The sequence below is a fragment of the Vidua chalybeata genome, chromosome 8, assembly GCF_026979565.1.
Source record: "Vidua chalybeata isolate OUT-0048 chromosome 8, bVidCha1 merged haplotype, whole genome shotgun sequence".
NCBI classification, from domain to species: Eukaryota; Metazoa; Chordata; class Aves; order Passeriformes; family Viduidae; genus Vidua; species Vidua chalybeata.
In genome coordinates, this window is record NC_071537.1 from 13,123,223 (window position 1) to 13,251,801 (window position 128,579).

General features: G+C 55.4%; 7 protein-coding genes and 1 long non-coding RNA gene across 17 annotated transcripts; 6 read left to right on the forward strand and 2 right to left on the reverse strand.

Moving 5' to 3' along the window:
* Positions 1-9,192: 9,192 nt before the first annotated feature.
* SEMA4G (semaphorin 4G) lies at positions 9,193-21,137 on the forward strand. Its single transcript, XM_053948972.1, has 17 exons — positions 9,193-9,298; positions 12,463-12,700; positions 13,851-13,999; positions 14,531-14,593; positions 14,672-14,770; positions 15,945-16,038; positions 16,272-16,385; positions 16,573-16,739; positions 16,888-17,057; positions 17,217-17,361; positions 17,439-17,661; positions 17,748-17,863; positions 18,187-18,338; positions 18,529-18,590; positions 18,672-19,940; positions 20,147-20,266; positions 20,348-21,137. The coding sequence occupies exons 2-15, from the start codon at positions 12,577-12,579 to the stop codon at positions 19,526-19,528; spliced, it is 2,535 nt and encodes an 844-aa protein (XP_053804947.1). The 5' UTR covers positions 9,193-9,298; positions 12,463-12,576; the 3' UTR covers positions 19,529-19,940; positions 20,147-20,266; positions 20,348-21,137.
* Positions 21,138-21,187: 50 nt separating this feature from the next.
* MRPL43 (mitochondrial ribosomal protein L43) lies at positions 21,188-22,244 on the reverse strand. Its single transcript, XM_053948974.1, has 3 exons — positions 22,052-22,244; positions 21,606-21,718; positions 21,188-21,419 (listed from the first exon to the last, which is right to left on the reverse strand). Exons 1-3 carry the CDS (start codon positions 22,180-22,182, stop codon positions 21,205-21,207), a joined length of 459 nt encoding a protein of 152 aa, XP_053804949.1. The 5' UTR covers positions 22,183-22,244; the 3' UTR covers positions 21,188-21,204.
* A 37-nt stretch (positions 22,245-22,281) lies between these two features.
* On the forward strand, positions 22,282-27,406 carry TWNK (twinkle mtDNA helicase). Its single transcript, XM_053948973.1, has 5 exons — positions 22,282-23,666; positions 24,171-24,411; positions 25,079-25,186; positions 25,526-25,667; positions 26,268-27,406. The coding sequence occupies exons 1-5, from the start codon at positions 22,406-22,408 to the stop codon at positions 26,520-26,522; spliced, it is 2,007 nt and encodes a 668-aa protein (XP_053804948.1). The 5' UTR covers positions 22,282-22,405; the 3' UTR covers positions 26,523-27,406.
* A 1,067-nt stretch (positions 27,407-28,473) lies between these two features.
* On the forward strand, positions 28,474-48,675 carry LOC128791347 (sideroflexin-3-like). Of its 8 annotated transcripts, XM_053948937.1 has the most exons (14): positions 28,474-28,510; positions 30,061-30,129; positions 31,162-31,602; positions 31,955-32,470; positions 44,402-44,568; positions 44,790-44,960; positions 45,122-45,220; positions 45,482-45,557; positions 45,994-46,079; positions 46,412-46,539; positions 46,665-46,714; positions 46,868-46,917; positions 47,370-47,417; positions 47,677-48,675. In XM_053948937.1, the coding sequence occupies exons 3-14, from the start codon at positions 31,201-31,203 to the stop codon at positions 47,771-47,773; spliced, it is 1,890 nt and encodes a 629-aa protein (XP_053804912.1). In that variant the 5' UTR covers positions 28,474-28,510; positions 30,061-30,129; positions 31,162-31,200; the 3' UTR covers positions 47,774-48,675. The 8 variants fall into 8 exon arrangements, with proteins under 8 accessions (XP_053804912.1, XP_053804913.1, XP_053804911.1 ...); XM_053948936.1 differs by lacking the exons at positions 28,474-28,510; positions 47,370-47,417; positions 47,677-48,675 and having other exon boundaries at positions 30,067-30,129; positions 46,790-46,870; XM_053948939.1 differs by lacking the exons at positions 28,474-28,510; positions 30,061-30,129; positions 31,162-31,602; positions 31,955-32,470 and adding an exon at positions 42,808-43,015.
* PDZD7 (PDZ domain containing 7) lies at positions 34,953-42,856 on the reverse strand. 3 transcript variants are annotated; one of them, XM_053948932.1, is made up of 17 exons: positions 42,504-42,856; positions 41,459-41,866; positions 41,136-41,276; positions 40,580-40,754; positions 40,069-40,245; positions 39,700-39,847; positions 39,413-39,473; positions 38,535-38,960; positions 37,962-38,165; positions 37,729-37,770; positions 37,387-37,544; positions 37,107-37,198; positions 36,865-36,956; positions 36,697-36,768; positions 35,872-36,363; positions 35,487-35,587; positions 34,953-35,348 (listed from the first exon to the last, which is right to left on the reverse strand). In XM_053948932.1, exons 2-17 carry the CDS (start codon positions 41,649-41,651, stop codon positions 35,199-35,201), a joined length of 2,724 nt encoding a protein of 907 aa, XP_053804907.1. In that variant the 5' UTR covers positions 41,652-41,866; positions 42,504-42,856; the 3' UTR covers positions 34,953-35,198. The 3 variants fall into 3 exon arrangements, with proteins under 3 accessions (XP_053804907.1, XP_053804908.1, XP_053804910.1); XM_053948933.1 differs by lacking the exon at positions 37,729-37,770; XM_053948935.1 differs by lacking the exons at positions 41,459-41,866; positions 42,504-42,856 and having other exon boundaries at positions 40,580-40,749; positions 41,136-41,272.
* A 5,910-nt stretch (positions 48,676-54,585) lies between the features above and the next one.
* On the forward strand, positions 54,586-61,248 carry KAZALD1 (Kazal type serine peptidase inhibitor domain 1). The gene is made up of 5 exons (XM_053949718.1): positions 54,586-54,671; positions 56,158-56,758; positions 57,993-58,153; positions 59,131-59,278; positions 59,493-61,248. Exons 2-5 carry the CDS (start codon positions 56,257-56,259, stop codon positions 59,576-59,578), a joined length of 897 nt encoding a protein of 298 aa, XP_053805693.1. The 5' UTR covers positions 54,586-54,671; positions 56,158-56,256; the 3' UTR covers positions 59,579-61,248.
* Positions 61,249-98,384: 37,136 nt separating this feature from the next.
* Positions 98,385-105,896, forward strand: TLX1 (T cell leukemia homeobox 1). Its single transcript, XM_053949229.1, has 3 exons — positions 98,385-98,853; positions 100,477-100,678; positions 103,997-105,896. Exons 1-3 carry the CDS (start codon positions 98,385-98,387, stop codon positions 104,217-104,219), a joined length of 894 nt encoding a protein of 297 aa, XP_053805204.1. The 3' UTR covers positions 104,220-105,896.
* Positions 105,897-123,207: 17,311 nt separating this feature from the next.
* On the forward strand, positions 123,208-128,407 carry LOC128791893 (uncharacterized). The gene is made up of 3 exons (XR_008432212.1): positions 123,208-123,723; positions 124,179-124,279; positions 124,611-128,407. It is a non-coding gene; the product is annotated as an uncharacterized LOC128791893 (long non-coding RNA).
* Positions 128,408-128,579: the final 172 nt, after the last annotated feature.

Here is a 128,579-nt window from a genome sequence, read left to right on the forward strand (position 1 = left end):
CCTGCTGCCTGGAACCCACTCTGCCTCTTGGGAAAGCCATGCAAGGAAGAGGAAGGCCCTGGCCTTCAACCTCTTGAAACCCTAAATTCCTTCAGTTAATCTCATGGGGGCAGCAGAGCAGGCAAAGTTCTGAAAATAGATCTGTTTCCAGCTGCCAATGACTCGTGTTAATTAATTAAAGCCTTGCAAGCTCGGGCCTGTAAAAGCCCAGTGCTGGTCGCACCAGGCTCGGCTTGCTCTGCACTCACACACTAATTATCCTACTGCAAGGCCAGCAGCTAACGAAGCTCCAATTTGTGCTGGGTTCGGCTTCCAGCCATGTGGGAGGCAGGGAGTGCTGTTGCAGGGTGGGATGTGTACAGTGCCCTGGATAAGGGGGAGCTTTGGGCAGTGCTGTCCCAGCCCTGGCACCCCCTTCCCCAGCACCCATGGACCAGCTCTCCCCATAACTGGCCCCACAGCCACCAGCTGCGCCTCTGCTAAGGTAGAGAATGGGATTTGGAGAGGATGTGGAGGAGCAGCTGCCTTGCAGCACCTAAACACACCATACCTAGGTAAGACAGGCTGGCCAAGAACATCCCTGCCTGGCTCCCGGTGCGTGGGCCTCCCACTTCCGCAGGGTGGGCAGAGGGGCGAGGCAAAGCGAGGCGTGGAGGAGACGCTGGGGTTTTGCCCAAGGACAGGAGGAAATTCCTTGGAGGAAACGGTAATTAGCCTCTGGAGCACAGAGGAGGCGAGGGCGAGAAGGCAGGGAGTGCTCAAGGAGGTGGGTAGCATCTGCTCTGAGAGTGGGGACAAGGAATGGGTCTTGGGATATGCTGGGAGAGGGGGTGGTGGCTGCTTGGGGAGTGTGTGCAAGGGTGACAGAAGCATCTGTCATCAAGAGCACTTGGATGAGTTCCTCCTCAGCTGAGACCCATTGGTGGGTGAGGGCTGGGGGGATTCAAACCTCTGTTACCCTCCCTCCCACCTACAGTGTTTGTAGGAGGTAGGATTCTGGCAGTCAGAGGCCCTGAGAATGGCATGTTAGTCAGGCTCCCCACAGGAGCACCCTGGCCCTGCTATCTTTACTGACCCTTAAGGTACAGAAGGTGGTGGAATCTCAAATAGGGCTGACCCTCATCCCCAGACAAAGCTCAGCAACTGTAGCACAATCTGCTCAGCCCTATGCCCTGCTGTGGGTCTGGCTCCAGGTCTTCAGGGCGTGAGGTTGGGGTGGCCTTTGTCCTCTTCCTGGAGACCTCACCCCTGGGACGGGTTGGTGTGGAGTGGAGGGGATGAACTTGTATCCAGAGGTGATGGTGCTGGGGCTGGGCACCACATGGCTTTGTAACCACGGGCTGGCATCACCTGGCCACCCTGCCAGCTCTGAGAGAGCTGTAATTCAGTGTACACAGGTACAGCATTTCCCCACCTCCTGCCTCAGCTGATTTCCAGCTGCCCTAGATCCAACCTGCTGATTACACACAATGTTGGCTCAGAGTTTTGCTTTCGGGAGGCCTGCTGCTGCTGTGAGGGTTGAGGAGGGAGGGTTGGCCAGGTGCTGGAAGCTTACGAAAGGAAAGCAAACACAGGCCTGGACCTGGCAGCTCCTCCACATGGGGAGGAGCTGCAGAAGCCACCCAGGATAAAAAGGCTCCAGGGCCCCAGAGAAACCATTACCTGTCTGTGTTTCCAAACAACCTTCCGCCATGCGTGAATGGTGAGATGTGCTAGGAGCAGAGAGAAGATGGGGCACGGTGCCTGACTCAGGCGTGCAGTGCAGGATGCTGGGGTGACTTTGAGGAGCAAGACACCTTAGTGAGCACCGTGGCATGGCAGGGGGCTGTGCTGTGCTGACACTAGTGGCTCTGACTGGGGACATTGGCATGATGGTACAGGTAGCATGTACTTGCTGTGCTGGCAGAGTAGGATGACACTTACCCGTGTTCAGTCACGCTCTTTCATAATCCTAAATCCACAATACCAGCCCTTTGCCTCTCTGACTTTGCAAAGGGAATTCACACGGGCTTTTGGGGGCTGCATCACCCATACCACCTCTGCTGAGTGAGCCCCAGGCCCACCCTACGTGTTGGGGGCCGACCGGGGGCTGCACGGTGCACGGTAGCATCCCGTCCCTGCCTGCCGCGACCCTGCCGAGGGACATGCTGCCACCTGCTTCCACGCAACGCAGGCAGGGGCGGCCCTGCTCCGCTCCCCTCCTCCTACTTCTCCTCCTCCTCTTCCTCCTCCTCCTCCTCCTCCTCCTCCTCGCGGCCCCACGCCGGCGGCCGCTGGCTGCGGGCTGGCGGCCCCCGCGCACGGCGCTGCCGGCAGGGGGCGGTGCGGGGCGCGGCTCGGTCCGGCGCGGCGGGGCCGCGCACAGCCGGGCTGCGCTGCCGAGCCGAGCCGAGCCCTGCCGTGCCCTCGCCTGCCGTGCCGCCCGCGCTGCCCGCACCTGCTGCGCCACCGCACCAGGCAAGTACCGAGGGGGACGCGAGCAGCGCCGGCCGGGGCGGGTGCGGGTCCGCAGGCCAGGGGGGGTGCTGGGTTTGGGCGCCGCGTCCGCAGGCAGGATCCGGGAAGCTGGGTCGTGCGGATGGGTGCGGGTACTGCGTGCACACGGCTGGGGCCGGGTGCTCAGCCCACGGGAAGGATCTGGAGTGCTGGGTGCGGGTGTTGAATCGCTTGGTGGGTCCTGGGGTGATGGCTCAGGGTCGGGTCTGGGTCTGCAGGTAGGGTTTGGGATGCTGGATCCCAGCTGCTGAGTCCGCAGGCAGGATTAGGGGTGCTGGGTCCGGGTGCTGAATCCACAGGCAGGGTTGGGTTCTCGGGAGTGCCGGGTCTTGGTTCGGGTCCACAAGTGGGGCTTGAAATGCTGTTTCTGTCTGTTCGGGTGCTGGATCTGGGTGCTGAGTCCACAGGCAGGATCTGGGGTGCTGGGCGTGGGTGCTGCTCACAGGAAGGGTCCAGAGAAAGAGGAGCAGGGCTCTGACCTGCTGTGGTTGAAATCCGGGGAACTTGTTTGGGGAAACAAGAGGGCAGAACCTTAGAAGCAGCAGGGAAAGGGGTTCAGGGTAGGTCTGATGCAGGTGAGGATCTGGGGATGATGAGCAAAAGGGGAGGTGGGATATGCAGTGGCAGTACAGGAACTTTCTTTGGGGACAGGTTTGGGATGTGGGGTGAGGTGGGTCTGGGGGACCTGGGTAGGAGTGATGGGGGAACATGCTGGGGGTGTGAGGGAACACGATGCTAGGAGTTGCAGACAGACAGGGCACCAGCTCTGGCCAGGGAGGGCTGGATGCTGCTCTTTCCTTCCCCAGAAGGATGGGGGGACCAGGGTTGTGTAGGGATGAGGACTGCTAGGGTGTTTGGGAAGGCTGAGCATTACCTGGGGTCGGCTGGTGTTTCAGACAGCTGGGATGAGGTACTAAACCGATAGAAGTGGTGCAGTGCAATCCCTGCCCCCCTCTCCTTCCCTTTGGAAACCAGGAGGTGGTCATGGAATGTGGCTTGTCTGAGCCTTGGCTCATCGAGATTCATCTCCCTGGGATGCATTGCTGTGGGGGCTGCAGATGGCCCCCAGGCAAAGCAGACCAGCCTGCACGGGGGGCTTGTCTGCATCTTCTTGCCAATCCAAAGGTAGAAAGTACCTGCAGCACTGAAATTTGGGGCTCTCTTTGCTCTCTCTGTTAGTGCCCGGGTGGGCCAGTGACTTGTGCCTGGCCTTTAAACCAAGAGTGTGAAGTGGGAGGGGGAACCATGAAAAGGTTCTTCTGGTACCAAAAAATACCCAGTCTCCTAAGACAAAGAGGCTTCCCAAAATGGATGAGGAGTGCAGTTCTGCTCAGATGCAGGGAAATTATTAATAACAGCAGCAGCATTTTTGGTGCTAGTTGGCCTCCAGTGCGGGCTCTGGCTGCTTAGCTTCCCTCTGCGGCAGGCGCTGGTTGGGGCCCTCCCACCTGAACCCCAAACCTGGGCAGGGTGACCATGGCAGCCGCAGATGCTGCGTGTGTGCCCTGCAGGATAGGTCTGCGCTTCATCTCGGTTTGGCCAGGCTTGCTCTGCCCAGAGGGATGAGGGGCAGGGAGCTGCCCCCCAGCAGGAGAGATCCCTATCAGGACTTTGTTTTTGTGTTGCAACCTGAGGGGAAAAAAAAAAACCAAACCAAATCCGAACCACCCTTTCAGCTCCTGCAGATGAGGCTTTGTTCTCCCCCCTCTGCCTTTTCCAACATCTATTTGAACATTTCACCACTTTACCCACCAGGAATGCAGCGGGTTTGCTGAAGCTGGGAGGTTTATTCAGCAAATCTGGCAGGTCATGTGCCGGGAAAAAGCATCCAGGTGTGCTTAGCAAGACTGGTGAGGGGGCCTCTGCCGGCCCCCCGTGCAGGAGGGCAGCGGTGCCAGCCTCTCGCCTGGCCGGCTATGGGGAATTTCCTGCTCTTGCCCGCCGGCTCTGCTTGGCATCTTGATGAGACTTGTTGGGAAGCAGTTCATGTGATGGGTGGTTTTGTGAGAGGGGGCCTGTCCTGGGGACCTGCTGCTTCTCAGAGGGGAGAGGTGATGCCCCCAGACATTTTTATGTACCCCTGCCCCCGACTGTGGTGCTGGGTGGATGCCTGTTCCTGTTCAAAGGTGAGAGCTCCCTGCCTGGCTGGTGCTTCAGGAAGAAATGCTGCCATCTCCATTCCTTCCTGGCAGGCTGTGCCACCAGCTCCTCGTGATTTACAAGCATGAGGGCTCTGCCATAGCAAGGTCACCACCAAAACCACCCCCTCCTTCCTCCTGGGGCCTGAGCTCTGCTTTTCAGAGACAAAGGAGTCCCAGGGTTTCAGGCACCAGGTAACTGGTGTGGGGGCCGGGATGCAGCTTTGTGATTCAGGGTGTGCTCTGGGTTCTGCTTTTCTTGTTGCTTAAAAGATCCCTCCAGGTACAATCCCACCTCCGTTACCTGATGGAGGGTGACTGTTTGCCTGTTGCAAAGCCCAGCCCATGTAAATAATGCGGGGATCTGATTTTGGGGCAGCAAAGCTGTGGTATGCAAACAACTGTGGGAAAGGCCAGATGTTACTGCTTTGTGCTGTGCAGTTTTGAATGCGAAGTGGAATATCAAAATTGGGTTTGACCCCGAATTTAAGCTTTGTTGGAGGGAAAGCAAAGGAAACAAGAAGATGTTGTTGAAACTGAGAGCCCTAAAACTGCTCCTGTCATCTGGTTTTGCTGAACTTTGGAAAAGAAAACAGTTTATCTTTGGAATAAATAAAAGGGAGAATAGGCTTGCAGCAGAAAGCCCCATGTTCACTGCAGACAAGTTGGGTTGTGCTACACCTCTTGCCCCTGCCAAGGGGACCCCAGGTTGTGTGTGATTTCTGAGCCTCTGTTTCCCCTTGGGAAAGCCCCACAGCATCCCGACGGCGGGAACCCCAGGCATTGCCAAGAAACATCTTTGAAACTCGAACCTGGCTTTGGAAAATAACTGGAAGACAAACCAGCTCTAAACAAACACCCAAGTTAATTCCGTGTCTTGCATTGTATGAGCCCAGTGAAATGAAACACAGTGCAGCCACAGGGATGGGCAAATGGATTCAGATGCTTTAAAAAGCCCTGAAATCTGCTGGCTTTGAGATGTCCTTTTACATTTAGGATTGGGATTTTTTTTTCTTGTTTTCTTTCTAATTGTTCCTGGGAATTTAATTCTACAATTATTTTGCTGCTTCTGCTGAGGAGACAATGTGCTTCAGCCACAAAGCTTTTGAAGGCTGAATTGCAGATTGCATCCAGTGCTGAGCCACTTGGATGCAGACGCCCCCTTGCTGGGAGAATTTGCTGTGATGTGGAGGGCTGTCTGTCTGTTCGTTTGTCCAGGCTGCCGAGGGGCTGCCGGCCAGCGGTGAAGCTTGTCATGCTGCAAATGAAAAAAGGATGGAGCATGTTGGGGTTTGGAGGTGATGTTGCTAGCACCAAGCATGCCTCTTCCTAATGATGGAGGTGGTGGGAGCCCCAGGGATCTGCATCCCATATCTGAGGGCTCTATGGCTGCACTCTGCCTCCCCCGTGTCCTGGATTGGAGGCGTGAGAGTGAAGTCAGAGCGGGGCCACGAAGTCTCGGCACCATCCGGTTTCACTTCCCGGCTGTTGCACGACTCCCTGCTGTACTCTCAGGTGGCTCCCAGGCTGTGGGGTCAACCCAGGGCTGCTGCTGTGGTGTTTCCAAAGGGGAGAGATGTGCTGTGTGAGAGGGAAGAGCTATAGGGACTGTGTCCTCTCTGCTGTCCTGCAAGAGCTAGTGGTCTCCAGCATGTGAGGAATTGTTCCTGTGAGGGGAGTTTTGCTGCTCTTTTGTCCAGGGGTTCTGGGTCTGGGCTGGCTGTAGCATCCCTTGGTGCTCTTGGTCCAACCACTGAGCTGCAAAGGTTTGCCCTTCAGCCTCCCCTTCTTGCACCCTTCCAGGCCATCTCCTGGCAAGGCCTCTGGCTCCAGGCAAGGAACTGTTTCAACTAACAGACAGTGTTGGTGAGTTTTCCATTGGAGTGGGCAGTGGAGGAGTGATCTGTTCTACTCTCGTGGGCACTGTGCTCTTGCTGTCTGCTTGTGTTGTGTCATGAGCAGCTGGAGCAGAGCTGTCCCTGTGCCTGGCAGCCATGACACGGGGCAGAGCAGCTTTCCTTATTTTCTCAGTGGGACTTTTTTGGGTGGGTTTGGATGGGAATGGCTGGTGAGCTCTCATGTGAACTTGGCACTGAGCTATGTTGCTGCCTGGCAGCCCCTTTGAATCTCCTGCTGCACATCAGACCCGACCTGATGGAGGAGAGGAACGAGTTCTTGTGAGATTAGTGAAAACAGGGAGCTTGGGAGAAGCTAACACACCCTGATCCCCGCAGCCCTGCAGGGAAGACACCATGTATCCCTGCCCCCTGTGGGGTGGGCAACATTCCCCACAGGAATGCAGCAGGGGGATGGCGATAAAGGCATGGTGCTGGGGTTGGGGGGTAAATCTGTGGGAAACTGGGCTGTTGTTCGTTTTATTGCTGACTGCTCAGCTTGTCTTTCCAGGGATGTTTGGCTCCCTCCAGCACTGGAGCCCCTTAAACTGGCCCACATCCCCGACTGTCCCTACTCTCTCTCCCATCCATCACTTTGCTACTTCACATGTCTCTTCCCTGCCGTGACATTTCTGGGATCAGAGCTGGGTGCTCTCTGCTGGTGCCTGGTGGGGACTGTGCTATGGGAATTCAGAGCCTGTTCCCATGGCCTGCAGGAGCCTCCCACCCGCCTCCCTGGCTCCATGATGGCTGTGCTCTGCGTGGGGGCTTTGCGTCGGGAGCAGGGCAGGATACTCTGTGAGAGGAGCTGATGTTGCAGCTCTTCCTCCCCTTCTCTGTGCCCAAATCCCAAATTTGGGTAAAGGAGAAGTACATCTGCTTCCTGAATGGCGGAAGCTCTAGTGTGTGTCTGCTGAAGCACCTCAGGGTCAAGCATGGTTTTGTTTAAAGAAAGCAACTAAAATAAACCCAGGAAGGGGCTCCCAGGAGGTCACTGTGCTCCTTCTCTCCCTGACCCAGCACGGGTCCCTTCTTCCTGGAGGGCATTTGGCAAGTTTGCATTTTTTTTCTTGTGTTGTTGACAAAAATCCCGTCTGGTTGAGAAATATCTGTGCAGCAGCGCCAACCCAGTCCCACGGGTCAAATCCTGCCCCTGCAAATCTGTGCCGGGAACAGTGGCTTGTTTTGGGCTGGCCTTTGGGGGTGCTGCCACGGGGGACCCACGTCCTTGCAGGGCAATCTGGGCATGAGGCCAGGAGCAAACTCCTCGAACAAACGGACGGACAGATGGACACTATGGGCTTGGGGTGGATCTGATGTTTTATAATTTGCTCGTTGGGCTCTGCAGCAGAAGCAAAGTGCTGGAAGTTCGTCAAGGGCTGAATTAAAGTTGCCTGGCAACCTCCATCCCGGCTCCTCTTCCCACATCTCGCAGGATTTCCCACCCAAGGTCTGCCGCCTCCAGGGAAGGGGGGCCCAAAATGCATTGCGCTCACATCCAGGCTGGGGCTAGGCTTGTCTCCCTTCCCGTAACTTACTGGCTGTTCCCACGCCTGGCAGCTGGGAGGTCTCCCCACCTCATCCCCTGGGGCAGGTGCCTTTTTCAGGAACAGGTCGGGCTGTTTCAGCTGAACCTGAGAGCAGCTTGAGCGGGTCTCCTGGAGGGTAGAACAGTTCAGTGACAGTGGGAATGCGAGTGGCTGCAGGGGGATGTGCCAGGCTTGGCCCCAGTGGGTAGAGTGGAATCGGCTGCATGGGGTTTGGAGTGCCCAGGCTAGGCTGCCATAAAAAAGCAAAGTGCAATTGGTGTCTTCTGGTGCAGTCCCTGACGGGGATTTTGTTAAGGCTGTTTTGCAGCTCCATAACCCAGAAAAGACCCACTGGAAATCCCTGTCTCCCACTGGGAAACTGGCAGTGCTTGCTTCTAGTAGTCTGTGATGCCAAGGGGAACAGCCCATGAGAGTGAAGGAATGTCCATCAGCCACTCTTGGAGCCTGCTTGGGATTTACTAGATCTTGGTGGAACAACTACAAGCTGTCTAGGGAGAGGGGTGGGGTGGAAAAATGTCTTATCCCACTCTGCAAATCTGTCCTCCCATCCAGAATGGATGCTGACGGTAAGCTGGAGAAGTGCTGCTCCCATGCACCACTTCCATTCTTTCTTCTGAGTTCCTTTGAAATTAAAAAGCTAGCATAATTTTTAGCTGTGCTGATGAGGAAACATCTACGGGGGCCTGTAAGACCCTGTCTGTGGTCTCTCCATGTTTGGCAGCCCCACAGACAGCACAGTTTCCTTGCACTGCAGCTTGCAAAGACCTTGTGCTCCCAGGTTTTGCTTCCTTGTGACTTTGAGGACTATGGGGCAGTGGGAAGGGGCTCCTATGCCCACAGAATGTCCTGCTGCAGTGGCTGTTGAGGTGTGTGGCAGCTTTGGCTCGTTTCTTTGGCCAGTTTCTTTGGCCAGATCCAGGCTGGTGAGAATGTGAAATTCACTCATCAAAAGCATTTTGCTTCTCCAGAGACACTGGTCATGGGGATTTTAAGGAGGTGCCGACTGGGCCAGCCCGTTTAGGTGTGCTGTGCCACCTGGCAGCCGGTGGGAGGCTGAGGCTGGCACAGTCATGCTCACACAGCTTCCGTCATGACCCAGTAAACCCAGTCAGACCTGACCGGGGCCGCTCGCTCCCCTGCGCGCTCACTCACGCCTGCACGCCTCTGCTGCCCCACTGCTTTCCTGCATTCCCCAGGGACCAGCAAACACATCCCACTGGTGAGAGACGGTACCTGCGTCTGGCTCCATGCTGGGAGCTGTGGCTGAAGCCCGTAGGAGCACTGATAGGCAGTGGTAGGAGGGTGGGCTTTTGCCTCTGTGGATGTTACACATTGTGAGTAGAGCAGCTGGTTCCTGGCTTCGCCCCTCTCGGGGTGTCTGTCAGTCCTGTGGCTGGGTCCTGCATCCACCGTTCGCTTCTTCAGCGTTGCCAGCCAGTGACAGGAGCCTTAGTGAGAGCCGAGGCTGGACTACCACGTCCTATGTCGGACCCCCTGTGCTGGGAAGTAGGTGAGGTGCCAAGAGACTTGGGAGCTCATTCCTGGGGGTGGGGTAGACTTTTCTGGGCAATTTTTCTCTTAAACTCCTAGTTTCATTGGAGCTGCTGCTGCTTTTCAGCCTCTTAATCTCTCCTTTTTGTTTCCCTCCCCCAGAGAAAACTCTGTGGCATTTCCATTCCCAGCTTTTTTCTATTTCTCGTTGAAGTGCTGGACTTGTGTAATCTATCTGTTCCCAGTCCTAGTGGTGGGTCCCACAGATCAAGACCTCTTCTGCTTCCTGCCTGAGCCCTCGGCTTCACCCTGAGCTTAGAACTTGCACCCTGACAAGAGGGAAGTGATGGGTTTGGGGGTGTTTGGTGTGGCTGCAGATCAGGGTATTGACCTGAGGGGAGCCAAGGATTGTTTCAGTTCCTTCTTGCTTTTTCTCCCCCACCCTAGGTATGAAAAATAAAAACTAGGAAAAAAAAAAAAAAAGGCAATCTTGGAACAGCCCTTCTCTTTGAGTAAAATATTAACTGGCTCTTACAACGTAACTGATTAAATGTTCTTTAGGACAAAGTTACATCTGATCTCGGTCAAAGGAGCCTTTGGAAATGGGTGTAACTGCTTCCCTCCAAAAAGCAGAAGAGCCCAGCCCTGACAGCATGGGAGGCTGCTCCCCCTTGCCCAGCCAGGAACCCTGCACAACCTCCCAGTTTAATTTATTTTTGTTTTCCCCCTGTACTGGCTCGGTGTGTATGATGGTTAAATGTTAGCTGGGGCTGGCTCGCAGCACCGCGCCGGCTCTGTGATAAACACCATCCCTGCCACCCTGGCCGGCCGCACTCCCGGCTCCGGTCCCGGCACATTGGGAGCCAAGCAGCAGGCAAAGTTCAGGGATTGTTTGTGCAGGGGAGATAAGGTGAGGACGCCCAGCAGCATGCAGGGCTGTTACTCATTTATGAGAGATCATTGTTTGCCTTGTCGTAAGGAGGTTTCTCCTCCACTCTGCTTTCCCATCCCCGGTGGAGCAGCTCTTGTGGTTTGTGCATGATTCCACACTTGTGTCCCCATGTGGACACTTGGGGAAAGGTCCCTGTAATTTCCAGAGTGGCCTCACTCCCACTGGCGGGATGGAGCTCTGTCAGCATAGGGCTGGCTGGGGTGCTTTGGTGCTCCAGGTGTGACCCCACCACTTGCTTTGCCCAAAGCTCGGTGGCTTTGGCTTGTGCTAGACATGGTGCCACCAAAGCAAATTGTTTCTTCTCGATGTCCATCTGCACTCACCTGCCTTGCATTGCTGTGCATCATTCATGGGCAGACCCTCTGTCTGTACAGGGCTTGTCCTGGAAACAGGAGTAACATGGAGTGAGCCTGCTCTGGGATCTGCTCCCCAAGGAGCTTAGCCCTGCTTGGAGCATGCTGCCTGCACCCAGGGTTGGATGCTCTTGGGTGCTCTGTGCTAGGCTGGAGCCTGGGGGACAGTGGGCAGCAGGGAGAAATATTTCCCCTCTGCCTCATTCCCGGAATGCTCTGGGGCAGCAGCCAGAGCAGATGTGAGGTTTGTCTGAAACCCCTTGAAGGAACCAGCACTTTGATGCAAGCTCCAGAACTATGCCTGAATCCACATCCGGCCCCTCACTTCTCCTTTGCAGCCCCAAAGCCCTTTTTACCTTGGTTTTACCTCCCTTCTTCTTGGGACTCAGCAAAGTATTTGCTTCAGGGAAATTGTTTGCAGTGAGCGTGTTTGAGCAGCTTCTCTACAGGGTCAGGTATTTGGTTTTTATATATATATATATATATATATATATGTGGGTGTATATATATATATATTTATAAACCTCTAAGCAAATACTTAGGTGCTGGTTGCTTACCAGGAGCTCTCCAGCTCAGAGATACCCAATCATCTTTTTTCTCCTTAATGCCTGCAAGATGAGCTGGTGGCTTTGCTCAGTGCAGCTGGGAGAGGTGGGGGTTATTTGTGAGGGATCAAATGCATGAAAGTGAGAGCTGAAGTAGATGTGAAGCTTCAAGGCAGCTTGAGATGAAAGAGAAACTGAAATCCTGTGGAAAAACACTGGGGAGAAAAATTGTTTCCGCTTGAAAAGACTTGCTGAAGATTCCAAGCAGTTCCTGTATGGATTTTCCTTCACCTTACATCCCTGCATGCCTGAAGCATCCTTTCCAATGCCTCAGTCCTCTGGAGTCTCATCACTTCAGGAGGGGCAAAGCTGAGGCCAAGGACCATGTCCTTGCACAGCAGGACATGGTCAGCTGGGCTTTTGGGAAGGAGAGGAGACCTTGGGCTCCCCAGGACCCTCAGTGTTGCCATTCCTGCTGCAGCCACTCTGGGGGTGCAGTGGGTCTTGGGGTACCCCAGTGTGCCAAGAGACCCACAGAGGGGCTTGGCCCTGAGCCCCTTTCCCTGCTTTTGAGGGAAAAATGTGTCTGCTTTTTGGGTGTGATATGCAATGGGGGGTCAGCTGCCTCTGCTGAAACATATCCTTCCGTCAGGGGGATCTGCAGGAGCAAAAGGCTGGGAGTGAATGAGGGATGAACGCAGAGAAGACTTGGAGGAAAATGTACCTCCAAGCAGCTGACCCAAGTGCTCGGCAAGCAAGTCCCTGCTGTCACAGAATGGTTGCTGACCCAGGGGATGCTGCAGAAGGTCACTGTGCTCAAACTCCCCTCCATGCTCGTGATGGCTTCAGTCTCCGTGCCTTGTGCTATGCCTTAATTTCCCCTTGAGCAAATGAGGGTTTGTTTTTCCCTGAAGCCATCCCTGGTCTGAGGCCGTTCTGGGTCAAGCATCCATGTGTGTATGCAGCTGGCTCCTTCCCAAGTCTGCTTGCTTGTGGGGTGCTGGGACAGCAGGAGTGTCTGACCCAGTGCTCTGTGTTTCAGGAGGGTTTGGTGGCCAGCCCTGTCCCAGAGAGCTGGAGAGCCCGTGCTGAGGATTGGCTGTGCCGGCCCAGCGGCAGCGGCTGAGGCAGCTGCCCTTGCCGAGAGAGCGGGAAGATGAGCGCAGGGCCGGCACATCTCCTGACAACTCTCTTCATGGCAGCGGCAGCCATGGGCTACCCATCACGGCGCTCTGCCACCGACCTGGATGCCACCCCCAGGACAACAGTCACCTTTGATGGTAAGGGGATGTGGGTCCTGGTGGTGGCAGTGAGGTTTGGGATTTTGCTGGCATTGGCCTTGGTGCATTGTGACTGCTTCTAGTCTTTGCCACCCTCTGGAGCAGGGGGCTCAGCACGGGAAGGTTGCTACATGGGGGCCTCTGATCCCCTGGGCTCCAGAAATCAGAGCCCACATGGCTGTCTGGTATTGCGTGCCCCAAAGAAGCAAGCATGGCAAAATCATCTCCCCAAAAACCAGAGGGGACAAGGATGTACAGGGAGTAAGCCCTGACCAACCCCTGGCCCTGCCCAGCAGCCCTTGGAGGGTGTCCTGAGCTGGGCATCACACCTGGGCTGAGATCTCATGGCCCAAATAGTCAGCAGAAAACTTTCTTCCATGATTTTCTCTAATTGCCACTGAGCTCTTGACCTCCAGCCTTTGTGGTATCAGTGAGCCCATCATCCCTTGGGGATCCACATGGCATCATTGACCTCATTAGTGAGGCTCAACTCCGCAATCAATGGTGGGAGTTTCATTAGTAGCTGGGGTGCCCTTTTCTCTCCAGGCAATGCCTCTTTTCTGCGAAAGATGGGGAATCATTCCTTTTCCAGCTGCCTACAGGGTCCCAAGCCTCATAGAATTTTCACTTCCTGCTGGTCCCTCTGTCCAGGGCTGAGTCCTACCTCACACTTCTCAGTACCCCCGATTGGATGGTTTCATTTACTTGGTGGACAGGAGCACTCAGCCACACAGCAGAATCACTCCCCTTGTATGACAGTTTTGGTTCAGGTTTTTTAATCCTTCCCTGGGCTGGCTGGGCTCAGTTCAGAGCCAGGGTCACTGCCAGCATGTTTCTGCTTTCTTCAGCAGTTTCCCAAACAACATGGCAGGTCAGTGCACAGACATTGCAGCTCCCACCCCTGAGCTGTGCTTTAATTCGTGGAGAGAAATTTTCTCTGTGAGCCTGAGCCCAATTAGTGCCTTTTGCCTTTTACCAAATTTTCTCCCTTCCTTTCTTCCTGCTGTAACTGCTGTCACCCAGCACTGCCTGCCTGATAACCTCAGTAAGTGCCATCCCACCCACTTCCAGCTCCATTCTCTTGTCTTTTCCCAGTGGCTTGTGCTGTGCCTGCCCCAGGGTTCCCCTCAGCCCCCTGTTCCCTTTGCAGAGCTGTCGGGAGTCCGGCGCTTCAACGCACACACCCTCAACTACAGCACCCTGCTGCTGGAGGACGACCGGGGCATCCTCTACGTGGGTGCCAGGGGAGCCATCTTCGCCCTCAACTCCAGCGATGTGGCCGACGGCTCCCACCACACGGTGAGCCCGACCTCTGACATGCTGCCCAATCCCCGTCCAAATCGTGGCCACTCTATCCCTGCTCAACCTCCCCCTCGCCGTCTCAGGTCTTGCCTGGAGGTGACGTCTCCAAGTCTGTCCCCAGGTCCCCTGTGGACACCTGGTTCTTCTCCCCAGCCAGGCAGAATGGGGACAGTGGTGGGAGACATCCCCAAGCTCAGAGCTGCCTGCTTCAGGGACACCCCAGCAGAATGAAGGGCAGGGAGAGAATCACACTCTTTTGCTCCCCCAGGGAAGGATATCCCAAAATCCTCCAGGCTCCTGGATCCTCTTGGATGTCTGCCCACTAACTGGGGGCTGGGACCACTCTTGCCCCACGCTGGTGGGATGTGTGCAGGGCGCCATCTTGTGCTCTGAGCAACCATCCCTCCCTAAATAAATAAATAAGGATTTTATCATTTCTGATGGCTCTGATGAAAGCTGGAAGTTGCAGCGACAGGGGACCATGCAGTGATGGGGGTCATGCAGTAGCAGTCTCTCTTCCCCTTGCAGATCCACTGGGAAGCCTCCCCAGAGAAGCGGATGGACTGCCTGCAGAAGGGCAAAAATAACAAGGTAGAGCCGCTGGGTGGGTGCCAGGGAGGGGCTGCCCCCGCTTTTCCTGGCTTGTAACGCCTGCGCTCCCCTCCGCAGACCGAGTGCTTCAACCACGTGCGGTTCCTGCAGCGGCTGAACAGCACCCACCTCTACGCCTGTGGGACCTACGCCTTCCACCCGCTCTGCGCCGCCATCGTGAGTACAGCCCACCCTCAGCTGCCACCTGTCCCCTGCCACTATGCCACCCTGGAGAGGTGCAGCCTCTGTCCTCTCCCACACCTCAATCCACAGTCCCATTCCGTTTCTACCACTGTCCCTGCCCCTGCCTGGCTCACGGTGTGGGTGAGTGACTCCCAGGCTGGGGTGAGTAGGTTTGAGGATGTGGCCACCGTGATGCAGATGCCGTAAGTCCCCACCCCAGCACTGCAGTTGGACTCTGACCCCAAGCGAGAGGGCTGGGGATGGATCAGTGCCATGGGAGACACATGTGGGCTCAGCAAGATGGGATGCACCAGCCCTGAACCTGGTCTCCACTGCCTGCTGCTGCAGAATACCCTCCCAGAGGAAGGGCTACAGAGTGGCTGATGGCAGGTGGTATGCATGCCCAGGGAAAGGTGACAGGGGCAGGACTGACTCAGCAGCCCCTCCCCAGGGATTTCCTGTGCTAGTCTGAGAGTCCCCACATGGCTGTGACTCATGGCAGTGTCCAAGAGCAGCCTTGTTTTATTGGCAGTGGGACTTTGACCCCCTTTCAGTAGCTCCTTGAGTCAATGGAGACTCAGTTGCCATTTGCCCACCTCTTTTCCTGAGCTGGGGGGCAAAGGGGCCCCACGACCATGTCTGCAGTGTGGCCAGGGAGCCCAGGAGAGGCTGTTCCTGTTCCCATGGCTGTGCTGCTGGTCCGGTTTGGCCCTCACACACACTGGAAATTGGGCGGAGGAGCTGCCAAGCTGGAAGGGCCCCGTCGTTATTTAACATGCTTTGAACTACAAACCCCAAAGAAAGTAACTCCTGCCATGACATGGACAGCACCTGGGGGGACTCCAGGCTGGCTGAGCAACATCTGCCAACCAGGCACTGTCTGGGAATACTGGCTGCACTGGCTGGCTCCTGCCCAGTGCCCATGCAAAGCCCAGCTGAGGCTCCTCTTCCTCCCAGAGCCCTCTACCCACTCTTGGCTGGGGGCTGTGGCTGGCTGTGTGGTTTCTGACAGCTGGAGGGTGCCGGGTGGGGGTTTGTTTTACTTGGACAAGGGCATGGCTGTGGGCATCACTTTGTCCCTGCTAGCAGCCTCTGCAGAGAGCCTGAGGCTGGCAGGTGAGGTGGGTCTGTCCCCTCCTGTCTAACCTGATTCCCTGTTCCCCTCAAGGATGCCAACAGGTTCATGTTGCCATCCCACTTTGAAGAAGGCAAGGAGAAGTGCCCATATGACCCTGCCCGTGGCTACACCGGCCTCATTGTGGGTAAGCGGCACTTTTCTGGGGCTGGTGGGGACATGTAGGATGCCACTGACCATGGCCCCATCCCCAACACCTCTCCAGGGGGTGCCAGCTGGGTGGATTCCATGTGCAGAGGCTTTAGCAAATAAGGACTTGGTGCTCCCCCTACTCATCTGCCTGGGGCTTGGGGATGCTGGTGGCCTGTGGGACTGTCCTCAGGCTGCAGGGCCATGCTGATGGGCACCTGCCCTGCACAGATGGAGGCTTGTACACAGCAACACGCTACGAGTTTCGGAGCCTCCCTGACATTCGGAGGAACCTGTACCAGCGGCCACTGAAAACGGAGGAGTCCCCACTGCACTGGCTGAATGGTGAGATGTCCCCGTCCCTCCCATCTCGTGGGCCGTGGGACACTGTGCATTGCCCTGAATAGTGTGGGGAGGTGTGGGGGATGGCTCTGGAGTGCTGTGTGGTTTGCTATGAAAAGAAACTGAGGCAGGGAGGGATTCCCCATTCTGTGTTGGTCTCCAATCACCACCTCTTGCTCCGTGTCCCCAGATGCTGAGTTTGTGACCTCTGTGCTGGTCCGGGAGAGCAAGGACAGCCCTGTGGGTGACGATGACAAAATCTACTACTTCTTTATGGAGCGGGCAGGAGAAGAGACCACATCCTTCTTTGACAAAAGTCAGGTGGCCCGAGTGGCCCGGGTGGCCCGTGTCTGCAAGGTAGGCATGTTCCCAGCCACAGGGAGCCAAGCAGTGCTCCTGTTGGTGCAGGGGCAGCATGCCTCCGCCTATGGGAAGACTGAGGCACAGGCAGAGGGGAATGAACAGCCGTCCAGCCTGTGCAGAAATGCTCTCTGCACCCTCCCAGAGCGATGTGGGGGGGAAGAAGATTCTGCAGCGCAAGTGGACGTCCTTCATGAAGGCACGCCTGGTCTGCTACATCCCCTACTATGAGGTGCTGCGCAGTGTCTGCAGCCTGGATGGGGGCAGCTGGGCCAGCACTGTCTTCTATGCTGCCTTCACACTCTCAGCACAGTGGTGAGTGGGGCAACGGCCAAAATGATTGGGACTAAAAGTCTGCAGCACCAGGGGAGCCAGAGATGCATGAGGAGATGCGCAGGTGCTGAGCACCTGGGGGTGCATTGGTTGGGAGCACCCATGTATCTGCCCAGGCTTATGTGAGGTTCTGCTCCTCAGGAGGACCATGGAGGCCTCGGCTGTGTGCCGCTACAACATCTCGGCGGTGCAGCGTGCCTTTGAGGGCCCCTACATGGAGTACCAGGACTGGGCTCGCAAATGGTCCCGCTATGACGGTGCAGTGCCCGAGCCCCGGCCCGGCTCCGTGAGTGCCTAGGAGTGCAGAGCAGGGGGGGCATGGGGCAGGTGCCTTCCTCTCTGACCCCTGTTTCCCCTGGGCAGTGCATCACGGACCTCTCCCGCAGGAAGGGCTACAACTCCTCGCAGGACCTGCCCAACAGTGTCCTGGACTTTGTCAAGCTGCACCCACTCATGTTTGAGGAGGTGAAGCCAGCTGGCGGGGAGCCGCTCCTGGTGAAGAAGAACGTGGCGTACAGCCAGCTGGCTGTAGACAGGGTGCAGGCCCTGGATGGCCGCTCCTACGATGTGCTCTTCATGGGGACAGGTGAGTGTGAGATGAATTTGACAGGCTTCTGCTGGGCAACGGGCACAGCTCACATTCCCTCCTGAATCCCCTGCTCTGCTCTCCAGGGGATGGCTGGATCCACAAGGCTGTGGTGGTGAACTCTGGCATCCACATTGTGGAGGAGGTGCAGGTGTTCAGAGACCTGCAGCCTGTGGAGAGCCTCGTGATCTCCCACATCCAGGTGAGGGCTGGAAGAAGTAGGGGAGACCGCACATGGGGCATGCTTGTGCTTTAAAGCTGCCACTGCACTGTTTGGGCCACTGGGGGGACATGACTCCTGGGTCACCCCAGCTCAGGATATGTGCTGGAGCCCAGGAAGGTGGCCTGTAGAAACGAACCAGCCTGGCCATCAGCACTGACTGGGAGGTGGGGGCCCTTCTCGTGCACACCCATGAAGGGAGAGCTGTGTTGTGGGGCTGGGAGGGATCTCTGGGCACCATGGGGCACTCCAAAGTCCAGCAGCACCATGCCGGATCCATACTGAGCCAGCCCTTTCCCCCTCAGAGGAGCCTGTACGTGGGGGCAGCCAGTGGGATTGTGCAGGTGCCCCTGGCCTCCTGCACCAAGTACACCTCCTGCTATGACTGCATCCTCGCCCGAGACCCCTACTGTGCCTGGGATGGCAGGGCATGCCGCCCCATCGCCACCACAGACAGGTAGGGAAGGGTTGCCCATCCGCAGATGGGTCCCCATGAGCCTTCCACTTGCCCCATCCCATGCTGTTTCACATCACCCCAGAGCCAACCCCAAAGGTCTGGCATCTGACAGTGGGTCTCCTGGTGGCCGTGACCCCCATAAGGGTGGGCTCAGCTGAGGCTGTATGGCTGAGTCCCCCATGCCTTGCAGCACAGGGCTGGTGCAGGACATTCAAAGTGGCAACAAGGGATGCCGGAGCAGCTCTGGACGGGGTGAGTCTCTCCTGCCCTTCGGAACTATGGGGATGCTGGTGTCCAGCATCCCTTAGAATAGCTGGGAGAGGTGCAAGGCAGTGCGTGTCCCCACAGGCTCCCTGCTGTGGAAGAACCGGACGGTGCTGCAGGGGGACGATGTGCTGCTGCCCTGTGACCAGCGCTCCAACCTGGCCCGAGCCGTGTGGCTGCTGAATGGCAGCGAAGTGCTGGGCACAGGGCAGGACCGGCTGCGCGTGGGGGTGGATGGGCTGCTGGTGACGGATACGCTGCCCCAGCACAGTGGCGAGTACCGCTGCTACGGTGAGGAGCAGGGTCTCCGGACACTGTTGGCTGCCTACAGCCTCACTGTGCTGCCTGAGCTGCTCCGCAGCCCTACAGCTGCCCCATCACCCCATGCTGCCAGCCAGGCAACCAACGACATGAAGGTCGCTTACATTTCCGCCATCATCACCTTGGTGGTGCTCTGCACCGTGCTCAGCATCATCCTCCTGTACATGTCCTGCCTGGAGAAGCGCAAGGGCAAGTATGTGCTAGCGGAGCCGCGGCCAGCCAGCGTGGAGCTGCAGACCGTCTCGGCCAACTGCCTGCGCAAGGGCCACCGGGAGGAGGAGGAGGAAGAGCTCACCTACCCCCATGGCTGCCTGCGGATCATCCCTGGCGAGGCGCCCACAGCTGCCACCTCCCCAGTCAAGGAGCTGCCGGCTGCCGTGCCCCCACTGCCACCCCCGCTGCCAGCCGAGCTCACCAACGGCGTGGGGGCTCTGCCCAATGTCCTCCGCAAGATGAACGGCAACAGCTACATGTTGCTGCAGCAGCAGGAGGAGCCATTGGCCTCCCCACTCTACAATGCATCCTTCACCGAGGAGCTCAGCAAAATTCTGGAGAAGCGAAAACACACGCAACTGGTGGAAAAGCTGGATGAGAGCTCCGTGTAGGGGCTGGGGAGGGGGGTCCTGCCAATGGGACCCTCCTCCCCTCCAGCCCCTTCTCCCACCCTTTGCCAGCAGTATTACAACACTCAGGCAAAACTACCTCCTTGATAGCAGAGCTGGGCCGGGCCCAGGCTCGGCCATTCCTTTGGCTTTTCACTCACTTTTGAGACTTGCTGTACAGAAAAAAGGAAAAAGTATCTATTTAAATTTGGAGATTTATTTATGTATAAAAACTCACTGACGGTGGCCATGAGCTGGAGACAGGAGCTGGCACCTGGCTGAAGGTGGGCACCAAGGGGAGGGAGAGCTTTTGTCTGTTCATCCAGGCGTGAGAGAGACGCTGTTGTGGATGTGTGGACTTGGCCAGCCCTGCTGGGCATTCCTTGGCACACAGGAGCTGGATAGCTGCTGAGAGGTGGGTGAAGAGCATGGAGGGGGGCTGAGGGCTGACATACTGTGCCTGTGCAGAAGGTACAGGATCCCTTGCTGATGTAGGGCTGGTGGGTTTTCCCCAGCTGCTAGCGCTCAGGCAGGAGAGGGGCCCTGGACACATCTCACATTGTGAGGGGTAGTCTCAGTGGCTTCCAGCCCCTGCCCGCTGTTCCGCATCTGCCCCCTCAGGGTTTCCTCTCTGGGAGAGGATGGTTTGGCGAGGGACAAGAGAGAGGGCGAGGAGCTGATGTCCAGAATACCCTGGAGCAGCTGGTGAAGGGGCATGTGCCCACTGCAAAGAGGCCACAGGTGAAATACTGGGCTGGGTGCACCGGGGAGGTGGCACCCCCAGGGCCTCCAACCTTGACAGGGTTTGCTCCCTTTCCCCAGGGCATTGGATGCAGCAGCAAGCAGCAAGATGCACTAGCAGCAGGACTGGCAGCCACCACTGTGCCCTACAGCACGACAAGGGACCAGCGCATCATCCACATGCCCCTGATGTCTGCAGTGCCCCTGTGGCTCCAAGCACAACATGTTTCTGCCCTCTTGTGCAGTGCCGTTGGTGAACTGAGGTTCAGGCACAGCCCTGCCATCAATGGGAAATGTCCTCACACAGTGAGGAAGAACCTTGGACAAGGGCCTGCCTCTCTCTGAAGCCTTCTCTTCATGGCAGTTTCCAGAAGCAGCCACAGTCCTTAAATCCTCCGAACTGTTTCTGCAAGTGCCACCTCCTGGGGAACCTGAGAAAAGGGGGTGACAAAAGCATCTCATCCTCCAGGGACAGTGTGGTGACACTGGAGAATATGGGAAGGGCCAGACCTGTGGGGGTCCATGTTCCTCCCCCATGTTCCTTGTTCGTACCTCCATGATCAGGACATTGTCAAGGGCTCAGCCCTGCAGGGGAAAAAGGAGATGGGTGACAACCCCCAGGTTCCCTCACAAACTACAGCTCAGGCCTCCTATTCCAGGAGAATGAGGCTTAGCAGCAAAAGGCAAGAACTGTAAACTCTGCCACCCTGCCCCAGCCCTTGTTTTTGCTGCAAGAATGGGGTGTGAGCCACCCCCAAGGACTACCCCAAGGACCACCCCAACCCCCCAAGGAGGGGCATCACTCTGTGTCTGGCACTTCTCATGCCCAGCTCCACATTCCCCCCCAGCAATAAAAATGGCTCTGTCTGGACATGGTGTAGCAGTGTCCCTATAAAGGCAGGAGAAATTGATGCAGAAACGTGGGGGTGGAGAAGGTTTTATTGGGGCTGCAGGCGTGGGCCCTGCACGGTGAGGATGGAGGGTTTGTTGGTGAGGGGGTGCCACTGGCCCTGGACACTGGGGTTGTCAGTGTGGAAGGGCTTGCGGATGCGGATGATGTCCAGGCCGGATTGGTTGGCCAGCTTGGTGGCCAGCTGCACGATCTCCTCACTCGTCTTGCTGGCAATGAGCTCGTCCCGCACGGTCCCGTTCACTGCAGCAGAGTGAGGGGGTCAGGCCGCGATCCCCCCCACTCCACAGCCTCCGGGAGGCAGCTGCTGCTCCCCCATCCCACAGCAGCTGCCCCGGCACCATCTGCACCGGGCAGAGGTAGTACAAAGCCGGGGCAGGGCAGGGAGACCCCCGTCCCCACCCCCTCCCCAAACCCCCCAGCACTCACAGTACTCAGCCCGCAGCACCGGGGCTGGGCCCGGGCCCGAGTGGGGGCTCACGTAGAGGACGACATCGGGGTGCCGCCGGGCGAAGTCCTGTGCCGCCTCCTCCACGAACTGCCTGGGGGCCGGAGGGGACACTGAGCCCCAGCCGGGCCAGAGAAGGGACGAATCGCCATAGCCGCCAGACATGGGTCACCGTCCGCCCGTGCCGGGCCCACGGGAGGGGTCACAGCGCAGAATTCGGGGTGATGCCCCCGGTGCCGCCTTCCAGATCCTGCCCCGTCTCGCAGGAGTTGGGGGTCCCACCCCGCCGCTGCCGTGTGATCAGCGGCAGCAGCACTGTCCCTTCCCCACGCCGACAGGCTCGGGGGAAGACCCGTCCTGCCACTTAAGGGGCCACCAGGCTCCCCCCGCCCCATCCCCGGCTGTCGGGTGGTGCCTCCGGCGGTACCTGGCGCCGCGGGCGTCGGCCGCGGTGGGGCTGAAGAGGAGCTGCAGGCGCTGGAGCTGCCGCACGTACCGGCCCACGCCGTTGTGCAGCACGGCGGTCAGGAACCGGCTGGGCGACCCGCGGCCCGTCATGGCTCCGCGCTCACCCGGAGCCGGAAGCCGCGGGAGGGGCGGGGCGGGACGGGGCACCCCGACCCCCGCCGGGAAGTGACGCGCCGGGAGCGGGACCAGCAATGGCGGTGTCCGTGCGGACCCACGTGGGGGCTGCGGCGTGAGCGGCTCTGCGGGGCCGGGGCCGCGGGGCAGCCGCCCATGCGGAGCGGCGGCGGCGCGGGCGGGTGTCAGGGCGGTCAGGATGGCGCTGGTGCCCCTGCGGCCCGGCAGAGCCGCCAGCCGCCTCCTGCCGCTGCTGTGCGGGGGGGCCAGGAGCAAGGGAGCCTCGCTGAGCCCCGGGGCGCCGGGCCGCCTTGGCCAGCGGCGCTACAAGAAGGACGTTCTGCCCTCCCCCGACAGGCCCGCGCCCTCCGTCTCCATCACCGAGATCCGCCAGTACCTGCGGGCACAGGACATCCCTTTCCACGATGGGTACAGCTGCCTGCACACCCCCAGCCTTTTCACTGGCGACCGCGGGGACCAGCCGCTGTCCGCCAATGCCCCGTTCACGCTTTTCATTGACAAGACCACGGGCAGCTTCCTATGCACAGCCACCCTGGCCGAGGGCACCTGGCAGGACTTCCAGGCTAACGTGGAAATGCGGCACCGTGGCGTTACCCCCATTCCCCCTGCCAGCTCGGAGGAGACGGAGGAGGAAATGCGACAGGCTCGCGAGGATGCCCGCTGCATCTGGGAACGGGCTCTGCCTCTCTGGGAGCTGCTGGATGAGAAGGAGACCAAAGAGACCAAGGCTTTGTTTGGTATCTCCCAGGTGACAGATGCCACCTTGAAACGCTTCGGTGTCCGTTATCTGAGGACTGCCAGGTCTCTCGTCTTCCCCTGGTTCAGCCCTCAAGATGCGACCCTGAAAGGCCTGAAGCTCCTGAGGGTGGAGAAAAAGGGAGGCACGATAACTTACGTGGAAGAGACTTTACCTCACTTCGATTCCTATCGCAATCTTTTTGGGCTGCCCCTGATTGGCCGCCGAGACACAGAGCTGGTCTTAACTGGCTGGGAGCTGGATGCCCTGGCCCTGCACCAAGCTGCAGGAGTGGCCAGCCTGGCCCTGCCACGGGGGGCCAGCTGCCTGCCTCCCACCCTTCTTCCCTACCTGGAGCAGTTCAAGCGCATCACGCTGTGGCTCGGCGAGGACTTGCGCTCCTGGGAAGCTGCCAAGCTCTTTGCTCGCAAGCTGAGCCTCAAGCGCTGCTCTCTGGTGCGCCCTGGCAACCTGCAGCCCCGGCCCTTGGAGGCTCTGAACCAGGGCCTGAACGTCACCAAAATCCTGCGTTCTGCCCTGCTTGCCAGCCACAAATCCATCGTCTCCTTCCGGCAGCTGCGCGAGGAGGTGTTTGGGGAGCTGGTCAACACCGAGCAGGTGTCTGGCGTCAAGTGGGCACGTTTCCCCGAGCTCAACAAGCTCCTCAAAGGGCACCGGAGAGGGGAGCTCACCATCTTCACAGGTAACTGGCACAACGACTGGTGGACAGGGTGAGCAGAGGGGTCTTTGGTGGCTTCACCCTCCTGGGGGTGGAGCTTCACGAGTCTTCCAGGTCTCTTTCTGCTCAAGGCTTTCGCTGAGCCTGTCTTGCGGTTGTGTGAGAGGCTGGGGTGCATTCCTCAGTTCGGTGGGACCGTGCATGCCAATGTGGTGAAGGGCTCCCTGCCTGGGGCAGTGTAGGAAGTCCTGGGCTGTCCCTTACCCCTGCTCCCACCTGCCACCCTGAGCCCTCCCTATGCTCAGCCCTTCACAAGGTCCTGTGGGGACCCATAAGCTGTGGGAGGCCATGCCCAAGCACCCAGGTGTGTAGTGTGGCACGAGAAGTTTGTTTATGGTGTGAGTGCTGCAGATGGGCTTCTCTTGCCCCGCTCCCTGATGCTTCCACCTCTAAACAACCCCCGAACACGGTCAGGATGGGTCAGATCATCTCCCCCAGCTAATTCTCCTGTTGTTGTCCTTGTACCAGGCCCAACAGGCAGTGGGAAGACCACGTTTATCAGTGAGTATGCCCTGGACCTGTGCATGCAGGGCGTGTGCACGCTGTGGGGCAGCTTTGAGATCAACAATGTTCGTCTGGCCAAAATCATGCTGACGCAGTTTGCTGGCCGGCGCCTGGAGGACCAGCTGGAACTGTACGATGAGTGGGCTGATCGCTTCGAGGAGCTCCCGCTCTACTTCATGACCTTCCATGGCCAGCAGAACATCAAGTATGGTCCTGCACCTCCATTCCCAGTGGCATTTACCCCTCACGGCATGTGCTGCAGGGCCTTGGGGAGCTGGGGCTCTTCCCCCGCAGTGAGTCACAGATTTGGGGCTGGCAGGAGTCACTTTGGGACTATTTAAGTCCCAGGGTTGGTGTGTGGAGATTGTGTGGCCAACCACCTGTGTTCCTCCTATCACGGGGACTCTCACAGACTCTCTCTGGGGTGGTGGTGAAGGAGGGGACTTGACCCTGTGCTGCTCTGAAGCCAGCCTGTGTCTATGGCAGGACATGTCCCCTCACACCCTGCTTACCTGCAGTGCTATTGTTTGCTGAAGAGGGAGGACAGGCACCTCTAATCCCTTTTATTCGTCAGGCACTGTGGCACCTGCATGCATCCCTGTGTGCCAATGCCCCGTGGGCTGGGGCATTGCAGGGCAGTAGGCAGGGACTGTGTGGGCAGTGCTAGGTCCTTCTGATCCCAACTACCTTTACTTGGGGAATGGGGCTTACCTGCTATATAGTGGGGAAGGTGTAGAGGTGGGATGTGCCCAGGTCCCCTCAGGACCCAGCCTAGTACCTTCCAGCTCTTTCTCTATGTCCCTTTGCCTGGCTCAGCATTTCCATCCCTACCTCCACTAATCGCTGGGGCTGATCTGATCTCCCCTGCCCAGGACAGTGATTGACACCATGCAGCACGCAGTCTACATGTATGACATCACCCACGTGGTCGTTGACAATCTCCAGTTCATGATGGGACATGAGCACCTCTCTGTGGACAGGTAGTCCTTCTCCAGTCTGACCCTTCCTTCCTCTGCCACCCTCACTGCTGGAGCTCTCCCTGTCAGGTGTCACACCAGGGCCTGGGGATCTGCACAGGGTGTTGCCTTTACTCCTTTCTGGCCACCCTGTTTCATTAAAAGGCAACCAGTGCCCTAGGGAGGAAGAGGTGGGAAGGGGTGAGCAGGTTACCAGCCATCCCTGCCATACCACATCCCTCTTCCCATGTGAGCTTGTTTGCATCACGTTCCCTGGTGGTTTCTGCTGTGGGGATCAGCCCCTCGCCGCCCCCTGCCACTGAGCAGTGCCAGCTCCTGACCCCATTCTTGCTGCTGTGCCAGGCTCGCTGCCCAGGACTTCATCATTGGTGCCTTCCGCAAGTTTGCCACAGACAACACGTGCCACATCACCCTGATCATCCATCCTCGCAAGGAGGATGATGAGAAGGAACTGCAGACAGCCTCCATTTTTGGCTCTGCCAAGGTGAGCTGGGCCAGGGTGGCTGTTCCTGTCCCTTGTGTGCTGTGTATTCCCAGGAAGGGGCTAGGATATGTTGGGCAGTTACCCTCAGCTGTCATCAGCGTGCTGGATCATCACTGGGGACTTAAAAGGTGTGGGATGTCTCCCAGAGTCCTGATGCAGGCAGAGAGCAAACCCATTGTCAGCTAAAGCTCTGTTGGGGCTTTAGGTGCAGTTAATTAATACTGACTGTGGGTGGAATGTAGTAGGAGATAATTAAAGAGGGAGGCAGGGAGAGTGCAGGGATGGGCTCTGAGTATTCTGGTCTCTTCTGTGATGCTGACCAATCCTGCAGTAGTGGGCAGGAGGTGCTCTCTGTGCACAACCCTCCAGGGTAGGTCCCATTTCCCCAGGGTGGGCTGTGGCCAGGATGTGCTTGGTGGGTCCCTGCATGTTCCAGGGGAACACAAGGGGTTGGTGTTGGGGAAATGCTGGAGTTGCTGTGGCTTGCAGTACCCTGTAAAAGGGTTTAAAGGAGCTGGGCAAGTGTTCGTGAACATCTCTGAGGCTTGTCACTCTGGCAGCATTCCTGGCACCGTCCTGGAGATGTTTTCCTCTCCCCAGGCCAGCCAGGAGGCTGACAACGTCCTCATCCTGCAAGACCGTAAGCTGGTGACGGGGCCAGGGAAGCGCTACCTGCAGGTGTCCAAGAATCGCTTTGATGGGGACGTGGGTATCTTCCCACTGGAGTTCAGCAAGGCCTCGCTCTCCTTCTCATCTTCCAAAAACAAGGTCAGGCTGAAGAAGATGAAGGAGGAGAAGGAGATTTTAGCTAACAAAATCGTGGAGGGAGGCTCAGGAGTCTCCAAGAAGCCATGAGCCCAGCAGGGCTCTTCCTCAGTTCATCTAGAGGAACAGATACTAGTTCTGGCAGCCCGAGGCTGGAACATGCCAGCTCCTCTTTCCTGGGAGCATCTGCCATGGGGCTCTGTGGCCCTTTCTCCTGCATGAACAAGCCTCTTGACCACCAGCCCAGTGTCTCTGAAATAGGGAACCACCATGAGAAGAGGAGTGGTCTCATCCTAGCCGAGAGTGGCTGGGGAAGGTGGTTTGACAAACACTGGCTGCTCCGTGTTGGTGCAAAGTGCTGGGAGCATGGGGGGAGTGCAGGCAGAGTAAGATGGATGATAGTGGGGATGATCTGCAGGTCCAGGACTTGAGTATCTTTGGACTTGGGGCAGGTCGTTAAATTGTGTCTAAAATGGAGCTGAAATCCTGAGCTGTCACTAAGTGGGAGGGATTGTGGGGGGCAGCTATGCAGAGGGACACATAGTAGAAACCTCCCTGTCACAAATGAGGTTTGTGGGCTCAATCCTGCGTGGGATGGAGCCAGCAAGGGAAAGATGGTGAAGGAAAGTGGGGGAGATTGTGGCTCATGCTCCAGGGTGGGAGCAGGTGTTAAATGGAACTTGCCAGTTCTACCTGCTGGGCTGGTGCCTGACCTGGCCCCCTTTGCTCAGGGTCTCCCAAGCCCCTTTCTCTGGGGTGGCATCACCAGCAATAAAATCACGTGGGAAACAGTCCTGCCTTGCTCTGCTGGGTTTGGGGGCACTGCCAGCCCCCTGTCCTCAGGGCTGCAGACAGCAAATACTGTGACCTGACTAGTCCTTGCCATGGTAGGGAGTGTCCATGGATGGATCTTGGTCTAATCCCTTTGATTTTTTTCCTCTTTCTAGTTTTATTAAAGCATAACTATGAGTGCTTTTTTGTCTCTGTGACTGGAGTATCCTGGGTCTGGGGAGGGTACCCTGGCCAGGGAGGAAGAGGTGGTCCCCTGACAATGTCCTTGCTGTGCTGAGCATCCTGTCCCAGTCTTGGCACATGGGATTATTACCAACCTCCATGCTGGGAATAGTTTTAACCTGAGCCATAATGAGGGCCCAGAGCAGGCGGGTGGTACACACCCAGCCCTGGGTTTCCGCAGTGCACCAGCTCACCTGGAGAGCACGCTTGGGTGCTGTCACTGCGGGTGGGAGCACCCACAGGCAGGACAGGGGTGGTGGCAGAGGAGGGTCCTGGGGAAGCAGAGGTAAGGCAGGGGGGAGTGGAGCTGGGTCAGGGCTCACATGGCGGTGTGGGTGGGGGCTATGGGATTCCCCTCTGAGCCCAAGGGTCCCCTCCATCTCACTGGCTTCCATTTGACCCAGTATAGTTTAGGTGAGGTACTGTCATGGGGGACTAGGGTGGAAGTAAGGCAATGGGATAGCCCAGGGCCCCATCTCCTACCTATCCCTCCATGGGCCCCAGAGGGGGTGAAGAAGCTGAGCCTGTGGGGGAATGCTGGCTGATCCCAGACCCTGGGGAGCAGGTATTTTCTTGAGGGTTTATTTTATTGTCCTTTTGCCCCCAGTTTGGGTCTCCAAGAAAGGCTAGAGGGCTAGCTGTAACAACTCATGGGGGGGGACAGTGTGATGTCAAGCGGGGTAAAGGCCCTCGGGCCCCATAGCAGAGTGCTGGGCTCACCAAATAATTGCGGAGGGGGCATAATCTAGAGGGTTTTTCACCGCGGAGACCCGGGGATATTTTGGGGATGCAGAACCCTGAGACGGGGGGCTTGGCTGGGGGAGAGAAGGGGGTGAGCGCCGGGAATCCCCCGGAACAGCCGTGACTGGGAATGTCCCGGGCGGGGCGCCCCACCGCGTGCCCCGCGCCCCCCCCGCGCCCCGTGCCCCGTGCCCCGGCCCCTGCCCGCGGGGGCGTGGCCCCGCGCTGGGGCGGAGCCGCGCTGGGGGCGTGGCCGTGGGGCGGGGGCTGCTCGGGGCGGGGCCGGGGCGCGGCGCGGAGCGGGAGGCGGCGGCGGGGCCGCGGTGAGTGCGGGGGCCGGGCCGGGGGCGCCCGGGGGTCCCGCGGGGCCGGCGGGGCGCGGGGGCGCTCCGGGCAGTTGGGTGGCAGGGTGCTTCGGGGGGAGCTGCCGGTGTTTGGGGTGTTGTGGGGCCGGGCCCCCCGGGGCCGATTTGGGGGGGTCCGGGGGCTGGGGGGGCAGCGGCGGCCCTGGAGCTCCGTGCGGTGCTTTGGGGATGTTTCGGGGCACTTCGGGACGGTCCTGCGAATGCAAAGGCCCAGGGGCTCAATGGGATAGTTCAGGGAGTCGCGGGGCACTTTTGGGGTGCTTCAGGGGCGAGCTATTGAGCAGTGCAGGCCTAGGCGCGCCGTGGGACATTTTGGGGGTGTTTTGGAGCACTTTGGGGGTGGTTTAGGAGCACTTTAGGGGCGGTGTGGTGCAGCAGAGGCCCAAGAGCGCCGTGAAGCATTTTAGGGGTATCATGGGGAACTTTGGGGATGGTTTAGGGCAGCGTGGGGGAGCTGTAGTGCAGTGGGGCCCACGGACACCATGGGGCATTTCAGGGTGCCGTGGGGTTGGGATGGGTGGCAGCACCGTGGGTCAGACTTGGCGCTCTGGGGCTCAATGGGGCATCGGAAGGTGGGTGGGAGGGCGGGAGGGGGGCGCTGGGCAGGCAAGGGGGGCAGCAGCATCACTGAGGGAACCTCAGGATGCCGGGGGCCTGGAGAGGGACACAGCCGGGCATGGGTGGTGTCCGTCCCACATGTGCTGGCTGTGTGGGGAGGGATAGGGGCTGACTCTCGTTCCCCCTGCTCGGGGGTGGCCCTGAGATGCCGTCGAGGCACGGGGGTCCCCGGGGGCCCAGAATCCCCACAGCAGCTCAGGATGTGGGTCTGGCCGAGCAGGGACCGAGTGTTCCCTTGCCATTTAGGGGTCGGAACGGTGGGATCCGGCAGCGCTGTGCTCCGGCCGGAGTGGCTGGAGGTGACGCCACCCCAGTTGGTGACTGGTTTTACTGGGTGGCTGGAGGTCGGGCTGGGCACTCCCTCCCTCCGCGGGCGGCGGTGGGACCCTCTCGGCAAGCCGGGGGGCTGGGGGGAGGGAGAAGATAAAGTCTGTTCCCACCGCCTGCCTGGCGGGGCCCCAGAAGTGGCCGTGTCCCCTCCAGGCTGTGCAGGGACCCGCTGTTCCCAGGGCTGTCCGTCCCCTTGACCTGCGCATCCTGGGGGAGTTTCGCTGGGGTGGGGTACTGTGCCTTGGCTGGCTGGGCTGGGGGGCCATTAGATGTCCCTTTGGTGTTCCTGATCCCTGATTCCTGTTCCTCTGGCAGCAGCAGGTCCCCAATGGCGGGCTCTTGTCCTCACCACACTTCCCGGGTTGACCGCAGCCCACCCTGGGTGCCAGGAGCAGCGCACCCGCCGCCGGGCTCCCCTGCCACCCTCAGTGCCACGCTGGCACCACCTGCCTTGGCTCTGCCGGCTAGGGGACTTGGGGGGGAGGAGGCAGCGGGGAGCACGAGGGACCTTGCTGCCGTTCAGCCCCCTGACCCCCTCCTCTTCCTCCTCCCCGCTTCAGGGGCCGGCGGAGCCCTATTCACGGTGCGGGGGCCCGAGAGGACCGGACGGATGGGCAGCGGCTGGCGAGGTGAGCGGAGCTGTTGAGGGGGGTCACCCACCTGCCCACCCAAGGCTGTCACGAGCACGGTGTGAGGTCACGGTGCCTGGGGACGGCACGTGCCGGTGGGGGTGACGGTGGCGGAGGGGGGGTTGGCTCGCCGGCATCTCTGCCCTGCTCGCCCCTCCCCGGGCGCTGGCAGGCGGATTGATTTCAGGTGACAGCTCGGCGGGCGAGACCGTGCGGGCAGCGCCCCCCCACCACCCCCGCCCGCGCCCTGTGCCAGCCGCAGCCATGTGCGAGATGCGATGAGGCAGCAGGGGATGGATCCGGCCCGTCGGCCGGCTCCCGTCACGCGGGCGTATGGCGTGGGTTGGGGCAGGGGGAGTCACAGCAGAGACCGGCAGAGCCCCCCCAGCTGGAGGGGGCGGGAACAAGCCTCCGTGTGTTGGGGCTGGGAAAGAGCCTGGTGCCCACCTGGCAGCTTCCCCGTTGGTGGCCCTCTCCAGGGAACCTTGTGCCCCACTGTGGATGGTTGGAAGTGGAAAGCAGGCTCTGTGGGGTCACTGCTGAGAGGTGGGGGCTGTGGGGCAGAAGAGGTGGCTGACCCTGGTGTGTGGGGCTGTCCCCTGCCCTCCATGATGTCCATGGGGCAGACAGGCAGGCAGGCTGCCTGTGAGCCAGCTCTCTGCAGACCTCTCAGGATTCGCCTCCAGTCCTGGCACACTTCCCGTGGCAGGGTCACGCCAGGGCACGGCAGAGGCAGGACTGCATCGCCACTGCCCTACTGTGCCACCAGCACCCCACAGCCTCTGGCAGCCCCAGGCTGCTCCACTGGGGTGCTGAGGCCAACTTGGGGGTTGCTAGTACCGCTTCCCCCAACTAATCCTGGTTTTATTCTGGTTCATTTGGCATCTCCTGCCCTTGGGCCAACCTTCACTTTTAAGACTGGGGATGGTGTTTTGGTGGGGGCCTGGGGATGCCCCCATGCCCACCTGGGTGGGTGGTGGGGAACTGTAGTCAGTGCCCATGGCTCTGATGTCCTGTCTCCCTTGCCTGCAGGCTGCCCACGTGCCCCTGCCCGCCGGGGGCCCCCCTGCCATGGCCATCGTGCAGACACTGCCAGTGCCCCTTGAGGCTGTTGCTGAGGGGGCTGCACAGCTCCGCACCACCGCCCGCTCACCTCCTGCTGCCATGGGCAGCGTGGGCAGCCTCCTGCCCGTCCGGCCTCGCCACGACTGCGCAAGTGATGGGGACCCCTCCACTGCCTCCTTCTGCAAGCAGGAGGGGCTACTCCGAGCCACTCCTGAGGAGCCCCATGTGTCTGTGCCCAGTGTCACCCACTCCTATGCCAATGGGGGCTTCTGTGGCGACTGGCTTGATGCCTCCTCTCCTGCCAGCCCCTGTAGCGACTCAGATGATCTCCGTGATGACCAAGCACCAAGTGATCACCTTCGGGGGCCGCCCCCCAAGCTTGTACCAGTGTCTGGCAAGCTGGAAGAGGTGAGGGGGGCAGCAGCAGGGTGGGTGGGTGTGTGCTACAGTCTTGACTTTCCACGCTGTGCCACACTGGGACTGTTGGCTCAGATGTGTGAAATGAGGTCATATGGCCACACTTCTGGTGTCCCTGGGGAAGTGGCAATCCCTATGCTCTTAATGTCCCCTCCGTCATGCCAAGGGTGTCTGGGGAGCTCACCTGGACACCCATGGAAAGGCGATGAAGTGGGTGGTGACTGGCCTCTGTCTCCTTTGGGGTGTGAAGAGCTGGGGGCACCCACTGTAACGTTCCTAGGCAGCCCTTTCTGGGGCTAATGGGACCTCCCCATCCCCTCCCTCTTCCCTCTTTTCCTGGCAGAATGTGGAGAAGACCCTGATACGCCCCATGGCCTTCAAGCCAGTGGTATCCAAGCTTCGGAATGCCCAGCCAGGCACACGTCTAGGGCTCTCAGAGAGCCAGGTGAGCCTCACCCACTTGCTGGGTGCTGAGAAGCCTGGCTCTCTGAGCTGCCGTGCCAGCACCCTCTCGGACTCGGGGCGCAACTCCCTCTCCAGCCTGCCCACTTACAGCACGGGCTGCAGCCAGCACCCAGAGATGGGTGCCCTGCCGACCACCCCCCATGGCCCCCTTGACCCTCCGGGGGGCTGCCGCCCCTCCAACTCGGACAGCGGGCGCTCCTCCTCCAGCAAGAGCACGGGCTCGCTGAGTGGCCGGGGCCGGCCCTCCTCGGAGAGTGGCTCCTGCGGGCGCTCTCCGCTGCCTTGTGAGGAAGCCATGCTGGTGCGGGAGCTGGAGGACAAGCTGCGAGAGAGGGAGGCTGAGCTGCGGCTCCTGCGTGGCAGCCTGGATGAGAATGAGGTGGCCATTTGCCAGGTATGTCCCTGGTGTCCTCATGTCTTGTACCTGTCCCCCTCCCTGGAGACAGGTGTCGACATAACCCCTGGTTGGGAGTAGGGACCCACTTTGAGTACCCATTACAGACCCTTGCAGAGGGATACATTTTCCTGTGGGTTTGGGTATGTGGGTTTTTCCCACCAGTTGGGTAGTCCTATGTAGTCCATGGCGGAGCCTTGTATGGCTCATGGGACCATACAGACTGGAGTGCCTTATCTCGGGATGCCCTTTTTTGAATGAATCTGGGACCTGTGGCTTCTTCCTGCTTGTGATGGAGCTGGAGGAGCCCTATAGGCTATGGGGGTGCTAATGTGGGGGCCCATCATGCAGAAGGATAGGGGAGAAACAAGGAGGTGTGTACCGCCACATTTCACACTTCCTGGACCCTTCCTCTGTTTTGGGGAGATGCGCTGCCCCCTCCCTGTGATGCTGATCTTGGAGATGGCAGGTGAAGTGGGAGGGTGCCGTGCTGTCCTCCCAGCACCTGTGCATCCCCTGGCCCAGGTGTTTGAGGAGAAGCAGCGTCGGTGTGAGCAGGAGCTGGAGGGGCTGCGGCAGCGCTGTGCGGCCCAGGCGCGGCAGGCGGCCCATGCAGCACATCGGGGGCAGCAGGTCCTGCAGCTCCAGGTGCTGCAGTTGCAGCAGGAGAAGAAGCAGCTGCAGGAGGACTTGACCCAGCTGCTGCAGGAGCATGAACTGCTGGAGCGTCGCTGTGCCTCCTTCCAGCGGGAGCGCACTGAGTTGGCACCCCGGCTGGAGGAGACCAAGTGGGAGGTGAGTCACCCAGCAGCACCAAGCAGGGGGCGCAGGCTGTTGGCTGGAGGGTCCTGACCGCCGCCTGAACCCCATCATCCCCATAGGTGTGCCAGAAGTCAGGGGAGATCTCTCTGCTGAAGCAGCAGCTGAAAGAAGCACAGGCAGAGCTGGCGCAGCGGGGTGCCGAGCTGCTGGGGCTGCGCGCTCAGCTGCGGGAGGCACGGGCGCAGCTGCAGGCGGGCGAGCGGCGGGCGCAGGGGCTGCAGGAGGCCGCCCGCCTCAAGGCGCTGGAGCTGGAGGTCTGTGCCAATGAACTGCAGCGCCGTAAGAGCGAGGCCGACCTCTTCCGCGCCAAAGCCGGCCGGCTCGAGCAGGAGGTGGTGGGGCTGCGGGAAGCTGCCCGTGGGCGATGCCCACCAGGCACTGGTGAAGGGTGCCCCCCACCTGGTGAAGGATGCCCCCCAGGCAGCGAGGAGCCCCGGGGCAGTGTGGGGCTGCGGCGGCAGCTGGAGCGGCTGCGGGCGGAGGTGGCCCTGGAGCGGCGGCGTGGGCAGGAGCAGCGGGATGCCTTCGAGCAGGAACGCGGCACGTGGCAGGGCGAGAAGGAGCGGGTCATCCGCTACCAGAAGCAGCTGCAATACAGCTACATCCAGATGTACCGGCGCAACCGGCGGCTCGAGCAGCGGCTCCAGCATATCCGGCTTCAGGGCGAGGACCCCCTGCCCGAGCCCTGTGACCCACCTGACCCGCCCTTTGAGGAGATAACAGCCACCGAGATCTGAGATGCTGCCTGCCCTTGCCCCATGCTTGGAGGGCTGAAGGGGCCTCCAGCCCCTGTGATTTTGGGAGCTGTGGGGCTGTGGGGGGGGCCCTGCTCTCCCCCAGCTCTGCAAACTGCAGCGACTGTGAAGGGGCAGGGGAGAACACAGGCACTGCCCGCTCCCCAGCATTGCGGTCTTGGGGCGAGGATGTATCGGTGCCCACAGTGAGAGGTGCCTGTGAGATGTGGGGTCAGGTGGGTGCTGAATCCTGGCCTTGGGGCCGCCCGGAACTGGTTTCTGCTGATCCTCTTAGCTCCTGGGGATTAGCAGCACTGGCTTCAGCCAGGGTCACCTTGGGCAGGAGGAGGGCTGACTTGTCTCCTCCCTCTCATCCCTGCTGGCACTGTCACCCAGTCACTTGGCGTGTGTCCTGTCTCTGCCCATGCCAGCCTCCCTCATGCCCCTTTGTGTGTTTGTCAGGGAATTCATTTCTGTGCCATTTTAAATAACTCTATTTTTATAGGACCTACCAAACATATCACCCTCTCCCAGCTCACACCTCACCAGTCCATGCCCCCTCACCCCTGCCACAGGGCAGCTTGCCTTCAGTGCCTTTCCCATGCTCTCGCCCCCCAGCATCCCTCTGTCTCCCCCCCAGAAAAGCCCATGCCTCTGTGATGCCCAGCCTGCCAGGGGAGAGGGGCGTGGTGCTCCATGTGCCAGCTGGGGAAACCCTGGGGACACCCCAGGGGATGGGCAGAGGTGAGGGGCCCCACTGGGCACCCGGGGGGGGGTCAAACCAAAGGAAAAATCTGGATGTGCCCAGCTGTGGCTTGGTCACCCCTGGCTCCAGGGGGGGATTTTTGTACTTTATTTCAGTCATGTCTCGTTCCCAGAGCCTGGCTCATCAATGTACCACCCAGAAACGGCAATTAAAAACAAGCCCCTGGCTGTTGTTTTTTCAGGACTCTGTCTGCATGTCCAGAATAGGGTCAGGGACCACCTGTCCTTCCTCTGTGCTGCCAGTGCTGCCCTCCCTTGGGTCCTGTAGCAGGCAGCTACTCCATGCCCTTGGGGCAGGTCTGGCTCTCACCCTCTGGCTGCACTGAGACCAACCACAGCTCAGTGCAGGAATGAGCCATCTGGCTCCTCTGGAACACAGCATGGCTCCTCGAATAGGGGCTGCAGCATCACTCCGGTGGTGGTCCAGGCACCCGCACCACCAGCTCCATGGGCTCCTTGGCTTTGTTGCGGTAGGCCTGGCGGATGATGTCCACAGCCCTCTGGTGCGTGACATTCTGCAGGCTCTCCCCATCCACCGACACCAGCTCCTGCCCAGCCTGAGTCCAGAAGGGAAGGCCGCAGGGTGAAGTGCAGCTACTTTTGGACTGCCAGGGGACTGCCAGCAACCCAGTGGCAGCAGGGGATGGGAGTGTCTGGATGTGTGCCCACCCCCTGGCATGTGCTGTGGGTTATACCTTGAGGATGCCACTGAGGAAGGCAGCTCCACCAGGGAAGATCTTCTCAATTTTCACCATTGGCTGCGCCCTTGACTCAATACCACCAGAGATGCTGATCCCTGCAAGGGAGCCATGAGACCCTCACACCTGGGTAGGCTGGGACCCCCACCCACTCCCAAGCATGGCACCACCTTTCCCTGGCAAACTATTTTTGGTAGGTCCTGCAGAGATGAGGGACTGGGGCAGGGACAGCTCTTCCCCCCCATTCTCATTTTGGAGGAATGTTGTGGGGTTTCCCCCTTGCCAAGGGGGTGCCACCCATCCCACTGATGCTGGTGCCAGAAGGGTCCTCACCCCACCCTTAGAATCCCACCCATGTGCCACCAACCCATGTGCCACCCACCCAGCGAGTGCTTCAGCTTGGAGAGGGTGACGGTGAGCAGATGATACTCTTCCTCCTCCTCTTCCTCCCTGCCAGCATCTTCAGGGCCATTGGCTGCCCCAGCCCTTGCCTCATGCCCTGGCCCCCCAAAGAGAGGGGCAAGAGGAGGCCGTGCCCGCTGGGGCTTCCCCAGCACTTCGGCTTCTCTGTTGGGCGCTGTCCTGGGGGGTTCCTTGCGCCAGGTGGCCCGAGGGCTGCGAGAGTGCCCATGGCCCTTGCCAGGGGGTGGCTCAGCCAGCAGCCAGTTCGGGGGCTGAGGGCCAAGGGTGGGCAGGGGCCGGCTGGCGGAGGCATAGGCATCCACTGGCACGTCAGGGAGTGGGGTGTAGGTGCGGGGGTGAGGCCGGCGGGGGCTCGGGGAGGCTCTTGGACGGGCTGGGCTCGCCTGCTGCTCCCCTGCTTCCTCCGGCTCTGGGGTCCCTGCTGGCTTCAGCAGGAATCCGCCCCGATAGTCTGTAATGAGAGGGGCTCAGGGATCTTCCCAGGGACCCACATGAGTACCCCATAGCCCTGGTCTAGGGCTTCCAGATCTTCCTCATCTAGAGACCCCTAGACACCCCAGTTGTCTGCAATCACTCCATGTCCTCCTCCCCAAGAACCCCAGCACTCAAGATCCACAGATTGTGCTGCTCCCAGTCTTCCCAACAGCCAGGGGTGCCAGATGCCTTCTTCCATGGGAGCCCCTGCACTCAGGTATCCCGTCTCCCTTTGTCCTCCCCTGAACTCCCTCCCCCCTGTCCTCACTGTGCAGCCTGGTGTCCGGCAGACCCTACAGGTGGCACTTACCAGGCACTGGTGTGATGAGGTGTCTCTTGGGGGGGACGTCATGGTGGGCTGGGCGGAGGGCAGGTGAGCGCACTGCAGTCAGGGAGAACCCCCAGTCACCTCCTGAGCTGCAACCACCCTTGACCACTACCTGCCCCCAGTCAAGGTCTCTGGGGGGCTGGGATCTACCTGAGCGGCTCTTTAGGGCATCAAAGGCTTCCAGCTCCAGTGGCATCACCATGCTATCAAACCTGCCCAGGTCTGTGGGGGCCACCACGCTCCTGCCAAGGCAAAAAGGTGGGGACAGGTTGTAGACCCGATTTGTCTGGGGTGGAGTGTGATCAGGGCTGAGGTTCATGTGTGAAGCTCCACTTCAATCACATCAGGATGGGAAATATTGGGGTTCCCAGACATTTCCTAGCAGCACTTGCCTCACGTCCCGTAGCAGCAGGACCTTCTCGGGCCGGTCCAGGATGGCCAGCAGTGGCCGCACCAAATCCTCCACACTGCCCTCGTGCAGATACTGCGGGCACAGGAGGGGGATCAGTGGACTGATGCCCCCTCACCCGTTTCTTGGTTTACCTCCCAGAGTTAAGCATGGGCACAGAGTGCTCACCATGCCCCTAGGATGCAGGAGCTTTCCAGGGACGAGCCCAGGGTGGCAGCGCTGCCCTGCCTGTGCCCTGCCTGCATCCTGCCTGTGGTGCGTACCCGGGAGCAGTGGCGGAGCACGGCCGTCACCTCATCGGGGCTGAGGAGGCGTGCGGCAGTGTCCTGGATGTGCGGGAGCCGGGCCTCAGGGTCGCTGCCGTTGGGCTGCAGGGTGGCGATGCCCATGGGGCCCAGGATGCTGGCACGCCGGCTTTTCTCTGGAGAAGCACAAGGAAGGGTGGCCAGCGGGGCAAGGACTGCCCCAGCCTGCCCAGAGAGTTCCCCATCCCCCCTACCCCAGCAGCTCACTCCACAGCAGAGCGGGACAGACACAAGCAGCGCAGGGCCAGGCGCATGCAGAGCCTGCCCCCCTCCCCCCAGGCACACGGGCACCCCCGTTACCCCGCCTCAGGCTCCGGATGACAAACTTCTGCACAGCGCCTACTGCAAGGGAGATGGAGAGCAGTGAGTGCCCAGGGCAGACAGCAGCATTGCCACCCACTGTCGAAACTGCATGCTTGGGGAACCCCTCCCTCTGCTCCCTTCATGCCAGGGATGCCACAACAGGCCCATAGAAGGGGGAACAGTCCCAGGTCGAGTTGACTCCCTCTCTGCCCTGTCACCCAGGCTGATACCTCTGTCCCCGTCAGAGCGCCCTGGGGATTTGGAGCGTGCCCAGTGATCAGAGCCAGGGGTCTCCTGGCTTGGGGGGGCCCAGCTCTGGCTGGTGGCACGGCCCCCCTTGAAAAAGAGGTTGACAAGGGTCTTGGAGCGGTGCAATCCTGGGGTAGCCCCACGTGCCCCTTGTCCCTCTGGCTTTTCCTTCTTCCGCTTCTCCTCTGTGGACAGAGAGAAGGGGCTGTTGGAGTGGAGAGGTGAGGGGATGCCACCCCAAATCTTGTCTGGGGGCAAGGAACTTTGGGGGATTGGAGGGGCTACTGGGAGACACTGACTGGAAGAGTTCTTCTGTGAGGTGCAGTGGATCACTAGGGGCCATGGGGCTGGGCTTTGGGGTGCCTGGCAAGGCCCAGGGACAGAGTTGGGGCTATAGGATGTCCAGGACAGGTGGCCAGGGGGCCATATGGGCTATAGGGTGCCAGGGTAGGGACCTAGATGTTCGCTATAGGAAGCCCAGGAGTGGGGGCCAGGTATCCATGTGTGTCAGGGACTATAGGATGCTTGAGTGGGGGACAGGCCCCAGTGCCTACCGGCGACAGTGAGGTCACTCTGGGAGCGTGTAATGGGCTGCCGTGGCCGGCTCAGCGCCAGCAGAAGCGCCGTCTTGGGTGAGTGGGTGAAGGTGCGGCGTGGGTGGGTGCCGGGGGTCTCGCGGGTGCCCTGGCCTCGGATGGCCGTGTCCCGCAGCAGCTCGGGGGGCCGCACTGTGCGCCGTGTCTCTGGCAGCCCCTCAGTGGCTGGCTCGGTCTGCATGGCCCGCTCAGCACGTTCCCGCACCCAGCCCCGCCGTGGCCCATCCTCTGTGGAGATGGCCACATCCACGGTGCGGGCTGGGGGCACTGAGGCAGCTGCCCCCAGCCCATTCACCGCCCCTGGTGCTGGTCCTGAGGAGTAGGAGGAGATGGAGGAGCTGGTTTCCGAGGTCTGAGCCAGCTGTTGCAGCTGCCCGTTGGTCACTGCAAAGGCACAGCAGGGACACACTGTGACACACTGTGGGCCACCTAGAGGTCTATGTCCCTCCTAAAGACAGCAGACGTGGGGAACCCGCAGGGCCATGAGGACCTGTGGACTACTGGCCATTGCATAGGGATCATCATGTCCTCTCCAAGAAAGTGGACATGTAGGATGCTGTGGTATCACAGGGACCACAAGACTGCTGGCCATGGCAGGGGGCTCTTCATGCCTCCTCCAAGGATGGGGGACAGCTGGGACCTTGCAAGTCCATCAGACCTGTGGGTATGCTAACAGTGGCACAGGGAGTTCCCTGCTCCCTCCAAGGCCTTAGGACCCAATGGTATGCAGACTTTCTCCCTCCCTACAGTGGTCAGACATCACACACATGGGAGTCTTAGCCCCACCGTGCCCCAGCCCAGCACCCCTGCCAGTACCCGCACAGCACTGCCCTTACAGCGACTGAGCCAGCAGTACTCGGCCACCAACTCCTTGTAGGCAGGGAACCGGCCTGTCTCCTAGGCACAGGGGGAGAGGACAAGGGGGTCAGTGAGTGCTGGCTGCCCCAGCGAACTCGATCTGGTGCCAGCCATGAATAATGCATCCCCCCCTCCCACCCGCCTGAAACCCAACCAGCCAGCAGCTGCACCAGCCCCCGACACTGAGCCGAGCAGGGGCAGTGCCAGTGAAGGGACATGCCAACCCCTGCCTCACTCGAGGGTCCATGGGGCAGAGCGTGGGTACCTTGATTGTGAGCATGATGTGGGTCTGCCCCTTGAGCACCTCCACTGCCTTGCTATGGCTTATGTCTTCAAACTTGACTCCATTGGCTGCAAGGACTTGGTCTCCCACCCGAATGCCGTTTTGCTCCGCCAGCCCTCCAGGGTCCACCCTAGGAAAGTAGGGGAGCAGGATGGGGCCAAGCCCTCGCTGGAGTCCTGCTCCTGCCCCACACCTCCACTTGGCTGGCCCCGTGGCTCAGCACCCATGGTGGTAATGCCCACAGTCTTCTGAGAGTGGGGGTGCTCAGCCAGAGAGGAGGGGCTGAGCCCCAGCATGGGCACAGCAGAGTTTGGGGTGTCAAAACCTCTTCATGCCCCAGGGGAGGCATACTTGGAGACGTAGATGCCAAGGCCGAACTCTCTGCCACCGCGGATGTTGAAGCCCAGGCAGTAGTCATCAGAGGTGGTGTAGAGGTGGACGATGCGCCGCAGCCCGTCCTCGGAGCCACTCTCCGATGGTGTCGAGCCGCTTTTCTCTACTACCAGGCGCCTGTTCACCACATCCACCCTGGAGCATGAGTACAGTGTAAGTAGTCTCAGGGATTTGGCTCTTGTCCTCCAGCAGGATGGGACCATTGGTGGCACCCAGTGGAAGAGAGTGATGGGGATGGGGGATGTTTAGGATGGGGCTTGCACACACCCTACCTGCTCCACACCTTGCTATCCCATCCTGTATCCCACCTTGGTCTCTCCCCACCTTTGCTAGAGACTTCTGATGCCACTCCACCATGGGGGTCCCCCAGGGATCCTTCCTGTTGCCCAGAATCCCTCACCAACCTCCCCCAGCATGCCCTCCATGGGGTTGGGTTTTGGGGTGCTGGCACAGAAGATGCCCTGCTCACCACGCTGTCTTCTCCTTGGAGAACTTGATTCCTGGCACACGGCCCATCCGTCGGACCACCATGCGGAGGCGGTTGTTGCCAGTGAGGACCTTGACAGCGCTGCTCATCGTGATGTTCTCCAGACTCACACTGTTCACCTCTGTGATCTTGTCCCCAACACACAGCCCGGCCTGCTCTACAGGGGATACATAGCTCATCTGGGCGCCTGACCTGGTACTGATGCCCTTGTTTCCCATCCCCTCCCTCAATGTCTCCTCAACCTGATCTGAACCCCTTGGGAACAGACGCAAGGGTGCTTGACAACTGCAGTGAGTGGCTTGTCATCTTGCTGCAGCTTGGGGATGGAGCTCAGAGTCATTGGCACAGGGCTGTCTGCTCCTGTGTCCTGCCCTTCACCTTGGGCAGCCTGGAAATCTCATGGCCAAAGGCAGCAGGGAGCAAATGGTGGCCTTCCACCATGAAGGGTGGCATTGTTGCTGTGATCCCATGTCACTGGGAGCTCCTTGAGAGGGTCTTGCTGGCATGTGCCTCTTGTCCCTCACCCTGACCCTCTTACCGGCAGTGCTCCCCTCCTCCACTTTGCTGACAAAGATGCCCAACCCATGCTCGGAGCCACCACGGACGCTGAAGCCCAGTTTGCCGTCCACGCTCTTCTCCACTGTGATGGCATTGATGACATCACTCTCATTGCTGCTGGCTGTGGGGACAGGGGAGGAGATGAGTCACACACACTGCATGTGTGCAATGGCAAGGGATGTCTCTCTCGCTGGGAACATCCCCAGGCCCAGGACAGCCCTCTCAGCCCCTAGACCCAGGGAATTCAGCCACTGGGGCCTCCTGGCCATGGGGGTGGGCAGGGGGCTGGGACACCCCACACACCTTCGATGGGGGCATTGATGAGGATGACGCGGCCCATGGGGGAGGCGGCACGGCTGCTCCGGGTGGTCCCATTGAGCAGGCGGCTCTGCTTGCTGAGGAGGTAGCGGGGAGCCAGGCTGGCTTCGCTGCTGGAGCTCCGTGACCGGCTGCCTGTCGTCATCCCCGACAGCACTGCGTCCCAGTCCTGGGCCATGGTGGTGCTGGACACGCTGGCGTCCTGGCGTCTGGCTCAGGGCTGGCTGCGTCCTCACAGGGCCAGGGCTGCCCGTCAGCCAGCGGGGGACATGGCATAGTCCAGAAGCTCATGCCCGGGCTTGGGCACCACTCTTTTTTAGCAGTGCAATGCTGGGGGCAGCTGGCCTGGGTACTCGCTGCTGGCAAGACAGGTCCCAGGCGCAGCAGCACAGCCTGGAGGGACAAGGAGCTTTGTGACCCCTCCTCCAGCTTGATCCCTTCCTGTCCTATACTGTCCCAAGGATCAAATTGTCACATTGCTCCTGGGTACTACCATGGGGTGTGGGCACAGGCTGCTCTGCCCTGGGCTAAGGATGCTGGGGTGAAAAGGAGCTCTCCCTCCCAGTGTAAATCTGGAACAAGGAATGTAAAGGGGCTTTACTTGACAGCACAAATCCGGAAAGGCTCCAAAGAGGGGACATGGGGACATCAGCTTTACGCTACAGAGCAGGACCTGATCCCTCTGGCCATTTCCCATCCTCCCTGGAGCTCCTCTGAATTCCCAACACCATGTGGCTAGAGATGGGCGCACCAGTCCCCAAGGCAGTTCCTGCGGGGATTTTCCAGGCGTGGGTGAAACGCCACCACAGTGCCCCCCCCACTTCATTCCCCGCTCGCCCCAGCCTGACCTCGATAAATAAGTGATGGCCCCGGCTCCGGGGACACGCCGGTATCCCCGCTGCTGCCAGCCCCCCACAGCGCCCACCCATTACTCCCCGCCAGCATCAGACGCGGGTGCCCCCTCCCCGAAGAGGCGTAGGGGACCCCCTACCGCCATCCCTCCCTTCCCCCCGCCCCGTGCCCTCCTCACCTGTCCCCATGGTGCCACCTGCGAAAGAGACACCTGGCAGCAGCGCGGGGGGGAAGGCGAGGCCGGGGGGCAGCACCGCCTCCTGCCCCCCCGGCCGCGGGGATTGGCTTTCCCTGTGGGACCGGAGAGGCCATCGGGCGCGGGAGCTGTCAATCGAGAGCGGCCGGGGCTGGCCTTGCAGCTGGCGTGGGGGGGGGCAGTCTCCCGTGGGTGTCCCCCGCGAGGGGGCCCGGGGGCGCGACCCCGGGCGAGGCTGCGTGTGGCAAGGGATGTGGTGTCCCCCCTGACCTCGTCCCTTAGCGCAGAGCATCCCGGGAGCACACAGGGGAAACTGAGGCACGGTCAGGGGAGGAGGGGTGTCGCATCCCCCCGCTTCGCTCACTCCGGCGATGCGAGCCGGTATCCCCCCGTGTCCTCCTTCCCGGGGGGCATCGCCTCCAGCCCGGGCCGGCCGTGACCCCCCGGCGGGGCCCGGCGCCGCCAGCGCGAACCCGACACCGCGGCGGTTTCAGGTGATGCGCGGCGGCCGCGGGGACTGCGGGGGGGCTGCGGGCGGGCGGCGGGGGCGGGGGCCGCCGCGGGGGGGGCGCCCCGACAACGCCGGGGTGAGGGGCTGGGGGGGCACGGCCGGGGTGGGGACACGCACCCACATGCACACACACCCCATGCACCCACACGTCCACGGCATGCGTGTCCGTGCCCTTGCGCGCACTCACAGACACCCACGGAGCGCCGCACACGCGTGGACGCGGCCCCGCTCACACACGCGTGTCCCGGCACGCACCGCCCTACGCACGAGCCGGCGCCCACTCCCGCGGAGGCGCGGTCCCCGCGCGCTCCGGCGCAACAACCGCGACACGCGTGGACGCCAACGCGGCGCGTGCCAGCGCGGCGCTACGGACACGCGCGCGCGCGTGGCGCGGGCATCGAGACCGCGGGGACACGCGCGCGGCTGACACGGGGACGCGCGGAAACACGCACGTGAACACCCACGTGCAAACACACGCGCACACGAGCACCCGAGCGAGCGGAAGCGCCGACGCGCGAGCACACGCGCGCGGTCACGGGCAGGCGCGTGCACGCCCACGGGCACGCCCACACGCGCGCGGGAGGGCCACGGGCGCCGCGTGTGGCTCGGCACGTACCGCTCCCCCCGCCGCCGGCCCCGGTCACGCGTGGTCCCCGCCGCCCCCCGCGCGCCGCCCTCCCCGGCCCGTCCCGTCCCGCCCCGCCCGGCGCGGGGCCGCCCACCCGTGACGAGGCCGCACGTCAGCGCGCGCAGGGGCGGGAGTGGGGCGGTGGCGGCGGTGACGGCGGCGCGGGCGCGGCGGGCGCTGTCGCGGGAGCCGTGAGTGCGGGGGGTGCCCCGAGTCCCTATGCAGGGGGGGTCACGCGCGGCGGGAGGGATGCTGGGCGCGGGAAGGAAGGGAGCAGAGCCTCGCTTCTTGCGGGGCAGGGCGGGTGTGGAAATAGAGCCGTGCCGGGTGTGTCGGTGCCTTGCCGGGAGGGACATTCCTCCTTCCAGTGCCCTTCCTCACTCCGCTCTCCCGGTGCTGGCAGCAGCTGTGGCCCCTAAGTGGTGGGTCCCTGTCTCCTCTGTGACCGGGGTGCTCTGCGAGGGTGGGGGGTCTCTGACTTCTGGCGGCTGGTGTGGGCAAGGTCGGGGGTTTCTCTTTGGCACATTGCAAGGTTCAGTCCCATTACAGGTCGCACCACCCACAAACTGCCTCATGTGCTGGGCTCAGGAGTCGCTGCTGAGCTCCTTTACAAAGGAGCTGCTGTTCACCCCTTGTCCCCCAGGCTGGGGGAGCAGCAGAGCTGCTGCAGCAGGGATGTCGGGGTGGGGGGACACACAGGCACCACATCCCATATAACCCTTTCATCCCCTGCGCTGCCAGAAGATGCCACCGTCCTTGCCTGCCACCATCAACATCCGGGAGCCCCGATGGGACCAGAGCACCTTTCAGGGCCGGGCCAAGCACTTCTTCATGGTGACCGACCCCCGAAACCTTCTGCTCTCAGGGGCTACACTGGAGGAAGCCCGACGGGTGGTGGAGGACTACAGGTACCCACTGGGAGGATGGATGTACCCTTAGCACTGCTCCCAGGCAGGAGCCATTCCTGGGAGTGGGAATAGAAGTGATGCTGGCACCCCTGGCCAAAGCCCCCAAAACTGCCTGGCTGGTCCCTAAGGCATCTCCCAGCTGCTGCAAATGGTGTAGGGGACCAGTATGGCCACGTGTGCTGGCAGAGAGTCTTTCAACAGGTGTTACCCTTACCTGGCAGGGCAGGCACTGTGCACCCTGGGCTGACAGAGGACCAGCTTTGGCGGGCGAAGTACATCTATGACTCAGCTTTCCACCCTGACACGGGCGAGAAGATGATCCTTGTGGGACGCATGTCCGCTCAGGTCCCCATGAACATGACCATCACTGGTTGCATGTTGACCTTCTACAGGTACCTGTCCTCTCCTCACCTCAGGACCAAGAGGATGCCTGGAGGATCCTCCTGGCTCTGGGGTGAGGAGGGGACACGTGTCCCGTACCCCACTCATACTCGTGCTGTAGGAGCACGGGTGACATCCCCCAGTGTCTCCAGCACCCTCCTCTCTCTGGCAGGACCACACCAGCCGTGCTGTTCTGGCAGTGGGTCAACCAGTCCTTTAATGCTATTGTCAACTACACCAACCGCAGCGGAGATGCACCCATCACCCCCAGGTAAGCATCTCTCTGACCAGGTCATTGAGGCACCCCAAAACACCAGGGGTGTGCCTTGAATAGCAGGGAACTGTGAGATGGGACAGTGGACACCTGGTGAAGGCAGAGATGGATGCCATTGGGGCTGTCAGGGTTAGTGGTAGAGCTGAGAGAGGAACTCAGATGTCCTGATGCTCTTGAAGGGCGTGTTCTTCCTTCCTTTGGAAGGGCATCTGGGATGGGGAGAGCCCGGCTTACTGGTGTCACTTCCTGCACTTTCAGCCAGCTGGGGACAGCTTATGTGAGTGCAACCACGGGGGCAGTTGTCACAGCACTGGGACTCAAATCTCTCACCAAGGTAAGCTGATCCTTGGCCATCACCACTGGGGGATGTGGACCCTCCCCATGGGATCTTCCTGAGCTCTGAGCTGAGCAGGGGATTCACCTGGAGTGGAGGAGAAAATGAAGAAAAGGGGTTTGCTGAGGTTGCAACAAGGCAACTGCTCTCCCCAGTGATGGCTGTGGAGGTGGCCTGTCCCTCCAGTCTTGCTCTGGATGTCTCTCCAGGCTTCTTCACCCCTCAGCCTCTGTCCAGGCGTGGCAGGGGACCTGGGTCCCCCCAGGCCCTTTGGTCTGTGCGGCTTTTACCAGCTGAGAGTTGCAGGGGAGGAGGGAACACTTTTCCCCCAGTGGGGCAGGGACACCCCAAGGTCTTGCAGGAAGATGGAGGCAGACCTGGGGACAGCCAGCTCTGCCCCCAGACCCTTTATGTGATGTTCTGCTTTTCCCCCCAGCACTTGCCAGCCATCATCGGCCGGTACGTGCCTTTTGCAGCCGTGGCAGCTGCCAACTGCATCAACATCCCGCTGATGAGGCAGAGGTGAGTCCCTGAAGTGGGACAGGCTTGCCTCAGGGTTTGTAGGCACTGGTCGGGAATGCAGGGACTTCCTTGCTGATCCTTAGCGTGGGGGGTTGGCTTGAAGGTACAAGCACCTGATTGCAACCCAGGGGGTTATTGGTCCCTGTACAGCCCTGTTGAGGACTGCTGCCAAATGTGAATGTGGGTCCAGCTGAGACTTCCTCTGATTTATTGTGTACCTAGTTGATGGGGTACAGAAGATGGCAGCCTCCCTTGGAGACGTGTCCCTGTCCTGTGTCCTGATCCCCTCACCATTGTGCCCTGTGGCCCCCTGACCCCCTCTGTCCCTGCAGAGAGCTCAAGCTGGGGATCCCTGTCACAGATGAGAATGGGAACCGCCTGGGTGAGTCCACAGCAGCAGCCCAGAAGGCCATTTTCCAGGTGGTGGTGTCCCGCATTGGCATGGCAGCGCCAGCCATGGGTGAGTGTCCCTTCCTCCACATGTGTTGGGAGATTGCAGCTGATCCCTGGCAGCCTGGGATGAGGTCCCACTGCTGGCAGGGTACTGTGAGCACTGGGAGCTCATCTCCTTCCTTCCTGCCTCAGCCATTCCGCCGGTGATCATGAACATGCTGGAGAAGAGAGCTTTCCTGAAGGTACCAGTGAACCTGGGATGGGCAGGTGGGCGTAGGGACACCCACCAAGCTTGGCACATTGTTGGCACCCCTCAGGGCTGGCATCCTGTTGGGGAATAGACACCTTCCTGCCCTGTCTACTGCACTGACGCATCCTCTCCCTGTCCCTGGCAGCGGTACCCGTTCCTGAATGCTCCCCTGCAGGTCAGCCTGGTGGGACTCTGGTAAGTCCTCCTCCACCGATGGGCATCACTGCCCTGGGCAGATACCAAGCCCAAGTGTATGGGACAGTGCTGCTGGGAACTCTGGCAGTGAGGGGAGAGAACTGCCCCAAAGTTTCCTGGGGGGATGCCAGAGCTTGGCCAGGCTAGTTGCACCCCAGGCAGTTGGGATGGGATATGAGGTTCTGGGGCCAGGAGTTGTTTTGCTCCATCTTGGTGTCTCTCAAGCCTGCCATGGGCTCCTACTCAGCATTGCTGTTCCCCCACATCATCGTGGGACAGACTTTGCCCCTCCTCAGGAGACAAATGCAGAGTCTGGAGCTTGGAGAGGGCATCTCCGTAGCCCTTTCCTGGCTGAGCACCCAGCTGCCTCATTGCTGCTCTGGGATCAGGCCATGGTGGGTGTGGGTGATTTATGCAGCCCAGCTTCACCTTTCCATATCTTTCCTTTGCAGTTTGGTGTTCGCCACCCCGTTGTGCTGCGCACTCTTCCCACAGAAAAGGTACAGACAGGGGCTTTGCCTGCATGTGTGGCTCCTGTGTGGGATGGAGGTGCTCTCTGACTCCCAAGAGATTATTTTGCTTCTTTGAGCAGTTGGGGCTTAAACCTGTGCACACACATCTCTGTGCACAGGCAGCAGACCCAAAGGTCTCTGCTGGGCCATAGGGACAGCATGCCCATGGGGTGCAGCAGATAGTTTCCAACCTGAGGCCACTGGTGGGTGTACCCCTCCATTCTCTGTACCCATGTTTCCTCTACAGCTCAATGCCTGTGAGCAGCCTGGAGCCTGAAGTCCAAGATCAGATCCAGAAGAAAGATCCATGGCTGGAGACAGTCTACTTCAACAAAGGGCTCTGAGCAGGTCCTGGGGTGGCTGAGATGTGCCCCACGGAGCTGCTGGGCCAGCGCATTGCTGAGCTTCGCCCTGTGCATCCCCTTGGGGCTGCCACCGCTTTCCCTTGGCTGTTGTGTGTCCATAGGTCCCAGGTGCTCAGCCCTGCTTCCCAGGGTGCCTGCAGCCACGCAGCACCATACCAAACCCTGTCCCTGTGCCCAGCTCAGCCCTGCTCTGGGGACGTCCTGGCTGGCACCCTGGTGCACTACTCCTCTCTGTGTGTGCCTGTAGCTCTGTGCAGTGCACAGTGAAGTGCAGGCAGCAGCACCAGGGACCTTGTGAGCTGTGGTGGAGAGAAAAATAAAAGTGAGATGAGGAAGAAAATGGTGCTCCCCAGCTTTAGGAGGCAGCAGAGAATCAGCAATTGAAGGTAGAGTACCTCTGCAGGCACCTTACAGTGCCCAGCGGTTCAGCAGCTGGTACCTGGGGATGGCAGAGCAGCTTTTGGAGAGGAAAACTCCCCATACCCAAAATAGCTGGGGGTGAGCGATCAATTGCATGTAGTGGCTTGAACTCAGAGTGGGGAGCTCTCCCAGCCCAGGCCTGTGCTCTGCTCCCAGCTCACCTTCTGCTCTCCTCCAGGCTGCTCTGGGGATTTAATCTGGTTTTCTGCTGCTTCCATCCCCAGAGCAAATGGCACATTTTAATCCCAGTAGATTCTTGGTTTTTATTCTCATTTTAATGTCATCTGCGTTCAGGGCTGGGCTTCCCCTGAGGGCTTACTGTACCCCCTCCTGGAGTGCTTGCTTTCAGGTGGACCTTCTCAAATAGCTTTAAGTGCACTGTGGTTTCCTCTAGGTATTTTTGATATACATATAATGTACCTATATATACCAAACAATAAAGGCAGATTGTTTATACAAAACCAACAGCAAAGAGAAGTGTGCTGCTTGCTAATTTGTATATGGTGGAAAGGGACTGCTATTTGGGTGAGGATGGGAGCAGGAGAGAGGGGCAGGCTGGCTTTTGGGATGCCTCTGCACCCCCTGGGGCTGGGTTCTGCTCCCTGCTTTCCAGCCCACTGCCTTTGCAGCAGCTCTGGCTGGCCTGGCATGTGTTTAAGCTTATCCAGCTGTCAGGAGGGCTTTTTTTAGTACAGTCGGCTTTGGACCTTGCTGCTGTGCAGAGAGCTTTGCTAAGCTGCTGCCCTGGATGCTGCTGGTTTGGAGACACCAGAGCATCACCCTGGCTCTGCCCACACTCACACCCCCTCTTGCAGCCCGCTCACGGGACAATCCCAACCCTGCTCCTGTGCCTTCCCTGCAGGAATATTTATCCACAACTATCGGAGAGCACATTGGAGAGCACATCACTGCTGTTACAGGACCCTGGCAAGCCTGCAGGCAGCAGCTGCCTCCCCCTCAGCTTTCTGCCTGACAGGGCAGTCAGAAGGAGCAATGGATGTCCAGCCAGGGAGAGGAGGGATGGAGGCAGCCGTGCTCTGCAGTGCCCCATGCTGAAGGACGGAGGAGCGAGACCACTGCAAAGGCCAAGATGGGCAGATACAGCAGTGACGAGATAAGGGCCAGGCAGCCCAAAGCCACCCTGTGCCACAGCTTCCACAGCTGGCAGGGGCTGGCAGAGGCCAGGCTCGAGCTGCTTCCCTCAAGGGGCAGCCAGGAGAACACCTGCACCCAGCACCTGCCCAGGGTGGGGAAGTGAGTGGATTGGGGACAGGCACATCAGGGATCTGTCCCCCTTCTTCTCCCGGCCCTGGAATATTGCAAATATCTCCCCTGAGCCAGCCATTGGCAGCTTATAAATAATGCAGCCCCTTGCCGTGCAATAAGGGCTTGTCAGTAGCTATTCTGCTCTCATAAATTAAAGATGAAAAGGTACAAGGCTCTTGCCAGAAAAATGAAGACAAATTTTTAATAGCTTGCCAAGACACAGGGAGATGGAGTGCTCAGGAAAAATGAATTACGTTTTTATTATGTGTTTTATTGTGGTATAATTGAACGGGATTATCTGAGAATACAATATATTTCCAGAGCAGTGTAAAGAAAACAAAAATAATGATGACACCTGCCTCCTCCCACACACACCACCCGGCTTTGCAGGGACACCCTCCTTGTGTAGTGGCTGGGAGCTGGCCCTGAGCTGCTGGAGGCCATGAGAGGCAGAGATGGAAATGGGAGGGACATGGGATCAGAGACACAGATGCTTGGGGTGGCTGGGTCTGGCTGCATGGGTCTGGCAGGGCTGAGTCCGGGCTCACCTCAAGAGCCCCCCAAGAGCTGTGAGGCTGGGATACAGGGCAGTGTGGCGTGGCAGTACTCGGCCACACAGAGCCACTGAGTGTCTTTCATCTGTCACCTGCTTTCATTCCATCTCTGAGATCCCCTTTGGTCTGTCCCATACCTGCACAAGCTGGCACCACTAGGCAGAGCCATGAAAAACTCAGTACTGGAGTGCTGCAGGTCTGGGGTGCTCAGCCGCAGTGTCTGTTCTCTGGAGCCAGCAGTGGTGCAGATTCAGCCACTTCACTGTGCTAGGGGGAACCTGTCCCCGTGGATTCCCCTGACTAGGGAAGAGAAAATTCCCTTGGCCAGTGACTTTTGGGGGTTGACAAGCCCAAAAGGGACACTGCTGCCTCTGCAGGGGAGCCCAGAATGCAGCAGTGGATGCAGGGAGCAAGGATACCCAGTCCCTTCCCGAGCTGGCTCATCACAGAGGTCAAGGGCCAGTCCAAGAAAAAGAGCAGCTGGATGTCCCCAGGGGTTCTGTGGGTGCTGGGCGGCGCTGGGCTGGGGACATCGATTGGTCCCTGGCATTTTTAATGAGCTGCCCGACCACATGCTTTAACCTTGCCCCATAATGAGGGCGAGCAGCAGCAATCCCTACCGCCTCAGCCGGCTCCCCCAGCCTTAATGAGCTAATCAATACTTGTTCTCAGCTTAATTTCCAGCTAATTGCTCTTTAATGACGCCTGGAAATGGGCAGCCTCTTGCAGGGGGGAGCGGGCAGGCTCCCCCTCCCCAGTGCCCGTCCCCGGTGGCAGCGGGTGCTGGGGTGCTGGCAGCGGGTCACCTTCCCTGTCTGCGTCCCAGCCCTGCTGGCGCTTCTGGAGGCTGGGGAAAGGCTGGGTGGCAAAGGCGACAGCGGGCGCGGTGCTACTGAGCTGGCAGCACCCTCTGAAGCACCCACCCCGGAGGGGGGAGGCATGCAGCCCCGAGCACCAGGGCAGGCTGGACAGAGGATCCCACCATCACAGGAGGATGTGCCCAAGCCCCTCAGGACATTACACTGAGGTGAGGGCTCCCAGGTTCGGCTGATAGTGGGGCTTTTAGACTGCAGGAAGATAAGGGTGGTGGGCCTGAGGTGTCCATACATTACTCCAGGTTCTGCAGCCCCCAGGTACAGGGTCAGGGTCAGAGTCACCGCAAGGGGCCGGGGACGAGGCCAGCAGTGCCCTGGAGGTGGCAGCAGAGGCCCCGCAGCCGCCTGCCCGCACCGCCATCCGCAGCCCTGGGCCGGGGCAGCCCTGCGGGCCGGGCGGGGACACGCGGGGGCCCCGGTGTGCTCCGGGCTCGGGCTGTGGGAGGAGCCGGGCGGGTCACGGGGCGGTGGAACCCGTTCTCACCCGGCACTGCAGTGACAAATTTGGCACGATCGTGCCAGTGCGGGGACATCCCGGGAATGCATCCCCCGCCGTCTTCTCTGTTCCTGCCCCCGGGTTATTAGACTTGCGCTCGGATGGGGCTGGTGGAATCCTTGGCTCAGGATTCCTGCTGGGGTGGAGCTGAGCCGCGGCTCTTGCCGGGAACCCCGGGCAGTCTGGACACCGCGGTGTCCCTTACCGTTCGGCCGTCGCGCCTCGGGGCCGGGTGACCCGGCACACAGCTGCAACCACTTCCCGAAGAATTTGCTGACGGGTTGGTTCTTCAGAGGAATTTGGTCTGGAAAAGCCTGGAGAAACCTGAGCCTGGCTGCTTCCCAGAGCAGGTCCGGCCTGGCACGCAGGCGGGGGTGATCTGCCTGCTGCCCATGCCTTGTCCCTACAGTGGAGCCCTAGGTTGTGGCTGGGATCCCTCGAGAACCACTCAGCCTTAGTGCGGGCTGGCCGGAACCGGGCTGCTTCAGGCTGTCAGACAGCAGGAAGCAGAGAGTGTATCTGATGTGAAATGAGAGAGATTTGGTTTATTACCAGAAGGAGACTCCCATGCCCCAGGCAGTGTGCCGGCAGCATTCTGTTCCAGGATCTCTGGTGACACGTGCTTCTGCTGTGACATAACCCACATTCTCAACCCCACCAGCCCAGCCCCAGTGCTGCTCGCCAGCCCTGCCTGACATGATGTACGTTGAGTCACTTGGCCTAGGACTATTTTTCCCTTGGCTTCGTCTGCCATAAACCCCAGATTGCTGTGGGGTGTCTGGGGGATCAGCCCAAAGCTGCGGTGGGTCAGTGGGGCCAGGAGCACTGTGGTACCCCTGATTGGATGTGATGTGTTTCATTCTGATGATAGAGTTTTGGAGGGATGCCAAGGATGTGGGCCTGCCAGGAGCACCCACGGACTCCTGGCTTCTATGGGACCATCACAAGATGAGAAAACAGTGATGGGGAGCAACCAACCAGGAAGAGAGGAGATTTTGGTGCTTTAGGCTCAGCCTTCAAAGCCCGGTTCCAGGAGCTTCACTTGGCTCACAAAAAGTGAGGAAAAAGGAGAGATAACTAGCTAGCACTGGTAGGGAGCCAGGAGTGCAATTTACCCAAGTGCCAGGCCATGCAGGGCTGTGATCACCCTTTTCCCTGCAAAGCTGTCAAGCAATGTAAGCCACAAACCCCATTTGCAGCCATGGCTGTGTTGATTGACTTCAGGTGTGATTGAGCAGAACTCCTTGTTAAGCACAGGTTGGATCTTCCAGCCCTCATTCATAGCTGCTACTGTCTATTAACACATTCAATAGTCTCATTAAGCAGGAGGTTTAATTAACTGCCACATTTGAGCTCTGTCTTGTTGAGCTGAGCTAAGCTGCCCTTGGCTTTCTGAGGCTGGGTTGTATTCCTCCACAACTGGAGCTGCTCCTGCTCTGACCTGTGTTTGGATTTCACCTTTGGCCAGGGTTTCTCCCCAGTTAGTGGCTGATGCTGCCGTGATGCTCAGGTGAATTCAGCCACTCAGAGGCCATGATAATCCCATGAAGATAAGACACATCAAGTGTTTGGGCCATGGCACGTGGGAGAAGGAACCATGTGTGGGAAAGGACAGCAGCAATGGGGCCTGTTCTCAAATAACCCAAAACACTGATGGGCCATTTTCAGCTGCGCCTGGGATTTAAGTGCTGGCTCTGCTCCTGTGCTGGCCAGGAGCTTTGAGAGCAGGAGGTGGCAATTGGGGCCAGGCTTGCTTCACTGCTTTGCCACCTGTATGGAGCAGAGGCAAGTGAGGGTGTGCAAGATTCCCTGAATATGCAGGCAGTCCATCCTAAAGTGGAAAGGGTGGTATGGCACGGATAGCTCAGGAAGCTCAGCACTACAGTCTGTCTCCTCTCTACTCAGTCTCTGACCCAGCTCTGGGGCTACATGTAGGAAAACCTCAGCCCTTCCTGACTTTTTCCCTGCTCCCAAAACAGCTGCAGCCCCAGCTGCTCAGCAACTCATGGATGCTGGACCTGAAAACTTGTGACATGTGGGGACCGAACTCAATAGGCTGGACAAGGGGAGCCAGGGAGGGAGGCAGCCCTGAGCCAAGGGGCTGGGGGCCACAGAGGGGGAGTGGGACGTGAGGCTGAAGGCAGAGCTGGCAGGAAACTGCACTCTGCAGCAGGGGGCTGGGGAGGGGAGTTTGGCTGGCAGAGACAGATTTAAGGGGGCTGAAGCCTGCTGCATTTTCCATTCGTTAGACATGGCTGGACTCACAATGTGACTGAGCAAAAGCCCTGGAACCCAGAACAAATTTGCAGGAGGGTGTTGGAAAGCAAAAGCAAATTTTTGCAGCGTGGTGAAGGAAACCAGATCCTTAGAGGGGTCCTGATTTGCTTGAGCTTCATGGGGGAACTAAATCCCACAAATTCCTTGCCGGGAGAGGAGTGGGCTGTGTGATCCCACCCCGGCATGGCATTCGGAGCAAGATGCAAATGCACGGTGTGTGTTTGTGCTGCAAAAGCATGCTGGCTCCCCCACTCCTCAGGGCCAATTCCAGAGAGAAACTGAGGCAGGGAGCAGCAAGGCAGCTTGCTGGGGTGGTCTAGAGCCCCAGCCCTGTGCACATGGGTTTTGCACTGCTGTGGCATGGAGCAGCCCCACCATTGCTCCCAATAGCTCCACTCCAGCCAAGGGAGCGCCGTGGTTTACACCCCAATACCCCCTTCACATGTGGCTCCTGGTGTGAGGCGAATGCAGACATTCCCCGGGAGTTGTGCCCCCATTTACTTACAGCAGCTGCTCAGCTTTTCAGTCTATGTTTCCTGACCAAATTACAGGCTGAGAGACGCTTTTGACCACTTCCTCAGCCATGCCCACCTCTCCCGTTCACTTGTCCCCAAGGACTGCTGCCAAGTTGGACTGCAAAGGAGGGGACCCCAGTCCCTTCCTGCCCCATGGATGGGGCGGAGCATCAGCCCAGGTCCCGCGCACGACTGGGGGTGATTCCAGCGGGGAGGTGCCGGTGCCAGGGAGCCGGAGCGGCAGAGCCCCGGGGCCAGGGTGCGGTGCGTGGCGGGACCCCGGCAGGGAAGGGGTGCCAGCCAGCCCGTGTCCCGGTCCAGGGACGGGCCGCGGGCCCGGAGAGGGGCGGGGGGATTCACGTTTCGCTGACATCACGGCGGTGCTGGAGCGGCCGGGGGCCAGCAGCCTTGGGGGCCAGCAGCCCCGCCGCCACGGCCACTGCGCACCCGCGGCCCCCGGCACCGGCGCCTCCGGTAAGTGGCGGCTTATGGAGGGGTGGCTTCTGGGGGACCCCAAGGGACGTCGTGCCCCTTTCCAACACTCTTCCAGCACCCCCAGCGCCTGCACCCCAGACATGCAGAGCCAGGGACCAACATTGCAATTCCCCCGTACCCTTTCTCTGGCCCCCCACATCCATCGGGAGATGGAGCCTTACTCCGTACAGACTGGGGTAGGGTGGGCAGGGGGAGGCCTCCGGCACGGAGACCCTCTGCCCCTTTCCACCCCGGGGGCGCCTGGTGGTCTCTGGTAAAGGGGTCAAATCTTCACGGTTTTTTATCTGGGGGATGCATATGTGTAACCCAATATCCGGGCCATCCCCACCCCAGCTCTGGGCTGTGTTAGCCCCGAGAGTGGGGGGTGTAGCTGGAGGGGCTGCAGCTTGCCCTCCGGTGCTGTTCCCAGCCGGAGGGGACAGCCTGTCTGCCTGGGTCCCCTCCCCAGCCCCGCTCGCTTATGCTGAGTCGCCCTGGGGCGGAGTACCATAATTTCACCCCATCTCAGGGAAGGCAAAGTATAACGGGGGCTAGGGAGGGATGTTCACAAAGGGATTTGGTTCATTGTCACCCTCTCTGGGGACAGGCTCTGAGATGCCGCATCTCCCCCCCAGGGAGAGATGGGAAGCCCAGAGTAGATCAGCTTCTTCTTTCCCTGAGTTGGTAATGCAGGCTTGGGGTTTGAGGGCAGGGACCCTGCTGTGTTGGTACAGGCTGACCACACTGGGTCTGCTGTGAGTCCAGTGGCTGCTCACCTGTGCACTGAGCTCCTCCATGCTCAGCTTCAGTTGCCTGTGTGATAACTGAGGGGCTTACAAAACCTTCTGTGGAGTGGGCATTTTTCCCCTGCTCGAGTAGGTAGTGCCTAAAAAGAGGGGTTACAGCGCAGGGAGGGAAGAAGAACAAAAGCCAGACATGACTGGGAGCATCCTTCTGGCTTGGCTGCCTCCAGCACAGAAAGAGAACCTTGTCTGAGCTCCATTGAGCTACTCCATTGAGCTTGTATGGATGGGGAGAGAGGAAAAAAGGGTTTGTGACTCTTGCAAAGCAGTGGGGAAAGGAAAGGGGCTTGAGAGCAGCTTTCTGACAGGAGACCAGGAGCAGGGTATGGACGAGCTGAACCATATTGTAGAACAGCCTGTCCAGTGCCCTGCCAGCCCTGTGGCTTCCCAGGCTATGCTGGGCTCAGAGGAGGCTGGACTTTGCATGCTGGGCTGCCAAGGGAACAAGGATGAAACCTGATGGGCTGGGGCCATCAGCACTATCTCTCCAGAAGATGCTCAGTGTCTCAGGGTAGGAGCTGGTTGGGTGCAAAGGCCATGACTGCAGGGCTGTGGGTGAGAGGGGCTGGAACCAACCCTCCCCTGCACATCATGCAGTGCTGCTGCTCAGAGCAAGCCAGCCAGGAGACAAAGGAGTGGGAGACACCTCCTGCACCAGTAACACACTTTCTCCCTCCTCACAGGCCAGGATGGCTCCCCAGATCTAGACAGGGAGACCAGAGCAGTGCCAGAAATCCCCATCCAAGTGACAGTGGGATTGGGATAGAGGAGCTGCCGTGAAGATGTCTGAAGCCAAGCCCCTCAGCATCTCTTGCCTTGTGCTTTCCTTGCTTTCCTTGCACTGGGCTTTGCTCCAGCTGGGCCAGGCTTTTCCCAGCACCTCTGACTACCTCCAGCGGGGCTGGCAACGGCTGCTGGAGGAAGGGGAGGGCTGCACTGAGTGCCAGCCCGAGGAGTGCCCGATGCCACGCGGGTGCCTGGCAGGCACAGTGCGGGATGCCTGTGACTGTTGCTGGGAATGTGCCAACCTGGAGGGACAGATCTGTGACCTGGACAACACCAACCACTTCTACGGCAAGTGTGGGGAGCACCTGGAGTGCCGGTTGGATGCTGGGGACTTGCGTCACGGAGAGGTGCCCGAGCCCCAGTGTGCCTGCCTCTCCCACCTGGCTCTCTGCGGCTCTGACGGCAAAACCTACGCCCAAATCTGCAGGTTCCTGGAGGCTGCCCATGCTCACCCTGATGCCAACCTCACTGTGGCCCATGAAGGTCCCTGCGAGGCAGGTAGTGGCCCTGGAGCTGTGGGAAGAGACAAACAAGGGGGTCTGGCTTAACTGTTTCACCTGGCAGCAAAGACACAAGGACAGGACTGTACTGGGGACTGCTCCATGCATGTCAGGTTCCCACTAGTCTCCCCCACTCTGCTGCTCTGTGGGAGCCCCTTGCAGAACCAGTACTTGGAGAAATCTGGGAGCAGCTTTGCCAAGAGGGAGTGGAGTTTATGGGAAGCAACAAATCCTGCTGGAGCAGATGGGGAAGTTCCAGGGAATTGTTAGCGAATTCTTGGCGGCAGGGCTGGGTTCACACTGTCCTGTTGCTCCCGAGAAATGTGCCTGCCTCCTGCAAATAGAAACCAGGGCTGGTTTGGCTTGGCTGTGTGATTTCCATCTCCCATTTAAAACTCAGGTGGGGGCTGAGAGGGGAGAGTCTAGCAGGAAGGCCATGCCCCATCCTGCCCAGTCCGGCACAGGTCACCCAAGTGATTTCACTGCAGCCTGAGGGGTGTCAAGGTTGACCTGTGCTCTGTAGATCATCATGTTCTTGACTGTTTCCCAGGTATATTTGGAGGTGGAAACCTTCCCTTGAACTCTGGCTCATGCTATGGGCCAGATCATGGAGCAGGTGTGCCAGATCATGGACCACCTGAGAAGGGTGGTCCCCAGTCTATCCCTCCAGGGAAGGGATGTGGAACCTGGAGCTGTTTGCTCCATCCAGGAGATGGGGACCTGCTGACTCCCTTCATTGCTGGCACGAGCTCTGTGTCAGAGCAGAGGCCTCATTTGGCTGGAAGCTCAGCTACCTCATCCATCCTCACCAGCCCCAGGCTGGATGAACGCCCCTTGGCCTTTCTCCCACAGGAGGAGCATGCACCGATCGCTCAGGAGAGCTTTGTTCTGTAACATTTCTGTCATTGCACTCTTCCTGCTGCGTGTGTTGCTTGAGCATCATTGCACAGGTGGGGAAACTGAGGCCAGCAGGGATGGATGGCAACTCTCCATGGATGGGGGGGGAGGGGTTGGGGAGGGAGCTCCCAGTCCCAGCTGTGAGGAGGGACCATGTCCTTGGGAAAGGGGAGGGTCTGCCATGGGAGGGAGAGGAGACAGACATGGGAAGGGTCCCAGCATCTCTATGTGAACCAAGTACTGCTGCTCCAGAGACCAGCCCGAGAGTCCATGGGACCTGCCAAGGGCGGGACCTCTTCTGAGCCCACCCTGCTCTCCTCTACCCCCCTCCCCAGAGCCTCAGATCACCTCTCCTCCCTATGACACATGGAACGTCACCGGGCAGGATGTCATCTTCGGCTGCGAGGTCTTCGCCTACCCCATGGCATCCATTGAGTGGAGGAAGGATGGCACAGAGATGCTGCTGCCTGGAGATGACCCCCACATCTCTGTCCAGGTGAGCAGTGTGCCCAGGGCATTGAAGACAACCCCAGGGTCACCCAGTGCTCCTCAGAGATCATGGACAACCAGAACTGAGAGTGGTCATATTCTGGGAACGGCCAAACCTGGCTGCCTGGGGATGAGAAGGGGTGACTGGGGGCTGTATAACATGAGGACTGACTGAGCCAGGGCTGGTGTCTCAGTGGTAGGAGCCATCAGCATAGCTCTCTTCTGTGATTTCCTCTAGTAATTTTTGAACTTATTCATAGAGTCCTGCAGCAGGGAGTTTCCCATTTGCCTGCCTTCAGTTTGCTGTGTGTGCTGGCTTCTCTTGCAGTCTCGCTGGCAGGGCTGGAAAGAGGACCTCTGAGTGCCTTACAGACTGGATTGTCCTCTGGTCCTACCAACACATTCAGGCAGTTCCTGCCCTTTTTTCCCATCAGCAGGGCTTCCTTCCCAGAGCTGGCAGGCCCAGGGGTCAGCATCCTGCCTGCGGCCAGCCCCAAATATAGCACCCAGCTGGGTGTACCTAGCTATTAGAGGGTGTGGGCAGAGGCAAAGGGGCCATGCACCTCAGCTAGGCACCAACGGGGAAGAAATTGTGGTGAAATGAATGGAGGGAGCCAGAGGAGCAGGTGGAACCTGCCACCATGGCCCCCTTCCATCTTTCTGTCCTTCAAGCCTCCCCACAGCTTGTCGCAGGGTCCGACTGAGGATCTTCACCCCAGGCAGGACTACCCTGCCTGGTTGCAGGAAACTCTACTGTCCTCCACCCCTGGCCACCACACCATAATAGTAGCCTGCAAACACAGCTGCAGCCCAGCTGGGTCAGGAAAAGCTTATTTATTCCTGGGGATAAACAGAAAATAGCATGGCTGCTGCCAGAGCAATCCTGGGACCTCACTGCCTGCCGAAAGGGGACCTGGGGCTCTGTGGCACAGACTCCCTCTTGCTTCTGCCACAAGTGCTGACAGAAATCCTCCCTTCCCGCAGTTCAGAGGTGGCCCCCAGAAATATGAAGTGACAGGCTGGCTCCAGATCCAGGGTGTGCGGGTGACGGATGAGGGCACGTACCGCTGCTTCGCCAGGAACAGGGTCGGGGAGGTGGTGGCACTGGCCAGCCTGACCGTCTTCACTCCGGGTGAGCACCACGTCCTTATCCCCGTGCTCTCATGGGGACATGGGAAGCGATGTTTGGGCACAGTGCACCAGTATGGCAGGAGCTGCTGGAGCATGGGGCTGTGCTGGGGATGCCCCAGAAAACTGCTGGGCATGGTTTGGCTTTGGTCCTGGTGGGGAAGGGGACAGGCACAGCAGGGTGGCAATGTCACATTGTCCCCATGCTGCCATTTCAGACCAACTCAACCTGACAGACTTCTCTGTGCTGAAGTCCCGCATGACACCTGAGGACTACAGGGAGAGTGAGGAGGACTACTACTAGCCCAGAGATGGCATGTTTGGCTTCAGAGATCACCTTGCCCAGAGCGACCCTTCCCTGGGGCTTGGGGACATCTCCTGCATCCTCTGGCCCAAAACTCCTTTTCTGAACAATCCTGGCATAGCAGCCTGTTTTTTGGGGTGGGGGACAGGGTGACACAACCTTTTGGGGTACTGAGGGATGGGATACTGGCTGGTTGGCAAGGGCTGGGACCAGGGACAGCTCTGCCTGGAGCAGGGTGGATCTGTCCTCTGGCACTGAGCGGAGACACAATGGCAGGTAGGACACTGAGGGGACAGCTGTGCTGTGTGTGATAAGGACTTGGTGCAGGGGATGGAGACAGCCCCCTTTGGGAGAGTGAGGCCAGGGCATCCTGTATGAATAATTTTTGGGGAAGCTGGAGCAGAGAGCTGGGACCTGACTGTGATACCCAGTGTGTCACCCCTCCATCTGCTCTGTATCCCCCAAGCACAGAGGCATCCTAGCTTATCCCCAGAACCTGAGGAACCTGCTGCCAAAACACCCTTCTCTTCTGTTTTGTTTTTAACCAGAAAAGTAGTGATTTGAGGAAACCAGGCTCTTGTGGCTTTCAGAGCTGTCCTTCCTCCAGCTGAACCACCCTTGTGGTCAGAAATACTTTGGCCTTTTTTAGACTGACTTCATTTTTCCCTTCCATGCCTTTGACTGACTTCATGCTTTCCTTTGTCATTTCAGTTGATGTTATTTAAAATATGCATGTAGGTCAAAGCCAAGGCTGGCTGACTGTCCTGCACCCACAAGGATGATTATGGGGGTGAGGGAGAGTGCAAACACTGTGGATGCTACCTAGTCCATTGTGAGGTGCTTGAGCTGGGGAGCCCTCCTGCCCATCCCAGTGCTCACAGTTGGTCCTGGTGTGGGTCCTGCCCTTCCCACCCCACCTGGGAATGGGGGTGCCCAGCAGACAATCTCCTGTGCAGGGGTGATGCATCAACTCCAGTCACTGTACTCCCACGTGTTTGGATCCCATCCCACTGCTGCCTGTTTTCATCTTGGGTTCCTAAATTCTGTGACACTGGGGTCTCCACTCAGGTGACCACAGCTCTGTCAAGTGTGGAACAGCTCTGTGCCTAGTTGGTGAAGTAAAGGGATGCCCCAGTTTCCACTGGAAACATATTTAAAAAAAAAAAAACCACAAAAAAAACCCCCACAAAACCACAACCTACCTTCCAGAGCTGGTGCTTTAGAGCAAACTTTCATTCGGGGGAGCAGGAAGGAAGCTCAGAACTGCACTGTGCTGCTCACTGCCCAGACAGGGCTGTCAGGACCCTTCCTCTGGGCATTCTGGGGCTGAGCTCATATTCAAGGGGTGCTTCATCCCCCAAGGCAGCAGCATTTACAGGACTTCTGGTGCTCAAAAGCTCTATATGGACTAAACCACTCCCAGTTACTCAGTCCCAGCTCCAGGGAGGTCCAGAGCTGCAGCAGAGAGCCAGACCCCATGAGAAAGGAATTGGCCAGACCCCAGGCAGGAGCAGGCAGGATGCAATAAGGCTGGTGGCTTGGGTCCCGTGCTACTCTCCTTCACATGTTTTTTCTTTTCTTTTCTTCCTTTTTTTGCTTGAGAGCTGGCTCAGATGACACAATTACGGCACTGAAACCTGAACAAGCAAATAAAAGGGATTTGTCTGGAACTGGCAGCAGAGCAAAATTCCTGCAGATGGTGAGACTGGGCCAGTTCTGGCCCCCTGCACCACAGCTTGATGGGGCACTGCTGCCTTGCCTGCTGGAGTGCCTACCTTTTCTGGCAGAAAACCCCTTCTCAGCCAGAGAAATGCAAAAGCCATTGATGCCTCAGCTTCTTCTTCAATCTAAGAGCATAACAGAATCCTCCTGGGCTGCTCCATCAGATTTGGAGGGTGTTCAGGAGGGACCAGGGACAGATGTATACCATTGGCTTTTATTTTGCTTTTTTTGGGTGTAAAACATTCTTTCAGAGAAGCTGGGCTTTTTTTTAAATCCATCCTGATCCCCTTCCTGTTTTGCACACAAATGAGCTGGTGTAACTGGGCCACACTCAGGCTGAGGCTGCCACGGGGAAATTCGAGAGCGTCCCAGAGCTACAGCAGTCAAGAGCTGCTTGCTGGGCTCCCTGCCGGTGCCCGGGGCTGGCCCCCAGCCAGGGCTGCCATGCCAACCCTCCTCAGGGCCAGGCTTGCCCTGCCTGTGTTGGCACAAATCCAGGTCGTGCCGGGTGTGGGTGCAGCTTTCGTCTGGCTGGAGAGCGTCGGATGCGGCACGCGCTCCATCCCTGGCTCTCCGTGTGCTCTGCAGGACAATGCCCTGCCTGGGCCACTGCATTTGGGTCTCAGTCCTTGCCCCCCTCTGCTTCACACCCAGTGCCTTCATACCCTGTAGGGAGCTGGCAGGGAATGCTGGTGGTTCCTGCCTGGCAGGAAGAGCAGTGGGGATGTGGTGACTGAGAGAGGGGGGAATTTGAGCAAAAGCTCTTGGCCAAAATTAACCAAACCAAGGGCTGTGTGTCCCAGACTCCTCAGATCCCACTGTCTGACTGGCAGGCTGGAGCTCAGCCAGTAGTTCAGCTCCACTCTCCCTAAGATGAAGGGCAGCAGAGTGGCTCCAGGGGCACAGAGAGGGCTGCTGTCTCTTCATCCCAGCTCCCAGTCTTGCCATTTCCAGTCGCTTAAAAATTAAAGAAGCCAATATTGCTGCACGGCTGGAATTGGTCACTGCCACAGAGCTTAATTGAGGTTATTTGTTGGCTCTAAAAACATTTGGTCACCTCTGCTGCTGGCTGCTCAGATGTTTCCTGCAGCCCCTGCCCCAAGGAGGGGACACCCCAGGTTCTGCAAAGCCTGTTCTCAGCTCCAAGCACCCAGAGGGTCCCAGGGACCTGACCAAACCTGGTGTCCCTGTGGGTCCAGAGGGCGTGCCCCAATGCATGCAGCACCAAATTCCTTTGCTGGCCCATCTTTGGTGCAGGTGCTTTCTGGGGGCAGAGGGAGCTGAGCAGCTCCTGCCAGCCCAGCTGACTGCACTCAGAGCACCTGATCAGGTGAGCCCAGAGGCCAGGCTGATGTCAGGGATGGGGAGAGCTGGACTGGGAACTGTTGACATGGCCACTGGCCCAGGCACAGCACCCTCACCTCCAGGCCACCTGGGATGAGCAGGGTGCGGGTACTTCCCAGGGCACCAGAGGTCACTGCGACCCTGGGTACGAAGAAGGGGCCGCTTGTCCTGCCAGGACCTGAAAGTCCCTGGAGATGCACCCTCTGACCAGCTACCAACCACAGGGTTTTGCAGTCTGCAGGGAAAACCCACCAAATCTGGCAAGTAAATACACTCCTGTAACAAAAACATTCTGCACCTTCCCTGCCCTTGGGGGTGCTGGGACCTGCCCCTGTCCGGGCCTGGGCAGGAGGCACATGGAATCATAGAGTAGTCTGGATTGGAAGGGACCTTAGAAGTCATTTCGTTTCAACGTCCCTGCCATGGGCAGGGACACCTTCCACTAGACCAGGTTGCTAAGGGCCCCACCCAGCCTGGTCTTGAACACTTTCAGGGCTGAGGAGTCCACAGCTTCTCTGGGTAACCTATGCTGGTTCCTCACCACCTTCACAAAAAATAATTTCTTTCTAATATCTGACCTAAACTTACTCTCTTTCAGTTTAAAGCCATTCACCCTTTTTCTATCAGTATGTGCCCTTATCAAAAGTCGTTCTCCAGCTCTCTTTATAGACCCTTTAGGTTCTGGAACGTGCTTTAAGGTGCTCCTGGAGCCTTCTCTTCTTCAGACCCAACTCTCTCCACCTGTCTCCAGCCCTCTGAGCATCTTCATGGCCCTCCTCAGGACTCGCTTCAACAGGTCCCCATCCTTCTAATGCTGCGAGCCCCAGAGCTGGACACAGCACACAGGGTTTCACAAAAGCAGAGCAGAGGGACAAAATCACCTCCCTCACCCTGCGGGCCGTGATTAGCCGTTAAACAGTGCCACCTCCTGGCAAAGCCGCCGGCCGTGCCGGGCCCCGCCGCTGGGCCGGGCGCTGCCGCTGTGCCGGGCATTGCCACTGTGCAGGCATTGCCACTGTGCTGGGCACTGCCACTGAGCTGGGCATTGCCACTATGCTGGGCATTGCCACTGTGCAGGCATTGTCACTGTGCTGGGCACTGCCACTGTGCTGGGCATTGCCACTGAGCTGGGCATTGCCACTGTGCAGGCATTGTCACTGTGCTGGGCACTGCCACTGTGCTGGGCACTGCCACTGTGCTGGGCATTGCCACTGAGCTGGGCATTGCCACTGTGCAGGCATTGTCACTGTGCAGGCATTGCCACTGTGCTGGGCACTGCCACTGTGCTGGGCATTGCCACTGAGCTGGGCATTGCCACTGTGCAGGCATTGTCACTGTGCAGGCATTGCCACTGTGCTGGGCATTGCCACTGAGCTGGGCATTGCCACTGTGCTGGGCATTGCCACTGTGCTGGGCACTGCCACTGTGCTGGGCATTGCCACTGAGCTGGGCATTGCCACTGTGCTGGGCATTGCCACTGTGCCAGGCACTGCCACTGTGCAGGCCCTGCCACTGTGCTGGGCATTGCCACTGTGCAGGCATTGTCACTGTGCTGGGCATTGCCACTGTGCAGGCCCTGCCACTGTGCTGAGCATTGCCACTGTGCAGGCATTGCCACTGTGCAGGCATTGCCACTGTGTGGGCCCTGCCACTGTGCCGGGTTGTGCCACTGTGCCGGGCTGTGCCACTGAGCTGGGCATTGCCACTGTGCAGGCCCTGCCACTGTGCTGGGCATTGCCACTGTGCAGGCATTGTCACTGTGCTGGGCATTGCCACTGTGCAGGCATTGCCACTGTGCAGGCATTGCCACTGTGTGGGCCCTGCCACTGTGCCGGGTTGTGCCACTGTGCCGGGCTGTGCCACTGAGCTGGGCATTGCCACTGTGCAGGCATTGCCACTGTGCCAGGCACTGCCACTGTGCCAGGCACTGCCACTGTGCAGGCATTGCCACTGTGCAGGCACTGCCACTGTGCAGGCATTGTCACTGTGTGGGCCCTGCCACTGTGCTGGCCAGCTTGTGAAGGCACATGGGGCCTTGGGCACCCCTGGAGCACCCCAACCCGCAAATCCATCCATGCCTGCTCCGTGCCCTTTCCCTGCCCCTGGCAGAACCTCTGCCTTGCTGGGAGGGGTGATCACAAGGGACATGAGTATGAACTGTCCCTCGGGATGATCCCAGAGCCAGAGCATCCTCTGACACTGGCTTTGGATGGCTGCCGCAGGCAGAGCTGGGATGAGGCAGAGCCTGGAGATGTTCAGCTGCAATCCTTGGATGTCTGCATTGAACTAGTGCTGTAAAAGGGTAAACACCCTTCATGGCCACCCTGACAATCCCTGCACCCCATGGGCATCTCCCATGGGAGACAATGGCTTCTGGCAGAGGCTCATTGAGCCTGAGCTGATCACTGGTCATGCCTGGATGGAAGCAGCACTGTAACTTCTGCAAACAGGTAAACTGAGGCACAAAGCAACTATGTGTGGAGAACTCAACCAGAGCCAGAGAGACCTTCACAGCAGAGTGACCAGCTACCCCCCAGGACTTCTGTCCCCAGCCTGTCCCCACCCCTGTTGGGAGTGGCATTTTCCCCCCTGTCTTCTGCACAGCACCTCTTCACCCTGCTGCAGTAGCTCAGAGAGAAAATAAAACAGCAAGACGGCTTCCCTGCCTCCACCCAGCATTTATACTGCCTGATAAACAAAATGGAAATAAATCCTCCTGCGTTTGCAGCAAATAGGTCTCCATGGGGGGTTGCTTTCAATAATTCAAATGCTATTGCAGAGCAGAGCCCACGCCAATGGGTTTTAATAAACACAGCCGTAATGTGACATGCAATTTATTATTAAGCTTAAAACAGGAAGCAAAGAGTTTAATAAAAGCACCAGGTTCCCTGTATCAGTCACAGCAAGTGGCGGGGTGCTGGCTGTGGGGGGAGGCTGGGCGAGCTGACTGCAGGGACACGCAGAGCTGGGTTTGCTTTGCTGTGTGCCCCTTAATCTGGCACTGCAGGAAATCCTGGGCAGTGCATGGAGATGTGAGCCAGACCGGGGGGAAATGGGGATTATTGCAAGGACGGGGCAAGGTGTGGAATGCTGCACCCTGTATGGCTGCCCAGCCATCCAGGGAAGAGCTTTGCCCTGGCATCATAGCTTGCTTGCAAGGTCAGATTGAAGCCTTGGGCTCAATCCCTCTCTGTAAAACTTTCTCACCCACATCCCTTCCTAAGTCAGCTCCACCTGGGTAGCCCTTTTCTGCTCCACCCTTACCACCCCTGGGCTGTCTTTAAAAGGAGGCAGAGGGGAAAGCTGAGCCTCCTGGAGACAGAGAGGCTGTGCAAGGTGAGATGATGTGAGGCATGGGGAAGAGCTGATGCCTGGTGCTGCAGCAAGTATGTGTGCTGTCCATTGGGCTGCATGGGTGGCTCCTCCAGACATGGATTTGTTCAAGGGCTGGTGAAAAGCAAGAGCTTATCAGGGAGGTGGCTCAGCTGGGGTGGCTCAACAGGTCCAGCTATGTCTGGAGGCACCTCTGTGTACAGGTAAGGGCTGAAGGATGTTGCACCATCCCATATTCATCACCTAGCAGGATCCAGATGCTGCTTTCTCCCTGTCCTTGCTGTAGGCCTACCTGGACACTTGAATGCTGGCACTTCCCCCCTGTGCCTTTTTTGCCTCCTCTCCTTGGTCTTGCATCCTAACTGTGCCCTTTCTGTTTGGGAACAATCCTGCCAACCCCAGTACTCACTCCTGCAGAGAACAGCACAGCAGGTGGAAGAGGTGTGAGAAGTGGTGCAGGGACTGCCCATACTGTTTCCCCATGAAAATGGGGTTTGGATGACTGCCCTGTGGTCTGGTTTGAGGAGTGGTCTCAAGGAGAAGCAGTTCCCCTGGTGCAAGCTTTGCTTGTGTTGTATTAGACAGCAGATAGTCCCTTCTCTACCAAGGCTGTGGGAGATGGGGAGTTTTGTCCCAGTCCAGCCAAATGACAGTCTGGGGCTAAACCAGCTCCAGGCACCTGCAGCTCTTCCAGCAGAGCAAGCAGCCTCCTATCTTAAGGGGGCTTTCCAGCCAGATAAAGCCATAGAAGCAGCCTCTGTCCTCCAGCCTGGCTGAAATGCTGGCAGGGCTGTGCGTGGGGCAGCTTTTGTGGACTCTTTAGCTGGTGTTGACAGCAGAGGTTTTATGCTGGGATTGATGCAGGGTAACACCCTCTGCTTCTGCCAGCACCGGTGCCTCCTGGAGCCTGTAAAAGGTTTTAACTTGAGACTGTTTTTTTTTTTCTCAGCTGTGTCTGTTGAAAGCTCCACTTCCTCTGGCTTGAAAAGCCCAAGAGCTGCTGATGTGACTGTAATCCATGACCGTTATTGAGGCTGTGAGTGGGATGTTGAATCTGGATCCAGTGAAGGGACATAGTATCTTGCCTGTCCCATTGAGGGAATGATCCCTGTGCAGATTCATCAGGAGCAGCACCAGCCCAGGGAGGCTGGAGGGTTCCTACACACTCCTTGCATCGTAGGTGACTTTTTGACCTTCATCTGTGATCAGCTGGGGGAAAGACATATCCTTAGTAGTGTGTGGGGATGGTCCTGGTTGTATCTCTGCTTGTGTGCTCATCTGATGTCCTGGGTTTGCTCCCTATGGTCTGGGCTTTCCCCTCTTCATGGGCATGGAATCTGGGACTGGGGTCTGACTCCATGGAGAGAGGGGGATGAGCTGGAGCAGGCAATAATTCATGTGAGGGCACAACCTGCAGGGAGCACAGGTACCCTTCAGGGAGTGCCTGGGGTGCGTTATCTCAAAGGCAAGGAGGTGCTCAGCAGGGACCTGCCTTATCAGAGTGCTGGTTGCTGTCTCTCCTCGCAGCCCTTTCTGCCCCGGGGCTGCTCTCTGTCACTTCTCTGCTCCATAACAGCTGGAGGCAGGCGGAAATGGGAGCCCCTGTGCCTGGTCCCTGCCAGAGCACACGGCTTCGGAAGTGGGGGGGGTATCTGGCTTGCAATTACTGTGCCTTTGGCTTGGCAGGCCTGAAAGTGTGAGTGATGGGGTCTCTGCAGAGCAGCCCCTGAGCCCTGGTGGCTTGGGAAGGGCTCATACCCATCAGCAGCTTTCCCCAGCTGCCTGTGCTCTGCTGGTTTGAGAATGTGGGAGGGGAGCAGGGGACAGCAACATTGGGCTACTTGTAAGAACCCCAAATATTCACCTGGCTGGATGTTAATATTCAAAACACAGCCTGAGTCCTCCCATTTAATAACCTCCCTCTCCCAGCTATGGCTGTGAGGAGAGGCAGAAGCTGCAACTTGCATATCCCACTCCCCCCATCCACCTTTCCCACTTTGCTGCCGCATGTAGGACATATGTGGTGAAGGGCTGGGGTGGCTGTTCAGTGTCTCTCCAGGACACCTGCTGGAGCCAGTCCTTCCCTCACAGAAGAGTTCAGGTGGGAAGAATAAAACAGAAACATTCTGGGTTTGCATTTTAGCTGGTGTCAGGGGGACCAGGAAGGTCCAGGGAAGCCTGGTCTGGCATGTCCTGCAAGTACAGCTGCAGACAATGGATTGAAGGCCTCCATGCCTGCAGATAACAACCCATCAGCCACCAGGCTGCTGTGCTGCAGGATGGGAGTGGCAGTTCCCCTGCAAGCATTTTGGGAGGGAAGATGCTGCCTTCCCTGCCCAAGGATGGAGGAGCCAGAAACTAGTGATGTCAGCTCAACAGGGAGCTTTAAACATGGAGAAGGTCCAAAAGCACTGAGCCCATGAGGATGGTATTATCAGAACTTGTCCAAAGATCCACCTCTCTCCCACTGCCAGCTTCCCCTGGCCTTGGGGAAGGAAGGGTTAAGCCGCAGGGCTCAGCAAAACAAGTGCTGTCTGAAAAGTCAGCCAAGCTACCCAAATGCTGGCCTCCCCTCTGCCCCCACCCTTATCCATCTCTCTTATCTGCCCTGGGCAAGAGCAGGGCATTTCCCCTCCTCCGCTGATGAGGACCAGAGCTGGCGACAGGCGGAAGCTGGCTAAGAGCACAGGGCTCAGGGGAGGCCATGGCCATGGTGTCCCAGCTGTGGGGTGGCCTGTGTGGCTGCAGGGCAGAGATGTGGAAGGGTGGTATGGTCCACCATGGGGCTGGATCCACTGGTGGATTCCCTATCCCTGGCTGTCTCACACCCTGGGTACTCCAGCAGCACCTCGCTTCTGTAGCACGCACTCAGTGGGCCGCTGGGTCTCAGCCCCCCTGGAGAGCCTGGCTCACATCAAGGGGGTTATCAGCTCTGCAAGGGTTAATTCCCCCTGGGCACTGCCATCTGAGGGCACAGCAGTTTGGGGTGACTCATGCAGTCCAGGCAAGCTGGGGCACAGCTCTGTCCGTGCTGGGGGTGAAGGCGGAAGGAGGCAGGGGTGTTTCACCCAGTGAGGGCTGCAGTGGGAGCAAGGTGCCAGGGCATCTCTGGCAGCGTGAGCCCTGCCGACACGAGGCAGGCTTGGATGGGCTGTTTAATTAAATGTGAAGAGCTCTCACACTTCACAAGCTGCAGCCCTCACTGCAGCCTGAGCGATCCTGGGGAAGAGTCCTTTTATTAAAAGAGAGGCTGTGGCTCTGCCAGGCAGCCATCAAACGGCACATTTAATTGTCTCGGCTCGTTTAGCTGTCGCGCAGGGAGGGATGTGCTCTGAGCCCTGCAGCCTTCACTATCCAACCTCCCCGGCAGGCTCACGTGCTGCCTGCATCCTGGGTGCTCCTGCTGCCCTCCAGGAGGGCTGGTGAGGAGTACATGGGAGATGAGCCTCCATCCAAGGTCAGCACTGGGGGCTTGTTTGGTGCTCTGATGGCCCAGCTACTCAGGGTTGAGCTCTGGGGTTCAAAAGGGCTCGGGAGAAAGCCTGGAGAGAAGGGAGCCTTCTGGGGCCGTGGGAGCTGCCTGATAGTTACAGGGTAACTAAATGACAGATTTAAAGTATCTTCTTGCTTATTCCCATGGCAGAACACTTCTGGCTCTGAACCTACCCTGGTTTCAATGTGACAACCTCAGTGTAAAGTCATGGGACAGGCTGGCAATGGGTTAGGATAGCTATGCTGTACCTTTCCTCCAGGAACTGAAGTCCTTGGAAATATCTTCTGGGCTCTGCAGCATCCCAGCAGCAGGGAACTGACCTGTTCAGGGTGCACATGGAGGGAGGACGGACCTCTGGGTGGTTTTGCTTTGAATCTGCTGGGTGATATGGAGAGGCTGAACTTGGGTTCAGCTGCTGGCACTGAGTCCATCATCCTGGAGGAGAGGCTGTTTGGCTGAGTGATGGAAGATGCCCCTGGAGGGGGAGTCACAGCCTTTCCTGTGTCTGTGCAGGAGCAGCCATGCCAAAACTCACCATTTGGAGAGGAGAGGGGGAAGAAAGAAAGATCAAGAGGGGGAGGAAATACATTCTTTTATCAAAGCCTCCTACTTCAAAGCTGTCCAGCTGAAGTGCTCCCCTTTGGTTTAATTTGAAGTGATGTTTCCTTCAGCATCTGCAGCTAAATAGTATCAAGCCAGGCTGAAATGGCTGGAAAGCCTGGAAAGGAAAGGCACTGTTTGGGAATGGCTTGAGGCAGACCTTCCAATTAGGGTCAGCCTTGAAGGCCTTTCCATAGGGATGAAAACTGCCAATGATGGCATTTCTCATCCCCCAGCTCCTAGCATGGAATAAAATCTAAACCCTTTTGGGAACAGGAAAATTTCTCATCCTGGGTGCCTGGGGTGGCTCCATCCCTCTCAAGTGGCTGCAGTGTCTGTGCCCTTGAGCAAGGGGAAGGCAGAAGATGGAGACGTGGGTGCTGCTCTGCCCTGAGGAACCAGTGCATCCCCCAGGTTTGTTGCTTCCAGCCTGCAGCCTCCCTGAAGAAGCTTTGGCAGCCCCTGAACACAGGTGGGAGCTAAACCAGATTGCAGGGGGTAGCAGGGGAAGGGGCATTAATCCATCTTCCTGATGAATACCTTCAAACCCTCTGGGAGTGGAAGAGGAAGGCCACTGCTCCCAGTGCCTGGAGAATTTCTGTGTGGGGGCAGTGGGCAAAAACAGCAACAGCAGGGCATGTGCTACACTGTCACAGCATCCCTTCACTATAAAAAACCAAAAACAAACAAACAAACAAACCCCCCCCCAAAAAAAAAAAAAAAAACCCACCACTGATTGGGAGGCAAAGCAGCTGGCTTTTCCTGGGAAAGACCAATGTTCTCCTGTCTGCTGCATAGGAACTGATTTTCCCCAGCTGGCTGGCAAGAAGCTACTTTGAAAGCAGCTGTGCCCTGTCCATGCAGGGGGCAGCAGGGCTGGGTACCCCCTGGGCAGCATGTCTGGTCACTGGGAGGACAGAGGTGATCAAAACAGGCCAGCTGCTCTGTAGAGAGGAAGAGGGGCATGTCCTGGGAAACAGAAAGGTCATGGTCATCTCTTTAACCTCCAGAGGCCAAACCAAGGTTTCAATGGCAATGTCTGTGCTAGCACTACAGTCACTGACCGGGAAGGACAAGTCACCTCTTGTTGCACATGGAGAAGGGATGCTCAGAGATACCTGTCTGCTGGGGGCTGCTAGTAACAGCATCTGCAGTGCTTCTTCCACCCAAAAGACTTGAGTGTTGTTCCAGCCAGAGGCTGCTTTAGGGAACAGGACTTCAGAGACTCATGATTGTGGCCGAGCTGGGACCCTGATCCCAGATTTTCTTAAATTAACTCTCAAAGGGGAAATACTCAAATACATGCTTGTGTTTGCAGTGATGGGAGCTCTGTGGAGCAGAAAGCAGCTGACCATGTGCTCTTTCTCATGCTTTCCTTGATATTTGGGAAAAAGTCTCTGCCAATCTGGAGTGAAGTTTTGAAGCTGCATGAAGAGGTGAGCAGGAAAATAAATTCCTTCCACAAGAGTGGGGTGGAAGGAGCTGTAATTTCTCTTCTCCCAGTCCAGCAATCCCACGTCCCCCACTGCAAATCCATTCCAGCACTGGTATGGCTGCTGCTTTCTCGACTCTCCCTCCTCCTCACCCCCTCCTCTCCTTCCCCGCAGCTCCACTCCACGTGCTCCCAGCTGCTCTAGGATGATACAGGCAGGCGCAGAGTTCACGGGAGCCGTACCTGTGCTTTGTCTTCATCTGTCACCCCTCCTGACAGTCAGATCCATCTTAAACTGGGAGCGAGAGGGGAAGAGAGGGAAGCAATAATTAACCTCTGTGCAGGCCGTTCCCAAAATGCTGCAGTCTGGTGATGCACGAGGAGACATCCCTGACACTTTTATTGCTACTCCAGCGTCGTTCTGTATCTGTAGGAGGTGATTTGGCCGGGCTGGGATACCTGAGACTTTCATTATGGTTGAAGAGCTGCTGGCACCCGCAGCCAGTCTTTATGGGTGCATTAGTGAGGGCTCCCCACCATCCTTGCTGGCAAAGCTGGAGGGCAAAACTCTTTTGAGGGGTTTGCAGGCTGAGCAGGGGTTTTCATAGCTCAGTCCTTGGGATGGGCACAAGGTGTGTGTTGGATCTGGGAGTCGAAGCTGTTTCTCATGTGAGTGCAATACAAGTGTGCAGAAGCAGAGCTGGTGTGTCATTCCAGCCCCAGGGTGAGCTGCCAGGATGTATCTGACATCTATAGCAGGATCCCAGGTGTTGTGGAGACTGTGACAGCCTTGTCCCACACCTGAAAGTTTCCTTGATGGGGGTATGAAGTGGGGAAGGGGTTAGGTATTTTTGGATCCCCTTTTCATGCTGTGCTGGACCATAATGTCATCTTGGCAAGGGATAATGCTGAACATCCCCCTGGTCCCTGCAGCCTCCTGCCATGGGTGTTTGTGCCTGTCCTGGCACTCTTGGAGTCAAGTGGCCTCACAGCCACCTCCCAGCAATGCTGGGACGGCAGAGACACTGCACAGCTGACAAATGTCAGCCACTCACCTGCCTGATTAGGGCCTGGTAGCAAAGGAGCCCAGCAATTAAAGCAGCATCAGTGCCCAAGCTCCATGAGATTTAAAGGCAACAGTTGTTCCTGTAAATCCAATGGAGCCCATGGACAAAACCAGCCTAACCCTTCATGGAAATCAGGAAAAGTCATCCAAGCGTTGGTGTTTGGCTTGGTTCTTCTGCAGGATTGCTGTGCTGTCAGCTGGAGCAGTGACTGTGTTTCATAACATGCTGATACCTGTTCAGCAGATGTTGCACCCTCACCATATACGAGAGAAAGTTAAAAATTAGTGCCAAAAGCACTTGGCAGTCAGACCTTGAGTTGTGCTGATCCAAAGTGGCTCATGGTCAGGCTGGTGGTGTATAAAACTCCTGGTCATTCATGTGGATGTGCAGAGGCTGGGGAAGGATGGGACAGCACTGACCAGAGCTGGGAGCTGGGTATAGGTCCAGATCCTGGTGTGGGATGTGCTGTTGTGCAGTGTCTTGCCATGTCCTGGACATGAAAGGTCCTGTGTGTGGGGAGGAGACCTGAAAGGGCTCCTTGGAATGTGTCTTTGGACTAGAACTGGCATGTCCTATTTGCCCATAAGATGGGTTGCAGCTGCTGTTTCTCCCCAGAAACGCTCCCAAGCTGTCCCAGGACTTTGAGCAGTGGGAACCTGTTATCAGGTCCCACTACTGTTCCCAGGGTCTGCAGAAAGGTGCAGTCATCCAAGGGCTTGAGCCTGCTGGATTGAAGGGTCAATGGGACCCAAACGAAGAGAAAAACACTTAAAAATAAGATTCACTTGTTTCAGCAGTGAGAGGGGCTGAAATAAGCCTTTCCACTAAAGTTAGAGGTGGTTTAGCCAGCTCTTGGGATCTGCAGAGCAAACTGGGATCCTTTGCCATGTGCTTTTATCATAGGGATTCTTTAGGCAAACCCAGCTTAGAGCTGTCAGTGTTTGTAGACAGGTTGATATGACCCATCCTGAATATTTCTGAGACAACTACAGAGGATCCTGGCATCTCTTCCAGCCTTGAATTTTCTAGTTGCAGTCTTGGTCCTGGCAGATTGCATACTCTGAGTCCTGGCACCCATGTCTTAGAAACTGTCAGCCCCATCAGTGTCCCCAGACTATTTCTAAGGGGTCTATGCAAAGCCATAAAGAAAGACAGAGGTGGCTTCTGCCATTTGGGCCAAATTCCTAGAGGAAGACACTCTGCTCTAAAGAAAATGTAGTATTTGCATGTAGGAAGTTGTTGTTTGTATCAGTTGGAAACAGGAAAATTGAGGCAAGGAGGATGAGGCTGACTTACCCAGCTGAGGGAAGGACCTGGTAGCAAGCCCAGAGACAACTCAGAAGTTTTGTAAGTCTTCCAGCTGCAAAAGCATCCATTGGGAACAGGTCAGCACACTGAAGAAAATCAGCCCCAAAGTTTCCATCTCAGCCTTCAGGGTCTAGTTTGCCAGTGGTGGAGGGGGGAAACGCTTCTGAGCCCCTGAAATGTCCCAACAGGCTGCAGATGAGACCATGCCCAGTGCTGCCAGCTCCCTGGCTTTTGAGAAGCAGGAAGTCTCAGCCTTTCCCTGCACAGATGGGGGTTTAATCAGGCGCAGTTCAAGCACATGGGTGTTCAGCACTAATCCAATTTCCCTCCATTCATTAGGGTGGTTATTCATCACTTGGGAATCATGAAAGGCTGTGAGTCCATGTGGATGCTGGAGAGTGGCAGCGCTGCTCGATGCGGGCGTGTGACCATGAGCTCCTTCCTTGCTGCTGAGCCTGACTGTAGGTGGGGATGGCAAGAGCTTCAATCCCTTCACAACAAATTGCAGGGCAGGCTTGCTACACCAGGCTCTGGGGATCAAGTCATCTCAGGATTGCCTAGCAGTCATATGGGAAAATGGCTCACACACAGGTTAATGCGTGCAGACAAGGAGCTACTGAGCTGGGAGAGGATCTGAAGTGACGGAAACTTGTGGCCCTGCTGTGCTCCACTAGACCCATCTCCCAGTCTCGGTGATCCCACAAAACAGAAGGTTTAACAAAATGCTCCCAACCCAAGCTGGAGAAAGGCCACGGTCTCTGAGAGCAGAGCTGTGGGGAGTGTGTGAAGGAATGGCCATCCCTCCAGGCTGGTCACAAACCAGGTACAGCACCACCTGGAACGGCCTCTGGTGAGGCTGCACAGGGAAGGCACCTGCCTTGGGTGCACATTTGCTTCTTACAAGGGTCTGGCAGGTGCACTTCCACCTCTGCCAGTGGTGCCTGGGCAGACAGGGTAGGAGGCTGCCAGAGCATGTCATGGTTGTGCTCTGGGACCCTGGCATCCAAGATGATAAGACATGCATTTCCCTCTGTTTCTTTCCCCCATATGTGAAGCTCAACACCTTTGCTTTCCAGACAAACAGCAAAGTTTGCAGAAATATCTAATATCCCATTCAATTCCTAACTCCTGTCATCAGTGTGAATATTCTGGCCATTAAAGGCAAAAAAAGTAAATTATCCTCCATGGTTAGTGTAAATTTTGGTGTGGTGTGAATGAAAGGGGCTGAAAACATGGAGGAATCAAAGGCTGTTGAGTGAATGCAAGTGTGGGTGTTTTCCTGGAGCCTTTAATCCCCAGTGAGAGTAGATGGTCCTTGAACCATGGCTCACAGGGATGAGAGTTACTGCCCTGCCCGAGGGAACTAAAGACTAACTACCACTAACTACTAATTAGTGGCTGGAGAGATATTTGGTAATTCTGATTATCATGAGGTATCTGGGGACCTCTGGGTCATTGCCATAGGGCACCTGGGCTGTGAGCAGGTATTTGATCATGTTCTGGGTGAACCAAACTGGCTCTCACATCCTGGTCCTGCAGACACACTTGAGGGTCTCAGCACAGACTGCTGGAGGGGCAAAGGGCAAAAGCTGCTTACCACCCATGGAGCTGATCTCCCATGCCTCTGGCCAGTCTGTCTGTCCATCCTGTGCCCTCTTTGGCTGGGAGCTGGGTATTAATGCATCTGAGATGCTGTGCTCCTCTCAGCCTAGAAGGTGAACCAAGCTTTGGGGACCTGAAATCACCCCCAGGCTGCTTATTGGCATCGGGGCTCCTTGGCCTTTTTCTTTCCTTTCTTCTGCAGGATTTCTCCTCCAAAGCACTGACCCTCAGTCCCACCACCTAAACCCCTCATTCATTCAGTCTCCAGCTCACGGCATTTTCCAAAACCTCGCTGGCATCTCTGCAGCCCCCTGCCCTCCTTGAGTCCATCTCCCCTCCCTGTGCATCACCCCACTTCCCAAACCCTGGCTGAGCAGCAAGGCACTAACGCCGGCACCCTTCTACCTTCCAAAAGGGGCTGGTGGTGGTTTGATGGGAGTAATCCATCTCCATCATTGTAATGACCGTTCCCATTAATCGGCCATAAACTAATAAAGTAAGCACTTTCCCCTCCACACCCCCCCCAACTTCATTAAGTCTTTAGTACATTAATATGTCTTACTTAGTGTCTGCTTTGGCCTCTGGTTTTGTGGTTGGTTTTGGTTTTTTAGTTTGTTTTGGGGTTTGGGGTTTTTGTTTTGTTGGGGGGGGGTTTGGATTTTGTTTTGGGGTTTTTTTTTTGCTTGTTTGTTTTTCTCTTTTTTTTTTTTAATTTTTTTTTTCCCTGTGAGTAGCATGGGTTACTTGCTGATGTTATTCCCTGCAGCCCTGAGGAAGCTTTGACAGCCTAGGTCATCCTTACATCAGCAGGAACATCATGCGTGCTGATGAGCTGAGAAGAAAGGGACATGGACAGGGATTGGGGCGGGGGAAGGAGGGAGGGAGGAATAAAAGATCCCGTACACCTCCAAATTAAATTTGTGATGCCTGGCATCAGATGGGCCCGCAGCCAGAGATTAATTCGACTGATCAAGTTATAAAGAGCGCTGAGGCAGGTAATCAATCTTGGAGCTGTCAGGCGAATAGGCAGCAGTATTAACCTGGCAGGACTCACACACACGCACACACGCTGAAGCCTTTTTAATTCCTTTCACATTGACTATTATTTCCCAGACCTGTTTATTTGGAAGGGCTGGGGGGTGGGGGGTGGTGGTGCTTTGCTCTCTCCTCCTCCCTCCCTGGCAGAAATAGCCCCATTCAAGCAGAGCATCGCTCTCTCCCTCATGCATCCACCACCTCTACGTGCAAAGGGGAAGTCCTTGGACACGAACTTAGAAGGCTTTAGCATCAGTTTTCCAATTGCATTTTCTGCTGGATACTGAGAAGACTCAGGCTAGGTTTCCTTCTCTTTCCAGACTGTGGTGGTGGTGCTACTCTTCCACACCAGCCCTCTGGCTGTGACTGATCCCAGGCTTGTGGTGCTCTGCCCAGGACACCCCCCAGTCACTCAGAGTCCCCGTGTGACTCTGGAGGCTCACAGAACAATGGTTCCACTCTGGGCCAGCTGCAAACTGGAGCTCTTTGGGGCTGAGTCAGCAGAGCCCATAGTGGATGAAGGCCAGGAGCTCTCTTTGGAGGTCTTCCTTAGGAATGGGATGTAAGCAGATTAGCTGTGGTGGGAGCTGGGCAGCTCCCTGCTTGGCCTGAGGCCTGGGACTAACAGCCCTGCTGGCAGCAGAGGGGAGTTCCATCCGTATGGGCTGGAGACTCCTGTGCTGGCCAGCTGCTGGTCCAACCTCATGGGTGGGTGGGTGGGTGGGGCAGGTCAGCGCTGGGAGTCTAAAGAGCCTTGGATCAGCTCCATGGAAGGGAGATTTGCAGGCAAGAGCAGGGACAAAGCCAGTCAGGGACACAGGAATGGGTTTCAGGAGAGAGCTAGACTTGGGGCAATTGGAAAGATGACAGAAGAGAGTTTGGGGTGCTCAGCCAGCAGAGAGCACTGTGGTGTGTCTGTGGAACCACCTGTGCTCCCATGGAGATTGTTGGCCATAAACATGGGCTCAGCTGCTGGCTGTTCATAGCAAACCAGCCATGGCATTAGGAGACCGTGGGACCTCCTTCCATGAGGAGAGCAGGATGTAATCCCCTGCTAACTCCTCTCTGGCTGGGGACATCTTCTTAGGTGATGCAGTCAAGCAGCAACGTCTCCATGCACAAGTCAACTGCTGACAGCCACCAACAGCTGTCATCAATACAAACTTGTTCACCTGGTCAAATACACAATGCCCCATCTGGCATCCTCCAGGATCTGGGAGGGTATCTGGGCAGGTGAACAGGTTTGTATTGATGCTGAATGCTGGGCATGGCTCAAATGGATGGGACTGGGAGCTGGTTCTGCAGGGACCTACACCTGGTGGCTGGTGGCCCTGCAGACCCTGTATGAGTGCTTGTTTACTGAAAATACTCAGGTAAAAGTTGTCCCCATACTGCAGCTCTGCTGGTTAACCCAGCTGGCAAAGGGAGGAGTGGCCTTGCTGAGCCCCTGGGCTGGCAGTCCTTTGGCTCAGGGCCGTGCTGTCCCGTGTCTAGGCAGGCTGGAATTTTGCAGTGGTCTTACAGTACTTTCTAAGTGCCAAAGCTGCAAGCTGTCAGCATGACACAAGCAGGACACGTGACTCGGGGTGCTGGGAATGCTGTGTCCTTTCTGGGATGTTCAAGTGGGTCCTTTCAGGCTGGAACAAACTGCGTGGGCAGTTGAGGGGTATGAGAAATGCTTTGTGGTGGGAGCTGGTGTCATTGCGAGAGGAGTTTCTTTACATGCAAGGTGCCCTGGTTAAATATTTCAAAATCCTTTTGCTCCCACAGTTTTCCTGTGCATTCCCTTCAGGGCCTGTCAGTCAGGCTGCAATGGCCCTGCTGAGAGCCTGCAGCTTGCAGCCAGCTCCTGCATCTCTGCATCCAGCACTCACGTTTGTGCAAGGGCTGTGCCAAGGGCTGAGGGGGAGCACTCACCTCCGAGGTGCTTGGAGTAGGTCCCCAAAAGGGACAGAGTTTGGGGAAGGATTGCTTCCCCAAAGCACTGATGATGCACCTAGCACCCATCCTCTGTGCCCTTCCCTCTCTAAAGGGGATGTGGGGATGGATGCTGTGTGCCCCAGGGGTGGTCCCCACTCTCCCTCATGTCCCCCATAAAGCAGAACAGGGGTGCTGGTGCTGTCCTCTCTCTGTGCTGAGAAGTTGTGCTCTTCCCTCTGTTCAGAGAAAGTGATTGCAGCCATTCCCCCATCTCCTGTCCCAGTGGTCCCATTCCTGCCATCCTGTGGTGCTCTGATTGATGCCATGGCTCCTTCCACCAGATCCACCAACAAACACCTGTATCCTCTGCTGCCTGTGCCAACCCCACCAGCTCACAGGGCTGCAGGCAAGAAGACTTCCTTCTTGTGCCAAACCTCTCCTGCTCAGCTCATGCCAGCAGATTTTGGAGCTGCTTGGTGCCAATGTCTTCTCCAATTAATCTTCCTCCTCCCTGGCTCCCCTCCTCACTGGACTACATCTTGGGGAGGATCCATCAATCTCGGAAGTGCCCAGGAAAGCATCTGGAGCTCAGACTAGACTCTGTTCCCCAGCACCTTCTCTGGGTTGCTGGGTAGCAGCGTGGATGTTGTCTTCATATTTGATGGTATTATTAACACGAGGGGGGTGAGGGGGAAGTAAGCACTAATTGATCTGGTAATAAAGTTAATAGAAGCTCTTATGAGCTTGCCCATTAAGAATAATTAAGGAAGGGTGAATGAGGGGAGGAGGTTGAAGATAAATCCACCAAGGCTGGGATGGGCTCACTTGGTGAGGATTTACAGCTCTTCCACCTCACACCCTCTGCCCTTGGCCTCCACCCCTAAACCCTCTTCTGTCCTTGCTCCCAAGGTCTCAGGCAGGTCTAAGGTCTCCACCTGGAACTGGGGCAGCTGAAAGCACAAGTCACACAAGCCTTGGGAGGTGTGAGGGTGAGACCTTCCCTGTCAGTACCCAGACAAGACAGGGGCCCCGTGGAAATTTAGCAGGGACTACTGGAGAGGGTGGCGGACTTCTTCCAAGGATCTCCCAGCAGAAGGTGAGCATCACTTCTTACCAGACTTTTCAGGAAGGCTGGGACTGCTCTGGATCAGAGGCTGACTTGGCAAGAGCAGCATCCCTGTGCCAAGCTGCAAACACTGCAGACTCTCCAAGTCAGGAAGGACCATGGGGCATCCTGGGCTGGAAACAGGACGGCTGAGCTCTGGCATGGAGAAAAACCTCAACCTCCAAGCCCCTGGTGAATGCAATTGCCAAAAGAATCTCAGTGGGGTCAGAGGTTAACATAGACAGGGCTGCTCCTACAAATGGCAGGGAGAACAGGTGGGATTTCAGTGGCTGAAACAGGAGGCAGCAGGAACAGGTTGGGCTGTGAGTTGGCAGAGGTAGGATCAGCCTGGCTGTGGGACAAGGGGCTGCAAGGTACCTGGGAGCAATGGAGAGTAAGTCTCCTGCACCTTCCCTACTCGTGGGACTGCAGGCAGTGTGGCACAGTTCCTGAACCCTTGGAGACATTGTTCCCTGCTTTCCTCACCCTGTGGAGCTCATTGTGTGTGCTTGGCTTGGTTGAAGCTGCCAGCTACCAGCACTGAGCAGGATTCCAGGGAGCTGGGCAGCATATGCCAAATAAACAAGGAGTTCAGAGGGTGAGTGTGATGCTGCAGCTCAGTCTGCAGCAGACAGCCAGGTATCCCAGGTTTGCTTTGCCCAAAATGGGCAAAGTATCCCTGTCTCCCAGCAACACAGTTTATTCGTGGCCTGCTCCCAGCCTATCCATCTGCAACCAGCTGGGACATGCAAGCAGAGCGGGGCTGTGGGGCAGGCAGATGTGGGGTTGCTTTGAGTGGCAGGTGGATTTTGCTGCAGGCACTGAAAAGCAGACACCAGTCAATGGGGCCGGCCTGGCTCCCCCCCCCACCACTGTACACCACCTCTCCCCAGCCCTCTCTCCCTGCCCAGACTCTTACACTTCCCCCGACCTTGGCTTTGCAGCTTGGCTCTGTCCCTCTCTGCCCATCCCTTGAGCACTCTGTGGGTGCAGAGCCATGCCCATGGGCAACCAAACCCACACATGGCATTTATTTCTGTCCTGCCTGTATCACATAAAGGGTGGCTTCACCCTCATGTGAGCAATGTGGAAGCCCTGAGACCCCTTTCCACAGGGGTGGATGGGCTGGCTTCTCCCACCACTGGGATGCAAGATGCAGCTGGTGCCCAGCTGAGTATGGGGGACATGGCAGGAGCAGCGTGGATCACCCAAGCCAGCTCAGGGCTGGCTGCATGCCGTGTCCATGGGAGGATGACATCTGCCTGCCATGGTGCCCCCCAGGCTGACACAGAAGGCGACGCTGTCTGTGTTTGTTTGCTCTGAGGAAAGGAGTGAAACCAGACCCAGCTGTGCTGCTGTTTGTGGCAGGGCCCCAATGCAGACACAGGACATGGTAAAGAGAGGCAGAATGCCAGTGGTCATTGGAGAGACATGGCCATCCTGTGAGTGCCTGGGCCACAGGGAAGCATCTCCATACCACTTCTCAGGGCACCCATCTCTGTCCATCCTCCCCCCACCTTCAGCCATTCAATGTCCTGGCTGGAGCAGAAAATCCCATTTTTTTGTGGTTTTGTAGCATTGCCAAGTGATGTGTTGGGTACCAACATGGGAATGGGGACCAGGCTGGTGATGTGACCCTGCAGAGCTCCTTGGACTCCCCTGCCACTTCAACCTCCGTGACTGGCAGATGGTCCCTGTGAGGAGATCAGTGACATCTTAAAAGCTGCTGCAACACTAGCTGGGTGGAAACACCCATATGCTCTGCCAAGCCCTGGGGAGGGCAGCCAGGGCCAGCAGGCTCCAAATATTGATCATGGCTAGCATGTTCATAGAACATCTTTCAAGCCCTGCCACTGTGGAGAGCCATGGCCAGATGTCCCTGGTTCAAATATCCTGTGGGTAGAAGGAAGTGGTACCTGTTCCTTGGAGCCCAAATAACTTGAAGCACCCCCTTGTGTCACCCATGGGTGACAGAGCCACTCATTGACACAGCAGGCCTGGCATGTCCCTTGTGACCATGTCCCTTGTGACCTCTGCACAGGGGTGACACCCTTTCTCCCCTGTGAATACAGGCTGACTTATGGGGCTTGGGACCCTTAGTGGTAATCCAGAGCAGTGACTTATATTTAATTAGCCAAATGAATATGAAAATAGATGCTGCCCAAGAGCCTACAAATAACTTTCTGTGTTCATGGCTTGGGCTAATAAAGGTCCTCCCTGGAAGATCACTGGGCTGTGAAACAAGGGCCCAGCCAGGCTGCAGGGGGAAGTGGGGTTGGCCATACCAAAGGCCAGGGGAAAGTTCTTCCTGCTAGGCAGTCTGTGACCATGGACTCTCCCCTTCTTTGCAATGGGTGCCACAGGCCTGATGCTATCAAGGCTCTAAAACACGTAGTTAAAGCCTCACCACATAGATACAACTCAGTGTTGGATTTCCTGAATTTTGTGTTGCATTGATTATTAAACCTAGATCTGAATAAAGAGGCATTTTGTTGTTGAAGGCCATGATACAAGAGAAAGGAGTCTGGCACAGCAAGAGCAGAGAGATCAAACAGCAAAAAATAGTCAGTGTGCAGAGCCAGCTCAGGACTTGGATTCAAACCCCATCATATTGGACACCTGTGATCTTGGCTACAAACCCCAGAGTTCTCCCTCTTTGCACCCTCCAGCAGATGCAGAAGCGTCTCTGTCAGGCTGCTGTTGTTGGAAATAAATCAGGTGGTGTTCATGGGGCACAGGGGGAGTTTACCTGGAAATAAGTGCAGCCCTGGACAGGGTGAAAAAGAGCATTTGGAGTCAGCAGTTATCAAAGAAGTAAAATAACACTCAGCTTGTAATTAATTAATGTTAATTAATTGTTAGTTATCTAATAATTGTTAATCAAGTCAGATGTTGCACTTTTAAAAATTTTATTTCTAGAGTAACATCTGCCACAAAGCTAGTCCACTCCCATGGCACCAGAGAGCTGGTCTGACAAATCTGCAGACTTGTGTGTTGGATGTGACCTAAGAACCAGCTTTGATGGCTTTGCAGCAAATCACAAATCACAAATGCACTGGGATGTCAGAGTGTGCCTGATCTGTCTGTGTTTGGTTTCTTAACCTGTCGGAATCCCATTAAACCTGATTAAGGCTAATATGAGGTGGATTCACTCAGAATGTCTTACAGTGGTTTGGGGTCTCCATTCAGTCTTGTCTCTGATTTCTTGCTTTCCAGGAGCCCCCCCAATCTGTAATTGAATGTGAGGGCTTCTGTCTGGGGCTGCATGCTGCATTAATCACCTCAACCTGATAGAGCCAGGCCAATAGATCTTCCCAGCATGTGAAATAACTCATGTTAAACATTGCTTGTGATTTATCCTTTTCTCTGTCTTGTACATGAATTATTCAGGATGATGCTGTGGGAAACTGAGGCAAGGAAAGCCATGAGAGAGTCCTGTGGCTGGTGCAGGTGGTCTCAGTCCCCCAGCTGGGAAGGCAGGGTGGGATGCAATGGGGTTCTGCCTCTGGGCCCGGGCACATCCAGCCTGCAGGAGCTGCTTGGCTGGGGTCTTCACTCTCACAGGGGCCACTGGAAATTAATGGAACAGGTGACAGCCGTGTGTTGAACTCTCTGGGCATCTCCTGGGCTTCTCAGGACAGGCTCTCTCCTCCCATCTGTCTCTGTGCTGGCTGCAGGGCTGTGTCCATCATTGGCGCCGCATTTGTTTTGCTGTGGGTATTTTTCTTTAGCCCCAATTACACTCAGGCTTACACCAAAACAAACAAGCCCTGGGATGTGGAGGTACCTGGCTGGCTCAGACAGGCTGGTGCCATGGCTGGCCCCGGGGCTGATAAAGGACCTGTGGTGTCGCTGCGCTGGAGTCTGGGCTTGCAAAATGTGACATGGTTTTTCTTGTCAATTAATCACTGGGGAGTGAGCAGCATCAATTAATGGGTAATTGGCCTGATTTTGGATCAGGGTTTCCAGGCTGGCCTTCTTTTGGCCCTCTCTCCACTAAAAAAATGAGCATCTGCATCATGGCACCTGGATGCAAAGCCCTGAGGGACAGAGCAAACAGAGGTGTGGGTTGATCCACCAGTGGTGGCAGCCAAGGGAGTATCCTTGGGCAGATGGGAATATTAACAATAAACCCCAAGATAGGGAAAATGAACACAGCTGGGATGAGGACATGACTGGCCTTGCACTCACCACTGCTGTCTGTGCCCCAGCCTGGCTGGCAGCACGTGTCCAGTCTGAGCCATGGAGTGTTTCAGGACCTGGATGCTTTGAGGTGTTCAGTTCCCTGTTTGTCCCTGTGTGGGGTCAGAAGCGAGAGCTGCTGACTTTGTATTTAGGGGTGAATTGAGATGCCTCTAATGCCAGGAAATGCAAATATTTCTGGTTTACACTTGCTTTAGGAAGGACTGCAGTGACGTGTCTGCTTGAAACACTTAGTGGGGAAACTGAGGCATCTAAGCAGCTTTCATAAGACTGAAAACCCCTGATAAAACAGAAAACTTGTAGCCACTTGGGTGGCACAGGGGACAGCTCCTGGGACACCCCTAGTCCTCTCCAGTGAAGCAGACGCTTTGGAGAATGGAGTCTGCCAGTGGTGAGAGCCCCTCCCTTCAGCCAGGGAACACATCCCGCTGCAGCGCCCGGAGCCTGCGGTGATCAGCCTGGGAGCTCTGACACAGGTCAGTGGAGGAGTACGGGATGGGAGAGTAATTTGATGCTCTGAGTGTCCAGGAGAGATCCTGCTAGAAATACCCATCTGACACTGCTTGAGATAAAGCAGGGGAGGTGGGCTCACTTTAGCTTATCGGACACATTTCCTCTAGAGAGGTCTCCATCAGCTTAGGGAGGAAACTACCAAATTTTTTGTCTTTTGGTGACTTTTTTCCTCCTGAAATTTTTCAAGGGGAACAAAGATGGTCAGGAAAAAAATGTTTCACTTGGTCCTATTTTGTTGGTGAAAAAGTTTCTGGTTTGAAAGTTTCTGTCTCTGTTTTGGTTTATTACCAGGAAATATTTTTTTTTCCCCACAATTAAGATGAACTAAAAAATACTGCCTGGAGAATGAGGTGGAAAAGAAATTTTTAAGCTGAAGAAGAGCAAGTGACACACTTGGAAAGCTGTATTTTTCATAATTATCCAATGGTGACAAAGTGAAGCACAAACACAACATGGGAATTTCACATGCTACTTCAAAGCTAATTTAATGGAATATCATTTTTCAGGGACAGAAGCAGCTCATCAGAAATCATTTGCAGACACCCCCACCCTCAAGACCTGATCTTCTTCCTCTTGCTGCGACTCTGCACATGCTAGGGCGGTACAAAAGGACATTTTGGATGCCCTCATCCTGTGAAAACCCATAGGGCCTTTGCTTGGCCTCACCCACTGTGCAAAGTGCTTCATTCGTTGTATCTGCTGTCATCAGTCCTTGCTGGGCAGGTTTTGGGCTCTCAGAGCTGCCCTGCACTCCCAGTCTGCAGGAGAGAAATGGCTCCCAGCCTGATCCTCTTCCCCAGGGCCATCCCCAGGCACTGGGGCTCCTCAGCAGGAACTTCTCCCCCAGGCCATCTTCTGTGGGGACCGGACACCCTCATCCTCCCCACTTCCAGCAGCAGCTGTACAGGTAGTGGGGCACGTGAGCAGGATGCTGCGGTGCCAGGCAGGATTTCTGCTCACCTGGCACAAGCCCAGGGAGCTGTCGTCTCGCCACTGCCATGCTGCTAAGCATCAGGCATCCAGCATCACTGCCCCAAAACCCAGCAGCAGCTTCAGAGGATCCACCTGGCAAGCTGCAAGTGTGAGCAAATGTGCCATGGTGCACCAGTGCCTCATAAAAACTCCTGCAAGGCTGTGAGCACATTAAATACCAGTTCTGGTACGGCATTGTGCAGGGACCAGACCCTGGGGAACACAGCCTCCAGGAGCTGGAAGTGCCTTCATCCATTTGATTTTCCAGCTCCTTTTATCATGGATTTTGAAAGCATGCCACTTGCTAGTGTTTTGCAAGTGCCCTTTTGTGCCTTTTCTCTGCAAAATAAAGCCCTGGGACAACGCTCTCCCCACTGTTATATGATAAACTACTTTAATTCATTCTCCTTTGAATTTTTCACCAATTTGCTGATCTGATTCAGTGAAGAGACACTTCTCCAGCCAACCGAGTTTTCTGTTCTTATTTTCAGCTCTGTGTTAACTTGCTCCAATCATTGCTAAATATGATGTTTGTGTTTTCTGGTAGTCAGGGCATTTCCCCATGGCCCTGGTACTGAGGACCAAGGTGGCATCAGGGATTCCTATGGGCAATGGGCAGGGAAAACAGGCATTGGTCAGACAGAACAGCCTGGAGGGAGGTGTCAGCACAGCAGCCATTGCTGGGGTGTGAGTAGAGCTGGGATGTGCTGGCCTGATGGTGGCCTGGGCCCTTTGCCAGCCTGGGAGCAACCTTAGGTCCTTGGGAAGTGAAGTTTCCAGGATCTCAGTGACCAGCAGTGCTGGCTGTGTGGCCAGGGTGGGCAGTGTGTTAAGTAGCTGATTGGGGTGTTGATGGATGAGCAAGGTGTTTGGGGCTCATTAATTTCCTGGCAGGGATCAGCTTGTCACATCCTGTAATGCAATCAAAGTGGGAACACATCTCACTCAGGGAACACCAGGAGCACTCAGTCCAGAGGCAGATCATTGCCTTGCAGCATCCTCCAGCTGATAAAAAATGCTGTGAGAGTTTAGCCCTGCTAAATGCTGGGCATGGCTCAGCCTTGGCTCAGTAACCCTCAGCAGGGGTACTGCTCCCATCTGGCTGATTTCTCCTGGTGGCCGAGCAAAGGTGGCTGTGCAGGGGATGTTAGAGCTTAGCTTAGTGCTGCCTTGAAACCCCACCATCCCTGGGTTGCAGGTGTCCTGGGAAGCCTCTGCCCTCTGGAAGTCTGGATTGGCTGAAGCACAGACCACAGCACTGGCTGCGGTCATTCTTCCCTTCCTTCTTGTCACCCTACTTGGGGCTTGCTGGGATCCCAAGAGCAGGGTCTCGGTTGTTGGACAGGGGCAATTTCCCTGCTCCAGAGGTACTCTGGTGTGGCTGGCTCGCAGGAGCCTGTGACAGGTTATAGCCAGCACTCCTGCTGCCAGAGGATGCTGTGGGACAGGGCTGCAGTGGGAGGCTGGGACAGATGAGCCTGTGTTCCCTCCCAGCCAGAACTCCCCAAATCCCCAACCTGCTCTCCAAGAAGCTCTGCTTCCGGTCACCCAAAGCACCAGGAGAGCACGGAAACCAAAAGATTTAAAAAAATTAAAAGGCCCCTGTGGTGACAAACATGATCAGCATGGCTGTGAGCCAAGGCACCGCTCATCCACCCAGGGGACAAGCTCAGGGGGACACACACAGCCCCTCCAGCCAGGCCTCGGGAAGGGGGGAGGTTGTTTTTCCAGCTGCAGCATTGTTCTGCAGGATCTGAATAAACACCCAGCCTGGCGCACCCAGGCAAAGGGCACACTTCCCTCCCGGTGCCTGGAGTCATCAAGGAAACCCCTTTTGTCTCTGCTTTTGGCTGAACCTTGGAAAACACCTCCACTCCTTGCAGTCAGCAGGGCCTGCACCAGCATCACGGGTCCCTTGCTGTTGGAGAGGGTGGGACCCATGGCTGTATTCCAGCTCCTGTGCAGACATCTGGTCTCCTCTGAGAGAGTCAAGCTCTCTCATCTGCTTCCTCAGAGCCTAAACCCAGCACACTTTTGGGTGGGCTTTAGAAATACTTTGATTTACCTTTTTAATATGACTGATATTCAATAGTGATGATTTAATAACCATTTTGTTATTCATACAGCTTGTTTGCTACTATTGATTACTTTGGTTTGTTGTTACTTGCAGACAGCAAGGAGCTGAGGTCAGGCTCAGCTGCACCACAGTGAGCTGCAGCATCCCAAATAAGGGCAGAGATGCTCAGTGGTGCCTGTCCCCAGGTGGGACAGGACTGGGAAAATGTCACTCTCTGGGCTCATGCAGGCAGACAAGGTTTGAAAGCTACTGGGTTTGTGGCCAGCTGCGGCTGGGGAACAGTAGCTGGCCTACTGATCTGTACCTCCGCTTCTGGGGAATTTTCTGTCTCTGAGCCCACCCATTAGCCATCGTGGGGTGTCCAGGACATGGCTGGGATTCATCAGGCTCTCTTGTCCTCGGCATGCTCTAACAGCAGAGAGGGTGATGGCAACAGGAAGCTGGCTGCTTGTGCTGGGCATGGAGCCTGGAGCTGGCACATTCCCCAGCTCAGAACCGGACACTGGCTTTGCCTGATGAAGCTCTCGCAAGTGCAGCAGCATCTGGTGGGCTCAGGACAGGACCTGAGTCACTTCAAGAGGGCAATGGCACCAGGATACTGCAGTGTCCAGGGACAATGCTGTTCTACAGGGCAGCAAAGACCAGCTCTAGAGACACCACCACGCAGGAACTACCAGGACGGGTGTGATGTCAGGGATATAATTGTCCTGTGCATTCATGACCTTCAGCCTAGGCATGTCAGAGCTTGGAAGCATGTATGCCCCTCATTTCATCCTGTGCTGAATCAGATCTCGGCCCTTTGTAGGAAAGAGCTGCTGCCTGCCTAGCCTGCTTTGCTGTGTGGTACTGGTATCACCCAGAGAAGGCAACACACTTCTCCAAGGCACAGGAGTTGAGGAGTGCAGACTCTTGGCCAGAGAGCAGCTTAGCAGCCCATTTTGTGCCTATTATCCAAGGCACTGAGAGGGCTGCAGATGAACTAAGTGAGGGACTAAGTAAATAAAGGATTGACCTTCCACCCCAGGGGCCAGAGGGCAGCTGCAAACTAGTGCTAATGTGAAATAGAGAGCCCAAACTTTGCAGACTCTGGAGGAATTTACCCTGGAAGCATCAAAGAAGGCAAAGGACTCATGTATCACCCTGTCTGCACCAACATGGGGATGATGGCCCTGCCACCCAGAGGACCAAGCTCTGGCCAGTGACTCTGGGAGGGACTCTGTGTCAGTTCAAGGGCTGAAGCAGAAAAGATCTACAGGGAAATCCCTGACTTGGATGCCTGGGGCTGCCCACACTTTCAGCGTGATGCCCCGCGGGCAGCTCAGCACAGGCGATTTGCTGTGTCCTCCAGTGTCCCACAGTGTGCTGTGTCCCAAAGGCACTGTGGGGCTGCTGGGTGCTGTGCAGGTGATGGACCTGGCAGCTGGTTTTATGTTAACCTGTGGGTGCTGGGACCGGGGACCACTGAGAAAGCTTGGGCTTTGCAGTACAGAGTTTTCAAAGGACTTCCTAAATAGGGGTCACATCTAAATGTCTCAGGGTGGGCAGCCGGCATCCCCAGTTACTTTTGACCATATGCAAAGGGACACACAGAGAGTCATATGAGAGAGGCAGAAGACCATAAGGGATAGATGGGTCAATAGGAGTTGGCAGATGGACACGGCCACTGGAGAAAAGGAAAAACAATCAGATACAGGTGAGAGCTGGAGATTACCACAGGAGAGCTTTGATTGGGATATTTTAACTGAGTTATTCCAGCAGAGGGAAGTTGAACCAAGGGGTGTATTTGTTATTGTTTTTCTTGCTCTTGTCTTGTCTCAGGGAGAGGTGAGGCCTGTAATTAATAATTTGAGATGCGTGGGTTGGCACAGAGCACTTCTGATAAACCTACAGGGTCCCCAAACACTCCTAGTCAGGCACTAATTCATTCACAGGACCGTGGCAATGTGCACAAACCTCTTTAAGGCCTGTTGCATTATGAAAGTCTGTGAGAGATTCAGCAGGACCCCTAACCAGTCCATGTGCTATCTACAGAACAACTGGACCTTCCAGGCTGCTTTCAGCTCCACTTGCTATTTTAATTGGTGCCCGGAATTGCGCTTCCTCCTTTATCAACTGATGCTATGGTACTGTACTTGCCTTTCTCATGGTGCAACAACAACAACAACAAATCCCCCAAAGCACTCTGTTAAGAACTTCCACATCTCATTGAGTTGTTATTAATAGGGGGATTGTCTGGTGTCACAGCACAGGCATAAAATACATTATCACATAATCTTATTTAGCAAACACTTGTGTTGCTTCGCCCTTGGTAATTGCATTTGGGAGATGCAATATTTATGAAAGGGGAGAAGGAAATGTCTTGACTCATCTCCTAGGAGCAGTAAAAGTCCTGGGAAAAAGGGGGGAAATACTCTGCGAGGATGAAGGGGATGTCACAACTGCTGTTTCCTTTGCAGCAGGTTCAGTGCCGTGTCAAAACTTCAGCTTTGCCGCAGAGCTACTCCTGGAACTGAGCGAGGCTGGGGAATGGATGTGGGTTTTGCACTCGGCTGTGTTGGACCCCAGAGCTCCCCCAGCATCTCTCTGCAAACCCTGCTGTGAGCTCACTTGCTGCCTTGCCTTAGCTCTAATTTCTGGTTGCACCTGCCAGGCTCTTCAGTGAGACTGCACTCGGGGCTCAGCTCCGAGGATGCTCCCCTCTTAACGGGAAGATGGATCAGGATTTCTCCTAGGACAGAAATCCCCACAACCAGCCCCGCATTTCTGTGTTGGACCTCACAGTCTGAGAGCAGGAGCTGAGAAGAGGAGTTTTGCCTGGGGTACAGCATCTCGACTCTGGGAGCTCAGATCTGGGTGGGCACCTTTCCCTCCGTCTCTGAAGCCTCAGCTCCTGCCACATGCAGATTTGGGGAAAATTTGCAGCAGAGGATGAGCTGCTGGAAATTGTCCCTGTTTCGCAGGGCATGCTTTAGAGAAAGGAGAAAGCTGTCTTGCAAGATTATAGAATGCCTCTGATAGCTCCGTTCCATCTGAGTGCTGAAGTATTTGTCCCCAGAAATCTCAGCTCATTTCTCCACCTACAAAAACCCACGTTGCTTCGTACCCCCGGTGTCTGTGGGGGACCTTGATCAGTCAGCGAGGCACTGTGGGCTCTTCTGGGGTCCCGGAAGCTCCCGCTCCGGAAATTCGTGGAAGGAGCAATGACACAAAACAGAGAGCCTTTGCAAGCCCCGATCCTGTCGGCGCTGGCAATTCAAAACTATCGGTAATGTGCACGGAACTGGGAAACTGGTGTCACCGACTCTCCTTCCCGATTTATGTTTACACACCGTGTTTAATGTTTGTTTTCTGTCATGCACTCTCTAAGCTGATTTTCGGCATTCCACTTGGGCATTAGGAACATCCGCAAAACCTTTGGGGTGGAGTCGGCTGACTTCTCCCCGCCGTCGCTAGGTGAATAGAGAGGCTGCAGCACAACGAATTACAAGTGGAAAATACACTTAATGCGAAAATGAAAACTGGAAATAATAGATTAAATTTACAAGTGTGCAGATGACTCTTTGCGTCAGTGGCCAATCGTGTTTAAATCCAGATAATCCTTTGCGCTCCCATCCCCGGCATCGGTCTCGGGGCGGAACTCGCTGGGCGTTTTACCCGCGGGGAGCAGGTAGTGCCACGAGGGGAGACGTGGGTTTTGGAAACCCCCATGATTTCCTATTTCTAGATCTTTTCCCCAATTTTATCCCTTGGCTAATACCTGTGCTGCAAATGACAAGCGCTGCGGCAAAATTTTAAGTGCCCTGACAGAATTTGAATGTGTTCTTAAACGTCAGCAATGAGTACAGGTGCAAAAATTAGTTAGATGGTGAGCAGGGTAGTCCTTTGCTAGGAGACTTTCCTCTGCCGACTGTTAATTACAAAAATCACGTTTCAAAATGTCATAAAATAAAAGGTATAAAAACTTCACAAAACTTCGATTACAAACAGTATGTAGATGTCAAGAAAAAATCCTTAGGTCAAAAATTACTATAAGTCATAATCTGTGGTGTTGGAGTTTGTCGGTACTTTTCTTAGGTACAAAAATATTTTCTGTTTATTTACAGATCAGATATTTCAGCCCATATACGAATCACTTGTAAAAAGACAAGTGTAAATAAGGAAAAGCGCCTGAACCCATGGGAGTCCCTTGACTTCGGGGACAGAAGGGACTCGCGGGCAGGGCAAGGACTCGTCCCCGCAGCCACCCACCTGTACGGCAGCTGCCTGGGAGGAACGGGGCAGCCCCCCTGCCCGGCCCTCCTCTCCAAAGGCTAATGCAAACAGCAGCAAATTAGATTTAAGTTTACCCATTGGTTCTGCCATAATTTGTATTTGCTTTTTGCGTACTAATTGACCTTGGGGAGGGGAAAAGAGGGAGGAAATAAACAAACAAACGCGAGGATTTACCGAGGAGGGTTTTGAGGTTTTTAGAGCTAAGCCCGTAACAATGTCTGCAATAATTAAGAGCATTATTATCGGATCTTCTCATTCATTAGTGAAAGCTACTCTGTTAGCGGAGCCGGCAGGGCGGGCCGCTTCCCGCCTGCCCGGCGTTGGGAGCTGCCTGCGCCCCTGCCCCCGAGGGCGGCTTTTAAGATGGGGGGGCCGGGGAGGGGAGAGACAAAAGTCTGTTGGCAAAACAGGACTTTGTCTGATGGGGAAAAGGCCTAAGGCTCGGGGAGAGGGGGAGACAAAGAGGCCGCCGCTTCCCCGGCGAGCGAGCAAACAGGGCAGCTGCCGGCAGCCGGGGCCGGCGGCGGTGAGCAGCCCCCGTGGGTGAGGGGCAACCGCAGGATCGGGCCGTATCTCGATTGCCATCCTCTATGTCGCGAAGGGCCTGGCTGTCGCCGTGGCCAGAGTTTCTCAGAGCGGAGGAGACCCAGGGGGAGGCGGCGGAGGGACGCGGGTGACCAGCCCACGTCTGCTCCCTTGCTGCCACGGAGAGTATAATTAAACTGTGAGTTAATAACGGGGCAGAGGCCCCGGTGTCCCCCACTGCCGTCGATGCCCTCGGGGGTGGCGGCCAGACGCCGTTCATTACAGAGGGGCTGATGCGGGGCGGGTGGCTAAGGGGACGGGGCTAATGGGATTACACGCATTTCTGCACGGTGGAGAGATGGGCTGGTGCCGCAGGACCAATAATTTATTGGCAGATGCTCCTTCGGCAACCGGCGACACTGAATATTCATGGAGCGCCGCCGGGCACGGCGGGTCCCATCGACCACCACCCCATTTCCTCCCCTCCGCGGGTACCCCCGTCTGGGGAGGATCCGCAAGGACAAGAGACCTCCGGCCTGTTGCACGGAGCTGGTCAGTCCCAGGGCAGCGAGAGGCGGGAGGCAGAGGGAAGGTGCGGGTCCTTTCTGCTTGCGCCCACGGGTGCGATGAGTCGCGACCCTGCACTTGCCGCTGCTGAGCCCGTTTTCTTCAAGAAGCCAGGGACTACAGGAGGGTGAAGGGGCAGTTTGCGGACTGCTCTAAATACTTATTTTTGGTAGATAACCACTGGCCCGGGAGATGTCGTTGACAGAGCAGGGAGCCGGCCCCGCCGCTCATTCCCCGCCGTATTAACTCGTAGCCCCTCGGTCGTTTGTAACCATAAAGAGGAGAAATATCGTTGCGGGCGAAGTTCGTGCGATGCTGCGGCTCCCGCTGCGCCGGGCACTTTATACTCATTAAGTGCAGCGGCGCTAAGTCATTACTGTAATAAGGAGTTATGCTGAATGCACGGGACCACGTTACCAAAGCCATAAATTACAACTGTCAGTGCGTATTCGAGGGATCAACAGAGCTGGGAGTAATTATTTACAGCGTGCTTTATAGAGCAATTAAAAATTCCCCAAACGGTGTTAATTGCTTTTAATGTTCAGGAAGCGCAGGCCGCCCTTCCCGCGGACCGTGAGCCCGGGAAAAGGCGCCGCCGTCCGTGCGGGCTCGGGCGCGGTGCGAGTTGCAGAAAACGAGATTTCCCGTTGGGAAGCCCACGCACCCGCGGGAACCCGGCTGGTTGGTGCGGGGGTCGTCCTGCTTCGCTATCGGCGTCTGTCGCGACACTTGGGGTATAACTTAGTGCGGGCGGCAGTGCTGAGGGATAGAGCCCCGACGGCAGCGGAGACCGCGCCTTTCGGGCCAGGGAGAGGCGAGGGACGCCCGACGGGGCCGTCTTGGCTCCGGAGCTCTCCCGCCAGCCCCTGTGCACAGCCTGAGCCCGCACCGGAGCCTTCGCCATAATGGATTTCACAAGGGCCGCGACGGGAGAGAAAGAGCTGCGGGAGGAGATGGACGTGCAGAAAGCTGGATAATACCCGAGCTGGGGAGGCCCCGGCGCAATGAAGCGAGAAAGGGATGGAGTCGGGGTGCAACCTTCTGCTGGGGGGGTGTTTGTCGCCGCGCACCCGCCCGCGGCAGAGTTGCTCACTCTCCTTTCAGCAATATAGAGGATTTTATAGGTTCCGGAAAGCACTGCTCGAAGTGCAGTTTTCGGACCGAGTCCGATGGGCTTTGCTGGGATCTTGCCAAGGTCCCAGACACACCACTTTTGTCCCCGGTCCCCTCAGGAGGGCTTGTATTTCGCAGCGGTGTCCCGGCCAGCAGCTGCGAGGCAGAGAGGCAGCTTGCGATGCCAAACTCTCGGGAGCCCCGAGCTGCAAAGGAGCTCAGGGGCCAAGAGGAGCCCCGGCAAGCCGACAAGCCAGAAGAAAAGGGGAGTGGAGGGTGGAGGTCAGGCCCTGGCTGGGCTGCTCCTCTCTGCTAGCAGGAGGCAGATGCACACGATCAATGAGAGAACCTGAGAAAGGATCCCTGGGCACTTCGTGGGGAGGGAGAGCCTTATGCATAAGGAAGAACCCTCATCTCAATTGTTATTTCCTAGCATGAATAAACTGGGCCCTCAATCCTCATCTGATGCAGGATTAAAACACTATTTTGGAAATGAACTTGTCCCAACAACTGTTTGGGGTAGATCAAGTAGGACAAAAGTTTCAAGGCTTGCAGGAATATGTATAGTGGCTGTGGATACCTGAAGGAGGTGAGATGATCCAGAGAAGTGGAGACCAAGGACACTGGGCTTCCTTAATGTATGAATTTTGCAGCAACTTTGTGCACATGTCAGCTCCTGCATTGGAGGCTTTTGTCTACCTCCAAGGAGGTCTGACCCACCTTATTGGTGTTTTCCACAAAACAGGATTTCTCTGTATAGAAGAACTAAGAACTAAAGCAGCAGTTTGGGCAAACATCTGGGAATGTCTGTCTCCCCGGGCTCTGCCTGGAGTGTGATATCTGAATTATTTTTTGCAAGGCCTGGCATTTAAAGTCCTAGCAACGAGTGACAAATCCAGCCCTCAGCAAATGGAAGCATACTGACTGCAGATCCAGGCAGAGACAGCTGGGCTGGGGTACCTCTGGCCCCCACCCCAGGGATCCATTTGTAGGCTCATTGGATGCATCTCAGAGTGGGTGCTGGTCCTAGTAGACTCCCATTGGGATGTGAACCTGAAAGCATCAAGACTGACCCTGACATGTCTTAGTGTGTGAGCTTGCAGCACAGCCTCTTCAGCCTCAGAATTAGGGAGGCAAAACCCGTATATTAATTGACAGGACATTTCCAGAGCCTTGTGCTCTACAGTACTGCTCAAGCCACAGCCCTGGAGAGTCTAAGGGGAAACTGAGGCCAGGAGCAATTTGAACTGGAACATCTCAACTGGGTGTTGTCCTGGAGCTTAGATGTGCAGTGCCCAAACTTCCAATGCCAGGAGCTGTGTGGCTTTCTCAAGGATGCAAATGAAGTCTGGCTTGAGCAGAGAATAAATCCTAGGGCTTCACATCATCCTCAAACTCATCAATAATTCCCATTGATTTCCAGAAATTTTGAGTCCCTGTCAGGACCTAGCCCTGCCTGCTCTTCTCCTTTGTCCTCACTGAGTGCTGGACAGAAGGAATTCTGACTTACCTGTTATCTGTCTCCTGGCAAGTTTTATTGCCCCAAAGCCTCTACCTTGGGCTCAGCAGCTGGGGGCTGTGACCCTCAGTAGCAAGGCTGGATCACTGGTGGTGACCTTGTGATTTCTCGAGGCCAGACCCTCTGGGGCCTTCAGCATCTGCTCAGCCTGGAGGATCCCTGCCACAGGGGAGGCCAAGGCTTTTCCTGGCATCAACTGGGGCCTTTGGGATGTGCAAGCGGCATCAGGCAGCTGTGTTATTTACTGGAGGGGGGGCATCTCCTGGGTCTCAGGATTTGGCAGCAGATCTGCATCCCTCTGGATGTCAGAGCTTACTGCCAGAGGACTTTGTGGCACTGTACAGGACCGGCATGGCATTTTTATTGCTTCCCTGTGGAGACAGCCTAACATGCTCAGGGCAGGTGAGCAGGTGCTGCCCCACATCTCCTGTGTGACAAGGGGCAGGAGAAGAAGCTCAGGCACATCCTGAAGAAGGAGAAAGACAGCTGCAGTCCTGTTGGACAAGAAGGCCCCCTGCCCGAGGGCAGCCTCTTGGCCTCGGCTGGCCCCAGCCCTCACTCCCTCCCTCCTCTCCGAGCTCCTCCTAACCACAAGGACTTTGGTTGATGGAGCTGGCGCCAGCGAGTTCCCTGAAGAGTTCAGAAGTCAAGAACTGAGGCAGGTACTGGGAGGAGGGGGAAATCCGACCCCAGCGGGAAGGCAGGGCTGGGTGGTGGGGGCAGGCTGGCTGGGCACTGGCTGGGCATGGGCCGAGGGGCGGCTGTGGGTTGCTGCTGCCGCCCACTGTCTCCACAGCCTTCCCGTGTGGGGCTGTGGTGGCGAGTGTGGTGATAGTGACAGGTCTTGGGGTATCACAGCAAGGCTGTGGCTTGGGCGAGGGTGGCAGGAGCCCACAAGCACTGGTGTGTCAGAGTGTGTGTGTCTGGGGGTGCCTGCACACACGGAAACTGGGGTGTGTTACTGCCTGTTGTGGGAGTGACTGTGAGTGTGAATACGTACAGTTGTGAAGGTGTGAATGAGAACGTGTGTCAGAACTTGTGTGCGTGCAGGGCGTTGTAACTGTCTGTGAGTGTGTGGGACATTTGAATAAATGCACAAACATAGGTGTGTGTGCAAGAGAATGTGTGGGACTGTGAGCATGGGTGTCTGTGAGCTCATGCGTGTGTTTGTGAGCTTGTGTCAACACTGGGAGTGTGAGGATGAGGATGGGATGATACAGCTGGTGATAAGTGAGGTGTACCTGAGTGCACAGACACGATTTTCCATGCCTGTGCCATTTGTTTTTTATGGGGGATACCCCAGAGCAGGCTGTCCTGTGGGGTCCCCACGTCTCTTGTGGGCACTAAACAACGGGCACGCTGAAGATGTGAAGGGCAGCCTTTGCCCCAGCCAGGGAGGAGGGGGCCTGGAGGGCCGGTCCCAGCCCGTAACGGGAGGAATAGGGCGGGCAGAGCACAAACTACCGGACAAAACCGTGACGCTGCGGCCGGGAGCGCTGGGGTCGGCAGCAGCGGGAGGCCAGATTCAAGGAGCCGGCAGTGCCCGGTCCCATCGGCGGCTCTGCCCCCGGTCCGGCTGTGCGGAGCAGGCACCGACGGGCCAGGGCTACAACAAGTTTTACAGAAATTGCAATAACGGCTTTCATTTTCATGTTGTTTTAAACTTTAAAAATAATTTCGTATCTTTTTTTTTTTTTTTTTTTTTTTAACGGGAACACTCATCTCCCCGAGGACAGGAGCGGGAGGGGGCGGCGGCAGCAGACGGTGGGGCCAGCAGTGGCGGGTGCCCCGTCAGCGGTGTCCGCTGCCCGCGGGGCGCAGCTGGGGCCTGCCATCGTCCCGGGGAAATGAGCCCCGCCCCGGTTCTCCGGGGGAAAGTGTGCTTCAGGAGCCCCTCACCTTCTCCCATCACACCCCTTCCATGGGTCCGGGCACTTGTGGGGTGCCCTTCTCAACGTCCCCGTGTCCCTGCTCTGGAGTCTCGTGGTGGGAGAGCCACCTCCTCTGCGGCTTTTTGAAAGGTGCTGACTTTTGAAATTGAGAACACCCTTCAGGAACAAAGGGGCACGAGGGGTCTGGAACCCCACTAGAAGGGGATCTTCCGGCTTCAGCCATCGCTCGGGATCAGCGGCAGCCCTTGGAAATCGCAGCCTAGGCTTGATTCTCCTATGGGGCCTGGCAGCCAAGATCCCCCTTCCCAGCAGTCCGTGGCCACAAACTCCGAGACCAAACGACCCCACTGTGCTGCCCACTATCAGCCACTATTTCACCCCCCAGTGCCCTGCACTCACCCAGGGCTCACTTTATAAGGCCGAGAAGGGCGGTGATTTTTTTTTTTTTTTTTTTTTTTTTTTGTGGGGTGGGGGTGCGAGAGGGGGCTGGGGAAGAAGAAACTCCTCTTGTGTGCTCTTCTCTGCTGTCATTCACTGGGCTGCTCTCAGCATCCAACCAATGGAGAGTGAGGGCCTGCAGCAGTAGGCCCTGGGTAGGGTGATTGATGGGCAAGCGGGGCGGCGGGCGATCGCACTCACAATCCGCCGCGCTCCGCTCCGCGGGGCTCCCGGCTCCCCACCGCCCGCCGCGGCGAGGGGTCCCCGGGGCACCCTTGTGTGTGTGTGTGTCCGTGCGTACGTCTGTGTGTCCTGGGTGAGAGGCTCCTGACGTGTCTTGGTACCTGGGGGTGCTGGGTCTCATTGGAGCGGAGCCAGTGTGCGTGGCTGGGGTGTCGCGTCTCCGCTCCTGGAAGCTGTCGCGTGTGCTTGGCGCGGTTGTGTCTCCACTGTCTGTGTCCTGTGCCGCGCTGGGCACGGCTGTCGCGTCCCGGCCTGAGGGGGTGTTTCACTCTTGTACCTGGGCTGCGCATGGCTGTGCTGCTGTGTCTTCGTGCTGAGCGTGTGGCTGCCGTGTCCTGGCCTTGCGTGGCTCTGCTGCCGTTTCTTGGGGTGCTCTGCCGTCGTGCTATGGGACTGAGCGCGTAGCCAGCGTTCCCCGGCTCTGTGCGGCCCCGTTGCCGGTCTCGGGGCGGTGCGGGGCTGTGCTGCCCTGCCCGGGGCGGAGGTCCGGCCCCGGTGCCCGAGCGGCGGCATGGAGCACCTCGGGGCTCACCACCTGCACCAAGGGCAAGCCGAGCCCATCAGCTTCGGCATCGACCAGATCCTCAACACGTCGGAGCCGGGCAGCTGCATGGTGTCGCACCCGCGGCTGCAGGACTCGGCGGACTACGGGCTGGGCTGCATCGTGGGCAGCGCCTATAACACGGTCACGGGTGGCTACGGGGCGAGCGGCGGCGCGGCCGGCGCCTACACCGGCACCTCCTGCAGCATGGGCGGCCTGCCCGGCTCCTACAACGTGAACATGGCGGTGAGCATGAACGGCAACACCTTGAGCTCGGCCGGCGGGGTGATCCGCGTCCCGGCCCATCGTCCCGTGGCCGGCGGCGTCCACCAGCCCCTCTCCGCCGCCGTGCCGGCAGTGAACGGCATGAACAGCCTCACGGGGCTCACCTTCCCCTGGATGGAGAGCAACAGGCGGTACACAAAAGACAGGTTCACAGGTGAGTTGTGCCACCGGGACCCCCCTTCTGTCTCTGCTCCTGCCGCCCCCCTTCCTCCCCCGCCGCCCGGCCTCGGCACGACAACCGGTGCCCACAGGGGCACGCAGGATCCAGCCGGGGATCTCTCCGGCCGGGTGGAGAAAGCAGCCGGGATGGTCCTGGGAAGTTGGTCCGGGAGGAGGCCAGAAGCAAGACGGGATGGGAAATGAGGCGTATCCAGTCCCCCTTAAATGAGTTGTGTTTCCTTTTGTTTGTTTGTTTTGATATTTTGGTTGGTTTGAGTGTTTGCATATGCGGGGGTTTATGTTGTTATTGTTTTAGTTCCTTTCTATTTATTTATTTATTAGTTTGGTGTAGGTTTTTTACATTTTTTTTTCCCGCGATATGGGTCGCCAAAGGCGAGCAAGGAGGAAAAGGGATGGTGAACTCCGCACACGACCTCCCGCGAGCCCCGGGCACGGCTGCCCAATCCCTGCCGCCCGAGCCAGCACCCGGGGAAACTTTCCTTCAAAACCGAGAGTTGTTTGGGAAGCACGGCCCCGGCCCCGGCCTGCCCGGGAAGGCCGTCCCGTTGCCTTCCCTTAACCGGGCTGGCTTTCCCCGGTTGCGGGTTTCGGCTCAGCCTTTTTCCCCAGCAAAAGGGACCTTTTGCAGACCCGAGCAGAGCGGGGCTCGGGCTACAGCCGCTTCCCGGCCTCGCTACTGTTTCCAGGTGTAGCTGGGCTCGTCTTTCGGCACTAACAAAGCAAAAACTCGAACAACGAAAAGAAATAAATAAAAAATACACAAACAAACAAACAAAAGGAACGAAATTACAACGGGGAAAAATCAGCGCCGCTTACCGAGGGCGGAAACCGAGGCCTGATTTTTGAAAGTTTCCGTTTAATTTCGACCCGATGGAGCTGGGTTCAGGCACGGCCGCGGGTGGACGAACGGGCTGTTCCCCTGGCAAGCACCTGATCGAATTTTGCTCAATTTGTTCTTGGCTTAGGCACAATGTGACTTTTCACTAATTTTTTTTTTTTTTTTTATTGGGTTGGAAAAAAAAAAAAACCAAACCAACAAACCCAAACAAAACCATATATATTTAAAACAAAACAAAAAAACCCAAACAAACAGAACAACAAATCTCATCTCCGGTTTCCAGTCCGGGACTGTACTTGCCGTGTACGAGGCGCTGGGGCCGGGGGCTATGGGGTTACCGCCGCGCCTAAACGAAATTATCCCGAACCCGCCTGGCACGGGGCGCGGAGCTCCGGCCCGGCGCCAGGACCGGCTGCCGCTGCTGACCCCCCGTTCCCCGGCGGGCACTTGGCCGGGCAAGCGGCCACCTTCCCCTCCGCCGGAGCCGAACGGTGCCCGGCGAGTGCCCGCAACATCCAGGAAAGGCCGCCGGGCCTTCCCGGTACGCGGGGCCGCCGCCGCCGAGTTTTTGCAGCTCCTGCGTGGGTGTCGGCGGGGAAGCCGCGGCTTCGGAGCGGTGGGGGGTGGTCCCCAGCCCAGCGGCCGGGAGCCGGAGCCCCTCTGCTGATGTGTCGCTGCTTGCTTCTTTGCCTCTCATCCCCCCTCCTCCCGTGTCCCCCCCAGTGGCCCTCTCACCCTTCACTGTAACACGCCGTATAGGTCACCCCTACCAGAACCGCACGCCCCCCAAGAAGAAGAAGCCGCGCACCTCCTTCACCCGCCTGCAGATTTGCGAGCTGGAGAAGCGCTTCCACCGGCAGAAATACTTGGCCTCGGCCGAACGTGCTGCCCTGGCCAAAGCCCTCAAGATGACGGACGCCCAAGTGAAGACCTGGTTCCAGAACCGGCGCACCAAGTGGAGGTGAGGGACCGGGGGTCTCGGTGGACCAGGATGGGGCAGTCCGACGGGGACAGATCTTGCTGCCAGCAGCTCTGCCAGGAGCATTGATGGCAGCGCAGAGGTGTGCAAGCCCCGTGTGTGTGTGAATGTGACTGTGTGTGCACACGTGCGTGTGCATGTACAGCAGGGTGTGTGTGTGTGTGCATGTGGTGTGTGCACACCTGCGCGCGTGTGTGCGAGCAGGACACGCGTGTGTAACTGTACGGTCAGTGTGAAGGCCACGCGTGCCCGTGTGTGCCTGCACACATTGTGTGTGTGTGTGTGTGTGTGTGTGTGTGTGAGTGTGCACGGGGGTCTGAGTGCAAAGCACAGCACCGCGAGTGTGGTGTGGTGCGGGCCATAATTATCTGGTGTGAGCACACCGGACCTGCGTGCAAAAACGCGTCTGGGTATGCCACGGGGATTAACGTGTGTGAGCACACACGTGTGCAGTGGGTGCGATCAGTGTCACCAGAGGATGTGGAGGCTCGGGAGTGAGCCCCCGACCTGGGGCTGTCGGAGTACCGGGCTTTGCACAGCGTGGAGATTTTCGTCCCCGCGGGGTTCGCGGTGCCTCCTTGCCCAAACGCTTTCTTTTTGTTCTGCTGCCGGGCGTGCCGGTAAAGCCGGAGAGGAAGAGAAGGCTGGGCTCACACGGAGCCTCCAGGGTTCGGTCGCAGTGATCCTGCCCCTCCCAAGCTGCACGTTCCCGGGATGTTCCCGAGGGAGGCATCTCAGCCCTGAGAACATCTCCTACCCTGGGCTGGGTGCTGAGCTGCTGGGTGCTGTGCACTGGGTCCTGGAGGGCAGGCAGGCAGGTAGGCAGCTTCTTCAAAATGAGGGGAAAGGACTTCCCTGGAGTCTTCCCAAAGGTTAACAGGACAGCGATTGCCTGAGTATGCTGGGGTTGCGTAAGAAATGGGGCTCAAGGAACTTGAAATGAAGGGAGGATGTGAATCCTCAACCCCAGTGAGTTCTTCCCCAGAGAACCCATGGTAGCTCAATTCCCCACTGTTAGGAAGTCTCTAGCTGGAGTGATCTCTGTTGGCCAGAAAAAGAATCCTGGAGGAGGAACAGTCCTGCTGTGGCCTGCAAATTGGGGTCAGCTGTGTCTTCTAACCAGGTTTCCTAAGGAAGTGAGGCAAATCCATCTGTCAATACTCTTTGCGTCTGTTGGCTAAATTCAGCCTCTTTTGGCAGAGGTGGAGAGGATACAAACCTATTCACGTGTTTTACAAAAAATAGCTGGGTAAAGAGAAACTAAATCCTGCTTCTGCCTAAGGGAGAGGCTGCAGCCAGACCTCAGCTGTAATATTAGACATGGGAGAATCTTTGGCCTGAGCCAGAGGGACACAGGCATGTAAGTTCTGCTTGTATGCATCTGTGCCTGCCGGGTGTTGCGATGGAGATGTGGGTGCCCCTGGCTGTTCGCACACCCAGCTTCCTGCCTCATGGCCCTGCAGTGAGCTCTGAGTGGTTCCTGGAGCACTTGGAGCTGGAAGGAGCCGCTGAAGGCTTGGCCTGAATGAGGTAGTGGGAAGTATCCAAGAAAACAGAGTCGCTATAAGCCCTCTGAGCTGTTTAACTGCTTGAATGCAAATTGGGGGGGGGGGGGGGGGGAAGAGTCTTGCCCCTGCCCCTTGCCTAGTTGTCTTTGCTGGAGGGAGGTGATCCCCTCCTTAGATTTAGGCTCTTGCTTTAGACACAGCTCTTTCCAGGCAGGTATGAACCTGGAAATCCCATTCTGATGTGAATCCATGGCTGAACCAGCTTGCAGCAGGGCGATACTTGTGACCAAGGTGCTCACAGCCATGGTACTCCTGATCACTCTGGACTTGGGGCTCCCTCCCTCCTCCTGGAGCACCTCCTTGTTGTGCAGGGACTCATTAAATATTCATTGAGGCAGAGACTGAACTGATCCCCGGGCAGGTGCAGCTCTGAGCCTGCTCTTCCCAGGATGGCTGATATGAGATGTTGACACAATGATTAGAACAGGGACTGAGCCCTGAACTATCTGCTCCCAGGAGGGAGCACTGGCCACATGTCTGGAGGCTTGGGTGCCCAGAGGCCCATTGCTGGCATCCAAGTCCCAGCCTGCTTCCCCACTGGGAGCCAGGGACCCCTGCCCTGTGTTCTGAGATGCCACTGTGGAGATCAGAGCTGCCACTTCCAATTCCCATGGCCAAAGGGGATGAGACATCTCACATCCCCCTGAGCTGCTAAATTAAAAAGCTGCCATTTCCTGTGTCACTGGTCCACTGAAGCTGCTGAGAGGATGTCAGCTGAGCCTGGGGGTGTGAGGGAGGGAGAGGATGCTTTGGGAATCATCCTGGGACCAGCACTGTGAGTTCCTCACAGATTTTCCTAGCAGCATCAATAGAAGTGCCAGGTGAAGTGAGTACAAGCTGCAGACTTTAGACTGACCTGCCATCCAAGCTAGCAGGAGTGGGGTTTCCATTGTGGATATAAGAGGATTCAGGCTATTTCTACCTATCCCATTCTCTGCTCCTAGGCAGCCCAGAGCCAGGGCCCAACCAACACTGGAAAGAGCCCCTTCTGACCCCCTAATACTCTGTCCTTGGGGATCACCTCTGCTGGTGTCATACCAGGCAGACACATGTCCAAACTGTTCTGAAAAACACTGTCATTCACCCTTTCCAGATAATATATTCTGTGCTTTGATTTTTGTTACTGCTAAAAAATGTGTTTCTAGTGTTTAGCTGAAATTTTGCTGCCTGCCTCAGGAAAGTTTTTGCCTTCATCCAAGCTCTCAACAGCTGGTCACCGCAACATGTCAGACAAGGTGGCAAACCTGGATACCGGAAGGGGACGTCCAGGGTGACACTGTCCATCTCCCAGCTGTGTGGCACTGCCAGTCACAGTCTCACCCCACTCTGCTCCATGCTTCGTCCTGGGGCTTTGCATGCTTGGCTCTTGCTGTCAGACCAGAGCATGTTTTCGGGGGATTGCAACTTTTGCAATGCTGTTGTGTGACACTTTGGGTGTTTTGTCTCTGCTTGTTTGTTTTTTTTCCTGTGGGCAGAGAGTAATCCAGAGCTGTGGGCTGCTCTCTTTGATCGGAGCAGTTTTTGCTGAGGCCAGTAAGATAGACAGACCCAGTCCCCTGTTTATGGGATTTACTGGCCATTTGTGTAGGGGATCTGGGACCACGCCATGGCAAGGCACCCTCTTTTCCTACCCCTGCCCTCCCACATCATGAGCACCCAGCACAACTTAATCTCTCTGGAGACACCCTTCCTTTGCTTCCCCAGGCCACACTAACAGCTCCCTCTCTCCTAGGAGGCAGACAGCAGAGGAGCGGGAGGCCGAGCGGCAGCAAGCAAACCGCATCCTCATGCAGTTGCAGCAGGAAGCCTTCCAAAAAACCATCAACCAGCCCATCCAAGCCGACCCCATCTGTGTCCACAACTCCTCTCTCTTCGCCCTCCAGAATCTCCAGCCTTGGTCTGATGACTCCACCAAGATCACCAGTGTCACCACTGTCGCCTCTGCTTGTGAATAAGTCTGGCACCCACTGGTGGCACCCACACCTTCTACTGGCGGGGCTGTCCCCAGGGGGACAGAAGGCATCCTTGGTGGGACATGTAGCAACTCTGTTTCTCCCCAAGGAGGGCTGGAACCCCCTGATCCTCTGGACACGTCCATCCTATGTATCCAGCTGGGGAAGCCCTCCACAAGGAACAAAAAGAAGGAAAGCCACCCCAAAACCTCTCCCTAGCCATAGAGTTGCTGGAGCAGCAATGCTGTCTCACCTCCCCCCAACCCCTTTGTTCTCTTGAAAGTCTCCAGTGTCGACCCTGAACTTGCTGACGTGCTGCCAGACAAAAGCCCAGCCCTGACAGACACAGCCGCTGGTGTTCATCCAGCGGGGGGAGAGGAAAACTTCCTTAGGATTCTACTGGTAGCAGTGCAAAGTCAATGTACACCCATATATATATGTGTATCTATATATATCTATAGAGAGATATATATAGATATATGTTTTGAACTGTTGGCTTGAAAGAAAAGGAGAAGGCTCCCTGGGAAGCATGTCTCTGCTGTGAGCCTTCTTGGGTTGTCCACACCGGAGACGTTCGGGAATGCAACAAATGGAGGAAACAGCAGCAATTTCTGCTTGTGCCAGATGGGAACCCTTCAGATCTCACCTTGCTGTCTCTCCTCCCCTTTTTCATTAATTTTTTCTTGCTTGGGGGGAACAAGAGAAGGATCTGACAGACTCCTGAGGACGGTAAATATGATATCTCAATTGTATGAAGAGCCCAAACAGTCCCTGGCTGCCATGGACTCTGTGCCCATCAGCGAGTATTTTAATAATGAGAAGACCTGGGTGGCAGTTTGTGAGGGTAATGCAGTTTCTTTCCATGGAATATTTCCATATAATTTGCAAAATGTTGTCCAATGTTTTATCTTATCAGTTTCCCGTTAGAAGGCGGTTCCTGACAACAAAAAAATCTATTTCACTCTCGGCTTTTTAACTTAGTTGTTCTTTTAATTGTACCAAGAGAATGAGATAAAATTTAAAAAAGCACTTCTAGCAAATGCCAGGAATATATAGCTATATATATATATAAACAGTATATATTTTTCAGTTACTTATAATCTAAAACAGCAATGCCAATTTAAGCAGTTAGTACAAACAACCAACCAGAAAACCTATTTTCAGTGAGATTTTTAAAGGCATTCATTTGTTTGCTTTTTTTGTTGTTTTGGTTTTTTTAAGTTATGCACTTACAAGGTGTTTTATGTGTATTCATTTTATAAAGTGCTTGTGTAATTTATGTGGAAATGAAAAAGAAAATAAAAAATCTCCAGGGTACTGAATAAATCATTTAAAGCCTTGCTGTTCCCTGTCTATTAGTTCCCCAAGAGGAGACAGCATATCACAACTACTGCTGAAGCCTGTGCTATTTTTTTTTTTAAATAAAAATAGAGTTAGCATTTCCATTTTACTTTGCTCAGGTCCACTTGGCTTTGGAAGCTCAAGATGTAATATGCTATGTTTTAATCCCTGGTCCTATAAACATTTTCAGGCTTCAACCCAGCAGTGCATTTAGTGCTTGCTTTAATCAAAGCCTTTCTGGGGGGCTTGCTGGGGGTGGCAGGGACTGTGCAGGGGCTTAGCCTTAAACTTATGTGGAATAATTTATTGAATAAGACCTTGGAATGAGGTCTCACCTGGACTGAGGCAGATCTACAGATATTTGTGTCTGAAACTGAATACGGAAAGGGGAATTTGAGTATAAAGAAACATGCAAAAGTACATCTTAGAGACAATCTTGCAGGGGATTATTCTGGGGACATTGTTTTCCATTTGTACTCAGCCTTAGTGCAGGACATTGTCCCCAGTTTGGCAAGCCCTTCTCAGAGGAAAATCAAACGGGTGGGAAAACTCTTATCAGCTTCCTTGGGGGAGAATCCCAGCCCCGTGGCTGGCTTCAGCCTGGTGTTTCCTTCCAGCACGGGGAGTTGCTGCGTAAAGGATGTTGGAGGATACGGCTGAAAAGGGCAGGCAGCCACGAGCAGTGGCAGGGACCCCCTGATGTGGCCCTGGGGTCCAGGCTGCCTGTGGGGCATCTGCAACAAAATACCCCAAGCCTCTGATACCTGGCGGGTGACAGTGCTCTGTGAGGCTGGGTCCTCTGGGTGCAGCGTTGCTGGGGAGTTTGTTAAGGGAGCGTAGGAATAGCCTGCTTCATCCAAAATCTAATATTATAGGACTGGGCTGAGAATTTATGGTGTTGCAGGATTTTCCCGTTCTGCAGTCCAATGTGTATGAGACCACAGAGAAACATCTGCAGCAATGGAGAGGAAAAAAGACAGAAAAAGGAAAAAAGGATAAAACATGGGAAAATATGAAACTTGGAGAACAAGCATTTTTGGAAATATCTTTAAAAGATGTTGATTACTGCCAGAAAAATACTAAAATAAAATAATATGTATTTTTTCCAATGTAAATTTCAGGGAAGTCTTTTGTTTGAATTCTGTTTCATACTACAGTCAGATTTTTCAATTCTGATTAAGCTTATTATTTAACATGCACCCAACTTTGTCTACTAAGTTAAACTCCTTCAGGAGGCATTGCTGTGTACAAACCTTTAATGGTTTACAGTTTGTTGGAGTTTATATTTTTGTTTTCAGGGTTTCTGCATAGGAAAAAACATCAACCACAAAATAATAATAATAATAATAATAATAATAATAATAATACTCACTGTTGATATTAAAACTGTTTTCTATTTTATTATTATGACACATCAATATTGTAAAATTTAATTCTAAGACAACCATTTTATAATACCCACTTTATTCAGTTCATAAGCCAAAATGTTCCCCAGTAAAGTTAAAGATAAGATAATGCACATTCAAGGGGAATATGTTTAGATAGAATATTTAACTATACCCTATACCTTGTTTTCAAAACTGGTAGTTCCCCCTTTTCCAAACAATCTTTCCTGTACAAAAAAAAAAAAAAAAAAAAAAAGGAATCTCAATATGAAATGAGAATATATCTTTCTCGTCCCTGGAAAAAATACTTCTGGAGGAGTTTTCCCTTAAAATATTTCTCTTGGATTCATTTTAAAAATTGGTTTAGTGGCAGAAGGTGTTTTTGATATCTGCATATGTGCTTCCAGTTATTAATATGATGATTTGTACCTAGACAATAAAAGTTGTCTGAAATATGACGGAATTAAATCAATAAGTAATGACATGAAATAATGACACGTAATGTTATGTTTTGTAGACTGACATCACCTCAGCTGTATCCTGGGGCCTTCCATATCACATTGAAGGCTGATTTAATTTTTTGTATTATACTTATTTGGGAGCAGGAATAAAATTGCATTAAGATGCCTTGGAAGTCATTTCCCCCTACCTTCGCTCTCAAAATAAAGCAAATCCCAAACATGAAATGAGAGTCAGGGAGAAATGTTTTCCTACTGTTTGCCTGTATCTAGGAAATACAGACCAAGGCAGAGTGACTTTGGTCTGTGTCCTGCCTGAAGCTGAAGGCTCAGGGTGTCACCGGGGACCGTGCTGTGGTTGTGCTCATCTCTCTCACCCGCAACGCTGCCAGGGATCCAGAGCTATCATTCATTTGGGTTGGATGTGCTGAGCTTTTGAAGGTGAAATCTGGAGGGGGGGAAACACTGTCTTTGCATAAGCAACTGGAGTATGAAACATCTGTGTGGAGCTGGAGGAGACGAAGCCCTATGGGATGGGCTGCGGTTGTCTGGGTTTGGTCCCAGCTCAGCAAACAATGAGGGCAGGAGGGAACCAGAGGTCTGGCCCCCATTTAGCCAATTAGTTGAGCACATGAGTCATCCAAACAAGGATCAATTGGTTTTTCTCTGCTGAGGGATGGCCCAGGTAAAGGCTGAAGGGTCTTTGCTGAAGCCTTCCACCCTGAGCAGAGCCTGCAGTTGTGCTCGGCACGGGCCAGCCCATTTGATCCCTGCAGTACATGCACACCCCAGTTTCTACCTGAGTACCACATGCAGCTTTTCTTGTGCTGCATTACCCCATCTATGGGGCATTTGTTATACCTTTTAAGTTATTTCTGCTGCAGCAGCAGCATCAGTGAGAGCCACGTGTGTGTGGGATTTCCTGGAGAAAGACTGCGACGAGTGTACGTGTCCTCTAATATTGTTTGTATAATTGATAATGAAAGGAGGCATTGAGCCCACAAACACCCATATGCAGGATCATTTTCATTATCTCACTAAAACTGTTGATTGGTGTTTTTGAATGTGCTCCTGATTAACAACACACGAAAAAAAAGGAGTAAAACCGGGGTTGCTGCCTCAGCACGGTGGCAGCAGGAGCCCATCCCCGCGGAGACAGCCCCTCCTCGCCGCCAAGACCAGCTCACAGGCTACATGGGGTAAAAAACCCAACCAACTTACCGACAAAACTGAAAATGGCTTTGCTGAAAACTGTTTGGTTTACAGTAAAAAGCCATTCCTCTCTGGGGTTCTGGGACAGCTGGAACTTTTTGAATTAATCTTTTTTTTCCTTTGCCAGAAGCAGACTGGCTGAGTGACACTGATTTCTTTGTGCAGCAGTCAGCTTTGATGGCCACTTGTTTAAAAACTGTTTGTGGAACAGCATTTGGAGTTATCAAATTATCCTGCTTGAAAATTTTCTAAATGAGAAGGTCTAGAATTTGAGGGAAAAAGGTAGGTTTATTTTAAACAAATGTTAAGGGAAGAAAAAAACATGCAAAACTATAGATTATCAGGACAAACTTCTGTTGGAGTTACAACATCCCACCAGTTTGTTTTTTTTCAGATCTTTTGTTTGTGCAGCTAACTGTGATTTTGATATTCCTTAAATTATTGTTATTGTTTCTGTTACAGTAGGAAATTTGTTTGATGGATCAACACTTATCCAAGATTAGGACAGAGGTGTTTCCCCCTATTCCTTTCCATTAATCAGAAACTCTTGTTACTGGTAGTTTTAAATTAATTCTATACATTTATTCAAGTCACACATAAAACTGTATTCAAAGAATTATGTTAGTTTTTGTTTTGTTTTGTTTTTTTTTTCTGAAAGCACCAGAATAATCTTGATTTTTCCAAGAGTAGAAAAATAATTTCTGCCTTCCTTCTGTTTTTTTTGGGTTTGCCTTTTTTTTTTTTTTTTGTTTGGTTTTTTTTTTTTTTTTTGTTTTGTTTTGCTTTGTTTTTGTTTGGTTTTTTTTTGGTTTTTTTTTTTTTTTTTGTTTTTTTTTGTTGCAGCTATCTGTGGTAAGCATGGGGCTGGCCTCATCAGCTTTCGGCTCTGTAAATCCAGGTCACACACCAAACCTCTGTGTGCTGGTTTGCAATCCCCTGTTGCAAAGAGCTGGAATCCCCTGCCCTGTGCTTCCCTGAGGCTGGAAATTCAGTACTTACCCTCAGCTCAGCCGTTCTTTGCCTTTCTGCTTTCAAGATAAAAATAAAATGGGCAGAACTGAGGATCCCATGCTCTGGTTTTCGAGTAGGAAGGAGCAAAGCTTGGAAAAACTCATTCTCTCGTTGCCTGTAAAGAATGTGAACCCGCTGGTCTGAGCGCTGCGGTTAACCGTCTGTCTTTCCTAGACTGCAACTGTCTCAAAATAACAAAGCAGTGATTAAAAAGTATCAATCAATATATACTTTTTTAAACTACAGTTAGGAAGTGGTACTAAGACGGGATAGATGAAAACATGGAGAAAAGCTTTGTTTCCCAGGGTCTTCCCTGTCTCAGCCAGAGGAAATTTTTGGAAAGTCATTATGTTTAGCAATTTTTACCTCCTGTTGTGAGGTTTTGGGCACATGTCAGGGCTCACCAGACTCTTCCTTTCTAGGCATTCATCTAGCATGTGTCTAGTTTGTGATGCCAGTGCTCAGTGGGGGTTAGACTGAGCCTGGACTATCAGGTGTGTTGGACATAAATGTGCTGAAACACAGGGCTTGAGCCCAGATCTCCCCATGTAAGGTGACAAAGGGGAAGAAAGAGGTACAGGTGGGTATGGGGCTTGCTCAGGCTCATGGTGAGGAGGTGATCACAAGTGCACTGAGCTGTGGCCAGGCCTCTGTGTGCTCTCCCTCTCCCAGCTGATCTGGCTGTTTCCACAGGAGAACCTGGGGAAGAGGTGGGGGTGTCCTCTGAGGTCAGGCTGGGGGAAGAGAGGATAAAGGCCCGCAGGTCCTGGGGAGCCATGGTGTATCACAAGGGTGCTCTTTTGAGAACTGCAGAGAAAAGGCACCAAGTCTGCAGGCCAGTGGGGTTTGAGGGTGAGCAGTGAGGGGCACCTTGGGGTCCTGGTCCAGTGGGAGCCTGGCTTGGGCAGAGGAGGGCTGTTCTCACACAGGGACTATACCCAACTTGCCTGGCCCTGCACCAGTGGCATGCACTGGAGGGTCTTGCAGGGCCTGGAGATGTCACAGCATGGGGCTGCTGCTGAAATGGCAGTCCTATGGCATCCCACAGTGACACAGTTGTGGAGCATAGTGGGAACTGTTGGGCTGTATCCAGAGCACTTCCTTCCTTCCTTCCAGGATTAGGCTCCAGGAAGTTTTATATGCATTTATAGCACTGTTGGGCTGTGCTCCACTGCCTTTGGAGGGACACTGCAGCCACAGAGATGTGTCCCAGGCACCCTGCCCACTGACTTAGCCTCTGGCAGGGGCAAGTGAGGGAGCTGTGGCAGGGGCATTTCCCACTCACCCCCATTCACACAGAAATGCTTGAAAAGGTCTGGCTTTCACTTTGAGATGGAGTGAAAACAAATGTTGTAACCTTATCAGTTGTTATGACAGGTCTGAAACCTGCCTTTGCTGTGGCTCATACCACCACATCCAGAGGCAGGAGGTGGGATGTAGAGCAGAGTATGCTCTCTGTGGAGCAAGGCACCAGACATCTGTTTGTGTACCCAGCACTGTTCCCATGCACTTTCCCTCCAGGCCTGGTCCTTTGAAGATCCGAGGATCTGAGCAGGGCCATCTCACACACCACAGGCAGAAGCCCGACCTGTAGCAGTCAGGAGATGGCAGCAGATCCCCTGCTGGGACCCCAAGGGTGCACATGTGTGTGCCAGTCCCAGGGGAAACACACCAGAGCCGTGGCAGGGAAAGCACAGAGACAGGCAGAGACACACCTGTAATGTCATCCAGAGGAAAGGATTTCCTAAGGGACCTTGTGGCCACAGACACTGCCAAAAGAAGTGAGGAGTGAGGAACTATGTCCTGTTGCTGAACATCTGCATCTCAGGAGCCAGTTTCTCTCCCTTCCCTGCAGACAAGTGGGATTGCAGGAGTTTACTCCAGCCTCACTCCCTTTCCTGGACAAAACTCCAATTGTTGCTGATGGCTTGGCCTAAACTGGCTCTGGTGGGATAAGAGGAGTGGAAATCCCCTCGCACAAGAGATGGGGTGGGGATGACAGAGTGAGTATTGATTGGCACTTCTAGAGATGCTGCCTTGCGTGGAACTCACCCTATGGCCCTTTTTTCCTTCCTTGTGTCCTGTTCCTCCCTTCAGTCTCAGAAACCTCCCTTAATTTGCTATTATTTTAAAGCCCTATGGGTGTTTCCTAGATGGGAGCCAAAGAATGTCAAACCTCCCTGCAGCAGATGGAGAGGGACGCTTGGCCGTCTGGTTTCCCCCATAGGATGGGGTCTAGAGCAAGATAACCCTTATCACAAGTGCACATAGGGATCAAAGCTATGGGTGTTTCTTCCAAAATGCATGGCACTGCTCCTTCACAGGTGACCCTGGTGAACGGTGACCCACAGAGCTGGCCAGAACAGCACGACGTGAAGCACTGTCCTGGCGGCAACCTCTCAGGCCAGAGGTCAGCACTCATGGGGAGTTAGACAAGCAGGACTGGGTTGCACACCCTGCCCCTTTCCTCGGCTGTGCGCCGTGCGGGGGGAAGCTGCCGGGGCCATCCCTGCCCGCCCCGGGGCCGCCCGGGAGCGATCGGCGGGCACCGAGCTCCATCTAGGGGTCAGGGAGCGCCTGGCGAGCGCTCGGCTCGTCCCCGCAGGCCCCGGCCCCACGCCCGTGCCCCCGCCCAGGGCACAGGGTGGGGGTGACCACGGGCAGCTGAGCCCCAGGCAAACCAGCGAATGGTTCAGACTGGGAGCACAGGGTGCTGAGGATGAAGGGTAGGCAAGCCCAGCCCCGAGTGCGTCCTTGGAGACACAGCCTGCCCCTGAAGAGGACATATAGTCAGAAAAATGTAGGTTGGAAAAGACTTCACAGATCATGGAGTCCAACTGTTAACCTAACAGTGCCAGGTCCACCACTCAGCCACGTCCGTAAGCACCATGGCTACGTGCTTTTTTCTTAAAAAAAAATCCAGCCCTGAGAAGTTCAAGCGATGGACTCCCTTCTATTTAGTATTCCCCACTGGGATTAGGAAGCAAGACTTTCCATTGGATCTCCCATGTGCTGATGTTTCATGTGCTGGGTAAGCTGCAGGATGTTTGGGTGCAGTGCCAGGATGAGGAGTGTGATGTGGGCAGGGCCACTGTGGGGGGTTGCAGCCACACCAAGAGGCCCTCGAGTCTCTGAGCTCTAGCAAGGCATGGAGAAAGGGGTCTGGCTCCATCCCTCTCCTAGCTACACACCTCTACCTCCTGGCTCATGGAGTGCAGTAAATACTGAGGACAAGCAGCTGGGATTTTTAAGCAGAGGGATGAGCTTTGATCAGAACAGGTGGCTGCAACTGCTCTCTAGGACAGCCAAGAGGCTGCTTGCATTCATCAAAAGAAAAAATAAAAAACCTGTGAAACACTCAAGCAGATAAATAATGAAGCAATGATTTTTGTCTTTGTGACAAACAAAGTCAATAAAGCTCAAGAAACCACCTGTATTTTATTATCACATATTCATATGTTTAATGCTATTGAAACAAGAGTCTGCAGTGAGCTGCAGGAACTCAAAGCACTTAATGGTGCAGACACAAACCTTCTCTCCTCCCTCCCCAAAGGTGATTCGAACCAGTTTGAGCAAATGTCTTTGTCTCTTAAAATAATTATGTGATTTAGAGGCACTTTTTCCTGGCTTGCATCAAATGACTTTAATGGGGTCTGCTTGTGTGTGTCAGTTTAACAAGTTATTGCTTTTTAAAGCTGCATTTATAGCCCAGTATTCACCAGAAAAGGAATTCTTTATGAGGAGGGATTATTTGTGTTTCACTGTCACTTGGCATTTATTCCACAGAGCATTTACTAGTGAAATTGTGCCCAGAGGGCAAAGGCCAAAATTATCTAAAAAGATATGTTGAAATTTGGGATAAACATTCTCTGGACTGTGAACTTTCTCTTCTTTGCCCAATAGGCTTTGCCCTCTTTGGTCCAGTCTTGGCCACTCTCTTGGCCCTCCTCAAGGTCAGGCTGACCTCTGTCCTCCATGCCTGTGTTCTCCTCATGGCCCCAAATGGGATTTCCCTGGAGCAGAGGAGAGCTGACAGCAGGCCCAGCCAGACTGGAATGGGGATCTGAAGGTGGGTTTCACATTGGCCAACACTTGAATGATGGATGTCCTGGATGGGTCATCACAGGTGACCCTTCTCTCTCTGTCCAACAGAGACCTGCCAGTGCTGGGGAGAAAAGGGCTATTTTGGGGGCTAGGTGAACATGCAGGGAGCCAGACTCCACTTCCACCCCCTACCCCAGCCATGGCTGGGCCAGACATTTCGGGTGATGCTGAGACTACTTGCTGATGTACAAAGTAGAAAAGCTGTGAAGAGTCAGAAACAGCTAGAGTTTGGTAGGAAAGAGGGAAGGTGGATGCACAGCCAACCTGCTGTAGTGCCTTGTTTCCTGCAGTGAGCAGAAAGCACCAACACTGTGGGACAAAGCCCTGGTGAACCTTGCTTGGCACAGTTGTCAGTTCTGGTGGTGTTGCAGGGGAGCAGAGCACTGAGCCATGCTCCTTGGGGAGAACACTTGCTGAGTGAGCTGCCTCATTTAGTTCTTTTTCCTGGAGGCACTGGGAATCTCCTAAGCAACTGAGCTGTGCCACTGAAGCAGCTAATTTCTCCTCACAGCTAACTTCTCCTCACAGGTGTATTTGGCTGCTTCAGGTGAGGATAAAATGTAGTCTCACATGAATTATCAGTGGAGTTGGAGGACAAAGGGAGACAGTGGTAACTCAGCAGTTGCCAGCCTTATTTCTTGGAGAAAAATACCACCAGTACAGACAACAAGAGGTGAAAGAGAGAGAGCTCAGCAGTTAAAGAATCAGGCTGTTCATGGCACAAAACAGGCTAAAGAGATAGTCTTTATCAGGGGAGATCAGCCCCTCTGGCTGATATAAGGGAAGAGATGGGCACTACCAAGTGGGGAGCCAGGAGAATGGATGAGAAGGTGCTGCCTGCAGGGTGTCTTTGTCTAGCTACATCCTGCACCAGGCCATCGGATCATGAAGCTGAGCAGCTCCCAGCAGCAGGACAACCTCCTCTACAGGATACTAGTGCAAAGACCAGTGGCTCTCTGATGCTCTGCTGGCTGCTGCAGCTCATGGGAGATCCCTCATGTGCCTGCAAAAGAAGTCCAAGGAACATTACCCCTGCAGTCAGATCGAGTCACTCCACCAAAGCAGGCAGCAACATTGCAAGAAAATGTTCAGGGCTACAATCAATAAAGTCTGTGTTGTCTATGCTAGGGCACTGGCTTTGGTATGCAGATTTCATCTTCCAGAACCACTTGGCTTGGAGCCAGGCTTTGCTAGGTCTGCCCAGGTGGCCAAGTCATCCAGAAGTGGAGGAAGGGATATGAAATGTTCCAGTGACTCATGTGGCTGAGAGATTAATATGTTTTGTGGCCACAGCAGATGATTCTAACTATTCATCTGACCTACTGGATCTCCCAGGCACAACATGTTTGACCCCTAGTTTGTGCTTCAGATTCCTCTTTCTTGACTTGTAGCAAATGTCTTACAGGGACATCAATATTTGGCTAAAGGGGCCCTGTGATGTACAACCTACCCATAAATGCCAGCCCTACAAGGCTTCTAGCATGTTTAGAAGTTGCAACTTTAACCCCAAATTGTTTTGTGTCAAATCCTGAACTCATTGAACCTTTTGTGTCTTTTTAAGGTTAAAACAACAGCTTTCTGTGGAAGTAGGTTTTCTTATCATGTATCTTAAATATTTTCTGGAGGAAGAAATCAGATCAATTCTCACATCTTTTGTGTCTGCAGTAGCTGTGATTGCAAACAGCTGCAGTATGTCTTGATATAAAGCCACCAAGAAAGGTTATTGCCTTTTGTTGACCTTTCATCTCTTTACAAAATCAGAGGAAACCACTCCAGCTCCTTGTAAATGGTCTCTCCTGCTCCTGGCCTGTTTCTTGCTCATCCAACGCTCTGACAGGACCATGTCCTTGCCCTTAGGTAGTTATGAGGGAGCTGAACATGTGGGTTTCCCAGGAGAGGACAAGACTCAGCTCCTTTGCATTAGTCTGTTGCTGGGGTTATTAAATGACACTGGACTAGCAAACGGAATTTTTAGGAACCATGGGTAGTCCAGGTCTGCAACAGTGATGGAAATGTAAATATAATGGGCCCATTAAGGCATTTGCACTGGAATGGATACCCCGAGACACATTGCTGCAAACTGGTTGCTGTAGGAAAGTGTGTTAGCAGACTGGGTCCATCCAGTCCTTTTCCCTCCCTTATAATCTCATTCTTCAGGTGGTTGTTCACTTACCTTTTTCACGATTGAAGATTAATTCCTCAGTTTTCCACTCTAAGGACACAGAGTTCAGTCACCCAGGCACTCCCTGTCACCTGCAGCAGGGGAGTGTGGGGCTGAAGGATGGGCCCTTCCCATGGAAGCTCTGACACCAAGGTGCAAATTATTAATTTTGCTGGTTTTAGCTGGGTTTTCTGAATCTATCAGCCTGGTTTAGAGAACCCACCTGCATGGCCAGCCTGGCATGGACACAAGCACCTGATCATCTTGAAGCATCACAGTAAATGGGACATGGCATGAAACCTGGCCTCAATTTTTTTCTGGAGTTGGTTTTTCTGGAGAAATGGTATTTGGCCATTTCTACATCACATTAATAAGTTTGTTCTGAGGCCCTGATGGTACCTGTCTGAATGAGATAAATGACTGCACAGATCTGAGACACCTTTGCCCATATCTTGGCCAGAGGGAGGGAATGCTTGGGATATATAGTTGGGGAAGCCACACTTGGACTGCGGCAATCCCAAATCAGATAAGCAATACTCAAATTTACAGCAGAAAAAAAGCCTCTGTCCCCACATTACATGGTAGCCTGCAAGCTGCTTGTCATGAGGATTTCCCAGGACAGTTCTGCTACAGCTTTCCAGGGAATTGAGTGATGAGCAACTCCAAGGTTCTCCTCATGCTCCAACCTGAGGAATACCCCAGCAGGGAGGGTCTGACCCTGTCCTTGGAGCACTGGCCTTGTCCCTTGCTCCTTCTTTGCCCTCTTATAACACATCCTTTCAGCAAAGTGGTGAGTTATCTTAATTTTGCAGACAGCAGCACTCAGGGATAAGGGAACTAATTTGGGAAATTATCCTGGCTGTCAATTCCCTGAGTGATTGGTGGGAGAGGCTTTGAAGCCTCACGCATGCTCCCTGCCATTCACTTGGACTCGAATTACCCTTTTATTTTACTTCCTCCTTGTTCTCATTGCCACACCACTCAAACTAAAATTATTCGCCTACAACCACAAACGCAGGGATATATCACCAGGAGTGCTGTAGGGTTGTCGCCATATATAATTCTCTGAGCTCAATATTTATAGAGCTACACACGGCACAAATCATACCCAGAAAGCCCATCGAGCTGGAGAGCTAGGTATAAACTCCAGAAATATCGCAAGCCATCGCTCACAGGAGACTGCCCGGCAGACCCGCTGGCTGTACATCAAGCTGTAATGCCATCTGAGTCCGCGCTTGGTGCTGGAGTGGATCAGAGGTCACTTCCAAGCTTTTCTTCCATAAATCCTGGGTGCTGGCTCTCAGCAAGGTTAGGGGATGGGAGAACCCTGCTCTGAGTGCTCACTCCTTCTGCTTGCTGCTGATGACAGTGAGTTGTCCCAGCACTCTGTGTGGGTTTTTATCTTTGGGGTCTTGTCCTCCCTTCTGCCTCTCTGCTATAGAAACCAGAGATGAGAGGGAGGAGGGGTGTGGTGGATCGTACAGCTCCACTGTACAAGCTACAGAAGCTGACACCTGCTCTGAAATGTCCTTTTGCTGGGCTTTGGGGGAGTCTGAGGCCCTCTTCTTCTCACCCCTCAGGATCACATTCTCCCTCATGTCCCAGTCCTGTGCAAGGCTGTGAATTTTCTCTAAATACCCAGGTGGCTACAGGCACGCAGCAGCCTGCCTAGCCACATAGCCAAGCCATGGTCATCAGCCCTAGGGATAGTTCAGGTCCCTCTGTCACTGCCTTCTCTCCTCTTTCCCCCCTTTTCAAAGCTTCTCCCTGTCTTGAGTGGAGCTGATGGCTCACTGGGGATGAGGGAGTGGTTCCTGACCAGGGCAGGCCCCAATGCAGCTCAGGGTTTTTGCATTGCATTTAAAGGCAATCTGAAGAGTGAAGATCAGGTGAAATGAGTGCTCTGCAGATTCAGACTAATCCTTCCCCAGCTCTTCCCAACCCAGCAGCTTCCACCCTCATGTGCTGGTGATCCAAAGGGTACCGCAGCAGGTGGAGAAGATCCAGATGAGACCTAATGCAATGAGCAGGTGAAGCCTCTCTGAAGCAGGGCAGCAGTAATGTGGTGCTTTCTGGGCAAAGAAGTGCTGGGGTTTTGCCTGAGAAATCACCAGCCAGACAATTAATTTTATTTCTAAGCTGCATATGATGGACTTGAGCTAACCAGTCTCTGGTTCTTCCCTCTCCCCCAGCAGCATGGCAGACAGACTCTGACATTTAAGCAAAATAAAATCCAACCCTAAGCATTAAGTAAAACTCCCAGCGTGATGGGTTCGTGGCTTGCAGCAACATCTCAGCAGGGGCGTGTTAAAGCTGGTCTTCAGCAAGAGGAAGAATGAAGCTTTGCAAAACCCTGACGAGGCAAAGCTCCTAAAATAACAATTGAATTAAACTTAATTCATTTTCACTTAATATCCTTATAGTGCCTTTAGCAAATGAGGCTTATTATTTTGAGGAGGAAAATGGGGAGGTGCAGTCTGGATGGAACTCACATCTCCTTACTGAAAGAAAGAAAACTTTGGTGGAAATAAAAAAAGCCATGGGAAGAGATGCAGAAAGTTCAAATTCTCCATTTTAGATTAAACACCCCCAAACACGTCCAGTCTCATGTTCTTCAAGATATGCCCCAGATTCAAGAGTGTTTTTTCTCTCTCTCTTTTTTTCTTTTTTTTTTTTTCCCCAGATGCTGGAGGTTTGCTGGCTTTGCCAGGGTTACATACCTGTTACATACCTGGTCACATGCAGCGTCTGTGAGTGGTTGGCCAGGTCTTTCCTTCTCTCCTCTTCTCTTGCAGTTTTTGAGCTTTTCTGCAACATTTGAACCCCAAATGGCCCCTGCTTGCCCTGCCCCTCACTAGCCTAGTCTGTAGTGTTTAAAGCACTGTTCTCACTCTTGTTCCCATGATGTGTCAGTGTGAGCCTTTCCCTGAGTGAGGCTGAACTAACCTCATGAGTCTGTGGGGCAGGCAAGCACAAGCTCAGTGTAGCAGCCCTGGACACTCCCTATTCAGGACAACCTTTGTCCACATGCCTTATTTCCAGCTACGTCTCCTGTTTGCTTGTGTCCACCCTTATTTCGACTGTGGGCAGGATTTGGCAAGCCCCTCACTACCGAGATTGTCTTTCTCTGCTGGGGTTGCAGAACAGCATCCCAGAAAGGAAATCCTATAGCTCTTCCCTTCAGACATCCTAGCAAAGAGGGAATATCTCATGATCCCACACTCCAGAGAGGGATGGTCAACTGAAGCAAGGAGCAAATGAACCCAAGGAGCCGTCCCAACCGTGCCCTGCAAAATTCCTTGCTCTCAAACCTCCGGCTCTGCTAACCAGAGGGAGCAAAGGCTGTTCTGAAATGGCTATGCAGGCACTGAACTACACTTCCCAGTAGGCCACAGAGCAAAGGCCCTCCTGGTATGAAAAAGCCTCCATTTGAATTGCTCATGCTCCCTAGGGCTGGGGACAGCTGGGGGATTTTAGGATTTCAAGGCTAGACAGCCGTTGTTCGTTGCTGCGTAAGCAGCAGCAACAGCAGGCATTGCAGCAAAATTAATTTCCACTCTGAATGAAGCTCTCCTGTGTCACTACTGCCTTTACAGTCTTCTTCCCAGAGCTCAACAAAATGGCCCAGACAGGCTTTGCAAGGTCGCCTCGCCCTCTGTCTTGCTTGGAGGCAGGCTCTGCTCCAACTAATCCTCTTCTGACACACCTTTTTGTCTCTCTTAGTCACGTCACCATGAAACCTTTCTCCACCTGCCTTGGTTGGGGCAGCAGATTACTAACTCTAAGAAAAAGGAGAATAAACTTTCTTAATAAGACACAGCTTTTCATACTCTCTGTTTTCCCATCAATTAGAACTGGATACTTTTAGGCTTATGCAAAGAAAACTGGGTGAGAAGATTCCCTGGGACAGTGGGGACCCACCTCTCATGGCTGCATCCCCTCTGCTGCCAACAGATGCTGCTGCTGCTCTCTCTTGCTGCCAGGCAAAGACAAGCAATATTCAGAGCCTGTGTCTGCAGCAGGGACAAGATAACTTCACTGGGATATTTTCCAATAATCTGAAAGTTAGCACATACCCATCATCTATTTCTCTGCACCTTCCTGCTGCTAGCAGGGCACATCTCTTGACCCTGATAGATTTTCAGTGCTATTCCAACAAAATCCAGCTTTACTTTCAAAAGCAAGGACTAATGGCAAAACAATTAGCAGTCATGGTGGAGTACTTAATCAAAATCAGATCATCAGGGTTTTGGTTTTTTTGAGCATTGCAGATGAAGAAGAATATGAGATGAACTCCACCATCTCTGGGGCTGGTATGAGCTATTTGCCTTCTGTATCACTGGCTAAGAAATTGATTTTTTTGAGCACTATTCCTTTGAAGGGAGATTCCTGCCTTGGTTGAGAGCCAAGACCTGGGAAAAAAATGAAGATCTAGGTAGGCATTTGCCAGAGCTTGCGAATGGACTCCTGTGCCCAGAGTGTGCCAGACCCACACCCATCAGGAAACTACATGGAAAGCCCCTGGTCCTGTCCTGGCAGGGTGAGCACCCGAGGGGCTGCTCAGGCACAGAGCTCACATTGCATGCTATGCCTGAGCAGGGCTCCTTCTGCCCCAGTCCTGGGGGCTCTCAGGCCCAGCCAAAGACACCGAGAGGGCCTCACATGCAGCCTCTGCCAGGACACTGAGCAGGACACCTTTCACTGAAGTATGGCTGAGATCTTGTGCCTTGCTTTGGGGACACCAGCTAAGAGAGGAGCAAGGCTCAGCCTGTGCTGTGCACACAGGCTCCAGCCATGTTTGCAGGTAGTGGAATACCTGCCCTGTTTCCCCCTTGAAAATCTCCTGTCCAAACCCTTTCTTTCCAGCCATGTCTCTGGAACATAATTCTCATCTTCCCTGCTGTAAAGGGGAGCCTAGAGAAGGTACCAAAATCAAGGCTCCAACACAGTAGAAAGAGGGTAGAAAGGCTGGGAAGTTTCCTCCAGAGACCTTACCACTCCTTCAACTTTCTTACCACCAAAGCCACTGCAAGAGGGTTTTGAGGGGGAGACTTGTCACCACTCCAAAGTGAGGTGCTTCAGAGCCCAGCCCGAAATGTCTCACTCAGGCACATCAGTTAAATGAAATAGGAGGTCCTGGTGGCAGAACCAAGATATCAGTTGATTATTATTTCTTCTCGCTTTGGGATGATCTTGTCTGTGTCTTTACATCTTGCAGTGCTAATTATTCTTTTGCTTTCCCTGGAAGTGTTCATGGATCAAATAGGGCAGATTGACTCTCCTCTTGGCTGTGTTTCTGCACCCTGGGCTGGACAGGGCACAAAGAATGAGGGCAGAAGTTGTTTTGCAACCTTGCTCCTGGGTTGATTCCTCCTACAGGGTAAAAAAAAAAAAAAAAAGAGACAAGGAAGAGAAATTGAATAAGGTGAAAAGTAAATGGGACTAATTGGAAAAAGCATTAGCAGATCATGAAATAATAGCTTTTTAAGAAATGAGAAATAGAAGTTAATTACAGGCTGTGTGACATTGCCTTTATGTTGGTATTTGTGCTGATGGACTTGGAAGTTGCTTGACTGCTCCAGTTCATTTTGGTGTGCAAGAAAGCACTGATGGAGGAGGGGGATGCAGGAGTAGCAGTCAGGGATTTTTTTTGCTTCATCATTGAATAATAACATAATTCATATTGGAAGTGACGTCAGGAAGTCTCTGATTGAGCCCTCTCTCTGAGGAGCAGGGCTCACTGCTGCTAGGGCAGGTTTCTCAGTTCAGTAAACCTTTGAAGGTTGATATGGTTAGTGACTTCAAAGTTGGATCTCTGGTCCAGTATCATGGGATCCTTCATGTGGAAAGTTTCTTTCTCTTATAATTAATCACAGTTTCCTTTGATGCAACATGTCTGTCACTCCTTGGGTCTACTGGCCTTTTGTCTTTCCCAATACCCCAAGAAGAGTCTGGGTCCATCTCCTCTAACACTCCACAAAGCATTCCTGACATGGATAAGGAAGTCTGTGCAAAAGATGTGCAAGCACAGGACACCGGGGGGAGCTGTCAGCATGAGCATAAAGGAACGCGACTTGTGATACTCCCTACTCTCCAGGTGTAAATAAACAAACAACAATAAAACAAACAAACAACCTGCTGTTAAGCATTTTATTTTCCTTCAAATTATTATTAGTTTTCTAATAAAATACACACGGTATTGTAATACTCATTTGTGTGCTCTAGAGGCGGGGCTAATACTTGGGCAGTGATTGATGCCCATGAAAGTGAGAGCAGAAAATAATCTTGGGAGTGTCCACCACTACATATGTAGTACTTTATGCTGCCAGCTCTGCCAGCCTCAGAGCTGGGCACAGAACATCCTGTGAGCAGTGAAGGGAGGACACTGTCTCAATCAGTTCGCAAACTGGGACCGGACATACACAAAGGAGGGCTCATTCCACGTGTGAAGACCTGTCAGTTGACAGGAAGTGACCTGAGGACTCTGCAACCCTCTTGGTTCTGGGGGTGAAGCAGGAGGCAGGAGAGTTTCTGCCGGAGGTGACCCTGGCTATAAAGGAACTGTATACACAGCAGGGAGTGCTCCAAATATCAGTTCCCAATGACAGCAGGGTTTGAAACACCCAAGGACTGAATTTACTTGTCATGTCCCTAGTACAGTTTTGGCTGAAATTCAATGAGACATTTAAATTTGGGAGGACAGGGACTCAGGGGCATTCACTGGATCAACTAGGAAGACTTGCTTGCTTTTGTGTCATCCCACTGTTTCTGAGATGTGTCAGATCACGTCTAACCCTGTGCCTGGTTTTCACCTTCCATCCTCTCCCCGAGATCTGTGGCACAGGTGTCACTTTGTTTTAATTGGCAATCCTCTCCAAAATGACTGTGAACCAGGGGATGGGTTTCACCCTTCAAACTGCATTGCTGTGGTAGCATCCTGCTTCCTCAGGTGCTGATACAGGGGGACAATATGCTTCTTCACACGGTGACGTTAGTAATGTCACAAGCCCTGAAAAGCATGACTTGATTTCTCTGTGGGATGTGGAGTGACTGCTCACCTCACAGAAAAAGGAATGCCACAGGGGGTTTTGCTTACACAACCCTTCCTCTTTTCACCTTTAAACTTTTAGAAGGGCTTTTCCCCTTATTAAAACCTCTTGGCAGGAGGCAGCACGCCCTGTTCAGTCCCACACGGGGGGTGCCGGCCGTGTTTTGGGGGCCGGGTGCCGGTGCCGCCTGCAGAGGTCCCCCTCGCCTAAGCTTTGAGCGCCGGGCGGGAAAGCGGCTCCGGCGGCTCCGACGGGAAACGGCTCCCCTCACACCCCTCACAGCCCTCACAGCCCTCACAGCCCTCACACCCCTCACAGCCCTCACAGCCCTCACACCCCTCACAGCCCTCACAGCCCTCACACCCCTCACAGCCCTCACACCCCTCGCAGCCCTCACAGCCCTCACACCCCTCACAGCCCTCACACTCCTCACAGCCCTCACAGCCCTCACAGCCCTCACAGCCCTCACAGCCCTCACAGCCCTCACACCCCTCACAGCCCTCACACTCCTCACAGCCCTCGCAGCCCTCACAGCCCTCACACCCCTCACAGCCCTCACACTCCTCACAGCCCTCGCAGCCCTCACAGCCCTCACAGCCCTCACAGCCCTCACAGCCCTCACAGCCCTCACAGCCCTCGCAGCCCTCACAGCCCTCACAGCCCTCACAGCCCTCACACTCCTCACACCCCTCACACCCCTCACAGCCCTCATCCTGGCTCCCTCCTCCACCGTCCTGGGCAAAGAGGCATTGGGATGACCATGGGTGTGTCGTAAGATGTGATGAGGTGAGCTTGGAGAAGTGGTGGCCTCGAAGTGGGACCCCAAGAAGGCAGGACAATTAACAGCCCAGGCTAACACACCATAATTGCGGGCAGCCAGAATTGGGGGCCCTTCGACTCGCCCTGCCCTGCCCAGGAAGTACCTGGTGCAGGACAGAGACACTTTGAGCCTTGCCAACAGCAGAGGCCTACAGGTTTGACATCACTGAGGGGAGAGGCAATGGGGCAGGGCAGCCCATCTATCCCTCCTCTCCAACTGCTACTGGATCCAGTTTTTGCTCCGGTCTCTGTGATGGATTTGGAGCTCTCCAGTTTCTCCCCATGTCAATACCATGGTGGCTCCATCTTTGCCAGTGCATGGGATTTTGGGAATCAATGAGTGGCCCCAGCTGCACAAAAACTAATAATTACTGCAGACACACCACAGGAAACAAAAAAGCAGTGTTCCTTCCTGTGTCCAGTGGCAACTACAAGCAGGAATGCTGCAACCAGCTGGAAGGGACCCCACACCTGGCCAAGGGTACATGATGCATCTCCTGGCCTTGCTACAAAGCCAGACCAGGTAAGGCAGGGGTCTGCAGGGTGCCCTGGGTCCCCACCACAGCTTTTCTGGCTATGGTCACAGGCATCCCCTCACCCTCAGTGCATGGGCCATGGTTAACCCTGCCCTGACTGGGTGCTGGAGCACTTGGGTTTGATATTGAGGTTTGGTAATGAGGACCGTGCTGTTCATTAATCTAATCCACTGCTTTAAAATCATAATAGTAGTAGTAGTAGTAATAATAATAATAATAATAATAATAATAATAATAATAATAATAATAAAAAGTAGCGGTAGTAGTAGGGGGTGCGATGATCCATTCACGTGGCAATACCTGAAATTTTTCCTGCAGGGGCTAAGACATGAGCTGCCAACACCCATAAACTCCTCTGTGTGGGCCAGCATTTACAGATAACTGGCCTCTCCACAGCCAGCAAGACTTGAAATCACTGTCACATTACTTTTCCACCAAATACCATGTTCCTGTTCCCAAGGAAAGGAACTTTTTTTTTTTTTTTTTTTTTTTAAGTGAAAGGAGAATAGCAGCCAGCTACTAGTGTAAAGAGCAGAAAACTGTGAAAGGGTCCTCTGAGGGAGTTGGTACAGGCTCCAGATTTCTGTGTTCTGCAGTCTCCTGTTTTCACTGCTCTGTTCTCTGAGCAAGGTGTGAGTCCCTTCCAAGGGAAAGGTTATCTCCATAATAAATGGACTGGGGGGAGTTGAGAGGAATATTGGCTTTGTCAGGAAAGGACAGATCCAAAGTGATATATTGGAATAATTTCAGCATCCTGGAAAACTCCAGTTTGGCTATAATATTAATGTTTTTGAAGATAAGGAACATTTATGCAATAAGCTTGTGGTAGTTCAGTGTGGCCTTGGCATTGCTTTGGGCTGTGAAACCATTATGGACCCTCTGGACTGAATGCCCTGAACTCCCTGAATGTCCATGCTTGACTGCCCTGAGCGTTTTTCCAGCAGTGGGTAAGCAGGTCTGCGAGGATAGAGAAGCAGGACTGGTGCTGGTGAGGCTGTGCCTGCTGGGAGTGGCGTGGAGGGGGCAGCTGGCTCCTTGGCAGGGGATGTGTTTACAGGTTGGGGCACCATTCACAGCACTTCTGCTCCTGAGGGTTATGGCCTTGGTGAAGTGAGCCCTCCCCTCTGCCATGGGCCACTCTGTGTGCTGCCTCCCCACGCCAGGCGCCAGAAAGCGCGTGGGGACTCCCCTGCAGCCGGGGCAAGTGTGAGCCCTGGGGGCACCACGGGACGGGGCAGCCTCCCAGTCCTGTGCCAGAGGACGGGGGCACAGGGACCCCCTGCTTTGCAGGCTGCTGTGACCGGCTGCATGCTCTCGCCACGAGGTTTGCTCCGGATTCAGGGGAGGGAGAGGCGGGGGTGCCGTGGAGCAGTAGCCAATCTCTCCAGCAATCAGAACAACTCAGAGCATGGGGGGCTTTGCTGCTGCCTCGGAGGTTCCTGCATCCCTCATCCACCAATTCGGGAAAGTTCCCCCCACCATCCATGGGCCCGCTGAACCTGGGGAGGGCCTGGGGGGCTTCAGGGGCTCCTCCAGACGCCGGACTGCTCACGTGTGGAATGCCTGCTCCCTTCCTCGTGACAACTCGATTGCCCCTGTCCCATTCGTGTTTCTGCCTGCGGAGCCATCCCCGCGGGGGGAGACGGAGGCAGTAGGGGAGCACTGTCTTGTTCGGGAAATGGGAGACGGGGGTTGGGAAGGAGGGAGAAAGGCTTTTGCCAGAGGAAATCGATATCCCGTGAAAAGTAATTATTGAAGCATAAATTTATCATAAGGGTGATCACCAATAAAACATCTCTTGGCGACGTTTTAATTTAAAATCAAATTCGAAAAGGCCCCCCTCCCCCTTCAAAAAAAAATCCTTAACAAGCAGAAAAATAACTGCAGCCCTTGGAACACTTCATTATACGTTCAAAGAGAGCTCCATCATCTCCGCACCGACGCCGGGCTCTGCTCTTCTGATGGATCCAATGCAGCTGATTTATGGAAATGACTTGCAAATCCATAAATGTAGTTTGCAGTGACAGCCGTGCATATCACTAGTAATTCCTTTAAACTATGCAAAGAAAAATGATTCATATCTGGTTGGACCCTGCCTTTTCCAAGGGTCGCCACTCCTGAGTCTTGATGTGTTTGTCTGTATTGGTTTCCTTCTCGATTTTTTTTTTTTTAACTCCGTGATGGATGAGGCGGAGATCTTAACACTGAAACTCGGGACCCCGAGACGGCCAGCAAGGGAAGAGTTAAGCCTCTGGGAAGGTGGTTTTGCCCTCCTTCCCCGCGGACACGCGTGGGTCGGACGTGACACACATTGCCTCACTCGCTGTCGCGTCCCCGCGGCTTTTCTCTGCAAACCCCCGGGTTTCAGCCCCGGGTTCCGAAAGCTTAATTGTGTTAATTAATTAGTCCTCCATGTGTGGTTGCTGGGTGACTCCGGGGCGGATGCAGAGGGATCGGAGAGGTGCAGCCCGGAGGGATGCGTGCCCATGCCTCAGTTTCCCCACCTGCAAGAGGGGCGTGACGGGGGCAGCCGGCCCGGGCGATGCAGCTGCAGCCCCGCTCTGAGGACGCCCCCGAGTGCCCCCTCCCTGGGACTCCCGGTTCTCTCCTCCTTGCAACCCCCAGCGCACAGGGCTGGGCCCTCACACGTCGGACAAGGATGGAGCAAAATTAGCGGTTCTCGGAATTTCTTCATTGTTTTTCGCAGTTATCCCAGGAATCACCATACTTCCTTCCCCATTGTATCCCCAAAGATCATCCTCCAGCAGTACCTCTGATAATGCATTTATTAGGCTTCATGATGCAATAACCACAAGCAGCCAGAAAATGTAGCATTTTTCTACATTATCATCCAATTTCCCTTCCCGGGTATTTAGTTCAACTCTTTAACACCAGCCACATAATTAGAATTTGGATTTCCATTAATTTTCCTTGAGCCTGCAACCATTTTAAGATCACAGTGGTAATTAACGTGATACATCACTAATTTCACCAAGCACAATCTAAGTAGGCGCTCCCCCTCCTTCTCGGGGGCAAAGCTGGGGGGATGGTGAGGGGGACGTCGGGGGTCGGGCGGCCCGGGGCCCCTGCCAGGGTGATTCTGTCCCCGCCCTGGCCCCGCCGAGGAGCGGAGCGTGTCGTGTCGCAGCCCGGCCCCACCGCATCCTCCGCGTTCGCTACGGAAAAATACACTTTTCTTTCCAGTAAATTTAACAATTAAAAATATTTATCGGTAGCAGATTTACGTTGTTGTGTCTCCAGTCTTGGGGCATATTGGTAGACTATTAAGACTAATTAGCATCCTTTCTGCATGCAGATTTACTAAGCTGATTGCGGTATAACTCATCCCTAAAAGCCCCTATCCCTTCACATTTGCAGAATGTAGCTGAAGGCAAGGCCCTTTCGTCTCTCTCCGAGCTTGCAAGCAGCTCACGTTAGCCGGGCCTTTTGCTAAGTAAACTTTAAAAATGTGAAGCAATAACAATTTGAGTTAGAATCTTGCAGAGTACTAAAATGGAAATATTACCTCGGGAGCTTCCACAGGAAGGATCTGGGAGGAAACAAGAAGCTTAAATGTATAGAAGCACGCAGCAGATACAGGCTGTATATTCTCAGCATTAAACCCAGGGCTGTTATTTTCTTAAATATATTTGGAAATAAACAAAAGGATTTCGTACGTGCCTGGGTGGCTGTGTGTTCCTGAAGCCAAACTGCACCGAGGAGAGGAGAGAGAGAGGGAGGAAAAGAGAGAGAAAACGAAGAGTTACAGAAAGTTTGCAAGATGCAGTTGCAGGGAACAGTTGTTCATTTTTTCTTTCCTTCTCTGCATTTTGGGTCTGTTTGAAAGGGGCGGAATCAGCAGAGTGTTTTGCTGCGCAGCCCCTCAAATACAACGGGAGGGGAGATTCGTAGCATCCTTTGAACCTTACTTTGCATTTAAAATATTTAAAGCGTCCCAGAAGGCTCTGTGAGGCTTTTTCAAGGTGTGGAAAGTATCGGCTCTTATGCTTTTAAAAAGCATACACTGCTGGTTTATTATTAACACACTGGGAAGTACATAAGGCCCACAACTTTATTCTCTTTAATGAGCCTGGAAAAGCACGTTGGCCCTGAAGGGTTTTGTTCATTAAAGATGTAGGCTGTAGGAATATTGTCTCATTAATTATCTGGTTTTAATTACACTGTTACCCTTTGAATCCATATATTTGGGGGGGGGGGAGTGGAAAAGTTGCTATAACCAGACCCTCACAATCCGCAGCGAGGGCGTGTCGAGGTTTAAGGCTGAAG

What these genes read in the sequence shown, in the direction of transcription:
- SEMA4G (XM_053948972.1), top strand. Translation starts at nt 12,577, where the DNA reads ATGAGCGCAGGGCCGGCACATCTCCTGACAACTCTCTTCATGGCAGCG. An exon ending in AGAAGGGCAAAAATAACAAG is followed by an intron (nt 14,594 to 14,671) that starts GTAGAGCCGCTG and finishes TCCCCTCCGCAG; the next exon opens with ACCGAGTGCTTCAACCACGT. An exon ending in CCCATCGCCACCACAGACAG is followed by an intron (nt 18,339 to 18,528) that starts GTAGGGAAGGGT and finishes CATGCCTTGCAG; the next exon opens with CACAGGGCTGGTGCAGGACA.
- MRPL43 (XM_053948974.1), bottom strand. Translation starts at nt 22,182, where the DNA reads ATGACGGGCCGCGGGTCGCCCAGCCGGTTCCTGACCGCCGTGCTGCAC. An exon ending in GCCGACGCCCGCGGCGCCAG is followed by an intron (nt 21,719 to 22,051) that starts GTACCGCCGGAG and finishes TCCGGCCCCCAG; the next exon opens with GCAGTTCGTGGAGGAGGCGG. An exon ending in GGTGCTGCGGGCTGAGTACT is followed by an intron (nt 21,420 to 21,605) that starts GTGAGTGCTGGG and finishes ACTCTGCTGCAG; the next exon opens with TGAACGGGACCGTGCGGGAC.
- TWNK (XM_053948973.1), top strand. Translation starts at nt 22,406, where the DNA reads ATGGCGCTGGTGCCCCTGCGGCCCGGCAGAGCCGCCAGCCGCCTCCTG. An exon ending in GAGCACCTCTCTGTGGACAG is followed by an intron (nt 25,187 to 25,525) that starts GTAGTCCTTCTC and finishes CTGCTGTGCCAG; the next exon opens with GCTCGCTGCCCAGGACTTCA. An exon ending in CCATTTTTGGCTCTGCCAAG is followed by an intron (nt 25,668 to 26,267) that starts GTGAGCTGGGCC and finishes TCCTCTCCCCAG; the next exon opens with GCCAGCCAGGAGGCTGACAA.
- LOC128791347 (XM_053948937.1), top strand. Translation starts at nt 31,201, where the DNA reads ATGGCCATCGTGCAGACACTGCCAGTGCCCCTTGAGGCTGTTGCTGAG. An exon ending in ATCCCGCTGATGAGGCAGAG is followed by an intron (nt 46,080 to 46,411) that starts GTGAGTCCCTGA and finishes CTGTCCCTGCAG; the next exon opens with AGAGCTCAAGCTGGGGATCC. An exon ending in CATGGCAGCGCCAGCCATGG is followed by an intron (nt 46,540 to 46,664) that starts GTGAGTGTCCCT and finishes TTCCTGCCTCAG; the next exon opens with CCATTCCGCCGGTGATCATG.
- PDZD7 (XM_053948932.1), bottom strand. Translation starts at nt 41,651, where the DNA reads ATGGCCCAGGACTGGGACGCAGTGCTGTCGGGGATGACGACAGGCAGC. An exon ending in TCCAAGGAGAAGACAGCGTG is followed by an intron (nt 40,246 to 40,579) that starts GTGAGCAGGGCA and finishes CTCATGCTCCAG; the next exon opens with GGTGGATGTGGTGAACAGGC. An exon ending in TGCTCCGCCACTGCTCCCGG is followed by an intron (nt 37,199 to 37,386) that starts GTACGCACCACA and finishes CTGTGCCCGCAG; the next exon opens with TATCTGCACGAGGGCAGTGT.
- KAZALD1 (XM_053949718.1), top strand. Translation starts at nt 56,257, where the DNA reads ATGTCTGAAGCCAAGCCCCTCAGCATCTCTTGCCTTGTGCTTTCCTTG. An exon ending in ACCCCCACATCTCTGTCCAG is followed by an intron (nt 58,154 to 59,130) that starts GTGAGCAGTGTG and finishes CCCTTCCCGCAG; the next exon opens with TTCAGAGGTGGCCCCCAGAA. An exon ending in CCTGACCGTCTTCACTCCGG is followed by an intron (nt 59,279 to 59,492) that starts GTGAGCACCACG and finishes CTGCCATTTCAG; the next exon opens with ACCAACTCAACCTGACAGAC.
- TLX1 (XM_053949229.1), top strand. Translation starts at nt 98,385, where the DNA reads ATGGAGCACCTCGGGGCTCACCACCTGCACCAAGGGCAAGCCGAGCCC. An exon ending in CACAAAAGACAGGTTCACAG is followed by an intron (nt 98,854 to 100,476) that starts GTGAGTTGTGCC and finishes CACGCCGTATAG; the next exon opens with GTCACCCCTACCAGAACCGC. An exon ending in AACCGGCGCACCAAGTGGAG is followed by an intron (nt 100,679 to 103,996) that starts GTGAGGGACCGG and finishes CCTCTCTCCTAG; the next exon opens with GAGGCAGACAGCAGAGGAGC.